This window comes from Pseudopipra pipra, chromosome 8 (genome assembly GCF_036250125.1).
Source record: "Pseudopipra pipra isolate bDixPip1 chromosome 8, bDixPip1.hap1, whole genome shotgun sequence".
NCBI classification, from domain to species: Eukaryota; Metazoa; Chordata; class Aves; order Passeriformes; family Pipridae; genus Pseudopipra; species Pseudopipra pipra.
This window is the reverse complement of record NC_087556.1, coordinates 21,002,722-21,146,900: the sequence shown is the minus strand read 5'-3', so window position 1 is coordinate 21,146,900 and position 144,179 is coordinate 21,002,722. Positions and strand designations below refer to the sequence as shown.

General features: G+C 39.6%; 3 protein-coding genes across 15 annotated transcripts; all 3 read left to right on the top strand.

Moving 5' to 3' along the window:
• Positions 1-33,906: 33,906 nt before the first annotated feature.
• Positions 33,907-120,878, top strand: EXOC6 (exocyst complex component 6). 11 transcript variants are annotated; one of them, XM_064662916.1, is made up of 24 exons: positions 33,907-34,126; positions 54,297-54,468; positions 55,744-55,791; positions 55,905-55,995; positions 56,896-56,941; positions 63,508-63,712; positions 64,795-64,950; positions 65,609-65,677; positions 66,390-66,473; positions 66,568-66,614; positions 66,998-67,118; positions 68,985-69,056; positions 69,652-69,749; positions 70,858-70,963; positions 74,379-74,485; positions 75,473-75,584; positions 75,686-75,820; positions 79,606-79,785; positions 82,840-82,869; positions 88,541-88,682; positions 96,421-96,494; positions 118,745-118,857; positions 119,274-119,285; positions 119,755-120,878. In XM_064662916.1, the coding sequence occupies exons 1-24, from the start codon at positions 34,005-34,007 to the stop codon at positions 119,885-119,887; spliced, it is 2,475 nt and encodes an 824-aa protein (XP_064518986.1). In that variant the 5' UTR covers positions 33,907-34,004; the 3' UTR covers positions 119,888-120,878. The 11 variants fall into 11 exon arrangements, with proteins under 11 accessions (XP_064518986.1, XP_064518985.1, XP_064518987.1 ...); XM_064662915.1 differs by having other exon boundaries at positions 74,376-74,485; XM_064662924.1 differs by lacking the exon at positions 33,907-34,126 and adding an exon at positions 36,260-36,390 and having other exon boundaries at positions 74,376-74,485.
• A 91-nt stretch (positions 120,879-120,969) lies between these two features.
• Positions 120,970-130,356, top strand: LOC135418067 (cytochrome P450 26C1). 2 transcript variants are annotated; one of them, XM_064662927.1, is made up of 6 exons: positions 120,970-121,748; positions 121,825-122,049; positions 122,177-122,452; positions 124,085-124,240; positions 127,138-127,644; positions 127,891-130,356. In XM_064662927.1, exons 1-6 carry the CDS (start codon positions 121,557-121,559, stop codon positions 128,227-128,229), a joined length of 1,695 nt encoding a protein of 564 aa, XP_064518997.1. In that variant the 5' UTR covers positions 120,970-121,556; the 3' UTR covers positions 128,230-130,356. The 2 variants fall into 2 exon arrangements, with proteins under 2 accessions (XP_064518997.1, XP_064518998.1); XM_064662928.1 differs by lacking the exon at positions 122,177-122,452.
• Positions 130,357-132,025: 1,669 nt separating this feature from the next.
• LOC135418068 (cytochrome P450 26A1) lies at positions 132,026-135,100 on the top strand. Of its 2 annotated transcripts, none has more exons than XM_064662930.1 (7): positions 132,026-132,218; positions 132,407-132,631; positions 132,723-133,010; positions 133,132-133,281; positions 133,604-133,735; positions 133,947-134,099; positions 134,292-135,100. In XM_064662930.1, exons 1-7 carry the CDS (start codon positions 132,030-132,032, stop codon positions 134,631-134,633), a joined length of 1,479 nt encoding a protein of 492 aa, XP_064519000.1. In that variant the 5' UTR covers positions 132,026-132,029; the 3' UTR covers positions 134,634-135,100. The 2 variants fall into 2 exon arrangements, with proteins under 2 accessions (XP_064519000.1, XP_064518999.1); XM_064662929.1 differs by having other exon boundaries at positions 133,601-133,735.
• Positions 135,101-144,179: the final 9,079 nt, after the last annotated feature.

The window sequence follows — 144,179 nt, the reverse complement described above, 5'->3', positions numbered from 1 at the left end:
CCGTAACCCCCATTCCCCGTCCTCCTGCACTGCTGGAGGAGAAGAGGTAGAACTTGGAAGGAAGGAGGGGTGGGGGGAAGGTGTTTTTAAGATTATTTTACTTCTCACTCTTTTGCTCTGATCAGTAAATCAGTAATAAATTTAATTTATTTGAGTCTGTTTTGCCTGTGATGGTGATCAGTAAGTGACCTCTCCCAGCTGTTATCTCAATTCATGAATCCTTTTTTGGTTTTTTTTTTGTCTCTACTGTCGGGTTGCAGAGGGGAGTGAGAGAGAGACTTTAGTGGGTACCTGGTGTCTGGCCAGGGTCAACCCGCTACAGCATCTTAGGCTGAAATAAATTAAATAAAACACATTGGTTTCGTTACATGGGAAACTCTAATATGGTTCTCTGATATGACATAACGTACCTTAAAACACTGTAGATTGAAATATGCAGGTCTAATTTCTGCTGTATTTAATTTTTTTAAATATCAGATGCTACTAATCAGACATAGGATTAGGTGAATAACTATGCAAGGTGTGCAGAGTGATGGGAATTAGGATCTTTGTACTTGAAATTAGTTGTGCCTGATGTAAGAAACCAAAGTCTTCTCCTATCCTTGCCAGCCAGAGGAGAAATAAAGTGAATAAAATCAATATATGAATCAAAGAAATGTTCTACTAAAGTAAAAAGAAAAACCCACCTTATTTTGAATACTGATATACCTAAACTAAAATTTGGGAAAAGCGATAAGCATTCTTTATTTCCATCCAATGTCAGACTCAAATAATCTTGTTCAGATGTGTTGGACAATGGGCTCAAATACTGGCTTGGAAGGGGAAAATTATATGGGGTTTAACCCATTATGTAACATCAGAACTGCTAATTCTGTATTGATTTGAAATTAGAGAGGCATGACGACAGCACTTTGCAGTAACGTGCAAGGTCAAAGTCATGTAGTCTAGAAAATAAAATTGCTAATTATTCAGTACAGGTGAAATACAAGCATATTATAATCTCTTCGTGTTCCACCACAGAGGAGGGAAAAGCTATCCCTTATAAATCATTATCTGAATTCTGCCTCAGAAAATGACAACCCTAGTACTCACCTACCACAAATAAAAATAAGAAACACCTGTTGTCATTTTGTTCTTAATTTACTTCCTCTGGCCCAGTTTGATCTCTTGCCTTCCTTCTGGAGACTTTCTATGAGAAGCAGTGATTAGGTCCTTCTTGTCCTTTAGCTTCTCTGATGAAGTAAGTAGGTAAGTGTATGCAGTTGTAAGAGATTTTTTCACTTTGCTCTGTTTTGATTCCTTTCCCTCCCCCCCCCCCCCCCCCCCGCATTGTTTGTTCTTGCTCTTTCTTAATTATCCAGCATGGTTGGTAATTGCTGGAGGATACTTGCTTATGTGGACTTTTGGTCTGACCCAATATGGCCATTTTTATGTTCCCAAGTTAGTACTGTCTTACAAAATTATAAAGTCTAAACACCTGGGGAAATTCAGCTGCTTTGTATTTTTTATCATCTTGCTGTGACAGATATATTTCCTCATGAGTTTCTGTTCTTTTTATGCCTGAGTCAAACAAAATCATAGACTCTCTGTAATTTTGGGGGCAGGAATATCAAAGCCCTATGTCCTCAGTCCTGTGACTGAATGTGTTTCAGCTGGTGACACATCGGCTTCTTCTCCTGTTCAAGGTAATGAAGTAAGAGGGGAAAGTTCTGTCTACTGTTCTTCATAACTTTTTGTACAATAATTCAGCATCAAATTTAAAATGAGTAATACTTCCTGTTATGATACAACTGGCTTAAGAAAAATGGAGTTAGCAGGTATCTGTTTGTCCTGCCTGGAAAAAACCCACCTGAGTTGGCTCTTTTCTTTTTTCAAAGAGAGCATTCACACATCCTAATGGTCATGTAAAAGTCTACACTATAATTGTGTATAACTATATATTCTCCAGACAACAAGAACAAAGGTGTCTATATGTGCTAAATATTGTTTCATTCAGGAAGTTATTCTTATGTGTATGTTTCCACAACTATTATCAGTAGGATTGAAGGGTAGCAGCAATATCCACAAGCTGTCTGATTTCCTTCCCACACTATCAAAGATCGAAGGAACAAAGATGAAAATGTTGGGGAAATGCCTGTAACTATGACATAAATTTCTTTCCAGGAAATGTTTTAGGAAGTTGCATTTAATATATTGTTTATGGTTGGAGGAGGCACTCCTGCCTGAAAGAGTTTGGTTATGTTGTATCTTCTAAGCATTTCCCAAGTCTGGCCTCAGGATGTCCTTCGGTAAGTTATGTCCTGCTCTTGGTTGTGGTAGTGGAAGTGCAAAGCTCCTCCACTATTTCTAGGTTGTTTATTCTGAATTTGCACTAATTCATCTGAAATCAAGCTGTAGCAAATATCTGTAAACAGGCCAGTTCAACCAACTCTGGAAAGTTCAGAGGATAAAATCGCGTAGGAAATTATTGCTTTTACTTTATAAAGTTCCATGATTGATACAGATTATTTATTATTGTGACTCCTCTCATGATGTTTGCTAATGCCTGTCCCTGGGGTATATGAAGCAGGAAGCTTAAAGAGAGAGAAGCTGATAAATCTTGTGGCACTGATGAGAGGTTGGAGCCTTTATTTCCAGCTCCTGTTCCTGTCTGGGAAAAGCCTTCCTAACATATGTCACAGTGGAAATCCATGCCCAGTGAATGGTTTCAAACATTTCTCAGCTCCCTTTTATGACCTTATTTTGTCTAAATGTCACAGGTCAGTGTCATGCGTGTCCTGCTATAGGAACTGAGAGCAAGCACTTGGCATGGCAGCTGGTTGGGAAAGGCTGTCTAGCACTAAAATTGGACATCCAGATGCTTCCTTGATTAATATCTCCAGACTCGTATTCCCCTGGAATCTGGAAAGTGATGAAGAACTGAATTGTTGTCTGCCAGGCCACAGGTTACCCTTCTCCTCCGAGGGACTTCTGTCCCATCCTTGTCACTGCTCCCACTCCGGGGCTTCTGCCAAGGCAGAACAAGAACAACTGCAGAGATGTGTGTCTGCTGTGAGCCCCTGTGAATGAGCCCTGTGTCACCAGAGCCCACAGATTTGTAGTGTTCCTGTCCTCTGCAACATTATCCTCACTGAAACACCTGATTCTTATGAGGCAACTTTCTGGATCAATAAAACAGTATTTCTATTAGTGGTTAGAAATGTTTATGGAGAGTAAAATAAAAAAGTAAGCCCTTGCATAGCATCAGCTAAACAACTAGTGAGACCAGATAATTAAGATAAAGTGAAGCAGGCAAGAGTGGCCACATTGGGGAAGGCCTGCCTGCTCATACCTGCAGCAAAGGGTCAATGCCGGGGAAATTAAATCTGCCCCAAGTGTTAGGGGAAGAAGCTGGATTACACACTTTTAAGTTTGAATGCTTCAGTTCTGCCCAAGTCTTTCTTGTACAGGATATTTTTTTTCCAAAAAATGAGCAGTAGACATTGCCCAAAGTCTGGATAAATGAAATCTGGCTTATTTGGAGCTTGCTAGAGTTTGCACCTTCTATTTTAAATTAAGTATATGTTATAAATAACTGGGTTCTCAGCTGGACATTTTTAAGAGTTGAAAACAGAATTTAGTACATTAAGATGACTTCTGCAAAAAAGAAAAAAATACTTACAAGCACCACTATTGACACTTAAGACAAGTGAAAATGAGTCAGTATACACCAAATCTTACTTGATGGACCCAGTTGCTTTGTGCTCATCAGTTCTTGGTACCTCTCTGGTGCCACTTCAACGGCCCATGTTAACTATGCAATCTTTATGGTTTCAAGGGCAGAAGCATCTTGTGCACTTGTAGAGGAGGCCATGAAGCCACAAGATAAAAATACTTAACAGCCAACTAGCAAGTGACTTTTGAACAGGTGAGATCTGAATATCCATTACTCCACAGCATGTGCCATCCTTCATGTCAATGCAAAGTGGTGGGAAGAAAAACCAGAAGTGCAGGGTCAGAAACCATGCTAAATTTGGTTAATCTGTTTTTTACCACTCCATACAGAGCAGTAAAGCATTGCTTTCTACATAAGGCTCAAAGGAACACTGGAGGTTGCAATATATATTTTTGCATGGCTTTATACATGCTCTGACGCCACGACAGAGATTTTTGTACCCTTATGTAACATGTGTTTGTAAAATAGAATAAAATAAAATACTTTCCCCTCCTTCAATAGCATTATAGTTGTAGGTTTTTTCCCAGCTAGGAGTGGTATAACTTAACAACAGGCACATGGGGCTATGCACACTCTCCTTGACTTGCCAGGGATGACAAAACAGTGGCTGCCTCCTGCATCTCATGACCAGCAAGATCCTGTGCAGGATGCAGAGCCCCACCATGGACAGGACAGTGTAGAAACCAGCCAACACCCTTCACCCTCAAGATGTTAACCTGACGTTAAAATCTGCTCTGTTTGCATCTATGTCAAAATCCTATCTTGTGCCTTTCCTGGGTTCCCTGCCCTTGTTTATTCTCACCAGGCTTGCAGGGTGCAGAGCCCCACGGGCGCTAGTTCTGTGTGCTCTGCTGTTCTCTGCCTGTGCAGCCGACCAAGCACTGCTGTGGCTACACAGCTGCTCATTTGCCTAACTTGCTAGTAAATGCTCAGGGGGCATTTCTTAATGTTCTGCATGTTGGTCACAATTGATTTATTAATTAACATAGGAGTGCGAATCCAGAATCAGTGGCTTTGTTTTTCTCTCTCTCTTCCACTAACTTGCTTTTTGCTTCAGGCAAATCATCCAAGCTTTGTCTACATCCTCAATCCTGTAAAATAGGAGTGATAATACCTACCAAGGAGCTGTTTGTGAGCCTTGCTGAGCTCTTTAGCATCCTCAGCAGGAGGCAACATAGAAACATATGGCAAACATACTATTTCAAAACAACTCAGTTTTAAGTCATTGCAAAGACCTCCTGCTAGTCCAGCCGCAGCTCTCAATCCCCTCCTGATGGTACCACCATTGCATTAAGAACTTGCAGCCAAAATAGTTTTTCTGGCCCTTCTCTCCTCAGTCATTGTTCCCACACACTTAGTGAAAATTCACACTAGTGAAAACTAACCACTTTATTTGTATTTTTTCAGGTTAATTTTCAGCAGAAGTTCCCTGATCTCACTGGCTAAATAGTTTCGTGTCTGCTCATGCTCAGAAGAGCCACACTAAGAAAACTCATATGAGCAGGGACAGGGCTGCCTCTTTCAGTCATGGCATGCATTTAGGTTAGCTTAAATTTGCTGGAAAACCTAAGTTTCACCAAAGCTTCTCCAGGCAATGGTAGGTAACCTCAGCAAGTCTTTTGAGGCACATAACCTCATAATGTTTGTTAACCATGCATCTTAATCTTCAGCACATGTAACGAATTGATGTGGGTTAGCTGAAATTCAGCGACCCACCACATTTAGGAAATTATGATTTATAGAAATCATACAGTCAGCTTTTTCCTGGCTGTCTGACCAGAAGTAGAAGGGAAGCAGGTCTAGCTCTGACACAGTTGTCTTTGTAGCCCTGCTTGAGCCATGGCCTTCCAGAGGAGAAGCAAGTTTGGTATCTCTGTCCTGTGCTCTGGGTAAGCTCGTTAAAAGCTAGGACTCAGCCGAGGTCTTCTGTAATCCCCAGGTGAATTGGAAGATAAATGAGTTATATAAGTTTGTGAAAGCCACAGGCTTAAGTAACTTTTCTGGGACAGTGACAGACTTCACTTAACACCTTGGAGACATAGTAAAGTAAATTAAGTAGGGTATCAAGAATGTCTCACATAGTTTTCTATACTGTTGAGGACCCCACTCCCAGATAACAGGATAATAAGCTAAGTACTTGAGTCAGCATTCCTGGCTGTTAAAATAAAAGTCTAGCAATAGTGCCCATTGTACAAAGTGGTATTTCTATCATAAAAGATGGGAAAAGCATTAAATTGTCTTTTTTATTACTGAAGTATTTTTCTGAATTACTTTTGTTTGTTTAAAAGTGTATATATCCCAAAAGTGATGGGTGACCTGCATCATAAAGCAGTGCATCATTAAACATATGTAAATGCAGAGAAGAGGTTTAAACAAATGCTAAGAGTTTCTGAAAATGAAATTGATAAAATGGGTTTAATAACTAAGTGTCCTAATCCAGACAAAAGGTTAATAAGCATTCCCTCGTGAAGTAAGAGAGAGGGGTAAAGGGTTTTTTGTTCCAAGAATTGTGTACCCTTTAGGTGCCTGTTTGTGTGATGTTCACTAGCTTTTCTTCAGCATAGAGCTCTGAACACAACTACCTACAATAATGGGAGCTGGAAAGAAACAGTCCCAGGTCTGATTTAAAAAAACTGTTGCAGATGCTGTTCCTGCTGAAACAGGTCCTGGGTAGTGATGGTTGTTTTCTCATAGTTAAGAGTGTCCATTAGTGTGCATAATGAACAGCTAAAGGCATTCAATTACCGCTGTTGAGGGCCTAACCTTCTGTGACGGACTAATGTGGTGCTTAACCAAGAATTAATTTACTTCAGGTTCTCTTCAAGTTTCAAAAAAAGAGGAAAAAAATACTAGAGGAAGACAGTTGGTAGCTTTTCACTGAAGTTTAAAGAAATTGCACTTAACTGATCAGTGTCCAGAGAACCCCAGAACTTTTCAAGCAGGCATTAGAAACAAACCCTGCCACTACTCTTAGCTTTACCACAGTAAGTCAGTGGTAACATTATCAAAGTCGGGAAGCTTAGGAAGCGTAGACAAATACATCAGTTTTGGAGTATGCTTTTCCACTGTGCTGAATAGTTCCCTAAACCCACTGGAATTACATGGTCCCAGATATCTAGCCTACTTCAAGGAAAAAGTTCAAAAATTGTCTTTTACTTTGCAGTTATAAGGAGATCCTGCCGTGTTTCCCAAAGTACGTGAATCTTATTAAAATTTACTTCTATAATATTTTGTTCCATTTTCTGCACATATCTGATGGGAAGAAGGTACACACAACTCAAAGGTCATCTGAAAACTACCTTAGGAAAAGTTCAAGATTCTCTTGTTTCTTCAGTGTGACGTAATTAGGTTTTAGTCCTGAACGAAGATACTGGAGATTTGGGTTTTATCACAGTACTTTGCATTATTCTTTTACTTTCTTGATGGTTTACCTTCTTGGTTAGGAAATAGAATGTCTCCCCTGGGAGCCTCAGATAGAAAGTGCTCTGACAGAAAAATACACTGAATCCTGTAGATGGTAGTTTTTTGCAGAGAAAATAAATGTGTGGGGAGATGAATTGCTAGAATAGCTCATTTTTTTTTTTTTAAACTTGTGCACAAGGCACAGGTTTTCAGGCCTTTTTTTTTTTTAGCAGCTTATTCAGCTGTAAAGATTCAGGGTCGCTGTTTAATTAGCTGTTTAGTACTGTACACTTTGCATAATCACTTTGACTACACTTTGAAAAAAAGGAAGTTCAGTCTATTTGTTACTCAACTAAAACAACCTAAAAGGCGAATCATACTTTCCAATTTCATTGCAGTTAAGTTTTGAGGTAACTAATTCTTCTAGGCAAAGACACTGTGACTTCTGCCTGATCAGTTGTTATTATTTCAGTCTTGTGCATAGGCTTATCTTTTGGGTAGAATTTTCTGTAAGTGGAAGTCAATATATTCTAAGATACTGGGATGTGAGTAGTTTACTTGACTTGGGGGTGGTGGAAACAGTAAGCTGCTCTGTAGTGTACAATATAAAAAGATCAAACCACAAACTGATATGTGAATATGTGTATGAGTTTTTCATGTCCAGTATTTTTCTGTGTATGTATACAAGTGTTTTTGTATTTAGGTACATAAAAACCTCTTTAAAATGTTTTGTACTGGTTGCTTTTCACACTACAGTAGGATCTAAGCACACTTGTCAGAGTTCTTATTCTATCATACTAGAACAGAAAACGAATAATATTTTTCCAAAAAGCTTTAAATGCATACATAACTTTGTAACTGATAGCATAGCTAGCTTTATATTATCAGCATTTCTCCTGCATCCACAGGGGCTCTGAAATGTGCAGTTAAGGTTAGCAGGATAGATCTTATAGTCCATTCTGAAATCCTCTGTCAGATTATATTTGAAAGAAGAATCTTCATAACTACAAGTGCTGACCAAAACCAGCTGGGGTGTGAAACAGGCATTTCCAAGAGCATCTTAGCAGACCTCTTCTCCTGCTGTTCTTGCACCCAGATTCCCTCTCCATGTTCTCCTCTCCTCCACATCTCTCTGTCCTTCCACTTTCAGACTCAGCTGGCACCTCCTGCTCAGCTCTTGCCTCCTCTCAGACAGGCAGCAGGTGCTGGATTTGGGCCCAGCTGCCCTCTACTTTCTCTCCGTAGGGTTTAGGGTACTGACACTTGCTGCAGACATGGACTGAGGGGGGATGTAGGGATGGCACTGGGGTGCAAGCACTTCCAGGTAAGCGCTCATAAAGTTTGCAGCAGTGTTCCTGAATTCCTGTTATGACTGTTGTCTATAGATATTGATGAAAAGCTCCTTTCATGACAAAGGCAGGAAGCTTTTAACATGAAAACAGTCAAACTGTTGTCACATTTCAAAGCAAATATGAAGCCTGGATAGAAACACAATATAAACATTCCCAGGAGAGCTTTTTGAGACTTTTTATGCAGAGCAAAGCTGGCACAGTATCCCATTTGCAACACTAAAAAATCAAATGGGTTTTTGTTTGCTGTTTTTACAATATTTAAGTGACATTTTATTTGTTTTAAGGATCAGTTGCTGACGCACAATATTTCTCCTCCACTGATTCACATCAGATGAGCACTCTTTCTGTAGTCACAAGTGTCTGCTTGGCAGGCTTGTTTTTGCAGTAGAAAAATCAATAATTAATTCATAGCCAAAATAAAGAACTCAAGCCCATTATGAGATTACCACCATGTGGAGATTTGCAGTTGTATTCATAGTAAAGGAGGAGGAGACTGAGAATGTTTGCTACTTGTAATTTGGTCTACTACCTATTTCTGTTTTTCCTGAGGTGCCTATCACTGGGCTATCTAAGTAACAATAAGCTAGTCACTGAAGTGTTATACTAAATATTGGTTTCAAGATAACTTAGTATAATGAAAATGAAACTTGTTTTGACAATGATAAAAATGTTTGTTTAATAATTTTTACTGTAATTCCCAAGTGAGCAAGCAGCCCTTGAGCTCATGAAGAAAAGTGATTTAATTATTTTTTTTATTCAAAAACAGCTTGCACCTGAAAAATACAAATCGCTATCTAACTGCTTAGATCAATTTATCTGCAAGACGAATCTCTCCAGGGGAGGGAGTGTACAAGAGCTCAGAATAAAATTAACAAGTGTGTAAGACTCAATCAGTTTTGAATTAGACTACAAATATTTCCATATTTGTCATATATTGTAAAAACAATGGAAATAGGCCAAAATTGATGAAAACTTATGTATTTTACCATTTATTTTAAAACTTTTTACCTATTGCTGCCACCATGGCAGTTACTATCTTGTAAATCATAAGAAGCCTGTAGTAATCCATAGCATTTGTTTCTTTGCCTAAGTGTGTGCTAAGAGGCTATCAGAAAAATAATGGTTAGGCCTGGTATTTTCTGCAGCCACTTACTGTGACAGCATAGTTATCAGCAATCACTGAACTGTGCTTCCATTTACCATTTCTTCAGACTCAAATCTGATTCCCCTCCTTCCTGCCTGGCGCACGGATTACTGCTGGGGCTGGTGCTCCCTTGGTGTGGCTCTGCTCTAACCCAGAGTCCTGAAATGGGCCAAATAAAAAGGCTGCTGAAAAGGTGTTTTGTTTTTAATAAATTGGTATTTCACAGACTGAAAGCCCTGCATGGCTCTGCCTTAGTTTGCCTGGGCTCAGCACAGCTGTGCTGCTGGCAGCTTCAACACTGCTCTGATGGCAGCTCACCGCGTGGACCCTGGTAAGGTTTTGGTCCCGTCAGCAATGTGTGGGATGCAAAAGGGACCAGAAGAAATGATGGTATTACAGTTCTTTATGTGTCAAGAAACACTGTACAGGGCAAATATTTGAGAATAACACTGCAGAGCTGTCACATTAATTTAATCAATCATTGTGCTTCCCTTATTCCTTCACAAACTTGCAATAGGAGCAGGAGCTTTTTTTAAACTCTTCAACAATGGGTAGCATTTGATTGATTTTTAATATACTGCAATGGCTTCTCTCATGACTTTTAACACAGTCTGAGCTTCTCAAAAAAATAGTAGAAACATAAAGTGCAAAAAGAAATGCACAGAACTGGTGAATGTTAACAAAGATCCTTTTTCTATACAGAACAGGTTGTAATGTCCTGAGTCTGGAGCCTTCTGGTGTCTCAGATGGAGGACTCGACATCAAGGCTGGTTCTAGGACATCACCATATGAGGTGAAAGTAGATGTCTGCAACTTCAGTGATTTGTCTATGCTTTTGATGATGGGTAAGTATATTTTACAAGTGTTGTTTCACTCCCACCCCTTAACAAGTGGTGAACAATTTATTATGAATTCTTGGTAATTTGTATTAGAAATTGCATGTGCTTTGGACCTTTAACTTCCATGGATTTTTATTTTGTGCTTTAGTCAGTTTGTTTATGAAGAAATACCTCCATACTTCAAACATTTTCTAAATTCTAGTAAAAAAATGCCCAGACAACTTCTGGAGTACATTAAGTACTCACATTGGAAGCTCATTTCTCCCACAACTTTCAGTGTGAGGAAAACTTGGCAGTTCAAACAATCACAAATCGAACACAAAGTAATTACAGATATATTAAATTTCTTGGAGTTTGAGGTGATACTGATGCAAAATCGAGAGAAAATTCCATGAGAAGGAATTAATCATGTTTCCTACAGGATTTTTCCCTCGCTGAAGACAATCTAGCCTTATTCTTTAAACAATCCCTCCTCATTTCTCCATTTGACTAAACTTTTTAATTTAGCTTTCTCTAAAACTTTCTTTAAAATGTAAGTAAAAATACTAGCTGAGTGGTTTCTGAGTTGCAGGGCTCCAGCTGCAGTGCAGGAGCCTTTGGGAGAACATGGATCTGGAGCTAAGAATTAAGTGTAGTTCCTCAAAAGAATCATTTCAGAAATGTGTGAGTAGAACCACTTTGCAGCTTAACAAATCTTAGTCACTTGTGCTTTGGCTTTTGCAATAGCCACGTGAAAAAGAAAGGGTTATTTATTAAGAGCAGAACAGTTCCCTTTTAGTTCTGTAGCAATCATGTCTCTTTTTTTCCAGTCCATGGAAAGTGTTATCTCAGGCAGCTTTGTGCAGGAAGTTCTGTTTATCACTTCCTCACAGTTGCAGTTTGTCTAGGACTTAAATATATGATATCAGATTGCATCAAAATGTGGGCCTTTGTGTGCTTAACTCATCAAAGGAGTGGACCCTCAGGACTTGATATCACTTCACTGCATATGTAGTCATGTAGCAAAACAAAGTCTATCTAAACAGGACAGGACTATTTCTGTTGGTAGTGTAGCAAAGCTAGCAGAATTGGTGTAGTTTCAGGTATCTGCACTGTTTCACTTCTTGTTTTTAAATTTATCACTTTTTAAAAAGTGACACAATTTGCCTGTTTTTACTATATAAACTATGACAAACCCAAAAATATTACTTCTATGATCAAAAAAACCTCAAAAAACCCAGGCCCAGATGGGATTCCCTTGGTGTATACTGTTGCAGTGCCTGCTGTTGTTACAAAAAGGCACTCTAAAATTTTGAATCGTATGTTTTCAGCTGGCTATTGTTCCTGCGAATCTGAAATGGTAGATGATTGTCTAGGCAACTATGTGTCAAATAAGCTTAACAAGACTATAACAAATACCAACAGTTACTACAGGAGGCTGGGCACAGGTTATGAACCTGCTCTCCCACCTTTGTGGTTATGTTTCTATTTTCTGTAGCCTTGCCAGAGGAGTTCCCTCTCTTGTACACCAGGCTGCATTGCCAGATGTTGTCTCTGAGGGCAGCCACAGGAAGTCTATTCAAACTGTGTAGCAATACTTCTACTCTAAGCAACAGCTCCTCTGCACTGACTTTGGTTTTTAATACCACCCTCTCTCACGCCCCTTGCAGTATCTTTCTTAACTGTATTGGCCCTTTTGCTCAACACAAGTTGGCTTCATGTTAACTGATAAGTGTCTGGGCGTTGCAGAGCCTGATACCCACTTGCCAGTCTGGGAAGCTGCAGCTTCAGGTCCATTTCTGCTCCTTCCCACACACTTCTGGTACGTGTTTTAACCATGTGATAGATGCAAAAACTGAGACGATGAAGTTAAGATGATATCCACTCTCAGATCCATGATGTGACATGCTCTCTGATTAGTAAAATCTGCTAGTACTGTACATGGGGGGGAAAAAATTAAATTACTCAGCAGTAAAAGACAAAGTAAAAGTCTCTCCTTTCTTCATGTCTCTTTTCTTACTTGTGAAGAAAAAATTATAATTAGAAGATGGACACAGAAACTGGTTAAAGTATTTTTCCTTCTTTTTTTCCATTATTTTAACTGCTGTATGAGTTGAGGAGCATGATCAAGAGATTACTCCAAATCCCATCAAGCAACTGCTAGGGGAACCAGTTAGCAACGTGACCTGAGCAGAGACATGCCACTGAAGGAAGGGGCCCCAAAGCCCAAACTTGTAGGGATGACTCAAGCTTGGCAGACTTTTGTTAATCTTCGAGTGCAAGCTGGGAAATAATACAGTTTTCTAATTCCACTGTTTTCCTCTCTGCCTTGCTACACCAAGGAAACCCTGAGGGACACTTTATTTTCTCTTCCTTCCTTCCGTTGCTGCCTCCCAGTGCTTTTTCCACAGAAGGGGTGGTGTGGGGCCTAGCACTCAGTAGAGTTAAGGAAATTTTTGAAAAATGTAGGACATGGTGCTGTGTGCTGTAACTTTGAGCACTGTCGGCCCTTTGTGAGGAATGAACTCTCACTGTTGGCCGGAAAACAGGAAAGTGCATAAAACCAAGAATTTTCTTTTAAAGAAGTTGAACTTTCCTCCTCTTTTCTTTCAGTTTGATTATATAGCAAAAGTGAAAGTCAGGAACCCACCCCAAAAACTGTCCTGCTGCTCCAGAAGTTTTACTTCGAAAAATAACAGTACTTTGCAGGAAGCAAATGCATGCTGTTGCCTCATGAAGAATATGTCCACTTTCACTTGGGGGGGTGAATTCTCCTTTGTTAGTCAATATGGATAATTCAGTGCTGTGAAAAAAGTTTGCAGCTACTAATCAGCCATATCGTTTTTCACATGCACACATTTGCAGAGTGAAAACTGGAAGTTTTGTGCACTTCTGCTTTGTGGAACCTCACACTGCCCTAAAACTGCCCTCTACAATTGAAGTGCCCTTTATATATTTTTTTTAAATTTATTTATGAAGTCTTAAATGTTTAAGTAGGTGATGGTACCTTACATGTCACTGAGGATGTACAGTGGGTCCACATCTCTGGATGGTCTATGGCTTGCGGACTTATTGACTTGGGTGGGCATGAAAAGTCTAATCACCTAATTACTAGATTAATCTTTCCAATTAAGGTGATGTCTTTAAATAGAATTACTTTTTATTATTTATTTATTTCGTCATAAGGGTTGTCTTTTTTTTTTTTTTTTTGAGTGGAGAGGTGGTGTGATCTGGTTTGGGGTTTTTTTTGGTCCTAATTCAGAGCCACGCATCTCTGCTTGGAGAAGCATGTAAAGTGATGTCCACTTTAAATCTCTACTTAAATCCAACCAAGGTCAACCATGAGGAAGAAGCACCAGCTTAATGATTTCTTATCTTGGGGCTACTGTAGGACTCCCAGAGATGCCAATGCATGTTAATTTAAACTTCTTATCACTACGCTAGCAAGACCGTTCACACCTTTTCCAGAGACACCACAGGATTTAGGCTGTTGTCCTAATGGCTATTGTTCAGGCTCCTAGCTATTACATTTACCACAAGCTGTTTTCATCTTGTTGGGATCCTGGTGTTAAACTAAAAATAACACCTGTTTTAGCAATTTGTTGCCTTCTGGAAACTGAAGCAATTACAGTGGAGTATGCAGATGGGCAGTGAGTGCAAATTTTTGACCGTGGTTCCAATAGATAATAAATTTGGGTTCAGGGAACCTTGTACCTTACTACAAATGTAGGGCTCCATGACATAAAGCACAGCACACAGTCTTTCTGTAAATGTCAAAGTTTTTTTGGTTTGATGTTTTAAAAAGTTTAAACATAACTGATTAGCCAAGAGGTATGTGATTATGACTTTTGTGCCTGATCAGGTCTGAACTTATCCTACAAGATAGTCTAATGGTGGATCCACACCTGCAATTTGTGTCTGTTTTGAGTCAATGACTCTGTCAAAGACAGATTTCTCTATCCCACAGAAGTTGTAGCTGGTCAGAAGACCACAACATTTGCAGTCATGGTGGTACCACTCTGGAAAAATACTTTAGGCAAGTAAGAGCAAAGGAGACAAGCCCTTCTTCATCTCAGTCCAAAAGAAATTGTTACCTTAATCTGTGACCAAATTTTCCTCATTTAATGGGGTTTGGTGGCAGCTACATGTTGCTACAAAGCACAGTCCCCTTCAATCTTTGTGCCACAGTTTTCTTGCACCAGGAGCAATGGTTGTCTGACCCAGCAGTCAGACAGTTAGGAGAGAGACAAACAAGAAGAAAAACACTTCCATCAAGAAAAACAATTTATTATCTGCCATTCTCATTCCTTGATCCAATTTGTGGAGAGGTCAGGAAACTTGTGTCTCGGGCAGCAGATCCAACATTTTGGGCTCCATAAGACTATGCTCAGAAGTAACTTGAGAATGAACCTTGAAGGCCTAACTTCCTAAATTGCTTTATTATCTTTCATGTTTTTAGATACAACTATTAACCTGTTTTGAAAAGGAAATTCAGATCAGAAGTCATGGACTTTAACTTAGAGATTAATTTGCTTTGGAAAAAAACCTTCTAAGATTTGTCCTTAGCTTAAACCAAGTTTGAAGTTGCAAAAAAAAATTTTGTTACACTTTTATTTGTTTCATTTTTTTCCCACTCATGCCCACTTCCTTCTTTTACTGTAATATTTCCAGCCTCATCAGAACCTGGAAGTACCAGAAATAAACCAGAGGTACCCACTTTTAAAAAGCGTGAGTCTTCTTGTGAGTAGGATCCTGGGCTGAGACTTGGGAAATCTGGGTTCAATTTTCTGCTTTGCCTCTCATTTTCAGTTTAACATTGGGTAAGTTACTTGGTAAAATCAGTCTATGCTGCAGGCTCCCATCTGTGAAACAGCTGGTATCTCCTCACCTCGAAGGAGCAGTGAGTTGGTTAGAGCATGATACTAATAACGCCAGGGTTGCAGGTTTGATCCCCACATGGGCCATTTACTAAAGAGTTGGACTCGATGATCCTTGTGGGTCCCTTCCAACTCAGAATATTCTGTGATTTCCAGTAGTTAATTCTTGGTTCTGCAGTGCTCTGATGCTGAGGTGATCGGAGCCGTTTGTGAGCACAGAGAGGCTCTTTAAGAACAACAATAAAATGCTGCCACATTTAATTAAACATAGAATTTGGTTTTGTTTCCCAAATCATTATTTTTATCTTGTTTTGACCTGCTGGAGAACAAGCTGTTGTGTTTGCTTCTGGAGATGTATATTATCCCAGTCTTAAGCAGCTCTGTGTGTGTGTTTGTGTTGTGGCAGTGTCACTCCTGGCCAGCTAACCTGGAATGGGATGTGCTAGACAGCCCATCTTCAGTGAGGCTCTTACAGGGACTCACTGAAGATGTACTGTTTTCACTAAGACATTCGGAAAATGTTGTTTTTTTTTTTTTTTTTCTTTTAGACCTAAAGGTTAGCAAATCTAGAGCAATAAGCATATTACTGGTTTATCTAGCAGTGTGAGTTACTGGGTAGTGCATGTATATGCTGTATGTCCGGCTCCGAATTGAAGCAGGGAAGGAAGGATATGACCCTAAGCTCAGAGGTCCTGACTCTGTAGATCACCTTATCATCTCATACTCAGTTTCTGATGACCCATTCTGACTCTTCTGCACGTACAGAGCTGTATTCCCAGATGCACAAGAGAATGGTGCACTTGAAAGGTGGGACATAAATGACTGTCTGAAGGATAGCTACAGGTCTAATTAATCTTGACTCTAGTTAATGATCTGAAGATTATGCTTGTTAGTCTGGGGAGTGGTGAATCAATTCACTTGCCGGTTTTAATGAAGTACTTTTGCTCTCTGGAACCTTTATTTACAAAAATGAATAGAGTAAGTGTAGCACAGAGCCAGACGTTGACAAGGACTTTTCAGCACTACAAAAATCCTCAGCTATTACATCAAAACCACATCAAGTTCCATGGTCCTTCTTCAGTCAAAAGCTATTGGGAGGCAATTAGGTAGTTTATCATATCATTATAGCTAGTAGGTGTGAATAACAAATTATTAACACATTATCTCTTTTCATGGCTTAGCGCTTTGAATATGCTGCAAGATTTCATGAGTCAAATTTTTGAAGGGATTGAATAACTACAAAATTTGAAACATTTAATCCTAAATTTGGCATACGTGCCCTTAATTAGAAATGCATATGAACAAAACTATTTGCAGCAAGCTACTCGGCAAACCACGTTGCAAAAGAAAGCTTTGCAAGTAATTAGATTCCCAGAAAAAAATTTCATCACAGGTGCCTCAGCAGCTGTCAGATGCCAGTTTAAAAAAGACAAGTTTTGAAGTGTATTTTAACATTGCTAAGTAATGGTTTACGTATTGACTTCTCCATTGTGCTTAACAGGAACCTAGGCTTTTAAAATTTATTCTCAAGCAAATGACTAAGCTCTTTATTAAGTAACTGCTGTACTCACTGATTGTCATTTGTCTTCACCATTAGACAATGAGTAAGCTGTTCTTTGAGTCATAGGTATGTACCTGCGTAAATATATTACCATGATACAAATACTATACTACTCTATTTTTAAATTTTCATAGTATTGTCTGCTTTTATATTAAGTGGTCTTTGAAAAACTATCTACAATCAGAAAGAACATCTTTATGCAGTGTGAGTTTAGATAAAAAGGCTGAAGTTGAGCTCAAAGGCATTTTCATTGCAGTATGCTCTAAGGATGAATGAAAGATTTGAACTTGAAGCTAATTGGACATCCAAAATTAAGTGGTTTTGTTATAGATGCAAACCCTGGAAACTAGAATTGTTGCTAGCTGCTTCAGAAGCACTAAGAAAAGCAGAAGCTCAGTAGTTGGAGTAAGATGATGTAGCTTTCAGTGCTTGGCATATTTATCATTCTTAGATAGATGATAAAGGTAGGTATGGTTATTGGTTACTGTGCTGCTGTGACACTGTATATACTTGATATAAGATCTTTGAAAATGTATGCAAACTGCTTTGGGTTATGATTGGATGTGTTACATAGGCACAGTCTCTGAACAGTTGTGGTGAATTAATGAAATAGTGGATGAGGTCCTAAGACTGGATTCAATATTGAATATAAACCAAAATCAAGGAGTTCAAAGTTAGTTCCACAGTTTTAGAGAACTTGACAGTAGCCCTTATCTGAGTAAATTCACATTTGGTGAACTGTGTATAGAAGACCTATGTCTGTATGGTTACGTACAATCTAATTTATGAAAATGTGGGGGGTTGTGTTAGACAAGAGTTTTTGTGGGTAACATACAAGTGTTCTTCATACAAATCACTGTTCCAAAATCTTCTTGTAAAGCTGTTTTGAGGAATTGGGATGAGAGGTTGGTTTGGTTTTTGAGGGTTGTCCTGTTTGTATAGATCTCTCTACTTCCAGTTTGTGAGTAGGATGCTCCTGAGTCTATAAAAGCCAAGACTCTGCTAAACACTCCCTTTTTTTTACAGCCTGTCCAGATCTCTAGAAATTGGGAGTGTCTAACACTTTAACAACTGGTGGCTGTGTGTGTGGGTATAGGCCTTGTTTAACTGCATAAATGCCAGAGAGACAATTCACAATACTCAACTCCAAATTCTTGGCACAAGTCAGTCAGTGACTGACTCTTAAATTAACCAGCAAGTGCAATGAAGAATGTCTCACCAGGTCTGCTGTACCATGCCATTAGGAAAAGGCAAATACAAGTATACCAGCCAGAGTCGTCATAGAATCATAGAATATCTGGAATTGCAAGGGACCCACAAGGAGCATTGAAGTCCAGCTCCTGGCCCTGCACAGCCCCAAGAATCACACCATGTGCCTGAGAGCATTGTCCAAACACCTCTTGAACTCTGGCAGGATTGGTGCTGTGACCACTTCTCTGGGTGTTCCAGTGCCCAACCATACTCTGGATGAAGAACCATTTCCTAATATCCAACATAAGCTTCCTCTGACTCAGCTTCATGTCACTCCCTCTGGTCCTATCACTGATCACCACAGAGAAGACATCAATGTCTGCCCCTCCTCTTCCCCTCACGAGGAAGTTGTAACTGCAGTGAGGTCTCCCCTCAGTCTCCTCTTCTCCAGCCTGAACAGACCAAGTGCCCTCAGCCACTCCTCATATGGCTTCCCCTCAAGGCCCTTCACCATCTTTGCTGCCTTCCTTTGGACACTCTCTAATGGCTTAATATCTTTCTTACATTGTGGTGCCCAACACTGCACACAATATTCAAGGTGAGGCCGCCCCAGTGCAGAGCAGAGCAGGACAATCCCCTCCCTCGACCGGCTGGTGATGCTTTGCCTGATGCCCACCAGGACACACTTGGCCTTCCTGGCTGCCAGGGCATTGCTGACTTGTATTCAATTTGCTCTTGACCAGGCCCCCAGGTCCCTTTTGCTATGCTTCATTATGTTCAGTGCAGAACTTTTCTTTTTTCCCTCCAGCTACGACATACCAGCAGTGTCTCCTTGCACAATTGTGCTCAACTACGACATCAAAACAATCTAGTTAAAATATGCTCATGTAATACCTGTAAGGGACTTCAGCATAGGACAATAGCGCTGATCTTGTCTAAAAGATGTTAGCTCTATGTACAAAGCCTGTTTACTAAATGCCACTGCCTTCTAATCTGAAGAGAGTTGAACATCTTCACTTTAATGACAGGTGCTTTAATACATTTGAAATCATGCATTTTTTATGTTTGTGATTTGTGATTCCATACATTGTGGTTTATAGGGAAGCAAGAAGGACAAAAGCTCCATGTGCAGAAAGAATGATTTGATGAATCCTGAAAAATCATAGAATCATAGAATCGATTGGGTTGGAAAAGACCTCCGAGATCATCGAGTCCAACCCTTGGTCCAAATCCAGTCCATATGGAATATGGAATCTGTTGGCAAGACTTCACTGTTGAATGAATTTTTGCTAGAACATCACTGATTCGGACATCATAAAACTAGGTAGAACTATTTCTAATTTTTTTTAAGATTGTTATACAAAAAAGGCAGTTAAAATAGGTGAAGAATGGTATTTGATGAAAGTTATATTACTTGCAATATGAATGTTTTATCCTAAAGTATTTCTATATTTTTCAAAATGACCTGGATGAATTTTAACAATCATTCACCAATTTTCAGAAATGTCACTACATTGTTTTGGCAGAGAGGATCACAGCTACAGTCTAATATAGTTGGGATTGTAACAAGGGAGCATACAGGGAGCAAAGAGGAGAAATATGTTTCTGGTTTTTTAACCAGGCCCTTCTGAATTTGACAAAGTGCTTCTGTGTAGCCATCCTAAAAAATTTAAGAATTAGCATTAACCAGAATTAACCAGAATAGACCATTAGCCTATAAATTTGAATTCCACTGTCTCAAAATCTATAAGGTAAAATAAGGGGAAAGCAGATGAGATAATTTTCTGAAAGAAGGAACAGATGATGAATATGATTCCTTGCATCTGGTGTCCTAATAAATTTGCAGGCTAACTTTTGGGAACATCAGATGTGCGAAGTCATTTAGCACAAAATCAGAAATCACTCTGTCATTGCTCCTCGTGATAGAAATCAGAAGTGACCAAAAATTCATTTTTTCAGTATGGAAAACAAGAACTTGTCCTAATGTACAAAATGAGAACTTCTAGGAAGAGACCTAGCAGGGAGAGCACTTCCTCTACTGCCAAGTCCTTCAGCCTGGGAAAACCACACAATTCCCAAATCCGGCTCCAAGGCACACCCTGCCCAGGCTGCAGTGATATGTGGTGGCCGCCTTGGAGGTTTGGCTTTTCCACCAAGCAAGGAGCAGATTGCTCTTCTGCTGATTCTTCCCTTGCCTGTTTCACAGGCATCTCCCACTGCTGGGGAGGGGGATTTTAAATATTGTTGGGCAAATATTTTCTTTTTTTTTGCATGGTTTGACTCAGCAATGTTTTTGAGGGAGGAGAGCCTGGTTAATTTTTTCTGGGACCCTGGAAAAGTTCTTACTTGTTGGGATATTTAGGGCAATGAGTTGCAAGGGTGCGTCCTCAGCAAATCCTTTCTAGTTCACCCTTTGGGAAACAGTGCTTGTTGGTGGATTTCTGACTTTCTGGCCCTTGTAGGGGACAGTGGTCACGCCACTGTCCTAGGTACAGGTGGGTCTGAGCTCATGGTCAGACCCTGTATCCATGTGGAGTGAGCACCGGGACAGGGAACAGGGCTGTAATGTCTGTTTTGTTTTATTGACAGTTGTCACCTGTAACAGCCAGCCTTCCTCACTGCAATGCCTGCACATTTCTCAGGGCATGGCAGAAGCCACTGCTTGGTCCCAGTGGTCAGAAAGAACAAGGCCATACATTACAGCAGGAGATTGTCTGTATGTGTGGATTGGAGCTGTGTTATGCCATTTGCCACAGAGCCACAGAAAAGGTGATTAAACCCTGATTAATTTCCTAGAGTATGTGCAGCCTCTGAAGCCTTACAAGTCAGCTGTACCCTGACAGTGAGGGAAGCCAAAGATGCAAAAATAGGGTTCCATAATTCACTAGCTGAAATCAGCAAATGTTAAAATAGCACCATGTGTCCCTCCCTCCCACCCCTCTAAATGTATACCTACTTCGGTGAAAAGTTTGTGCTGGGGGTGCCTAGGTATGGTGTGTTCATCCTTCAAACGGAGCTGCAATGACCCCTGTAGCTAAGGAAGGAGAATTGAAAGACTCAGTAAAAAGTGCTTCTGAGACTCTCTCAAAGGTATTGACTGCCTTTGGCACGGGACTTTAAAAGACTCCAACAATAAGCAGCTCAGTGATGTATTCAACTATTTAAAGTGATCTTAAATGCTTGCTACCTTGCAACCCCTAGAAGTAATGAAGTCACAAGATGGGGTCCCTTATTTTTCTGGACTTTTTGGAATTGTTTCATCTCTGACAAAGCAAATCCCATTGTGAATTGCGAGCATTCTTTAACTCTACTTGAAACTGCTCATCCTAAAACTGGGAGGTAATCCTGTCTCCAGCTCTCTGCTAAAGTATGCTGTGCTTCAGTCCTGCCACCAAAAAAACCCAATCAACCAAAAGAGGGGGTGAGTTTATCAAACTTATTTAAAAAAACCAAACCAAACAAAAATAAAAACAAAACACTCGTAAGACTTTTTTTGTAAACACTAAAGTGTCTGGAATTTGAATGATCTATTTAGTAGCTGAGGGTTTTCTTTTTCTCTCTCATTGCTGATAAAGTATTTTAAGCAGTATTGGTTAATTCTTCCTTCTTAATAGAACATTTCCCTTCCTCTTCCACCTCTTCACCTCATGCTTTGTATTTACTGAGAACATCAGGTAACTAGGCAAGGCTGGCTTCTGACCAAAAAGGCATTTTACCTAGAGATTCATTAGTGTGTATAAAAATAGCCAACCTTGTTTAAAGGCACTTCTTACACAACAAGAAAGGGGTTCAATTACCATATTTCATTTAAAGTGAAGATTAAACATCTTTACCAGGACAGTGCACTAATCCCATGAATCCTATTTATGTTGAAATGTAGTGCTATTGGCAATAAACAGCAATTTGAGAAGTCATAACCCAAGGAAATAATTGTCGAGTGACTTTAGAGCTCCCTATAAATTTCTTCTTCATGACTTTGGCAGTAGTGTTCAACAACAGAGTTAAATATTTGTTTTAGGTGCTCCTGCCTTTAACAGACTAATTAAAAAGATGGAATTCTTTGATTCTATCTCAAATAATTTTACTTCTAATCTCTCTCAGGCTCTCTCTAGGCTAAGTCAGCTCTATAAATGGAACTAAACCTATTTTTTTTCTGAAGAGAGACTTTACAGTAGAGCAATAAATTCAAGCATTGGAAAGTAAATGCAGCTGAAGTACCCTTAATGATGCTATTGTATGGTTGTTATGGTTGTAATCCCATTTCACAGACCTTTACCTTGAAGGCTATAAATTCTTTGAGAAATTATTCTAATGGGAAGGGGCACTACTTAAACATTGTGTTTAAACATGACGAAAAAGGGGATGATTTAAGTTAGAAAAATCAAGTTACGTTAACTGAAGCAGTAATAATGGAGGGAGATTAAATTTTTGCCTATCATGCAAACATTCTAAATTTGTATTTCCTGAAAAACCATGCAATGAAACTGTTCCCGGAGCTACTTCTTGTTATTGCATCACACACATGCCTGGAACTTGTCATTAAGGATCAGGACCCCATTCTGCTCTACACCTGCAAATTTAAAAACAGTACCTGAATCAAAAATTGTCAGTCTAAATACCTGACCCAAAGCCCAGTGAAGTCAATGGAGGACTTTCCATTGATTTTAATGATTTGGTCCAGGAGCTAAGTAAGTATTTTTAAGACAAAAATCAATATTGTTCCACAGTGGTAATGTTTTCATGAGCTTCTATTGATCCTTTTGTCACAGATTACAGGATACCTTGGCACTGTCAACATACCAGGTTTTAACAAACTGATTTGATTTATTAACACCATTTCATTAACATCTGCAGTAGCAAGTATTTATCAAATGTCAGCAAACAAAAGTTCAGCAGAAGGATCACCAAAATGACTTGTTGCACAATGTGAGCTGAAGTTCATCAGGAGCAGGCTTTCTGTAAAACCAGTTTATGTCAGAGCCTTACATGATATGCTCAGCATAGGTTGGGTATTCAGAAACTTTTTTTTTTTGACCAACTATATCATCAGGCCTAAGAAAAGCTCTTTCCTCTCCTACAGTACCTCAACTTACCTCCTTTCATGATCATGATGAAAAAAACATTGCCATGACAGCAGGGTTGTAAAAATTATGCTGAAGTTTTCAAATCCAATCAAACTTGCTTAGTCTGTCAGTTTTATTTTATGATTTTATAACCCATCTTCTAAAAAATTATAGTGAAATACATCATTCTATTTCATAAATACACTGTAATGCATTTCTGTGTTTATAGCATCTGACTTACAAATGCAAGTCCTGGGGCATCAGAAATGGGATGGCTTATGTCAGTGATATTTATAATGTGATTGTTCAATTGACAGCTCTGTAATTTCCCACTTTATAAACCAACCAAAACCCTTCAGTCATTTCTTGAGAATGATTCTTTGAAATTTGGGCCCCTAATTCACCTTGATTTTTGTTTGGTTATTTGAAAAATAAATAATTCATACAATTTAACAATTATGTAGTAGTGTTCTAGTGGTATACAGCTTTCCTACTACTATTTTAATACATCAAACTCCTCTATATGATACTGCTTCTCAGTTTACCTTACCAGAAAGTTCCCCAAGTTTAAAATTTCCTCCCTCTGAAAGGATCTTTTTTTCCTGGAAGAATATTTGAAACCTTTCAGAATTTTCCTGATCCAAACCCAAAACTACAAATTATATCTGACACAGATTAGGATGAGTTACATTAATTCATGTTTTCCAAACCAATGTAAAGCTTAATTTCTTAATTGAATTTGTAATCATTTATCACACATAACCTATTACAGTATGAATACCTCTAACAGTTCAATCAAGCATTAAAAAAAATGTGGATATCATGTAAATCTTATCAGGATCACTAAAATAATGGGACTTTTGTTTACAAGGTGTCGATTGGTTTTAGAAGCTTTGATAATGACTCCAGACAGTCAATAAATACAGAGACTTTTACATACCCAGTAGGAGCCGAACTGAACTATCTAATCTTTTTAAAATGACAGACAGCACAGTGAACTCTGAACTTAATCCCCTCTAAACATTAAGGAGACAGTTTAGTGCTTAAAGTACTATTCAAACTCAAACCCTACATAAAAAAAATCACTAAGTGTCTGATTTAAACACACAGGAAAATTCAGAGCTAAGGCTGGTTTTCCTTCCCATTGTGTCTGGCCAGTGGTCTGTGGTGGGCTCCAAGTCTGTTAGTTGCTTGTCTTGGGCAAGGAAAACACCTTTGTGCCTCTTGAAAGTTTGTAGCCAAAGCATTAAACCTCCCCCCTCAAACTTGAAATCTTAATTACTTTTTGTCTCTATCAAGCAAATTTTCCCCTTTGGAAGCAGACATGGGGGACAATGTTATATGCTACATTTCAAGTGACAAAATTTACACTGGTGGGATCATAACCTTTGAAAATGATACATTGCCTTTAAGAGGCAAAGGGAACTGTAAATGTAAAGCTTACAGGGGAAAAGGGTGGCAGGTAACAGCTAACATACAACTTCTGTATATATGAGCATATAAATATATTAAATCATTTATTTCAGCTTGTCAATTGTTTAAATAAATAAGAGGACTATCAGACTGCAGGACTGTTTCTTCTACTAGTAATAAAGTAAGAGAAGAGAAAAATGTCCTTTAAGTTATCATTAGCAATTCTTCTAATTGTTTGCTTTTTAACATCTTCAGAATCTCTACGTGCAGTGCAAACCTGCATCCTTCAGTACTGCTGAAGGTTCACTATTACGTGGTTTTCCACAGATTGCATCTTGCACGTACTTTTTATTGGTTTGTCTTATAAACATACTTCTCTGTCTAATGAACAGAGGAATTAATCCATTCTAACTTTTTCAGTGCATCCCTCTTGCTGGCTAGTGTAAAGCCTGATGTGAAAAATGCTTTTGTTTTATTCTTAACATGATCCACATATCTTTACTGTCTTTATTCGTAATTGGAGATAAGCTGTGTTTAATCTCTGTATTATTAATTAATTCCACCAAATAGATAATATTCCTGAGATCTTTTTGATGCCTCTCAGTGTCTCCAGTAGATTGCTGTATGCAAAGGGGGATACAATTTAAATAATAATTTGGACTTTAAATAATACGTTTCAATTACCAAAATCTGTTTACATTGTTGAATGCAATTTGTTGTTCAACAATTTTGTATTTTTTTTTATAGTATCCTTATTGTCTTGGTAAGTTACAGTGTGTAAATGATTTCAAATATTTTATGTTATTAACAATGATTCTTAAGTCAGGAATTTCTGAGGTTCCCACTATCTGTTTTGCCACGATTAATTATGTAAGCTTGTCTTTCCTGCAGTGCTTGATGAGTAGACTATAGCTGCTTGTTGTTGAGTTGTCCCTCAGATGAGCTACATTATCAGGACAGCCTAAATCTTATAATGGATTGTTATGGAGAGATGTGATATCTGTGTTGTCAGGATGAGAGGTGAGAGTGTGAGTATTTATTTGGCATCAGTGTCTGATATTTTAAAACATTTTCCGAAGTCTGAATTTACATTAACTGTATAAACTCTATCCCGATTTCAGGCTCCAGTTATGCTAATTGATTTTGCTGACTGATCCTAACATTTCAAGATATTATAATTAAAAAAAAATCAAAATGCTTAATTTAGAATATTTTCTATATGTTTGACTAACAGGATTTTGATAATCAGTACTTTTTCTGGTGGTCATTTGTGGTAAAATTAGTGGAATTTCGTGAGAGTTGATATAGACAGCACTTTTCCTTTGCAGTAGTTGCCTTTCCTTTCCATAGTTGCCTAATTACTATTTCCTGAATAAGAGAATATGAAGAACCAGAGCCTGCCAGGTCTATGATGAATGAAAATCCACAACTGCTGACTTATTTGGCTTCTGGTTTTTTCCTTCTTAATTTCTTTAAAGCCTTTGCTAGTCATTCTAACAGGTTGCTTCCTAAATCTGCCTCTGTTTACTGTACTGGACAAGTACTGTAGAAAACTTTATAATAGGAAAGTCTGTGTTGAAGAACTACACAACTGGTCATGAATAACATCTAACCAGTATCCAGTTAGAGCAGAACCTACAACAAGTGTCTCTAAAATAATTGCAACATCTTTTACTCTCACGGGCTCCTTGGTACATGCTCTCTCTCCCATCCTCTGTCCTGCACCACGTGCTCCCAAATGCATTGTGTTTGGGCAGTCCCATCACAGACCAAGCTATAACTGAGATCAGTTATAGGCATTAGTAATTTTTTTCTCTATTTGTAACAGTGGTAGCCATGAAAGAGTTTAAGAAAGCTGAATGATGCCTGCTGGCATTGTGGGCAGAGCATCCTTGGCACAGGCCAGGTGGCCCAGGACTCATAGACTTACCATGTTCCCCCTCTGTGGACTAATTTTAATGCAATATGTATACAACACAGCCCCACCAAACTCCGCTTGTCCTGGTGGAGCAGCAAGGACCCGCTGGCTGTGCTGCTCTTGTACCTGACTTGCTTGTAGGGGAGCCCTGGGAGTGCTCTGGCAGGCTTGGGGCTGGCTTGGTGACATCCATGTCCTGTGGGGTGGGTTTGTTGTGTTGGGCCTGCCTATAGTGATTCAGTTTCAATTTTTAAAGCATTGAGCTCTCCTGTCACTTGTCACAGCTTCCCAGTGTGGCTCAGTATCGGTGTCTGTGGAGGCCTTGGTCTCCTGAATGGAAATCAAGTACTGCTTGCTGGAGGAAATCCCAGCTCTGCCACAGCCAGTGAGCTTCCTACCAAGAGGGCAGAGAAAGGCACAACTTTTTTCCTCCAAAAAGAGTAGCATTTGCCATACCTTTAATTCCCAACTGTGCAGCAATTTCACAAGAAGTACTTACCAGCTTTCAAATTTTTTAATTGACCAGACCCTTCCCTTACTTTGACTGTGTGTGTATTTATAGCACTGTAACACTAAACCAGATCTGCTTTTGTTTTTTGTGATTTATGCTTTTTTTTCTTGAACAGGAAAACATTCATTATCAAATGTTGTGAGAACAATACAGTAACTGGAGGTTATTTTATATGAAAATATTGTTGATTGTTCCTCCCCTAGAAATCTCTCTTGGCAGCTCACTTCCTGCCAAATGAATCAGCAAAAGCTGCTCATGGAAGTTGTTAATATATAATACAATCACCCAGCACTGCACTTGCTCCTTATCTATGAAGTCCTTTTGTGATCAATGTTTCACATCACCTTTTGATTATAGTCTCTGAGCACAAACAGTTTCTTAATATAAATTAATGGCCTTGGAATTTCTAAATAAACATTCCCTTTTGTTTAGCATCATTTCCTATTTTCTTACCAAAACAGACTCTTATTGTAATTGTTCAGTTTTCACTGGAAAAAGTGTTTGCGGACTGGAATGTTCTCAAAAAACAAGAAGTTCCTTTCAGAGCTATTAGTGTTGATTTACAAGGTCTAACGTGCAGTGTTAATTGAATATAGCTAGGAAATATTACAAAAAAGCAGCTAGTGTGGTGTGATCCTGTAAATAATAATTCTGGCTTTCATTTACTGGAAAAGAGATTTTCTTTTGAAGTATAGTACTATTTGGCAATGTTGGGTTTTTTTTATTTTTATTTGTTTTTTTTTTCTTTGACAGTAATAAAACTCAGTTTATCTAAGCAGGAGGCAGTCAAGGTACTTCCTCTAAATTTTCTTACTGTTGTTAAGACAACTAGATAGTTAGGCACGGGCTCTTCAGCAAAATTAATTCTGAAGATTTCCTCTGGCTAGCAGGACAATTAAAATACCAGCCATCACAGAGTGGTAAGCTAATGTTACCTGTCCCGTCCTGCAAACTTCAGTGAACCACGAGTGGAGAATGTAGCAGAAGCATAAGCCTCACCTGCACAAAACTGGTGCAAAAAGCTGATAGTATTCCTTTTTAAAGGCAGAGTTATTTCACTTAAGTCAAGTAGGTGGAGTTCTAACTAAACTGAAGTAAGAGCCTGAGAGACTGAAAACGCCTATGGAGATATTTAGTTTAATTAATTGTTAGCTGAAGTGATTCAAGCTTATATTCAGACAAGGGATTTTTTTTTTTCCCTAAAGCTTTTAAAGAATATAGGCCATGACAAAAATGATCAGACTTCTGAGTGGGTTGTTTGTGGTGGTTTCAATTAAAGGGTTTCAGTTTGCAATGAGGACAGACTCAGACTGGGCACAGTGTATGTCACTCACTGCAGCAACTTGTCAAGCTGGGATCACTTGGCCATCACCAGTCAGAGGTCCATACACTTGTCCTAACCTCAAAAGTAATTTTATTTTCTGACTTGCTTATACTCCAAACTAGAATAGGGGCTGTTTTTCTCTAGAAAGTTCTCCTGGATTACATAATGAATTTAAATGCTGTGGCTATCTAAGACTGGGTGCTCTTAAAGGGGGGAGAAAAAGAAGCCCTCCTGTTCCAGAGAAGCAATGTCTTCCAGGACAGCATCTGTAACATAGCTCCTCACTGCCTACAAGGAAGCAAAGCTCTCAGGCTCCCAAGGCACATCCTTGACTCAAGATTTTAATTGATGCCTGTTCCTTAAAAGCACTAGTAAGCAGAGAGAAAACTTTTTTTATGCATCACTGTTTTGTTCTGGAGAATGATAAAGACGCTAATTTGTAGGCTATTATCCAGTGTTATTAAAGTGTCTCCTTCAAATAGGAAATTCAAATGCTGTGTTAAAAAATAGAGGTATTTATTTAGTCCAATCTATTAATTACTTTTTGCATGTGCTCAGAGATGGGGCTGAGTGTTATTTCATGGTTTGTATGTTACAATGGTACTTGTTCCTCGATGGCACCAAGCATTATATAAACGTGTATGATGAGAGTGACTTTCCTCTTGTTCCCACTGCTGTCAGAGAGAAGTGCTGCTGTCCAGCCAGCAGTCTCAATTCCTTTATTGACTTAGACATGGATAACATCAGCACCAGCTGTCAATCTCTTCAGATATTTTTAGACACTTGTAAGATGTCAGTGAAATTTCAAAAGTAGTTAGTGATACACTGCCTTCCTAATGGGAGAGATGCATATTGTTTTGAGCAATTTAGTATTAAAAAAACAGGTGTAAATGTGCAATAGAACTTTGTTTCCTCAATATTTTGGTGGAGATTGTTATATACACTGTCCAATTCTTAAATCCAGTATAATTAAAACAAAAAACAATGTATTTATGCATTTTGATTACAATTCAGGAAACATAATTCACTTAAATGCTCTGAAAGAAAACCAAGGTAATTTCACTGCTGCTATCTAATGCACTGTCAGTATGGAATGATCAGGCAAGTCAGTAACCTTAAAAGAATACATTTTATCAGATGCATGCTAAGGAGATGTCATAGTAGCTTTTGGAGAGAGACAGGTGCAATTCAGTTCAAGGAAACTCAGATTTTTATCCATGGTAGTGCTTTGAGCACTAAAACAACTCCTAGCATCTTTCCCTTGGTTTATGGTGTGTATGTAATACCTAAAAATAAATGTTTTAAAATAGAAATAAAAATGTTATATGCAATAACAAAGCACAGTTTCTCCTGCAAACCCTTACCATACTGAAGTGCATTTGGGACAATTAAAAAATGTATTGATTTGCAACAAATGGCTGTGAATCATACACAGGGGCCTTCTACCTAATCTGGTAAGGGTTTTATTACAGTTTCTAAAAGTTAATATCAAAGTTATTAATGTGTTCATGATGCATTTATTCTGAAAAAGCAGTATATAACAAAGATCAAAGCACAAGAAGGTAGGTAACCAGTGTACCTTTTATTTAAATTATTTTTACACTCCTATTTCATACATAATTGCATGGTTTTATCTCAGAAAACAAAAAATTTTGAGAATAAATTTTTTGTGTATAATGAATGAAGAGGTCTAGCAAGGTGCTAGAATTCTCTTTTTTACAGAGCAAAGATTGCTGTCTTCAATATTTTTCTGCCAGCTGAAACTGATACTGCCTAAGTCCTCCATTCATCCCAGCCTATACTGTACACAGGTTATTACTGCATAGGTCGCACTTAATCATCTGTTCCCATGTAGCTGCTCCTGTTGTACTTGCTTGGGCAAAGGTGCCTAATTCCTGATGGCATAACCTTGAGCTATATAGGCCTAAGCTTTTCAATGCAAACTTTCAATGGTACATTTGAAAAAAAATAATTTTGTCCTGATCAAATGGGCCAGGCTGAGCTAGGTGCAGCTGTACTGTTGATGCTGAGGTACAGGGAAGTGCATGTTGTTGATTAGAGTTCTTCAGGGGGTGGGAGGGTGGGTAGAAAAATGGGTGAGAAACAAGTCAGAGCTCCCTTCCTCCTCCTGGTAAATCTCCAATGGCAGTATTCATCACGAAGCCCAGGTAGGTATTCAGGTTACAGATTAAATAAAATTTCTTAAAGCACATCTGCACCAAGGAAAAATATGGCAGCAGTAATTCCATCTTCTCCTCATCTGCCTGTTTTCCCCAGGAACCATTTGACAGGGTTGTTGCCACCATGCTTCATCTGAGAGGCAGGCAGAAATAGGTCTGCCCACCAGAAAAGCAGGCACAAGGGAAATGGGAGCAGCCAGGGCAGTTTCTAAGGAGAATCAGCTGGTTTTCAAGGGTCCAGTTTGGGGATGAGCCCAGGAAAGGAGGCAGTACCAGAGCAGGAGATGCCAGAGAAATGACTAATGCCATTGTTGTCTTTGTGGAGGGATGTAAAGAGGAGATATCCGAGCAATGGCCAATGAAGTCATTTGTTACGGATGGCATTGCATGAGAAAATTATCTATAGTAATTCCATTTGAGGGTGGACATTTTCCCCCTTCCCTCTTTTCCATGAATCATTCAAAATGGATTCCAATCCAACTGGGAAAGAAAATTAAAAAAACTTGATGCTTCTAATCTTGTATTGGCAATTAAAAAAAAAAATCTACACTGGAATTGCGTACCCAGTAGGGATTCTATACTACAGCACATGCTACATTTTATGTAATGATCATGTGGGTAAAATGTGTTTTTAAAGTATTAGCGCGGGCAGGCAAGATTTAAACCAGCAGTTCTTGGCCCTCTGGTATCCCATTAGGGTTGGGGAAGAGTAAGTATTATGGGATGAAAGGGAAAAAGGACGTGGTGAAAGTGGTTTTGCTCTAGATAAGCCTCTGCTTCCTGCTTCACAATCTTGTTATTTGCCTCAATTTCCCCTCTTATTCTACACAGAGCTGTGAACCACTTTTACACCTTCAGCAAGAAATAGGTGCTTTGGCTTATTTTTTTGAAGGGAAATCTCAGGATGGTTGGAGAGATGGCAGCAGCTGTCTTTACAGCTTACAGGGCCTGAAGTTTCTGCCTGACCAGCCAATTAAATATTTCCTTCACAGAAATAGCGGGAACTTAACCAGCACAGAAAATACCTTCCCTTTTTCTACCAGGGACATCTAGCATATTAATACTTTCTCAGGTTTCTTGATCTGGTTAAATCTCAACTCATACAAGTGTGATACCTCAAAAATTATAACTACTACTCTCCTTTTCTGCGTAGGGAGTACCATAAATTAAAAAAAAAATAAATATATATATATAATTAAATATTTAGCATTGTCTTTGCTGACAATCTATTTAGTTGCAGCCTCTACGTTATGTACAGTTGTGAAGTAAAGATACTGTTCTGCCAGAAGCTGATGTCATATGACTGTACTGAATTTGTCCTTTTGTCTTTTTGCAAAAAACCTTTATTTCCTTGGACAACGGAAAGAGCAGAAGACAGAAGTGGAGAAGGAGAGCACAGGTTGAACAGACAGCACAGGGAGGAAGCAGGGTCATCTGCAGCAGAAAGGGCTTTTGGCAGGTGTTAATGTGCTCCTGCCCACAGATCTGAGGTCAGACACAGATCCACCACTATGTGGTAGATTCTTTTCTACATGTCATGATCTCAGACAGGTTCAGTGTGGGTGTAAACCACTCTGGAGAGCCAAGCAGCTGGGCCTGGTGCTCTTAGGTCTAATCCTGTGCAAAGAATCAAGGTACTTCAACACCCACTGCCACAAACGAAGATTGTATAACACCTGCCTGTGTCTTGGTCATTCACTTTTGTATTTGTTTGCTTCTTTTTACATTGTTTTGCTTTCTTACTAAACATATTTATTTCCTGGCAGCTGTGATACCAACAAGAACACTTGCACAAGGGATTCAGAGTCCTGTTTATTTTGGTTGGCTGATTTCCTAAAGCAAGTTTCTGTTTAAATTTTGGGGAAAGAATGAAGTAGTTGTACCCAAAGCCCCTGTAAGTATTGAACTAATTTAAAGTCATAAAAGCTCTTTGTATAAATGGTCATTCTATTTTTATTGCAAGCCATGGTGTCTGATGGCTGGGTGCAGATGTCCAAGGCATCTCTGATTTACCTGGCCTGCCTGCCACAGTGGCAGTAGATGTACTGTCTTCTACAACGTGAACAAGCTTAAGCTTACTGTAATAATTTTTGCACTTTACTTTCACAGTGTCACCTGATAATTGTTAAATTAATACCAAGCCTGGTAACCATTAAGATAAGAATGAGCAGTTACAATATCCTTTCATCTGCATTTGTGTGACATCCAGTGGCTGGATGGCTCAATCACAGGCTCCAATTTCTTGTGAAAAATGTAAAAATGACTCACAACTCTGTTTAGAATTTGAAAGCAGGAAATGTATTGGTTATTAATGCTAGCAGAGCAATTGCTTACTTTAGGTTAAAAATAAACAGGCCCTTAAAACAGCTTGTTCAATGGAACACATTGGAGATGTGCATGTAGCCTTAACTCATTATAGCCTTTAGAGTTCTTTCCCGCTGCTACTGACATAAACTCATCTCTCCAGTGTTCCCACTGGACACAGAGAGGTGAATAAACAATATATCACAATGTATCAGAAATGAGTAATCTCTGTTTTCCTGCATTTAATAGTTGACTGCACCATGACCAACTCTTGTCATTTTTTTCAGAAGCAGTACTGAAATAGGAAACAAATTTTTATTAAAATCCTTGAAATATTTAAAATAGCCAAATGTATAAAGTTTGGTTATCCAAATAGTATTGAATAAGCCTTCTAATAAGGCTTAAATTGAAAGATCTAGAACTTCACTCTCGTGTTTGAAGTAACTGCCTGAAATTTTAAAGTAATTCATGGCAGTTGTGTATTTTCTTTGCCATCATCATAATGACAACGACTTGACAGCACTGCTCTCAGCATTTGCTTATCCATTTTTTTTCCATGCAGGCAATAGTAACAATTTTTTTTATTGCACACTCAGAAAAACCACAGTTATCACAGAGCATTTTTTGCAATTTTTTTATTATAAATATTGTTTAATAATGCTGCAAAGGAAAAATAGGAAAACATAGAAGTTTCTCTGCTTTTCTTATCTGCTTTACAAGGTCCATAACCTTGTTTCATAAATCCAGCCAATTCCTTGTGCAAGCAGGCTTTTTACACAAGCAAAAGGAAAAACACAATATTTTTTTTAAAATTGCTTTTAATCTCATAAAACCTAACAGAGAAATTAAGCACTGATGCCTAGTGTCTGAAGCCACTTTAAAATTGTGTTTTCAAAATTACCAAATTCCAGGCTTATTATTTGTTAATGATGAGCTATTTCAAAGATGTAAAAATATTATATTGGCAGAAAATCTCCTGTTAAGATAAAACTGGATGCACACAGAACAAAGATAGTGTGAGGCCTGGGTACTGCCTATGAGGCAAATGTTAGCAGCAGACAGGAAAACAGCAGCTGTGCACCATTCTTGGACACAAAGTCCTCAGGAGTCACGAGGTTAGTGCAGGATCTCTTTTTTCATGCCTGGTTTTGCTGACTACAGAGTCACTTAGTCAACTATAATAATCAGAATAAAAGTCCTCTCCTAAAGTTAGACTAGTTTATGCTAATCTATGGCAAGGAAAAGCACGTCAAATCTGTCAGAATTGTGTCTAGAAGAAAACAAAGATCAGATATATGAAAATGCCCTTGCTGAGATCCAGTCCTTTGAGCTGCCTCTTGGAACCACAGTAAGGTATGCTTCTTTTTGATAATATTATACTCTTTATGATGGATATGTTCCATTCTGTAGCTGTTCTTTTAGTCAGTCCAATAGATTAGAAACTTGGTTTTCCTGACCCTGATGTCTACAGGACAGTTGAGTTTAATTTCAATGTGATTGGCCCTAAATGAAAAAATACAGACCTAGGTCAGCTACTCAGCTCTTTCTTTTCACCAGGATAAAGCGATCTGTTCCTGATGACTGGCTGCAGATTTGCTGTGCAGAAAGAAATTACTCTTAAAAATGAAAACAAGGGGAAATTTAGTGTAGCAGCGTTTTTAATTTGACATTAACAACTAAATTTTTAAATAATGAAGTGCTTCTTATTCTTACATTTTTAAGAAATGCAACTTATTTTAATCACTAAAGACACAACTACTTAAGGTTTTACCATTGATATTCCTAAATATCTGAAGACTTTTTTTTTCATTTGCAGCTTATGGAAACTGTTTAATGGTAAAAGTGTAACTGAAAAAATTTCCTCTGCATATTTGTCCCTAAAAGAGTAATATACAAAAGATTATGATGTTATATGTCTAAGTATAATGTCAGTATCTGTAGAAGAGTTTTAAAAATAGCCTGCCTGGCACTGTAGGCATCAGGTTGCAGTAACTATCAGGCTAAAAAAAGAAAATTTAATTTACCTTGAAAAAATGTGTCAATCTATCATTCAGTACTTTGGTGATGGGAAAAAAAGGAACGTGGGAAGATTATTACTGCATTTGAATGACTTCTTGAAGGAATTACTACTGTGGTGGTAGCTTGTAGGATTTTTCTTATTTCTTTTTGCATCATGCGCTTTGTAGGCACTTGTCTACATTTGGAATAGTCCCTGTTGATTTAGTAGGTGTCATCAATAAATTCATCTGAATCAACACTGAATATGATAAAGCCACAAGCACAGACAAGATATGCAGCCACTTACTAACTTGTGTACAGGTGTAGTTGCACCAGGGCAGGAGAGATGACGAGTTTGATTACAGTAACTGGAAGGGTGCCAAATGCTATTGTAGACCTTGATGAATTCACAGTTGTGAATTGCTGTTAGTTCCTCACTGGAAAAAGTAGCTACACATCACCCTGAAGTTTTACACATCTGGCCTAATTCTTTTGCATGGGCTTCCCACTTGTGTGCAGATAACTTTGCCCAGAAAGCAGGTGTATCCTGTCTCCTGGGCATGCAAAACCCAAGGACTAGTTCATCTTTGGCCACAGACCACAAAGCATATAATTTAAATAGAAGATAGGCTGATCCTCCTCAAAAAATGAAGCACCAGGAAACAATATGTCAATTTCTAGTGAAACGTAGCAAGCCAATGCGCCGAAAGGTGCACTTTTTTTGTTGTTGTTTTATTTTGTTCTATTTTTACCCCGATCCCCAAATTTCTATCACCTAAAGAATGGAAGGAATCAAGTCTGTGACATAATCCGAATGCAGAAACCCCCGCAGAGCCTCCGTCTCAGGGGTCAGTGCCGCCGGCCCTGGCAGCCGCCTCCTGCAGGGACAGGGACAGGGACAGGGACAGGGACAGGGACAGGGACGGGCACGGCCCGCGTGTGCAGGAGCGCTTAAATCAAAAGAAACCAAACAAATAATAATAACAATAAAACAAGACCATACCATGAAACAAACCAGGACTATCCCAGGGGAAAGGGCCGGGTTTGACCCTATAAGCCTCCAAGGCGTCCCTGCAGCGCGGTGTCCCGGGGTGGGCGGGCGGCCCGTCCGGAGCGCAGCCGGGACAGGGGCCGGATTTTGGGTGTCCCTCGTCTGTCACAGGGCGCTGAGCGGGTCGGAGCGGGTGGCGCCGGGCAGACGCAGCTGCCCGCGGTCTCTGCCGGACACCAACGCTTGGAGATGCCCGGGGGGATGGAGGGGCTTTGCCGGGCTCCCGGGATGTTCCCGGCGCAGCCCTTCCCCTGACAGGGGCGGCGGGGCACCGGCGAGCTGGGACGAATCGCGCGGGCGTGGTGCGACCCGCTCGTCCTTTCCAGCCCCTTCCCCTCTGTCCTCACCGCTGCCTTCACCCCCTCCGCACCGGGGAACCTTCCCCGGCGACTCCCAGCTCCCGGCTCCGCGGCCGCTCCTCCCTCCCCAGGTCCCTCCCCGGCACCTCCCGCCGCGGCGCGGCCGCCGGGTCCCTCCCATCCAAGATGGCGGAGAGTCTCCCCGAGCATGATCGGATCCTGCAGGAGATCGAGAGCACCGACACGGCCTGCGTGGGACCCACCCTGAGGTTCGGGGCGCTGGGGCCGCGGCGCCGCCGCCGCCAGGCGAAGCTCCCCCGCCCTGCCCGCCCGCCGGCCCGGGGAGCCGCTGCCCGGCCCGGCCGCGCTCTCTGACAGCTGCTCCCCAGGGACGGCGCGGGGCCGCCCGCAGTGCCGCCGGCGGGAGCGGCCGCTCCGGGCGCGGAGGGGACGGGCAGCCCACGGGGCCGCCCCGGGGGAGCTCGACCGGTGCCCCCTGCCCCGGGCCCGGCGGGGCGTAGGGACGGGGCCGGTGCGGCGCGGGCAGGGAGCGGGGCTGTCACCCGGGGCCGCGGCGCTGACAGGGGAGGGGAGCCGAGCGTATGCGGCTGCGGTGCCCCGGCCCTGGGCCGGCCGCTCCCGGGCATTGTGTGTTGGGCAAGCTGCGGGGCGAGGAGCGCGGCCTCGGGACGCGGTGACCAGGCTCGGGGCGCCCGCTGTAACCCAGGGCCGGCCTTTCCTGCCCCGCGCTTGGACACGAGGCATCTCCCTGGGGTGTGCCGGTACCCCCGGCTCGGTGCTGGGAACGGGACCGAAACCGTGTCGTGGGTGGGTATCGCAGTGCTCCTCTGTGCAGCTTTTAATGATGCGGTCTGAAACATCCTGCCCTGGTCAGCTTCCTCCTGGAGATGTGACAGTGTTTAGAGCGTTTCTGATGTGCCATGACTTCAGTGGTTTGGTTTTTTTCTTCTCCTTCCAGTTCCACATACTGCCAAATACCATAACCTGCATGTTGAAAAAAAGGTTTTGCATAACCTTTCCTGTTAAGAGGGGAACGTGAGAGAGAGATGGGGAGAGAAGCGCAGGGCCTGGAGAGAGTGAAATGAGTAATGGAGGAGACACACTGGAAAAGGGAATCTTCATCCTGGAGCTGTGTTGATGATTCCCTGATTAGAGATGTCAGAAAGAAGTGAAAAAGCATGGATGCTGCCAAACAGGGGAGAGAGAACTGTGAATTCTTCCCTCTGAGAAGATACAGAGTGCCTGTTTGCAGAGAACTGGAAAAGGCAGGTTGTGTGGCAGCATGCTGCACAGTGGTGAGCGTGGTGCTGCTTGCTTTTCCTGGAGCAGGAATGGTGCCTGCTGGAGAGCGTGGACAGGGCTGGAAAAGGGTGAATGCAGGGTACAGAGATGAGGAACCCTGTGCTGAGAAGTGATGGAAGAGAAATTTATGTTGCGTACGAAATGGATCATTTTGCACTTCACAGCAAATGATATTGAGGTTGGCTGCGTGTGTCTACAGTGGGCCCTCCAGAGCAGTGTGGAAGGTGGCAGTCTGGGCATTTGTGCGAGGCTGGGGCTAATCAATCCTCCAAGACCCCAGATAGTAGGGTGGTCCAGACATCACACAGGGACTGCTTGTCAGGTCAGTCTGGTCTTGGAGGTCAGCTTGGAGCAAACTGCACTCTAATCTCCCCTCGTGTTCCTTAAACACAGCAAGTACTGGGAGTACAGAGTGGAGATGCTGAAACTGATATCACAAGGAGCTTCACTTGTGAGACTCTGAGAGCTCAGGCTGAGAGAAACTAGATTGAGTTGTCCCTGCAGGCAGTTTAGCCATGTTTCAGTTAACATGCCCAGGCAGGCTGAGGCTGATGTCTGGAAAAAAACACACCAAAACAAAAAACTTAGCAACAAAATATTAAATATAATTGCAGTCTTGCTACCTTCTCCAGGATAGAGCTTAATCACAGTATGTTGTGTAAGGGACATACAGAGAATCAGGCTACACAGTAGAAGAAGGCATGTTTGGGACTCACAAGTGTGGATGGGGAAGGGACTATATATATCTCTTATCCATATTAAGCATTTAAAATGTGCCAAAGTTTTTATGAATATGGACATTTAATTTCTTAATTTCTTTGCATGTTCCTGTCCTTTCTTCTATTTGTGTCTCATCTGTCTTGTCTATCTTGTTATCTCACTAGCTTTCCAGTAGGGGAATTTTGCATTGCTGACTTTAAGGGACCCCAATCTTCTTTGGAAAAGGTTGTATGTTCTAGTGTTCAATTTCAAATTAAAAAAATGAGGCTAAAGAATGGTTACACCTGGCAGAGTGTTTTGAAAGAAGTGTCAACATCACAGTAATATCCTGCTACTTCATAAGAATAGCAGTGTTTAAAATCAAAACTGTAGCTATTTGCTCAGCTATGTCTGTTACAATTTGTGAATTGCTGGGCAATACTGAGAAGTCTAAAATCCCGCAACTAATTTCAAGATCTATTTCAGTGAACAGAAGCGTGAACATAAAATGGAGCGTTATTTTCTGTGTGAGATCTAAGTTTTACTTGCTAGACAATATGAATCAAAGAAATGAATTGAGTAATTATATTCAGTTGTGTAAGACTACAACATAAAGTGATCCATTGATTTCCAGTCAGAGAAGCCATTGAAGCCAGTTGTCTCATGTAATGACTGAAATTACATTCATTTCATTATGTGAAATGGAATGTTTTCGTAATCTGTGGTCTGTAATGCTGGGAGAATATTTATAGCATTGTCACATGAAAGAAAGTACCAACGTACCTACTTAAATAGCAGAACAAAAGAAGGGGCTCAAGATGAGTGGTTTGGATAAGTAGCATGAGGTGTAGGGATATACATGGTATGACTTATCCTTAATTGTTCATATCAAGATCTTAATGTCTTCTTAGTGCATCCATGCTTCATAAAAGAAGTGTAATATTTTTTGTGGGCTGTATGTAGATTCCATGGAAACACATTTCTGCTCTTGTTTTTCTGCAGGGTTCTGTTTGCTAGTTTGGCATAGCTGTCCCTGCCAGGGTGCTGTTTCCTACCCTGCTACAAAAATGACAGCACTTGTTCTCATGATATAAAAAATAGCAGCATTTATTGATATATAATGGGTTTGTGTATAATGTACAGGTAAGAAATAACATACAGACTGATCTTGCAGGAGATTTTCTAGTGTTGAGATCTACCCATATAGAAGAATGTGAAATGCAGTCCTTTATAGGAGGAATCAAGGTACAGCTGGTACAATTCGGATTATTTACTATTTAGGAGAGTAAGTTAGCTCCTAAAGATTGCTCCACATCTCAAGAAATATGAAATGGAAGAGATTGGATTTGATTACATTAATTTTCTTTTTAGATTTTAACTGGATTAATTATAGATTTAAAATTGCTGGTATTTTACTTGCATCTCTAAATTCAGTAACACATGCTGAATCATTATAAATGAAACTTAAACAACTGTATAGTATGCCATTCATTAAACAGGCAGACTGCATATAGCAAGCCAGGATTAATTTTTTTTTCATCAGACTGTGAAACTTTTATCAACATCTTTTTAGCTTTAATGGCTAACAAAATGAGATTAGTGACAACACCTGTTAAAGGCTCATCACTCTCACCTTTTTATATAACATGTTAATATCTTGTAATTCACGTCACATACTTTTGGGCTTTGCAAACCCAGGGAGAATTATCAGCACATTTTTGATCTTTTTAAAGGAAGTGGAAAAAGACAAAAAGAAAGAAAGGCAATTCCTATATTCTCTCTCTCAAAAAAAGATAAATTAAAAAGTTAATAACAAAAAAACTTTCAGGCCCTCACTGAACTCCATATAAATATATACTAACAGAATTTCAGGAGTCAGTTTTTAAGATTGTCTTCGGACTTCTTGAGTAGTCAGTTGGATATGCTGGGGAAGCTAAAAAGATAGATTCTGTTCAGAAGAAAATAATTGACCTTATATGATGGTTAGTTTTTGGTTGATTGAAATAGGTCAAAGTGTAGCTCAACAGAGTAGAAGAAGTTGTTCTGCTGGTGTCCTGATATACTATAGTTACGAGTCTCTTTGAGTTTGTGGTAATGTGTTTCAAAGCCTTTTTAAAAAATAAATGAGTTAACTCTTAAACTCTAGCTTGGCAATGTGTTGTGTAAGCATATTTCAGACTTTCTCTGAACACTTCATCTCGTGAGCTTTGCATCGCTGAGTCTGCACTGTTCTGTGATCCTCCTGTCAGAGGACGACCTCCCTGCCACAGTCCGATGACTGAACAGTAATACAAAAGTAAAATTAAATATAAAAATTATGTGGGACTCGATGATGGCAATTTTGTAGCTAAGGTGAAGTTGATAAGGAGGTGCTATGTCTGTTGATGTGTCTGTAAGTGGGATGTGCTCTGTGGCTTTAACCCACAGTTGCAGCTCGGAAAGCACTCCTAAAAAGTCAGCATAAAAATGCTTTTGAGCAGCTTCTCTGTTCCTGAAATCTGTCATCACCAAGCTGTTGCCTGGTAGATGTTAGAGCATCTTGTAGGTTGCTCTAAGTTGTGCTGGCTGTGAGACTTCTTTGCAGAGTTACTAGAGGGCCTCCTCTGAAGACATCTCACTGGCTTATTGTCTCTGGCTGTGGGAATTGTGCCCCCAGGAGCCGTTTGGTTGAGGCATTTCTGTCTGATGCTGCAGTTTGCTGCAGTGACCTTCCACTGATCTAGGACTGCATTGCACTGGTAAAAGCAGCAGCGAGCCACCCGGCTGCAAAGCATAATCACTTTTGCATGGTGCTGCTTTTTTCTCATTTAAGTTAAACAGTTTGGATGTTGGATGTATATTTGTTATGAGACTCATAAATGAGTATGGGTGAAGTGTTACAACTAACTGATAACTGTTTATCCTGAACTTCTATCCTTGTGTTGCAGAAAAGCTGGAGGTGAAAGGCACATTTCAGTAAGACATCATTAGAAGAATAAGCAAGATTATTTTGTCCTTTCCTAATCAAAGTCTCTGAGAAAATTCAGAGGCAGAAATGTGGAGTGAGAGTCTAATTCTGCTGCTTTTACTCTGCTGTCAAGCTGGGGTCCATAATTTGTATTTTGGAGATATTTTGTATCCGTTGAGGGGGCCTGTCCAAAGACAGGTGTGCAAAGCACCTAAATGCTCTGAAACCTCAGTGTAACTTGTTTTACTGAAAGTGTACATTGCTGTTACTAGCAGGCACGCTTTAGCTATGTGATTTTGAATCCTTAGCACAACAGTTAGTAAACAGTAACATAGGCAGTATGAATGACTTCTCAAAATGTGGGAAGATAGTACAGCATTAACACAGTTGCAGACAGGGAAATACATTTTCTGAGTACCTGTGGGCTGTTGGGATTTGTGATGTGGTTATCCAATGACAAATTGTGGTTGCCTTCATTTTTGCCCTGTGGTCTTACTTGTCAGGTAGGATTGTCTAAAGGCATTTTTCTGTGTTTTCATTTTTTTGGTTTTGGAGTATGAGCCAGCATACAGAGCAAACATAAGAGGACTGAGATCATCAGCCAGTGCTTTAAATCAGAATTTAAATGGTTTGATCACGTATTTCAATTTCAAACAGTATAATAGTTACTTACAGAATTGTAAGCTGTTGGTTTGAAAATAAGTAGTCTATATCTTTATTAACGGTCTGTCTTCGAGTCCTGCTCTGTTTTCAAGTTAATGTGTTTCATTCCTAGTTCCCTTTCAAACTGAAGTTACAAAGTAGCCCAAAAAGCTGGAAATTCCTTGTGTGATAGCTGTGGTCTTTTTTGCATCAGGTCACAGAGTGTACTTTTATGTATATTGTTGTGGTTTAACCCCCACCAGCAGCCAAGCACCACAGAGCCGCTTGTTGACTCCCCCACCTGCAGGATGGGGGAGAGAATCAGAACGGTAAAAGCTGGAAAACTACTGGGTTGAGATGAAGACAGTTTAACAAGGAACGCAAAGGCTGCACACACAAGCAAAACGTGGAATTGATTCTCTGCTTCCCATGGGCAGGCAGGTGTTCAGCCATCTCCAGGAGAGCAGGGCCCCATCACACATAGTGGTGACTTGGGAACACAAACACCATGGCTCCAAACTCCACCCTTTCCTCCTTCTTCCCCCCACTTTATGTACTGAGCATGATCTCATATGGTCTGGAATATCCCTTTGGTCAGTTGGGGTCACCTGTCTTGGCCATGTCTCCTCTCAACCTCCCACGCACCTCCAGCCTCCTCATGAACGTGGCAGCACAAAATGTGCTCAGCAGTAACAACATCTCTGTATTATCTCTGTGGGATATTATTATATTGATAATATAGCACAAACCCAAAACACAACCCCATACTAGCTACTGTGAAGAAAATTAACTTTATCCCAGCCCAAACCAGCACATATATTTATATACCAGTTTATCTTTATTGTAATAGTGAACTTCTGTTTTGTAACTGGGTTGTTAGGGAGTGAGGAGAGTGGCCTGCTTGCTGTGAAAAGTGTATCCTGAAAAACCAGAGGCTTGCTTGTAGTGTCAGTTGCAGATTTTGTTACTTGGTGCAGGATTTGATGGTATTCCAAATGTTTAGGTTCAAAGGCAACAGTCAGATAAAGCAATTGTCTATTTGATGTATATTACTATGAAGGAGCATTGTTTTTTATCACTAGTCTATTATATAGAGTCAAAAGGGCATAAGAAGTGTGTGTGCTGTAGACTGATTAATCTGGCATTCAGAGCAGAACTGCAGCTCTGATTTTTCCACAGACTAGCCCGATATTTCAGTCAGATTTGTCATTGGCAGCAAAAGTATTTTAGAAGGTGAGGATTCACTTGCATTGCTACAAGTTTCAACATATTACTTCTGAACTTTTTATTAAGCCCGAAACTGTTTGTGGGTAATCATATCTGCACTGCATTTTTCTGTTGTGAAAAAATCTTTAGGTTCAGTGCTGATTCAGTTCATCATGAAATATGTGTCTGCAAATCAAGTTATCTTGATCTTTTAAGTGTTCATGCATCAGCTTCTGACTCAGTTCTTGCTGTGATTTCCAAATGGGCAAATGCCAAGTGAAGTTTTAACCTAGCTAGTAACATGTGTAAATGGTTCTGAAATACCTCCCTCCAATTTCACAGGCATTACCAAAGAGTTGAAATTGTCCCAGTGTTTAGGAAACAAGTTTCAAAATACATTAAAGCTTTTAAAATAGAGGTATCATCTGCTGAGAGATCCAGAATAGTGTACTTAATAGGTGTTTCATCTAAATTTAGCCTTCTCATCATAGGAACAGCTTATGCTTGTGCATAAACTCTTATCTCAGTTAAATTCAGGAAAGTCAGTTCTTATTCCTGTCATCTCTTCATTGATTTCTTCCTCAAGCTGATTTTATTTAGTGTCTGGTGACCCAGATTTTGAACCTGCCATGTGCATAGGAAGTGCATAATTTTACATCCTTCACAAATGCCAGTCACATGGGTACTTATTTTCTTGGAGATTTTTTTGGAAAGCCAGCAGCATAGCCTGTACTCCAGCTTTTTTTGTGTGTTGCTGAACCATTGCTCCGAGACTTTGCAATTTCCTCAATACCAATGGCTGCCTGAGGGAGCCTTAGCATAATTCAATTAAATATGAGTCTGATTTTGACTAAGTGTTAAGAGCGTTTGCACATACAAGGCTGAAATTACAGTGACTCAGTTAAGCAAGTTTTGTCATGTTGCGTTTTATATATTATACTACTAAAATGAGTTAATACAAATCTGTGAGGATTAATATTTCTTAAATAATGCTTCTAGGATAGTGCCCAGAATGGATTTGCAAATAGGAAACTATTTCTATGGGTTGTAATAAATGATTAAGTAATAACTTGTTCAAAAACGTTAACATAGCTCTGCATCAGCATCAAGTAATCACATGAGATTTTATCTTACTGAAGGACTTGCTATGGCTAGTTATAAAATCTAACTGTTGCCAGCCATGCTGGCTATTTTCTGGTGGTGGTTGAAATGCCCACATCTAATCCCTGTCACCACAGACCTTGATATAACAATGACAGAATTCTCAAATTGATGTTCAGCTTAAAGTATGTTCAGCAATGGATCTCTTCCTCATCTGGTACTTGTCTACTATGGAATTATTTGTACACCTGACAAACTGTGTGCTGTGCATGAAGGAGTTAATGATCTCTTGAAGCCTGGCTGAAGCCCTTCCAGTACCTCAACCTTTGCCAGTAATAGCAAACTAGTAGGGAACTTAATCACTGACAGAGGTACTAAGAAGGAAGGAAGCAGATTTTAAGAGTGCATCAGCCTTGATGGAAAGACATGGGATTTGACAGAGAAGACCTAAAAAAGATGCTGGGGATTATTTTTTTTTTTGATATAACATGAGAAAAGGTGTTTGATTCTAATACAGTGGGTGGGATTTTCACTGTGTCTTAGGGAAAGTAATTTGCTTGCAATATTTCAGTGAGTGTAGCTTGCAATCCTCCTGTGAATCAGAGTAATACAAAATGAATAATGCATATACTGTTTTATATGTACCTAGGGGATACTTTTGAGACATTTCAGCTTCAAAAAGAAGTGTTTCAACTTTCAAGTATCACATACTTCAATTTTAATATGCTCTCCTTTCTATTACAGGCATTTAGATGTTTCTTTTGGTAGCAGCTCTCACTGGCACTTTCACAGTTTGCACACTACCTGATGCACAGAGTGACTTTGAAGGCTCTTTACCCCCTTTTATTCATTGAGGCAATGTTTTCTTCTGGGTTTTAATTTCAACATAAAAGTAACATAGTAAATACTGTTTTATACTGTATATTTGTTCTATTTTGTTTCATAAACTTAGGAAGCTGTAAGCAGTTAGCCAATGTGTGCTACCTCCTCTTGAAATGTGGAGTTTCTGTGGCATGCTCAAGTGTCACCTTTCCCTAAGAAATGACCAGGTTTTCTTAGTCTGTTTATTGAGCAGGCAGAGGACTGGAGTAAGTCAGTTGCTTCAACAGTCTTAATTGCTTCTAACAGAGAGAAACTCTGTGAGTTAGTTTCAGTTCGGCTTCTGAATAGAAAGCAGACTTTTTTTAGAAGTCATCTTTTGTTTTCTTCAGTGATCCTGGTAGATGTGCAAAGTATATACAGTACAGGCTGCTGTTTTGCATGAGTAAAAAATATATGATGATTTTCTATGTATAGGCTATGGGAGTTCATAGAGTTAACAAAAATTAATAATATAAAATTATTGCAAAATACATGCTTTGGTTATGTTTGCAGAGGAATATGTGTTATCAAAGAATTATTTGGTTTGATCAGTATTAAATAGAATACATTCTTAATCCAATTGATTTTGAAACTTTTTAATTACTGTATATTTTATTCAATCTGGAACTTCTTGAATTTCTGAAATAATATATTTACATCTGTGTAGTGTGGGTATTCAAATTTTGTTGAAATAACTAACTAACATTTCTGACATTAAGTGTTCTGTTCTATTTCACGTCTCATGAAGAGGCATATGAAATTGTTGACATGAAATTTATTTTGTCAATTGGTATGTATTTATCTTGTATTTATGTCTCAAGTGCTCTAGATAAAGAAGACAGATTAGCTAGAGGTTGTAAGAGATGGCTAATTATTTCTGAAACATGTATAATAGAAATCTGATCAAATTTTCAAAAAGAACTTAGAAGCTCACTATTTGGTTTACAGATTAATCCGTTGCTACTAAAATGTAACAAAAGAGTCTATGGAAATATTAAGGGAAAATAAGAATATTACTCTATGGACTTCAATTTCTTATTTGATTTTCTATGAAATAAAATAGATTCCAACTACATCCACTTGGATCCATTTAGGTCTGTGGAACAGATGGCCAAAGTTGGCATTTCATTATGTGGCGATAGCCAGTACCAAAGTGAGTGAAGGGGCTGTTTCCTTTGCTGTCTTTTAATCTACTATTGCAACACAAAATGAGAAAAAAAAGTTAGTGCAGCACTTGTTTTTCAGTTTCTTGCTTCATACATCAGTAAGTCGCACAAAGGCTTAGCAGGAAGAGGCATCTCCTTGGTCAGCAGTGTAAAAACAGGAAGGAGGAAGTCTATTGCAAATCTGGGTGTACTGATTATCAGTTCATGTTTCGCTGCAGAGGATGTCCATTAACAGCCATCAGCGTGATCCATTGCTTATCCAGCATGAACAATGACTGCTGTAGTGCTGCTACTACAGAACAAGAACCCTGCTTATAGGAAGTAATGTTAACTAACAAACTGTGCTCAGCCCTTTCCTGCTCATAGAAACAGGATACTATTAGTGAGAACAATTCACAGAAATTGCACATCCAGGAAAACCAGGCAAGCAAAGCATAACAGCTAAACTAAGATTAATAAAATCTTTCAGTTTGACTTCTGCATTGTTTTGGCATGTAATAGGATCTTCTAAATAGAGTGGTGAGATGTAATTCTGAATAAGGATGGCAGAACTGGACCCTAGGTAGTGCTTGGCATTGAAAGGCTGCTTAGGTTTTAAGAAATGTGCTTATTACCATAACTGCAGTTGAATTACAGGAAACACCTGGACATTATTTTATAAAGCATTTAAGGGTGCATGCAGCAGCCTATATGAAATTACTCCATGGAAAATCCCTACAAAGTTTGCAGTTTGTGTAAACAGAAAATATCTTTGTATATTGTAGGACAAAGGAAGTCTTTGCAGTGTTTCCTGTGAAATTGCAGCTTAAATGGAGTGTGTGACACAGTATCGTGGTTAGGGATGCCATGGTTATAGTCATAGTGACAGGTCTGTTTAAGGGGCAGAATCTTAATTTGCATTGTCAGTGTTTTGTGCTTGCACTGATCTCACTGAACTCATCATGGAAATGCAAATACTGATGGCTGTTAATGAACATCCTCTGCAGTGAAACGTGAACTGATAATCAGTACTTTGTTTTATAATTTTATTTATTATATCTCTTTGTTGGTGGTGGTTTTGTTTTTTGTGGTTTTTTTCTTAGTGAAGGGAGAAATAGGGAGAGAGGACAAACATCTAGTGGGCCACCTCTTGCAATCTGTGTATGGGAGCTAGTTGAGAGCATCTCTAGCATCAGGACAAAATTGGCATTGGTAGCACGATATGAATTCTAAAACAATTATTTTCCATAAGCACAGGTTCTTCATTTGAGAGTTGATTTATTTGGTGTGTTTTGTTTTAAGTATTACTTTGAAAAACTGAATAAAAAGTGTATGGTTGAGTTTCTTTTTTTTTTTTGTGCCTTCCTTTAATTGATCAAAGTGATCAGTTGATTTTTTTAATCTGAAGCTCTACAGATGAATCTTTTTGTCTTGTGTCTGTAGCAGGTCAAAAGCTGCACGGTCAGACTTAACATTCCATGTCAAACTTTTACAACTGTTGTACAGATGTGTGTAATTCCTGTCATTGTTACAGCATTCATGGAGTTGTAACTGATTGGCACTTACTGAGTGGTTATCAGTATCCTGAGAGGAATGTGTGTATACGGTTTTTAATTGCTTCATATGTCTTGTGTAATCAGGAAATGAAAGACTTTGTGGCAATGTGGGCAGGGGTGGGGAACCTGCAATTCATCCTAGAAATGGGACAGAACAGGATGGGTTAGGGAGGTGTGAAAGTGGTGAAAGGTGGCAAGTCATTAATGAGGAGCTTCTTCATCCTGTAAAAAGATTGGTATTTTTCCTCTATTTTCTGGATTTTTTGGCTATTTTTGAAAGAGATGTTCTGTTTTAAAAGTCTTTGCTGCTGAACCTATTACTATAAGTGATTACTAGAAAGAAAATTATTCACTCAAAAATTTATAGTAATGCTTCATAAGCTCAGAGTTGTTTTTTCTGAATATGGATTTGCAATTAAAAATTGAACCATTACTCATTTAAAACAGCAAAACACACTCTAAACAAACCCCAAAACCTTCAAGAAATAATAGATTTAAAAAAAAAAACCAAAATGGGATTTGTTAAATATTATTTTTTCTTTGTCTAACAGACTGGTTTAGTAATGATTTTTAATTGACAGAGTTACTTATCACCAATCAGGAATTCATATTATTTTCTGCTTCTGATTGAAATGTTACAGCTATTGCCATAGATACGAAACAAAATTACTTAGTTCTGATTCTGATTATTCTTGTAATCTATTTTTCTATGCTAAACCAAATAGATTACGGGAGAAGTTGTATTTGGGTTTATGGTTATTGTTATTTTCTAGTGAGAAGATAACAAAGATGTGCAAATTGGGGATGAAGAGGAAAAAAGCAAATTTGGGGTATTTGCTGAAGTTTCAAAAAATATTTTTAGGCTTCTCTCCTTTTACACTTATTAGTCTGTATGTATGCCTTTCTAGTAGTCCATAGTCAATATATTAAATAAATTTCTGGGCTTATATGATTTTTTTTTTGCATGTAACTTTTTATTTCCCTTCTCCTTAGTGAAATGTTCATCCTCTTTCAATCCCATTTGCACTCAGGCACTTAAGGACATATATCCTGATTGGATGCACAGAAATATTTATATGATGTTATAGCAGAAATATCCTTTTGAAGTGGGACTGTAATCATTTGTGAAGACATCTGTGATAGTGACTTAGAGTGATAATGCATATGTGTGGAGTTGTCATTATGGAATAAATCAGATGATTTCAGGATAATTGATTTTTAAAAGGAATATTATTTTTTGAAGGATCAGGTGGAATTTTTGGCATGTTAAATTTTACGATCCTTGACTAAATTTTAGTTCTCTGGAGATGACCCCTTTTGTTTTCTTAGCAGCTGGTGGTTTTGTGCATAGAATGGTGCCCTCTGGTGCCTCAATGTAGTTTTGCATGTAAACACAAGAAGGCATCAATAAGACCTCTTAAATACGTATTTTTCATAATGTGTTTCAGTTTTGAAAGTAAAAATTTTAGAGAAGTTTTTATGGTATAAAGTAAACTTATTTTCTTCAATTGGACAATGGTTGCATATCTGAAAATTCTCCTTTTTTTTTTCTTTTGGGACCTGAATTCATATCTGTTTATGCTTGTTTTTCTCCCTTCAACCTACTGGTAAAAATGATCAAGGTAAAAATAAAATTGATCCAGTGACTGAGACATCTTTCTCCTTAGGTTAGTCTCTGACTATTCCTAGTTAATTTTTTTTCTCTTAAAAGTACTTCCTGCACTTTCTATTTACCTAGCCTGGCATTAATATGAGTTGTATTGCCCAGTTGTTGGGATGAGTCAGAGAAAAAAGTTCCTCTGTTTATATACAGAGTTCAGGGAAATACAGACAGATGAGCTGCGACACGTTACCAGAAAAATTGTTCAGCTCTGCTTGTGCTCTTCATGGGTTCCCTGCTTGCCCAGTCGATTAGGAAAGAATAGTACCTGTCGTATCACTGATTTGCAGTACTGATGTCTAAGTAGTCTCTCAAGTTACTGTTCTCTCATTTCACATTGAAAATTAAGGTGGTATGTTGTGTTGTTTTGGGGTTTTTTTGGTGCCAAAATCAAATACAAACTTCTGTCTCTGACATCAGTGATATTTTTTTTTTTTTTTTCCCCCCAGTTTGAAGACTCATACTGAGAAAAAACCTTCTTGTCAGGGATTCATGGTATGAATCAACAACTAGTGGTCTATAGGTTCCTATAGCTGTGTAGATCAGATGTTGAAAGTAATTGTAATACAAACTGATCATGTCTTTCAGTTCGGCACAGTTTAGATTTGTGCTGTATTTTAGTCCATTAGCAACCACTTCAGGGGTCCATAAAGCTGAAGGGAGGATCCTTGGGATTCTTCATTCAGAAGCATATAAGCAGAAGTTGAAAGAACTATGTATTACACATGTAAAAATCCTTTTGGTATCCTAGGCACGTTTGCCCCTTTTTGTGACATTTCCCACTGATGTATAGGAAGCAATTTACAGTGAGAGATTTTTAGGGTAGACAGATTAGCATTAATAGTCATCTCCTGAAGAAGTGGAGCTGGAAGGGTTACTACGTCCTCACTCTCTTTCCGAGAGAATTCTCTGTGTGTGTGTTGTAAATTCTGTTAATTTTGTCTCGTAATTTAAAAGAATAATCTCTAGGATACTTTCAGGATTCCATGTCTCTCTGCAAGATACTGCAATATGGTGATAGTCTAACTCTGAAAAGTGCAGAATTGCTGTCAGGATTGCTTGCAGTGCCATTATCTGGTGAAATACACACTTTCAGATAATTATTCAAATTACTTTGTTTAGGTAATCTTTGAAATGTATGTATGGAAAGTAAGCTTCAGTATGAGAAATAAACTATACCATACAACGTGTGATGTTCCATAATGGGTAAATCAGATTTTGCAGATTTGAGAAAAAGCCCGGTTTCTGTCCATGGCTAGAGATGGCATGGCTCTCTAGAGTACACTTACATTTCTAAAAAGGCCAGTGCTTTAGGCCAGACTTGGTTCTGAAGCCCCTAAATTGCAGGTGTGTAGTGTCCTAAGAGTACAGCATCTTAAGGAAGTTAGTAAACTTGTTTAATTCATCTTCTTCTCACCATCTCTTCTCTCACTTTTTCACAGGAAGTTGTGATACAAAGTGTGAATTTCTTTTAAATACACTAATGATTTATTTCTGTAAAAGTGAGCAGTTTGTCTCAGGAGCTTTTTCACTCATATGCTGAAGAGGATTAATTTGTTGTTGTTCCCACAAGATGGAGCTGTCTACTTATGTAATGAATATGGAATTTATACTACTAGTGCATCTTAGGGAGCTTTGTCAAAATAGTGGTTTAGATCACAGATCATAATTATATTAGTATCTTTGCAGAAAAGAGTACAATGTAGAACATGAAATAGTAACTATTATTTTAAGAAGGTAGAGTAATCTTGTGGTTAAGGCGTTGGGATGTATGCAGTATTGATTTTTCCCTCCAGTTTTGAACAGTTATTCCCTGTATGATTTTGAATTAAATATTGTGATAATACCCCTGAGATTAAAAATAAGTACTTTATGATCATTAAACTTAATAATAAGTAGCTTTAATATATTGAGGAAAACATAATAAACACTAATTTTTACAACAGTGAATACTGTGTTGCCTCTGCTGCATTTTATGTGCTTCCAGAATTTCTGGTTATGTTCTCTGGAGTTGTTTGATAACACTTTAAGGAGAAATCTTCTGATCTCAAATGATTTCCTTCTGTCAGTATTTCAACAGCATGTCTGACTGTATTGGCAGATCTGAAATGGATTGAAAAGTTGACAAGGCATCTACTGGATACCCTCAAATCATCAGGCAATAACTAGGTCCAGAAAGACAGTACACTACAACCACCAAAGAAAGCTTGGTCATACCAAATCAAGCGTGGAGTTTCTCTTGCACCATCTTTTTTAGGTCTTATTCTGTTTTAGGCATATTTGCTTTACTGTGTTTTACTGCTGTTTTCATTTTTGTGTGTATTGCACAGCTCCCAGTTTGAGCACATGGCGATAGGTGGAAGTCTCCTATCTTTGTGATAATTATGCTCCTTTCTCACTTTCCTTTGAGAACTCTGAAAGGAGACCTGAACTTGGAGACTCCTTCCACTCTTAAAAAAAAAATGGCTAAAGGAAGCGGTAATGAATTGAACTTTTTTTTGCTTTAGCATACAGTGCAGCATAGATGGTAAGTCCATGTCCATTCAGAGATGCGTGCCTGATGTCTCTGAAGGCACTATCTGGTCCTCCTAATCTTTTTTTCTTCTCCAGGAACTCTGGAGACAAGTGGGTGTCCTCCTATGTCCACCCTGTAGGTTCCAACATCTCTGACCCTTTTCTTATGGAGACAGAGCAGCAGTCATGTAACCAGCGTGTACTGTGTAGTTTGGAGCACTACAACATCAGTTGTTGAGCCTTTTTCTCGTTCCTTCCCCGTTTCTTTACAGGTAACAGTGATATGGTCTCCATGTGGCCCCCTGTGCCTTCAGATGCAGAACATTGTGTTGCTTGATGAGAGCTCACTCAATGCCGACTGTTTTGCACCTTTCTTTCCTCCCATGCCAGGATGCTGCTTCTCCTCCAGCCAGCACCAGGTTCTGGGTGCGGATATTTCCCACTGGCAGATATGGGTCACTCGTGACCATCCACCATGGCCCTTTACACCTCAGTCATCCTGGGCAGCCTTGAGAGGGGTCCCTTTCAGGCAGTCTGACAGGAACCTCAGGAGGAGGGACTGATGGGCAAACATTTGCCTCTTCCAGCTGTCATTTCAAACTGTGGTGGTGGAAATGGTGAGGGGTAAACGACTTCATGGGTCAACAATCCTATTTTTTTCCTGGTGCCCTTTGGAGGAAAACAACTGCCTTCAGTATCCATAGCCTTATTTTCCTATCATAAGCAAAAGGAATAAAATATTCCTAGAATATTTTATTCCTTTTGCTTATGATAGGAAAATAAGGCTATGGTACTGAAGGAATATTCTGAATATTCTGAATATACTGAATATTCTAGGAATATTTTATTGCATAGATTTTCCCAGGGAAAATAGCAATAACAAGCAGACTGTAAGGAATCAGCTTTCTTCCTTTGACATGTATGACAGCATATTGCCTTTCTCATGTCTCTAAATTCAGTAGCTTGAGTATTTCGTACAAGGTAAGAAGAAACTCAAAAAGTAGCAAGAATCTAGTTACAAGTCTTTTCAATCTCTTCTACACCCTCTTCTTCATTGAAAGGTCAAGTTCTTTTCAGCTATAGGTTTGTTGAATGTGTCTGTTGGTGATGACCCCAGATCTTGGCAGAGCCCAGATGTCTGGTTAGAAAAGAGGATCTTGAAGAGTATAGGAAATCATACTTCTCCAAGAAGAGTCGGAGGGAAGTACTTTCTTGCTGCTCAAGAGTTTTAGAGGCTTTGTTTCATTGTTGCCTGGATCTTGAACTTAAGACTGTACTTCTACAGACGACACTGAGACCATTGGAACTCCAGCCTTTTTTCACCCATCTTAAGATTTTTTAATTTTATTTTTTTTTAAAAAGCTTCTTATAAATTTCTGGAGAAAACTTTGAAATTATAAAAGGAAAATATGGAAGAAAAAAAGAGCAATTTATAGACTTTTGATCACCTTTATATTTTAACAGTCTTCGTTTGTAGGTAGAAACATGTTTGTATATGTATGACTGTATCATTCTTGTATTGCTGCTTCCATTCTCTCTGAAAAGCTGCTTCAAAAATTATATGTCTTTGCTGGTATTGCTATATCAAATTATTCATCGATTTTTGGAACTGTCTGTGCCATGCATTTGTCGGGAGACCTCATACCTTTGGATTCCAGCACAATTCTATGTAATACCTCTTTTCTTGCTTCCTCATCCGAAGTCTAAAGGTTTAATTTCCCCTCTGCCTCCTTTGCTCACTCCCATGCTTGAGTGTTCTTCCACACGGATTTCTATTTCTGACACTGCTCAACGAGCTACACCAGTAATTTCTCCAGGAGTCATGTTTTGTGCTTGAAGTTTTTAAATGTACTATTCAAACAATTAGTAAAATAAGCCAAAAGACCTGGTTCTAGCCCTTTCTGACTGTAAGATCCCATTGAGGCAGCAGCCCTAGGCGTGTGTGTGTTACAGATTTGCTCTGGGAGCTGCTGGATGTGGGCAGGCGGAGACGGGGAGCCCTGGGGATTGCCTTCTGCCAGGAGTCCGGCTCCTGCCGCACCATGCTCCGGTCATTCTGGCTGGAAGCATCCGACCCTGATTTAGTTGGATAACTCTGGTGTTAGGAATACCAGAAAAGCAAATTTGTATGTTTGCACTTCTTTATATTTAGCAAAGAGTGGAATTTGATGGAAAAGCGATCCATGCTATTTGAGGTGGTCGGAGAAACTGATTCTTTTGTACCCATATTTGAGCATTAGGGCATAAATAACAGACCAGTGAGGCTCAGGTCAACCATGATGTAACTGGTTAAGCACCTGGATTAATGCCATAAGAGCTGGGTTCAGTTCTCGGTTTTGTGCCATCTCTTTCTTTTAATGCTGATTTTCGTGGAGTGGATCCACCAAATGATGCCACTCTAACATCAAGTTTGCTTGCTTTTATTTTCTTTTTGAGAGAGAGAGATTTCAATAAAGATCCTTGCATACTGTTTTCAACTGGGGGAAAAGTAAACTTTGATTTTCTTATTTGTATTTACTAGGTCTGTATATGATGACCAACCAAATGCACATCAGAAGTTTATGGAAAAACTTGATGCCTGCATACGTAACCATGACAGGGAGATAGAAAAGATGTGCAATTTTCACCATCAGGGCTTTGTGGATGCTATTACAGAACTTCTTAAAGTTAGGGCTGATGCAGAAAAATTAAAGGTAAGGAACTAGTTTTTCACAGTTTCATTTATCATTATCTTTGAATTTCAAAGAAGGAACTGGACTCTTCTACTGGAGAATAAATTAGTGATTATCACACTCTGATGTTTGCAGCAATTTTTTAAAAGCGGATTGAATAGGATTTGTGATTTGAGCTGTGTTGCCTGATACAGTAATTTACATTTACAAAACTGAATACTTATTTAGATCTAATTCTGATTTTTTTAGTGTATGTTTTCACAAAATGCTACCAAAATTATTTTGCCATCTTTAGAGGCTTTCTCAGAAGGTAAAGACTAATAAACAATAACTGCAGTATTTCTTAAATAGGTCTTTTTCTATTCGTGCATTTCTGTATCTGACCTCAGAAAAATTTAAAATCTTTATTAGAAAAATAAAAATCCTGCAATTATGCATTAAAAAAAAATGTTCTTTACTTTGTAATGAGCAAGAGAGTTGGTGATGTTGGTAGTTTTCATTAGATATGAGAACTAAGATTTACTCCCAGATCAGAATGCAGAATAGTGAATTATGTCCCTTTTAGCTCTCTTTACACTTTTGAGAGCAAAATATGCACACCAGACAGAATGAGCGTAGTTCATCAGAGGTTATGATTAGAAGAGCATTATATAAAGGATATTCAGATAACAAGAGACCAAATACAGCATCAATGAGGTCATTGAGCATCTTTGTTCAGAAATTAATGAGATTTTTAATAAACTAGAATGTGCTTCCTTATTATGATGACCTAATGAGTCACTTACTATGTGGGAAAATCTGAGGTTGAGCTTTGCCTGCACCTGCAGCATTAAAATGTTGCTGTGGTTTGGAGATTTCCACGTTTGATGTTAATCAACCACCCAGTGTTTGCATTCAGCAAAGTATGAATGTTTAATTACCATAAAATGCAATCACCATTTCTTACAGACAATGAATGGCCCATAGAGCTCATTGAGGTTATCAAAAAGGGACCAGTGGTCAATTGGGTCAATGATTTGAATTGTTTGACAGACCTACAGAAACAAGGAAAGTTCAAAAATCCCAAGTAAATTTGAGAAGTTTGCCACAGAATCTGTTAGAAAGAACTGTCATAAGTAATTGAAGTTAACAAAAGCCCTTTGCGATCAAAAGTTCAAGTTCAAGCTGTAGAGTTAATTTGAATTTGCATTTCTTTGTTCTAAGTTTCTCAGGAAGCATGATCTGATTACAAGGGTGAGCAGTCACATCAGGGCAATATATGCATATTTGTCTAACAAAGGTGAAATTATTTTTAAGGTCCAAGTTACTGATACCAACCGAAGGCTTCAGGATGCTGGGAAAGAGGTGAGAAAATGGTGCTTCCTATATGGCCATTATGAATATTTGTAGCAAAATAAATTTGTTTGCATAGTTTAAGTGTGATTTTCTTTCTATTTTAAAAAAAAAATCCCTTTAAGGTGATATCCCAAACAGAGGAAATCATCCGATGTAGAGTTCAACAGCGGAATATTACAACAGTTGTGGAAAAACTACAGTTGTGTCTTCCAGGTGAGTGACCGGTAGCTAAATATGATGGCAAATTAAATGAAGTCACCATAGCCAAATGGAAAAGAATTTTATTTTGTTAAGTTGTAGTCCTGTAACATCCAGTTTAATGAAAAAATTAATAGGTTCTTAAAAGATGTCTGTGTGTAGGTTCTGTCTCTTACAATATTTGACATAGAGCAATTATGATGCTGTGAGAAGACAGTGAGACAGATTTAAATACTGCAAACAATGTAGCCACATACAGTGTTAAATGAACTAATATTTTTAATATGACGAACAATGAATTTGTTGCTTAAGAGGGTGGCTTTTACTGTTTGAATACTGGGGAAAATACTAATGGTGCACCTTCAACATTGTGCTTTTAGTTCTGTGTCACTACAGGTTTTTTTTAAATAAAAATAAGGGCTCTAAATGTTTCAGAAGGTGATATTGTGGGATTGCACACAGCTCTATGACGGTTTTGTCCTGTTCGTGATATTGGTGTAAAGCAGATTTGAGAATTTTCCTTTGTAAAGTCTTGATGTTGACGTGTTATGAGTACAGTAGGTGGTACTGTTGCCTTTTTATGGAGACAGGTCACGGGCTGGTAATGCAGATAAGGTTATGGTATGTAGTAAGTGAATGACTATGCTTGATATATATAGTGTTGACTCTTCTGTTCAATCTTAATTCTTTTTACTTTAAAAGCTGTTAATAGTTCAGGTTTTTTTTCTTTGTTAGATGCATTCTAGCATATTTTTTGCTAGTTTTATCACATTTATGTTACAGTAGGAGTTAAATAAGCTAAATTTAGCATATTCTTTTCTATTTCTAATTTTGTCCTTTACAATATATGTTTTCCTCTTTTATTAAGTAAAACCATGGTAAGATTCATAAGTTAATCTGCTTGTTTTTATGCAGTGCTGGAAATGTACAGCAAATTAAAAGAACAGATGAATGTAAAAAGGTGAGTGACCTTATTTCTATGAGAAAAAAAATATAGCATTTGTCAGTAAGCTGATAGAATAGCAAACACTAATGTAGACAAGTAAGTATTCTAAGTCCTGTAGCTTGATATGTGTAGTCTTCTTTTCATAATACCTTGTCTGTGTTTCAAGAATGTCACTGCAAGGGAACAAATACTATATTAAATATAAAGAACTTCTAGGACCTTAGTGATTGCCATGAAAAGTAATGTTTACTTAAATAGGTATGACATGTAATGAAATTATGATTATAAAATGTGAAGTAAAGTTTACTGGTTTTTATTACTCAAAACAGTTTAAGAATCAAGAAAAGTAAGATCCTTTGGGACCAAAGAGCTTTCAGAGTACATTAATATCTGATTAATTTATCATGATATATTTAAGTAAACTCATAATCCAAGACGAAAGGACATTTCACTCCATATACCTTTCTTTAGACGTATCTGGTATCTCTGTGCTCATCTTTTGTGTAAATGGGACAATGAGAATGAAGTGAAGGAAGTGTGTTTTGGTTTGGAGTTTTTTCCTTCATGATGAATTGTTAAAAAAAATTAAAACCATAATTAAAAATTAAATTCTAGAATAATAGTTTATAACTGGTATATGACCAGCTGTTCCTCCCTATTGTGTCTCTACTTTTCACCACTCACTGCTGCTGTAGCCCCAGTATCCCCCGTTCTTTCTCCATGGCAGCTTGGCTGCCCCTGCCCCCTGCTTTAGCTGTCATCCAATCCCACTGGGGCTGCTGCACCTCACACACCCACCCCAGGAATACCACTGCTGCTGTTTTCTTCTTCGTGATTTCTCTGGCATTGTTGTCTGATTCTATACCATCCCTGCCTGCTTTTCATCGTGCCTCAGTTGCACTGATTGCTCTGTGCCTTCCCTTTCTGCGTTCAGGATTGTCATCAGTGTCTCTGTGCGCTTGGCATCACTGCAGTGAGCTCCTGCTAACAAGTCTGTCTGGACCAGTCTGTTTCCACTTGGAACTAGCTATGCATAGTCAGTTGTCTGCAGGGCTGCTTTGTAATCTAGATTTGCTTTTGAACTGTTTGTCTGGATTTCTGTTTCTGAGTAGCCTATACCTCCTGCAAATCAGCTCTAAAGCCTGTGTGCAGACATGTCCTAAATGCTTCAGATCAACTGTACATATCAGATCAATCAACATTGCATCAAATCTGATGCATCTTTGGCAGTGATATATGTGCTGCATGATACCTGTGCATGTTTGCTGTCTGGGAGGTCTTCTGTAGAAATACAAGAGGTTTAAGAACAACCTAATAGCTATGGCACTATGCTGTCTCTTAAAACAATTAAAACTTGTTGTATGTGAAGCAGTGTGGTACGTCTCATCAGCTTGACTACCATACGCTGTTTCCTCTGAACAGGACACTGGTTTGGCATCTGCTTAGAGTAGCTGGCAGCATGTTGTTGCAGTGTTCTTGGAGCAGCTCAGCAGAAAGACATGAACAGTCCAGTGCCCTTGCTACTCCAGTCAGAGAACAGACTGAACAGTGTCTGAATTGCACTGCTTCCCTTTGCAAGGTCTTCTGTGGAGTGTGCTACATTTAGTGTGCTGAAAATATTGGAAGCACTGGGATCAAGGCCTGCATTCTGCCCTTCCTGTGCTCTGTCAGGCAAGGCAAACAGCATCCTGGTTTTAGAATTCCAAGGGAAGCAATAGTTCCTGATGTCATCATGTAAAGGTCACTTGGGCGAGATAAAATTGCAGATCTTTTTTGGCATTTTGACTTCATAGTTGCTAGTGGTTTTGTAGAGTCCACTGATGGTTGATGTGCTTCCTGAGAAACCATCGGTACTCTTTAAGTCTAGAACTAAATTTCTATTTTTCAAAATACTCAGATCTGATAATTTTCCTGTGGAAGGAGTCGCCAGACAGGAAGTCTTAAAAGTCAAAGGACTCGAATTGAGGGGTTTGGACATGTCATTGTCATACCATAAAAAGATCTAAGGGAGAGGGGAGATTCCATAGCTTTGATGTACCATACCTTGAAATCACATGGAGTGCAGAAGGCTTAGACTCTGCTGCAGGCTACTGCTCTGACTCAGATAACTCTTTCATTAGCTGTGCTACACTTACTACTTTGCCTGTGACTTACAATTCCCTATAATACAACCTACAGGTGGCTATCCCATGGAGCTTGCAGGTAATTCAAATGGTAATTTCTTTGTGGCTCAGCAGGCAACAAATCTGAAGTGTGCGTGTATCCTGGCCTTTATCACTACTAAGAGATTGAGCAGTAGCAAGGACATTCATAGTGTCAGTGCAAAGACCTGATAGCCAATGTGTGTACATACAAGGAATTTCAAAACTGCTCTTCCTAAGTTTTGCTGTGAAACTTTCCTAGAAGAGTCAGAGAGAGGAGTATTCACAATCCCTGTCATAACAAAGCAACGAGGAATGTTTGTTTTAGGGAAAGATAATTTTTGTCATAAACCTTCACTGAGGTTTGTTAATGCAGCAAAGCTTTTGTTGATCTTTTTTATAAAAAGACATCTTGACTTTCTCTGCTTGCAGCCTTTTAGAGTATGTTTTCATTATTCCATTGTCTTACAGTCTTACGCCATGAATAAACCTCACAATTCTAATGTTTAAAGTAAGAGAAAGCAAAAGTATGGGTATTAGATATGTTTGGGGAATAGGTGTTATAGGATAAAGATTAGAATTTCATCTCCTTTTCTCCATGGCAGACCTCTTTTAAGACAATGTAGGATTTTGGGTCTGGAATACATACTGGTTTGTGCAGAAGGAATGGAGGTTTACAGGGGAGTCCAAAAAGCCATCTATTGGTAGCAACTTTTGGTCCTTACCAACATGGGTTATGTTTGAACTGATGACCTAAAGGTGAAAGGTTCTGTATCCTATTTATCTGTCTCCTGAGCCATGGATAACACAAGTTGACAAGAACTGCAGTTGTGAGAGGAAGTGACTGCAGAATCTGCTCTAAACAGGCACAGTTGACTGGAAAGAGTCATGGAGGGTTTAAAGTCTTAACTGAGGAAACACAAAGGAGAGGTGTGGTTTCTTCACTGCTCTCCAAGCCGCCTAGTGGGGGCTATGCACTGAGACTGAACTACCTTGATCTTTAATTTTAAGTCACAGGTAAGATCATTCCACGTTTCATACAGCTCTGTTACCATGGCCTTAGCGTTTGGATTTTGGTATGTATCTTGGGAGAAAGTTCCCAGCTGTTTCAAGTGATTGTGGTCGAAGTGTGGGAATTGTTAGAACTGGTGTTTTTGCAAGTCTTTTTCCACAGTATTACAAAAAGCCCAAACCCATCATGCAACAAAAATAATTAAGTAAGTCATTCTGCTAAGGTAGTTGCTTAATCTTCTCAAATCTACTGTGAGATGGACTAAAGAATGAGTATAAATTTCTGAGTGAGCTCTTTGCCCTGAAAGACTTGGATTTCTTTTTTTGACCTTACTGTAAGCTTTCTTCCAAACTGTGGGAAAGACAAAGTTGATTAATTATTTAGGTTACTGAATCTCACTGAGACAGTTATGCAGCCTTTCTCTGTAAACCCTCCAAGCATCCAAATAAACCTTAAGACATAAAGGATGCAAATATGAGAAGTTAATATTTCATATGATTTGGTTCTACCCATGTATTATGGAAAGATATCAGAACAGATAAAACCATGGTAATTTGTTTGGGTTTTTTCTGCATTGTGTTGGAACCGTGTCAAAATGAAGCACTGGCTTTTACCAGCTGCAAATCAATACTTCCCAGAGGTAACATGGATCTGGCAAAAAACCTCAACAAAATATATATTTGCTACTGAACTGTCAGCTGCTTTCTTTGTCACCAGTTTCAACCCTTATTAGTTCGATAATTTCTGTTTTTAAAAAAATTTCCTACCACATGATACCACATGATTATTGACAAAAAAGGTATTCTACAGATATTTTTTTTTTCTTTTCCACACAGCAACTCATATCTGATTTGCAGAAATATTGAGCTTTTGATTCACTTTACAGAAGTTTCAGAGTTAGTAGTGCCTTGATCTCAGTTCATGGTCCTTTTGGGGAAACTGATAAAATTGGTATGCTGGGGAAGTTTAAAAATGAGGTTTAGAGTTGTTAAGGCAGCTAGATGTAGAAACAAAATAAATACTTGTTCCTGTGGTAAAAAGATTTCAGTTGCAATTTCAATATATCATCTTCAGGATCTCTGTGAATGTGACTTTTCTGTAGTATTATTGAAAAATTCCAAGGAACTCTCTTCTACCAAATGTGTTTGGTAGAAAATTTTTTCATATTTACTCAGTGGAAATGTAGTAAGCAGGAATATGCAGTATTTGCCTCTAAGAGAAGCACAAGAGTTGGAGAACACTACTGGGTTTTTTTCAAACTATGTTTGTTTCCTTAATTAAAATAAAATGAGAATTTTGTTTCTCTTGTTTTTTTTAGCAGGAAATTTTGTAATATAACTGCACTTTTCTTTACTCAATAGACTTGTGTACAAATAAATTATTCTTAGTAAAATTCAGTCTTTGAATTGATCTTGCTCTTGTTCTATGTAACTTCTTGGCCACTGTAGTTTAACTTGATGGGACATTTTTAGTAAGTTATGCTATTTCTCTTAACTGTCTCCAAAGACATTCTGCTGATAAAAATCTTGAAAGTTCTCTCTGTTATTTAAAACATAAGACTTTGTGTACACTAATGTAATGGTAATTTTATTTTAATTTTGGCTTTTTTGTGTGTTGATGTTTCAAATTCTATACAGACCTGACTACTCTGTGCCTGGGACATTTTGTAAAGAATAACATGATGTGAAACACTAATATTGATCCTTGGGGGAAGGTGTTTGTTTGTTGTGGGTATTTGATTTATTTTTGTGTGTTTGTTTTGACTTCCCAGACCTCCTTCTTGCTAGTTTTAGAAGGCTCCATTTTTATAGTTTGGAGATATTAGTAAAGTCCATCCTACAGCTTTCTGGTTCTGATGATGAGGTGGATAAGTTCTGCACAGTCTTATCATATGACTTCTATTGGTGTTTCAAACTTGTGTCTTCAGTTTCAAAGCTTACATTATATATTTTGTATTGGGGAGCATATTCTTACAAGATTAGCTCAAAAGAATAGACGTAAGAATACCCTACTTATATGAAAAAAAATAACTTTGAAGATACTTTGACTCATTTGTAGTCAAATGGTCAATCTTCACCTTATATGATTGATAACATGGGGTAGGAACTAATAATATTGTTGCAAAATCTTCAGTATTTAATTAAATCTGTGGAATGTTTTAAAATCAAAATATCCAAATACATAATTCTATGAAATGATGTGCAAAACTTTTTAATTTAAAACCTGACCTGCAGATGACCTTCAAATTAATAAGACTTCGGTGCTTTATCAGAACAGATGTTAAAAGAACAAGGTCCTGAGCTCCATATATGTATAATTAGTAAGGGACTCTAGAATGGATTTAAAATGGATTATGTTAATTCTGATCTTAGAGACAGCAGTCAAAAACCTTCCAGATGAACTAACAGTGTTCTGATAAGCTGATCCGTATAATTTAAATAAAAACCTTTTATACGATTTTGATGCTATTATGGTTTTATTCCCCAGAAGTCTCACCATGTGGCACTCTTGGTCATTTGCTATTTAAAACAAAACAAAAACCACACACATAAACCCCCCAGACCTTTTCTTATGTGCAACATTCCTGTCACCTTATGTGTATTTTATATAAACCAAGTATATAATAAACTAAAGCTCCTAATTTACACTTGAAATCTCTTTATTTGCAGTCTTCTGAAAGCTGTTCTGTTCTGGAATAAAAGAAAGATTTTTCCCATCCTCCAGCTATGCTGAGTCGTTAGCTTAGAAATGTCCTGATTGAGAAAATTCAAAACATTGTGTTAATTTCAGAATTGAACAAGAAGTCGTGACTCTAGTATTAGTGATTTGTTATTACTTGTCTACTGAAGGAAGCCAGAAGCTTGAATTGTATTTCAGTTTGAAGCTGTTTACTGATGTATACATGTGTTTTCCGACTAAGGATGGTGGAAAGAGGGTGGGTGTAGGTGTGTACGTGTTCACATATACCTAAAGATGGCAGATACATACAGGCATGCTTTTTCAAGATTTTTCTCATTGTTTAGTGCACATACTGCAATGTTGGGTGATTGGCAATTTGTGTTTCAGAAAAAACATCAAATTAATGAAGAACCCTAACCAATTCAATCTAGAAGGGTAGATAAAGGATGTGACTTCAGTATCTCCATTCTGCAGGATGCTCCATGTGGTGTTCAGACTATTGATCAGAACAGCTAATACCAGAGGAGACTACTTAAAATTTTTACTTGACTGAGTCACTCTGGCAGTTCACTGTCTTTTTCCAAACTGAAGCATTATGTGGATGGTGTTTTGATTCTTACTTTTTCTAATAACAGAGTAATTTCATTAGATGCATATTGATTGCATGTGTGATATTGATATCCTATATTTGATAAATTCTTTTATGAAGTTTTTATAAGCTACATAATTTTATTTTAATTTCTTTATAGATACTATTCTGCTTTAAAAACAATGGAACAGCTTGAAAATCTATATCTTCCTAGAGTTAGCCAATATCGGTTTTGCCAGATAATGATAGAAAATCTTCCAAAACTGCGTGAAGAAATAAAAGAAATATCCATGTCAGATCTAAAAGATTTCTTAGAAAGTATTCGAAAGCATTCTGACAGAATTGGGGAGACTGCCATGAAGCAGGTAAGCCGACATAACAGGATGATTTCATTCCTGTTGTTTAGTGAAAATTTCAGTGTTGAATTATCCCAAAAGATTTGCCCAAGGGTTATAGTTATCACATAGACCTCTAAGTAAAGATGGAGAGCTTGCTAACATCTTGTGTAGTTTCTGTCTGTGTCCTAGACAAGAAGTAGTTTCCTCCCTGGGAAAGGAAGGAGAAATGCTGTATATCTCAAGTTTCAAAAAATTGTGAGATACTTTGAGTAGTCAACTCCTGGACAATCTGTAGCTCAGCAGCTACTGCACCAAAACAAAGAGCAGCCTATCTGGCCAGATGACAAGGATGAATTTAGACTAAAAGAAGTGTTGAGATACTACCTAGTTCTCTCTAAAATACTACTAATACAGAAGACTGAAGTAAAGCCAGAGGAGACTGAGACAGCTGGAGGCCTTGTGTATTCCATCACAAAATAATGTACCTCTTTAAAGCACTGGTACTGGGCAAGCTTTAAATCAGTTAATACTTCTAAAATTATTCAGAGCAAATAAAGTTTTCATTTCGCTTCTTGTTGGAGAGAATTCAGGTTGGGTTGCCATTTTGTCATCTAGGGTTCTTGTAGAATGCTGCATTGATTATTATAAATGAAACTTAATTGCAAGATTGTGCCGTGTTACTTTGTTGCATTTCTTTTAATAGTGAGGACAATATAGTGCCTTTGTCTTCTGCATCCAACTGCTCACTTAGACTTAACTGAAGATAGAAAACAAATAGTTGGAAACTCTGTGATAACTGTACTTCATTTAAATGTTGATTCTCTGTTTGCAATTTATGATCAGGAAAATTACAGATTGCTTATTTTATTTTTTCTGCCTTTAAAATTATATTCTGGAGGTTAAGGAAAAACTGCAGAATTCACTATTGAACTCATTTATCATCCCAGATTGGTTAAAGGCAAAATCATTGGTGTAGGCTGAGGGCATTCATCTTGCAGTTATACTGGTGTGTATTCAATGGCACCACCTGATTTTCATGTCCTAGCGTATGCTCATCAATGGTGAAATTTGAATTATATCCCTCTTTATTGATTCTACTCTTAAAACAGGCACAGCAACAGAAGACCTTTAGTACCACTCTTCAGAAGCAGAATAATGTAAACTATGGTCGGAATATGCATTTAGGTAGAAGCAGAATTTCAGAATCCAAGAATGAAATGACGTTGAAGCGAACATTTGAAGATGATGATGAACATGAAGAAGAGGTAACTTTGTTCTAAGTCAGTACATCTTGTTTAAAGTGAATTTTTTAGGTTTATTTAACAAAACTTGCAGTACCCTGTCTGTACATGGTAATTGTTAGTTATGAAGAATCGCAGAACACCTTCAAGGGACACCAGTCCAGAGCAGCATTTTAGGGTGAAAAAATAGGGCCAAAATATTATTTGTATTAATGCTAGCTTTAGCATCATGTTTGAGGACATTCAGATTGACAGAGCTTGCAATTATTCTGGAATTCAGTTGCAATTGATATTATGCATTACCTCCCCACTGTGGCCCACTGGAATATTCTGCTATTGCTAAAGCCAACCTTTTGGTGTTGAGGACGTGAGCTTGAGTTAGAACTTTTTCATCTGTCAAATACTTGCTATTCCTAAACTGAATGAAACAGTGAGTATTTAGACCTTTAAATCTGATGCTTTGAAACAGAGAAAGGAGTCTGGTGGTGTGACGTAAATAAAATATAGTACTTGTACTATGAAGGGAAGAGAGATTCAAGCAATTGATTTATTGTTTTGTGATAGAAACCATCCATTTTTGAGTCCTTCTTGCATAGGCAAGTTCTGTTGGCAATATATCTGATTTTGCAAATTATATGTTTTTTATGTTTTATATACTCCTCTTTTTCCTTTCCTTCTTCAGGTTTTGACAGCCCAAGATCTTGTAGACTTTTCTCCAGTCTATAGGTGTTTGCACATCTACTCAGTTTTGGTATGTATTAAGGTCACCTCAAAAGGATATTTAAATTTTTGTAGTTGAATATTCATTTTCCCATTTTTCACACTCTTGATAGTTCCCAAACATGCAAGCATATTGCTTCTAGGATTAGTACTCCTGGATGAACCAGCTGAGATGGGTAGAGTAGGGATACACAGGCGTGACTCCATGTTTTATATGCATAATAAAGGACACAGTAAGATGTTAATTACCTAAGTGATTTTAAGTATATATGTAAAATATGCATGTTTACCTCAATACAGGTATTGGCACTTCTGCAGTTCCTGCAAGTGTTCCGTGTTACCCAAATGTTTGGATCAATATTACAAAACATAGCAATATTCATTCTTAATCTTGTGGAAATCAGAACAGTAGAGAAAAATAGGAAACAAAATCTGGGGATTCTGACAGTGTGTTCAGGCAGATTAAATAGGATTTGATGGCAGAGACACAATAGCCTATTTTAATTTCTGTAAAAGAGATTCAGTTCACAAACTGACAAGGATGAAAATTTTTTTTGGGAAACATGCTACCAAATTATTTGTTATTTTCTCATCTTTCCTATGTCTCAATTACTTTTGAGTCAAATTTCTCATAGAATATAAGTATCAATGACTTAAGTCAAGATGATGTACCTGTGAGTATTGCTAATCCTACAATCTCAGCTGGACTGGTTTCAAGCATTCAGGCTTATTCTTTTTTTTAGGGTGATGGAGAAATATTTGAAAATTACTACAGAAAACAAAGAAGGAAACAAGCACGGTTAGTTCTGCAGCCACAGTCAAGCATGGTAATCAATTTTTATTTTTTTTGCATTGACTTAAGTTGTAGCTAATGCTTAGTGGTATTTTTATTTCTAAACTTGTTTCCTTTTTCACTGAAAGCATGAAACAGTAGAAGGCTATAGAAGATACTTCAGCCAAATTGTAGGGTAAGTTTTATAAATAAAAATTTATTTGTTTTAATCTGTTGATTCTTTATTCACTCTGTGTTCTCTCATTGTCTGAAGATTTCCTTCTGCAAGATTCAGTTACTGCACAAATCATGTGGGTGATTGTTGCTCAATCTGAGTAGAGAAGAGCATCTGTATCCTACCAGCCCTGTGCCCTACAAGGACACTTCAGAATCCTGGATTCCAGATGGCATGAAACAAACTTTCACATTTTGACTTCATTCTGGGCAAAATTGAACACCAAACCTACCTATGTGTCACTGCTCCAGTGGGGAAGGGTTTGACTATGCTTGTGTGTGAAGAGTAGAATTTGCTCTAATATTAGAAAACAACTGAATAATATAAGCATTGTTTTGTTTTAGTTTCTTTGTAGTAGAAGACCACATTTTACATGTAACCCAAGGATTGGTAACTAGAACATACACCGATGAACTCTGGAACATGGCCCTTTCCAAGATCGTTGCTGTTCTTAGAACACATTCAGTAAGTGAGAAGTCTTATCAGTATTGCAGTTTAAATCCTCTTACTTCAGAGCTCTGTGTATTTAAGGCTGGGATAGCAACAAAGTGAAAAATTACACCTATCTCATGTTTTATTTTTCTTGTGATTAAAAATTGCTCAGATTTGGGAGGGAGCCTGCCAAGCTTTTGTTTTTCCCCACAGTATCAGGCTGTGATCCGCAGCCATGGGCTATTTGCATAATCCTCCACTGATTTACAACTCACTGGGTCTTCCAAACCTTCTCTTAGTCCAGCAGTTTAGAATATGCAGAGTTAATCTGCTGTTATTATTGCAATCCTTCCTCATTAGTCTCAACTGACCTCTTCATTAGATCAGATTGAATAGTTCAGCACTGAAAGCACCACCAGGAAATAGTTCCTAATTATCATTCCAAATGCAATGTTTCCAAAATAAACTCCACCAGCAAACCCCTTGGAGCTCTCTCTTCAATGCTATAGTAGTGTTATGTTTATGTTGAAGAAAAGGTATTAGAAAAATTCTATGTTAGCTCAGTATTTCAGTACATTCGAATGCATCTCCTAAAGTTTTATTTCTACCTTAGCTGCAGTGATACTGCAAGCTATTTCTTACTCCTCTGTGAAAAAAACACTGGAAAACACATTGTTCACTCAGACTGACAGATAGTAAATTGCTTCAAAGTTTACTATTGGTATAACTTTTACTATCAGAAAGAAGAAAAGAATTTTATCTTTCCCTTTTTAATGTTAGCTCCTTTATGCAATGTTATTTTTATTTTTATTGCAATTCATCTTTAACTCAAGGAATATTTGATATTTCAATTATACTGAGGAAAAATGGGGAAAAAGTTCAGGTTGCAACTATAGTTATCATAGGACCTTTACTGATCAGTGGTACATGAGATGTTCTCATATTTTTAAATTCTTTTAAGTGGATTGCAATAAATTGAGATATATTTATCCAGCATTTTTAAAAGATGAATACTTTTCTAGTTAGTTGTCTGTGTGTGGATTTATATGTATGATAATTTAAGGGTTAAAAGTAATGTCATTTCTAAAGAACTTTTCAAAGTCTTGTCATGTACTTCATCACTATTTCTTCTCAAAATGCATGACTCTCATCAAACCCAATTCTATCAAAATCTAACATTGTCCTACTGTAGACTAATATTTAGATAAATAAACCAAACCCTTACTTTAAGAAAGTATGCTAGGAGCAAAATTTCAAGGAAGGTGAAACAGGTGTATGTAATCTTTAACCAAAACTATATTCTCATGCTACTTCAAATTATTTTAATGGGAATATTTTTTTACTTTGTCCAGTATTGCAAATAGTGAAGCTGAGGTGAAAGCCTTAGTTGTGTGACTCTGCACCTCTGAAAATCAGATTACAGTTATTTAGTAAATAACTTACGTCTTGACCTTTTTACCATCAAATTTAACTTTGACCTTGTTCAGGAAGTATTTTATAGAGTGTTACCCATACAGCTGGGAAACTGAGGTGACACAGTTAGCATGAGTTAGACCTGGGCTTGGGGGTCAAAAGAGTGTCCTATGGAACCTCTCTGATACTGATTTAGCAAAATGTGCTTATGTTCCACTGAAATAAATGTAATTTGCTGATTTTTCAGTCTCAGTACACCATACTGATATTGAATCTCATAATTTAGTTTACTTTTTCTGAACTTTTATACTATTGATAACTCATATGAAAATTTAACAAATACTTTTATGTAGCTGGACTAAGTAAGGACAAGTGAGTCTAGTTTTTTTACTAAGGCTGGAGAGTTTAACCTGTACTACTATTCTTTGAAAATATATGTCTCATATTTGAAATCCTTTTAACAAAACCAGAATTTCTCGCTTTCAGTCATATTGCACTGATCCTGATCTTGTTCTGGAATTGAAGAATCTCATTGTAGTATTTGCTGATACTTTGCAGGTACGTACTGTATTACTATTTTAACTGAAATTCCTGTAGTCAAATTTTAACTTTATGTAAGTGCAATGTTTGTGTTTTCATGAATCATATATGCAAATCAAACCCAAAATTACACAGTAGTGTTTAAAAATATATGTATTTCTTGCCTTAGTTCCTCCTTTTCAGTATTATAAACTGAATGTATGCATTCTGGGCTATCCAGCTAGCATCAGTTATTCATATCTGTGCAAAATTAGTGTTTTGTAATTTTATGTACATTTTTGTCTTTTACAAATACTTTATGTCTTGTCTTAAACAAGAATAGCATTCCAGTTATTGTTAATTCTTTAGATGAGAGACCAGGTGAACATCATTGGCAAGTATTCTTTTCTTGCAATGTTTAACAAAGAGAAATGGGGCAAATTTCCAAATGCATAGGATAAATTATTTGGTAAAAATTTAATATATAAACTTACATTGGTGTGCTTAAAGTACTACAATTTATTTTATAGAATTGACAAGATTGAATAAGTCCCATCTCAGAGTCCTGAAGTGCTATGATAGGAGTTGAATGTATTAGTTCTTGAACTATCCCCCCTTAATTTTTATGCTTTAGGGCTATGGTTTTCCTGTGAACCGACTATTTGATCTTTTATTCGAGATAAGAGACCAGTACAATGAAACGCTTCTTAAAAAGTGGTCTGGATTGTTCAGGTTAGTATATCAAAATAATTGTGTGTTTTGTATTGCATCTATTGTTTTTGTCTAGCTTCAAGTTTTTATGATATAGTTATAATTCTGGAAGAATTTATTAACTCAAGTGTTGTGTATGAATTTCAGTTTGGATATATATTCAGTTTGGAGATATTCATCACATGTGACTAATGTTTAGGGAAAGAGACATCAAATACTGCTTCTATAGTTAATGGAGAGAAGGAAGGTCTCCAAAGGGACATTACTGGAGAAACATGCAGGAGAGAGGCATCTGTTTCTCTTCATTAGGAACCTAATAATTCTAATCTATTGCAATAGGGCTTTAGGTTCCTAATTTATCTAGTCTTAATGTTTACAGTTAGCTGATATGCATATCTCCCTGACAAACTGCTGATATTGCCAGTATGTCTTCATGTTTTTTTAATGCACATTAATTTCCACCTATTCCTTGGAATCCTTTGATTGAGTAAATTTTAAACCCAGGAATACATTGGTCTGAGACTGTACTCCAAAGCGTATTTGTAGATAGGGCGGGATGTCTAAATGTGCATAAATTGTTTACCATAAAGTATGTTACATTGTATTACAGAAAACCTTAAGGTTAAATTGACCACTTAAGGTTCTTGAGCTCCCCACTCTTCTAATATAGTCATTTGACTAGTAGGGAAGTCCAGAGGGCACTCAAACTGTGCTGTGCCATAGGCCTGGTTGAGTTCTGAATCATCTCCGCTGGCTGAATGTAGCTCTGGTGCCCAGGTGAGACACTCGGAATATCGGCTTTAGTGTAGGAAGCTGTGGGTTACCATAATTAATAACTATATTAGGGTTTACTCTGGAGTGGACTAGTTGATCTAAGGTTCCTTTGATGTATTATGCACATATTAAACCACTTCTAGGTATTTTTTTCTCTGTGATTAGACACATGATAAAGAGTTAGCATATGCGAGGTACTTTCAAAGTAATATTTGGGATGTGCTAAATTCTTAAAACTTCTTGAAGATGCACGCATAAGTGTGGTAGTAAAATTTATATTCATTTATGTGTTTTAACATCAGAAAATACTATAAATTACATGTCCAATTTTTTTTTCACTTTGCTAATTCATCAGGGATATTTTTGAAGCAGACAACTACAGCCCTATTCCTGTAGCAAATGAAGAGGAATACAAAATAGTCATAAGCAAATTTCCTTTTCAAGATCCAGAACTTGATAAGGTAAGGAGAAGTTTTATGTTATTCAAGTTTGTGGAAATCCAGTTAAGGACACTTGGGACAGTAATGATTTTTATAATTAAAAAGCAATTAAACTTTGAAAAGCTAGGTAGATTAAGAGGCTAAATCACCTTCTTTGTGCATAATTATCTAGTCATAAATAAATATGAAAATGAAAGCTTTAGTCATTTGCTCTGATGTTTGAGTGAATAATGAAACCTATTGTTTTGTAAACAAATTAATAATACAGTTTAATTGATAAAGTCTTTATGTAATGATAATACAATCTGTGTTTAATTAGTTAAATTTTGTTGCAGCTCATTGGGTTTAGTAACTCAGTATGTGCTGTAGTGTTACAAAAATACATGTAGAACAGGTATCAGAGACAGCGACTTTTTTATTTCACTTTTAAGTTTAATTATTTTTTGTGGGGGACAAAATAAACGTGAAGAGACTGTAAATAAGTCTGCTGTAGTAGCATTCCAGTAGGATGTTCTTTTGTACCCTCAGCCATTCTTTCACTACAAACTCTTTTCACAGAAAGGTGATTAATATGTTTTGCTATTCAAGTATGATTTTGGTAATACCAATAAAGAACTAAGAGGCTCATGATGGAGTCTGTAGAGAAGAACTAAATCTAAGAACAACCTGATGGTGGGAGTAACTGTTGTAGGGGAAACCTGTTTTATACACAATCCATTGCTACAGATACTTGCTAAAGTAAAAAGCTATTCTGAGTTTGTGGTTCAGCAGGGATTTGCCAGGCAAATGTAACAGCTGCCTGTCATTAATACAGTGTCATTAATACAGCTGCCTGTCATTAATACAGTGAAGATGAAAAACTAAAGTAGGTTTTTATGCTGATTTTTGAATGAGACTCCAGAGGGCTTCCTGGATGCTTTCCTCCATCAAATTCATTTATTTAGCCATTATAATACTCAAATAAGATAAACAGAATAACATATTTTGCTAATAATTGAGGAAATTTTTAATTTGGACTAAATAATTTTATCTTCTAGTTACATATATGTATAATTAATACAAAGCTTTGGCTTTTTTTTTTTTCACCAAAAGGGAAATGCATTCTCTGTACTCAACAATTTTCAGTCTGGTTTATGATACAGAGAGTTGTTTCGATTTCATTGTGAGCAGCACTTTTTGGAGATATTTTACAGGCAGAATCTCACTGATTCTTAGTTTTTGGGCTGATGAGCTTGAGAGTAAAGCTGGCAATCAGGTTGGATTCTGTTCTCAACTCTACCATTAACCAGCTGCCTGGTGCTAGTAGTCACTTCACATCTCTCTGTCACTGTTAAAGGAGGGAAAGCTTTTTTTAATGTATCTCTGAAAAGAGCTTTGAAACCTGTATGTAATTAGAAATAAGACTGGTGGGTTTTTTTGTGTATCCTAGCAATTTTTGAATCAATTTAGTTTACTTCAATCAAATGTAGTGAAGGGGCAGAAGTCTCTGTGATAATTTGAGTTGGTAAAAGTTTTGTTGACAAGAAAGACTACAGTGTTACCTTGTGTGTTATTAGGTAGCAGGGGATCCACATGGAGGGGAAACTTTATAAATGCTCCAACATCACTTCTCTTGATTACTGTTTATAATTGCATCCACTTGATAACACTCTGTCGTTACTTCAGACTGTAAGACACTGGGAGATCCTGTTGTGAGGGTTAATTTAATCTACATTTCGATGTTGAAAATAATAAAATAAAGATGTATAAGTTCAGGCTAGTCACTGAAGGAGCCTATGTAGTTGATAGAAATAGACACCCCAGAGGACTAAGTCCACTTGATGCATCTCTGGTGCCTTTTACAGATTAAAGGAAATTTCACCTTTGAAAATGTCTGTTTCTCTCAATTTATTATAAAAAGAGACAAATGTGAGCTTCTGTCTCATTTTTAACTGTAGGTTAGGATGAAGCATCCTCACATTTTACAGGTAAGTTTATAAGAGGTGCTTACAGCACATTAAGCAGAATTATGACCACAATCTATTAGATATTTAACATAGCATAAATAGATAGTATAGATATTTAACATTTATTTAACATAAATCCAATCTGACTGAACAAAATAGTCTTGTCTGTACTCTACTGTTTAGATCAATTATGGCAAACTATCATGGTTTGATTATATAATTTAATTTTATTCCTTGTTCTGTATTCAGAAGTGAAATAATTGGTTGTAGCTCTATTGGGTTTTTTCCCTTGCTTCCTGCTATAATGATCAAATAAAAAGTGGTGTGTCCTCCTGTATTGGCCAGATACTGTAGAGGATAAAGAACTGCAAATCTTTGAATATAGGAAGATGGAAACTCAAGTCCTGCTGACAGAATATTGTGATGAGCTGAAATAGTTGTGTGTAGTAGCATTTGTTTTATTTGTAAAAATTAATTTCTTAAATCAGATAAATTAAAAATTAATAATCTTAAATCAGATAAACACATATTTGAAGTAAATTTTATTGTTAAAAAAATGTTTGCTATTTGTTGGCGCAAAAGCTTGGCTTACATCACATATTTGTCAGAGTGCCTAATCTTAGATAAGAGTATGGTTTAGGAGAATGTCAGGGTAATCTGTTTTACCTTGTTTTTTTTTTTAATAAAGAAATTGAGCTGTTGTTGATTGATGTTTTTTTTAAGAGAAATTGAATTCTTCAGGGATGATACCAGTTGGTTATTTTTCTCATGCACTAGTCAGAGTGAGTAAATAGAGTAAACAGAAAAGTAAATTTTTTTGCAGATTTCAAAAATTCTGTATTCAATACCTATTTGGTATGTGTAGATTTAATTGAATATGTTTATTTTTGTTCTCCCAAATACAATATCAGCTTTAAAATTGAAGTAAGAAGCATGATTTTATTATTACAGAATATGGTATTTCCTGCATGTTAATCCAGATTCCTGAAAATAATTCAAACTGCTTTGGTTTTGTGAACCATCAAAAAAAAGCGTCTAAGCATTCCCAAGATACTTGGAAAATCCTGGAAGTACTGAACTTCTCAAACTTGTTTTTGCACTGCTTTATTTCGAAGAGGAATGTTTTCATTTTTGAACCTCTTATCCCATTGACTTCTATCTTGTTCATTCAGATTAAAAAGTTTAAGACCTATTTTTTAATGTATTTTTGTAAATTGCTTTCTACAGGGGAATCTTAAATTAAATAGTCTCCGAACTTCATTGTAATTTAAAGAAGTGATAAAATTCTATTTTGCTTATAAGCCATTCAAACAGATCTAGAAGTTAGCTCAATGCATACCAGTGTTTGTATTTGATGAAACCCACAAAATGTTAAGGTAGATTAAAATGTTGATAGTGTTAAGTGGCTTTCTAATTGTTGGGTTTAGTACCAAGCTCTCTTGGAATCAGTTTCAGGTGTAAGATAATATGATCTTTTATTTTCACAGCAGTCCTTTCCAAAGAAGCTTCCGATGTCTCAGTCAGTGCCTCAGATTTATATGCAGGTGAAGGAATTTATTTACGCAAGCCTTAAGTTTTCGGAGTCACTTCACCGCAGGTGAGCTTGAAGCATCAGGAATGTGACTGTAAGGTAACCTGTAACTTTCAGGTGACCCAAACATATATACTAAAATGAAAATACATGTCCTTGTGTACTTGCTTCCTGTGCTTGTTTCATAATTTGCATATATAATTGTATTTTTCTATGATTCCCAATGCTATAGTATATATTTCATGTATATATATGCCTTACAATATGTGTATGGGTGAAAGTAGCCGGGTATGGTAAGCAGTCTAAAGGACTGCTGGGGTTTTTTAAACAGTATTGACTGGTTTGAATAATCTAGGGAATTTATTTATTTAACATAGCATGTAAAGATTGAAAAGTATACTTTGATACTGACCATTTCAGAAACAATTGTTTAGTGTCCCTGATTACTTACGAGTCTTTCCCTTCTCAGTGATTTCAGTTTCCTTAGCAATGATTTTTCCTGAAACAAAATGTGGTGTCTGCATCTCTTTCCCTCTTCTATCCCACCTTTTGCTGACCCATTTCCTTTCCTCTTCTGGCTTTCAAAAGCTTAGTTTTAATTACATAAAATAGAATTAATAGATCTGAAATCTGGAAGGTATTCGTGGCCACTTCTGCACTGTTAAAGATGTAAATTACTCCCTTTCACACATTCTTAATTGATACTGTTTATAATTTACACGTACTAATGAGCACATGTTGACCTCCTTAGTAACTCATTAAAACCCACAAATTACTCTTTACGAACTGCTGTGTCAATAAACATGTCCAAAATCTAAAAATAACAGATTTTGCTTCAGTGTTGAAATTCAGTTAATGGATATTTGGTAAGTAAAAGAGGTGTTCTGTCTGTTAGATCACAGAAAACTTGGAGCAACCAGAATTTAAATGCACATAGGGAATTCTTAACATGAAAAGTTCCCTTTGCAGGGAAAAAATTAAAATTTTTAAGTATGCTGTCAAAATATTGCCATGCACAGCATAGTTATAAAAAAAAACCTTTTTTTTTTTCAGCTCAACAGAAATAGATGATATGCTCAGAAAATCTACAAATTTGCTGCTTACAAGAACCCTAAGTAGTTGTTTACAGAATCTAATTAAAAAACCTCATATAGGTTTAACAGAGGTAAGTTTTAAAACACATATTCTAAGACTTACCATTTACAAAATCAAATGACAATGAATGATACAAAAAGGATTTTTACAAGAATTTTTTGTCTCTTGTAGCTTGTTCAAATCATCATAAACACAACACACTTGGAACAAGCCTGTAAATACCTTGAGGATTTTATATCTAACATTACAAATATTTCACAGCTGACTGTTCACACTGCAAGACTTTATGGACTTTCTACATTTAAGGTATAGTACATGGCATCCATTATATGACTGGATCTGAAAAGTTATATCAAAATCACTATAAATGAAGCATTTTAAAACAAAAGGGTGTGAGGGCAAAGTGTGCATTCTCATTTTTGTCTTAAAATAATTCTGAACTCTTAAGCATTCAGTTCTAACACTGAGCAGATAAACACTGTTTTTATGTTATTGATATGACCTGGAATATGTCAGTATGTGAAAAGCCTCAATACTGTCTTTCAAATTAATTTTTTATTAAGTTATGAAATTAAAATCTAAGCTTAACTTCACAAGAAGCTTTTAATAGATTAAGCTCCAATTTATGTAACATCTCCCTTTTCCTGAATGGAATCAAGCAAACAGCTAGCTTACTCTAAAATGTTTGTATCTCTTTGATTTTATTCTACAGTAGAAATATTTTGTGGTGTATTTTCAAATGGTATAATTATTAATATAAAAGGAGTATTAAGAATGTGCTACAAAGCACAAGTTATTCTAATTTTACAATTTATGTTTTATTTACATATCCTGTATAGACACAATAATAGTTGTTAAACGATCACTGGAAATTTCCCTGTTTCTAATATACGGCAACTGCTTATCTGCATGAGCTGTGTTTTCTGTGATGCTATTCAGAAAGGATGGAAGTGCTTAAACTTATATCTCAAAAAATTAAATCTTAAGTGATGTATATTCAGCATAGACAATTGCCATTTCATCATTTAGCATGTCAACATTTGCAACCTGAGGACAAAATAATCCTAAAATAAAAAATTATTTAGTTTTCTTTCTATATATGGCTCCTCATCTCATTAGTAGATGAAGTTGTTCTTGCATATATATATAACAAAAGCTTCATGAGTTAAGGACTGGGAGAGATCACTTCCTGATCACTGTCATGATGTGGGGATCACAGACTCAAAGTGGGGATATTGATTACATTTATTACTAACAGAATCAGAGCAGGAGAATGAGAAGTAAAATAAATCTCAAAAACACCTCCCTCCATCCCTCCCTCCTTCCAAGTTCTACCTCCTCCCCCCTCAGCATTGCAGGGAGATGGGGAATGGGGGTTATGGTCAGTTCTTGTTTCTGCCTCTGCTTAGGGAGAGGAGTCCTTTCCCTGTTTCCTGTGGGGTCCCTGCCATGGGAGATAGTCCTTCACAAACTTCTCCAGCATGAGTCCATCCCACAGGCAACGGTTCTTCACAAACTGCTGCAATGCGGGTCATTTTTCCATGGGGTGCAATCCTTCAGACACAGGCTGCTCCAGCTTGGGTCCCCCACGGGACCACAAGTCCTACCAGGGACACCTGCTCCAGTGTGGGCTCCTCTCCCCACAGGCTGCAGGTCCCTGCCAGGACCCTGCTCCAGCATGGGCCTCCCATAGGCTCACAGCCTCCTTTGTGCATCCGCCTGCTCCAGTGTGTCTTCTTCACAGGCTGAGGTGGGTCTCTGCACCTCAGTGGTCCTCCATGGGCTGCAGGGGCACAGCTGCTCCACCATGGTCTGCACCACGGGCTGCAGGGCCTTTGCTCTGGCACCTGGAGCACCTCCTGCTCCTCCTCCTGCACTGCCCTTGGTGTCTGCAGAGATTTTCACGTGTTCTCACTCCCCTCTTCCCTTGCTGGAATTTTCATCCGCGCAATAACTTTTTTTTTCCTTCTTAAGCATGTTATCACAGAGATGTTACTGTCATTCCTGATGGACTCGGCTTTGGCCAGTGGCGAGTCTGTCCTGGAGCCAACCGGCATCGGCTCTGTTGGACATGGGGGAAGCTTCTGGCAGCTTCTCACAGAAACCACCTCTGTAACCCCCCCCTGCCAAAACCTGGCCACAGAAATCCAATATGTATTGGAGGGATTAACCGAATTCTGTATCTGTGCTTAGTATCTATGCACTTCAGAAGAATATGGGATGAATGCTGACAACCAAGATTTTTTATTTTGTATGGTTTCTCTCCTGTCTACTTTGCTGGAAAACTTGTTAGCGCAGTGTTCTCTAATTAAAGTAGAGAATTCTTTTCTTGTTAATCCCTCTTTTTTTTTCCTCTCTATTGTAATGAAAAACTGCTCACAGTTTCTCACCTGGGCTCTCAGAGAGTTTGGTATGTTCTACTGTTATTAAATTCATGTCCTGGTGGCAAATTGTGTCACCTCCATTCTTTCTGAGTGGTCAAAAATCTCCTTTTATTAGCAGCATTGATCACATTTACATTCCATGAGATGAACTTTTAAGTGCATCTACACTGCATTTTTTTAAAAACAGAAGGACTAGTCTTCCCATCACCAGTAAATCATTTTAACTGTTAAGGGTTATACAATCACTCCACGAATGACTTAGTTGTTAAACAAAAAAACCCAAACCCAAACAAACAAAAAATTGAAGGAATTTTGCTAAGCTGAAGCAGATGTATTTGCAAGCCCCATCATTATAGATTGTTGAAACTGAGGTCTCATTGTTAATTAGAAACTTTAAATATAGATTAGTTAAAGCTTTCTTAGTCATGGCCATCTACAAAATTGTGGATGTCAACATATTCCTTTGACATGTTAACAGGTTGCCAGATTCTTGTGTGTTGGATTGGGAGAGCCGTTCAGTAGAGGCTTTTACAAGTTGTTTTGGCAGTAAAAATGCAATTTTTAGGGAATCATACTTTTGTATTTATTCATGGCAGGGCCATATGCTTTCTTGCTTGCTTCTGAAGTGCCTCATAGCCTGGGGCCTGACTGAAGACTAAATTTGGCACATTCAATATAAAAGCACCTGTAAGCTCAGATAAATGTAAATGCTTTTATTTTTTCTTTTTACCTTTCATATTTACACTTTTCTGAAGTGCCATGTTTTTTGCACTGCTTTTTCCTAGAAGAAAGTAGTGATGGGAGTTTCATCTGCTTTTTTGTTGCTTCAGTATATCCAGCCTATTTTAACTCTCTAAAAATCTCAAGCAACATCATGATCTGTTTGCTTTAAATCAAATGCCTTACTTGAATTATTGCTCTGTATTGGTGAAGAAAGTTTCATGCTGTGCCCAAATTAGAAAGACATTGAGAAACTTTAAACTCCAGGCTGGCAAAAGCACAGTTTTCCAGCAACACAAATGTCCCAAGCATCTGCACATAGATCCCATTGGATCTCTGAGGGTGTCCCCTACACAAATGAAGCAGATCATTAGCAGTGTGAACTCAGTTCGCAGTAAATGCAGGACTTCACTGTTCCAAAAAGTAGAATCCATTGTGTGGCAGAACAAAAAGTAGGGGTAGGAGGAAGTTCTGAATCATGGTGTATGATGATCAGGATATTTAAAGGAGTATGAAAAATTATGAGTATTTTTCAGATGTGCAGCTTTAAGGCATTATTACATAAAAATCATGATTGCTGGGCCTCTGTCCATAAAAGATAAAATTATTAGGTTCTTTTATTATTTTCTTTATAAAAGAAGGCAAATAAACTTTGTGTCAGGGTTTGTAAGGCTGAATAAAAGGTGGTTGTTGTGAAGAGAGTAAAGAACTTGCTTTGTTTCCAAATTCAAATTAAATTCATTTGTCTGAGAACTTAGATTCTTTTGTAGGCATGTTATTTTATAAACACTCACAGTATGCATTATGCGAGTATTTTAAAAACCACAGCCCCAGACTTACTGTAAGACAAAGTTAAAATGCTGATTTAAATAAAATATTTTTTAATCTAAGAAAAACACAAGACTTGAGTTTTGTTGATGGATATAGTTTTATCTGCATTTAATAATATTTTAGAATTCTGACAATTGCACACAATTTTTTTTTCAGGATGCAAGACATGCTGCAGAAGGAGAAATATATACAAAACTTAACCAAAAAATAGATGAATTTATTCAGATTGCTGATTATGATTGGACAATGTCTGAATCAGATGGAAGAGCCAGTGGATACTTAATGGACCTAATTAACTTTTTAAGAAGCACGTTTCAAGTTTTTACTCATTTACCTGTAAGTGTTCAAAATTAAATTTAATTTCAAACTATTTCAACATCATTTTATTTTAATACATGAAGGTTTTGAGGATAGATATGGTTTTTGAATTGTGCATATGCTTGCAAGATGTATTTTTAATTTTTTTTCAGCACAGGAATATTGTCATATGTGTTTCAGTATATTGGTGATGGTTAGCCATGGGAATACGAAGAAAATACTTACAAATACTTTAGTAATATTGTTACCAACAACTAATTTATAAATAATGTAAGAACTCATACAGTTTTGTAGAGCATCAGATGGACTTTTTAGTTAAGCATCTTGGTTTTCTGTATACGTGCACTGATTCAAACAATGCAGAATTGGTGCTAATCCTGCATTTGTGCATCAGATTATGGAGGTCTTGTATTCTCAAGGTTTTTAGCTAAATAGTTTTGATCATAAGAAGTCATTTGATTCTAGTGAACTGAGCTTCCTTGAAATAAATCCTTGTTCGTATTCAAATATATCCTGTGTTATTTTGTCCCAACAAAAAGGGTACTGTTAACTTGTCTTATGCATGAATTGTTACATTCTGTTGTCTGATTTCCCCTTGCTTTAAGACAAAAAAGACTGCTTCCAGTTTGGTTTATCATCGTAATAGTTTATAGCTTTATAGGTTGGGAGTGACTTCAGTAAGTCATTCAAGCTACATCTGCTTTTCATCAGCTTGTCCTTGGTTGCTACAGTCACACTGGTGTCTGAGTGCTTTGCCCACATGCAATGCTTGTAAAGAATAAGTCCTCAAGGCACAGAATGTTTTGAGGCTTCAGACTGGAAATAGTCTGAATAATAATTTCTTTATGTTCACAGCAAGGTTTTGAAGTTGCTGGCGTAGTGGGCTTATCTGGTCTTCCAGATTATATGTGAAGAGGCTGTGATTCTTCAATCTCCTGTTCTTTTAACTGACTCAAAGACATAACCCACCCAAAACGTATCATGTGATATTGACTGTGTTGTGTGAGGCATGTGCTTCTGTGCCAAATCATTGGAGCGTTTTTTGATACAGAATAAGTTTGTTAGATAGTTAATTTCATAATAACTCAGTATACAAAGCAGCGTGAACGAAAGGCACTGCTCCTCTGTGGTTATATGCATTTTGTAGTTAAGGGATGTGAAGTTTGTAGAGCAGGATGTACAGACGTCTGCCATCAATGTAATGTGTTAAGAGGGATGGAAAGAAGCAGCTGTGGCATTAGGACTTAAAAATTGTAGAAAGAGTAGAAATATGTGCCTGGGGGCACAAGTCAGCCTTTGGAAAAAGGTAGTTCCTGTGAAGAGGCTATTCTCTAATTTCAAACTCTGGTCAGGTACCAGGCAGGATGTAGAACTATATGGACAACTAATCTGCTCTGGCAAGAGGTTTCTTATAATTTTTTACTTATCTTGCATCTCGTTTCTTATTCTACCTTGGCCAGTTGTAGAAACATTCAGTCCTAATGATGTTGTGTGTGAGCTGTGGAGTTTATATGAAAATGTGTACACAGTTGCATTATGGTGATTCTGATTAGACTTGTACTAGTAAGTTACTTTCATTAAGAGAAAATTAATAGTAAAAGCATTTTGAAAGATTAGCCCAGAACTTGGTTCCATAGCTCATTAAAATAGTAAGTGCTTTGGAGTGCTAAACTAAGCTAGATTCTCCTATTGCCATAATTAAGATTTGGAACAATTTTAGAATAAATTTTCATCAATGGATTACTCCAAGAATGTCACTGTGTCATTTCCATAATAATTTTTGTATGGCTGGCAGAAACATTCCTCTGCTCCAAATAGTTTGTCAGAACTTTTATGTAATTAGAAATCAAAGAACAAAAGTCCTAGCCACTGGCCATAATTCTAGTAAGGAAAAGAGTGGGACAAGTAGAGGAATCTCTTCTATTCTACCTTAGCATACCTGATGGTGTTAGAGGGCATTGTGCCAGGGCTGGGGACAGTGTGGCTGGTTGGCCACACTAGTTCTCTGTAGTCACACTCAGGGGTCTTTCTCTTTGGTATTGTTTCAAATGCTACTCTTCTTGCAGAACTGTTAAAATATGTTCTTTAACAAATTTTTTTGCTGTGATTCATTTGGCTCCTGTCGGTAGAATGTCGTTTTATTTTAGCTGTGTGTGTAAGCTGTGTAAATGCACAGGGCTGCGTCTCCTTTTGTGCTTCCATGTGGGGCTGTAATGAAGTATTTCTGTACCAATGTAGGCATAACTTTTCAATAATACGTCTTATGTTGTGTATCTGTTTTATGCAATTTGTATTATTTTTATTGGAATGTTAGAGCTTTAAATCAGGTAGGCCATGATCTCAACTCTACTGAACCTGCACACAAAGTGGCACAACTTAGTTGGAGTCTGATATCTCTGTTGAATCATGGGAAATGTCTTGTGTCTCCAAAACTTTTTTCTCCCCCCCTTAAGTTTTTCATCTTAGTTTTCTCCTCTGTGTTTGTTTACTGTAATTAGGAAGCAATATTGGAAAAGAAAATAGCTTTATTCCACCCTAGAGTTATATTGCCATTAGATTTATGTTAAAATTTATTAATGAGTCATGTTATATTTAGATTCTTACTATCCTCGACCATTCTAAGTCTTGCTTGAACAAAGTGTGTTAATGGCATACAGATAACCTCTGTAAGACAAGGTGGTGAACGTGGCATATATTTTTTAATGTAAGAGTTTTGGAATATGTTCTTTCTTGTAATGAAAACTTTCTGGAAGGGCATTTCAACAGACACTTTGTCGTTTGAAGTTTGCTACTTTGATATTTTGGCGTACAGTTCCTTATTACAGAAAAAGGTATTATTGCCAGATTAGTAGTATTTAAATTATAATCTCTTTGTTATGCCTCAACAAAATACTGTGTAAATTCACAGGTTTAAAAAAAATAATTTAAGGAATTCTGTAGCTATAATTGTTCTTTTTGCAAGATTTTTCTTACCTGTTATTGCTACCAATTTTTTATTCTTTTTTTTTTTTTTGAAGTTGACAGTACATCTTAATTTTTTTGTTTTGATTGCCTTACTGGTTTCCTTCTCAGAATAACAACAATGACCATGCAGCTATGTCGGTAAGTAGATGCAAGATGAAGAAAAAGCATGTGAACAGAAAAACTATGAACTGCCTGCAGGCTTATTGCTTCAATTTTTAATCATTTAATAAAAAGACCCTTTCTGTTTTGCTGATGACTTGCTGTGTACCTTGTGTGGTTGCATGCAGGGATCGAGTTAATGGCTAACATTGGGCTTTCATACACTGGGACAGACAGCAGGAGTCCTAAAAACCTTGCAGAAGGTTGATGGGATGTGTCTTGCATCCCAAATGAGGTAATTTAGAGGAGACTATTAGACCTTTTGAAAGAGGGGTCAGGTATCAAAATACAGCAATGAGACATGCATACAGAATAAGGGTAGAGTGATAGAGCTGAATAAAGAATCGGCAAAAGTTCCATGGTTTCTCTGCTACCTCTGCCTGGGGTCAAAGGAATGTGTGTGCTGGTGTTCTTTATTTGCTTTTTTAAAATTTTTTAAAGAAGATGATGCATTGCATTTAAGAATTCTTCCATCCCCTGATTTTGACATTTTCATGTCATTTTTTTTTATATAAGGAGTTTATTTTGATTTGGCATAAGCATTGCCATGATAATGAAAGTGATGAAGTTAATATTACTAAATTATCAAAATGTGGAGAATGGATCTAGCAGTGGGGTCCCAAGTTGTTAGGATCCTAGAGCACAGGAGTTACAAGTGGAGTTATGGAGGTCAAGTATTTAGCCTGTTAAATAGAAGACTGCAGACAGATCTAGCTGCAGCCTACAACCTCTTGAAGAACAAAACCAAAACTGATGGAGTCAAACTCTTCTTGGTAGGACTGACAAATTCACATGTGGCTATGGTCACAGATAGAAGCTCAGGAGGTGAAGCTTCAATATTAGAGCAAAAGTTTGCATGAAGAGAGTGGTGTGGTATTGAAGGAGTTTACAGAGAGACATTGTTGAATTCCCATCCTTGGTGATTTTGAAGCCTTAGCGAGGAAAAAGGACAATGGACCTGAACCAGTGTTGGCAATAGTCCTGCTCCAAGTAGAAGGTTGGACTAGATGATGTTGGTGGTTCATTCCTATGAACATTTCTATCATTTGAATAATCAGTGTCATGTTGAACTGTTGAGGTAATAGGTGTCATGAGCACTATGAATATTGAATATTTTGTGTAGAAATACTTCCTGTTAATGTTGCATAGGTCTCAGTCTGCTGGTTATGCCATGACTAAGGACTAGCAGAATTTCAGCAAAGCAGAGCACAGAAGCTGCGTGGAATTTGAAAGGTTATAATTTGAGAGTTATGCAGTTTTTAATGGTTCTGTTTTCTAAATTCATAAGAATTGAGTCTTTTGAGATTATATTTACATCCTATTTTAAGTTCATGTTGCAGTTTATAGTACCATTAGATGCTCTGAATCAAAAAGCAAATTAAAATTTCATTATACAGCCATTCATCTCCTGAAATAAATTGGCTGATCAAATTTTTATTAAGGACCTGCCTTTTTTTAAGTTTAATTTTGAACTGTTAAGGAAAAATGTTACCTTCTAATTTCAGATCAGGTAATTTGAAATTATAATGGGTCTGTATATAAGTGCTTTTAATCTAAGTTTAGAATTAGCTGAAATTTTATTCTAGGTATGTCCCTTGTCAATACAAATATAATGCAAATACAAAGTTAGTACTGGACAACTCTTTGGAAAAGAGTGACCATTGAAAAACAACAGTTACAAATTACTTTCAATTAGGTATTTTTCATTGTTTCAGTAGCATTTGGGGCAGAGGCTGTAGGTAAAATTAACTCTTAAAAATTCCACTAGTGCTTTTAGTATACTTGTATTTTATCAATAGTTCAAAAATTGGATTTAGCTCCGACTGATAAAATCTGTATGTTTAATTTCTTTGCATTTTCAGAAAGAATGACATTTTCCTTTCATATTATTAAATTAATTCTTCATCTTAACGTCTTAGATTTCTAACAGATAAGTTTTGTTATTTTCTTTTTATGCTGAGGATGGCAGTTTGTGTTATTTTATTGTTTCTGTGATTGGCAGCAAAAGTCTAATTTCACAGCTTGCAGTGGGGGCGGAGGGGTGGTGGTTTTCTGCAACCATATTCAAAAACTGTCAATCAACAGCCTTCACAGGCTACTTAGAGAATGAGTTTTCTTACTGATTTCTCCAAATGCTGCTTCATGCTGTCTTTGATTGGCACAGCCTGGCAGGGAGGATGGATGAATCTGTCACTGGCTGGTTAATTGTGTTGCTGGTCTCAGCCTGACATCAGGTCTTTGACTCCTAAGTGGCTCAATACAAAACAAATTAGCAGATTGTAGTCATATTTCTCATTCTATATGCTTTGACTTTGTTGAAATGCAGTCCATAAATCATATTGACTGACACCATAGTGAATGATGAAAGCTGCTTTTGAGACAGCTAGCATGGGTTTTAGAAAGCAGCACCGCGAAGGTGCCGTGGAAGGATGCATATGGCTGACCCTTTGGGAATTCCTAGGAGCCAAATGTCTCTTTACTACAATTGTTCTTCGGAGAAAAGCTTTTGGATCCTATAAAAAAGGATTTAATATGTCAGCAAATTCTCTTTACAAGCTCCTTTGAAATATAAGAAGTTTGTCTAAGGGTTTTCTCTTTTTACAAACTTGTATTTCAGCAAAATGTGAAGGCTGGGTGAAAAAACCAGTTTCCTTTAACACTGTTAGCAGGTGTTTTTGCTTATAGAATAGGGTCCTTGTTTCCTAAACTTTACATTGGTTGAGTGGAAGAATAGGTTTTGTAGACACCAGCAATTAGCATAGGCACAGCAGAGACAATAGTAGTGTCTCCAAATGGGAGGCAACTGGGGAGAATGTGAGAAGCCTGCTGAATCTCTGCATGCTATTGAATATAGGTATTTAATTGCTAGATAACCACGGCCACCCCTGCCCCCCTTAAAAATTAATAATAGTAATTAAAAAAACCCCAAACAACAAACTGGTAAATAAAAACATCAATAATGTTTTAAAACTAACTGGGATTTAATTCTGGAAAATAAATGTTATTGCTATGTTCATGAATCCTTATGTTTCCTCTTCAAAATGCTGTATGAAAGCATGGTGAGGAACTGATTAATTGGTAGATGGTGGAAATTCGGAGACGGATTTTTAACTAGATCTCATTTTTCAAACATAAATTTTAATTTCATCTTTTCTGAGTATCATACATCCAACGTATTTTGAATTGGGAAGCACTGAATTTTGAAGAGGAGAACAGTGTAGTTCACATTTATTTCAGTTAAAATTCAGCATTTTGAGAGGTATGTGTAGCTTCATTTTTTCTCTAAATTTGAGAATATTGAGTGATTTTATTGAGTAAGTATTAACTGTGTATAGTAAACTTCTGTTATTTTTTGATATGTCATTTGAACAATAAGCCTGTAGTTCAAGTTACATAGTTGGAAATAGTTTATATGTTAGGATGTTTCCATTTTATGAAATGTTAAAATAAACATTAAATGTACATGTATTAATACTTATTTAAAGTCCAAGTGGCTTTAACCATGTCATTTCTGTATTGTAACCATTACCTTGTGCTCCAGTACTATTGATATTTGCCAGATTGTAACAATTAACTACACATGCTTGTTAGAAATATAAAATTCTGTCTTTTATTGAAGATAACAGAGGAGTACAGATTGTTTGCATATGAAATAAACTGAATGTTAAAATTTTTCGTGACAACCTATTAATCTGGTTGAACTTTTATTACATTATAGTGGCAGCATAAATAGGACATGGAGCTGATTTGATGGAGCAGTACATTAAACAGAGATGCACTAGTTGTTCCATTAAATCAAAATGACATTTCCATTAAGTATTTCAAATCTACTACACTGTAATTACATGAACTGTGGCCCATTGATTCCCGTTCTCACCTCCTTTTTTCCTTCCTTTTTCCCCTGTTTTTTTTCTTCTCCACCTCCCCCCCCGCAATTCCTATTGGTATTGTTCTGCTTGGGGAATAGAGCTACGTGTCTCCCGGTGTAATTACCATTGGATTTGGGAGACTTTTAAGCATGCTGTTCTTGCATTGTTTCTTACATTCCTTGTTGCCAGTTCATCTATTTTGCTCAAAAATGTTATGTGCTTTTCTGAGATTTTCAATTAAGAAACTGACATGTCATTTTAGATATAAAGCTCCTAACAGTTCAAGGTGTCCTACTGCTAAGGAGGTATTAGCAACAGCCATTTAATGTTTCAGTGTGAACATGAGGAGAGTTGAAGGCTTCCCATTGTGTTTGCTACACAATTTGTTAATTACCTTTTAACAAATAATGGATTTTTAAAGTACAAAATATTTAGGGCCAAATCTGCTTTCTGTTATGAAAATTTTCTGTACATGAAAAGTCAATTATGTGAGCTAGTTGAGTTATTAAGGATAAGATCTGACTCTTCAGAAGCTGGAGCAGAACTTTCCAAACTTTTTGGGACAGTGAACTGCTGTCTATTATAATCTTTCATTGCTTGTATGTGTTTCTGGGATTCAACAGTGAATTGCTTAACCTGACTTTGCAGAAAACAGCTGGGGAGCCATTGGTTTAGAGAAACAGGTGTCATCACTTCACTGATGGATAGAAGTAAAAAATAGTGGTGTGTGCTCCAGTAGCTGTATTACATAATTGTGATTTATTTTGTGCATGTTGTTACCTTTGTTTCAATATACATTGTAACATAGACATCAATTGAAAAGCGAGGTTTAAGTACATTAAACTACAGAGATTCATATAGTTGCATTTGAAAGCCAAGATCACTCTGCTTTAAAAGATGGCAGTGCTATGAATAGATTGGTGCCATCTGGTTCAATATCTGGTCTTAAATGGTTTTCTTAGCTTTAAGGTGGAATTTCATTATCTTTCAATTTTTCTGTACTAAATTTTTAATAATTGATTATGAAGTTAATGTCTGACTTTGTGTTTTGTTTTTTGGTCTAATGTTGGAAAATTTGTCTCAATTACATGTAGATGATAAAGAGCATTATCTTACTAGTGAGACTGTGATTGGGAAATTATTTCTATATTGTACAGCAGAGGGCTACATTTCATTTTGTAAGTAGTTGATTATTGACAACACTGATTTATTAAGCGCTGAAAAGATGATGGATAAACATGAATATTTTAAATAATTTAGCTACAAGCTTTGAGATGGAATTCAAGCAATTAAAGTAACAATAATTAGCACAAGCTATTATGAGAAATGCCCCAACTCATAGCAATCGTTTTTGTTTATATAAAGTTTGGGAGGTTTTTATTTACTATTGTTAAAAATATGCAGCGTGTTGGTTTTCATAACATTCTTGCTTTCATTCTGTTTGGGTTTAAAATATTTGAATAAAACCACAAAGCTATTCATATCTTCATATGCTTCAGCAACTTATAATGTTTTGGAAAAGTCCTTGTATTCATGAAAACTGTTGGATTTATGGAAGAAATATAAATAATTCCTTTGACATATATTTAATCTAGTTATCCATTTGATCTAATAGAAACAAAGCTAACATGTCAGAGAAATAACAGGAAGTGTGATCTCTTTCCTAATCTAAGTCCTGTATCATTAAGACTTTGAGTGTATATTGAAATCAAATCAGACAAGTAGTTCTTTAGTGACATATCATTTGTTTCTATCTTAAAACCTATTGCTTTTTCTACTAGGGAAAAGTGGCCCAGACAGCTTGCATGTCAGCCTGCCAGCATCTTTCAATGTCCCTAATGCAGATGCTACTGGACAGCGAATTAAAACAAATAAGCATGGGAGCAATTCAGCAGTTTAATTTAGATGTGATCCAGTGTGAATGTAAGTATATATTCCAACCTACATCTGTCTTAACACTGAAAAAAGTTAGATAATGTAAGTTATCTTTTTCCATAATGTACTAAAACTTTGTCTTTTATGAAATGATTAATATGACAGTATATCTTCTTGTAAAAATATTTATGAGTATGTTAAAATTTCTGGGAATTTTTTTATAAAGTTTTTTTTTTAACTCAAGTATGTGATTGAAACATACATTGTTTTTATTCCTAATGGGATCGTAATCACTGTATCCAGTAAAGACAATAGTTTAGTACAGCATTGCCCAAAACTTCAATATAAATATTATGTTGAAATTGTTAAGAAAAAAAAAAAGGTCAAAGGTCTGTGGAATTTTAATTTTTGTTCTTGAGTTCATCTATTATGGTACAAATTTTAAATGTGCTGTTACACAGGGTCTTCTTACTCCTAAAGCTGCTACTGCCTCACTCACCATACAGAATACTAGTACTCATTTAGTGTACATCAGATGTTGTTTTATTCTCACCATTTAAAATATGGCATCAGAGTTATTTTATAAACTGGTTCAAGTTCAATCCAGCACTGAAGGCAGGATTAATTACCTCATGTTTTGCATAGAGCTCATAGTTGAGGGCGAGCTCTTAATCTGTATGAAGGAAGTTAATTCCGTGAATATAGTTTTAATTGTTTTATAGTTGATGACTGAGATACAGTGGAAAGACTGACTAGTGATTTTTTCAATGCATATTTTCAGATTCTTCTGCTGTGTTTTCTTCCAAAGTATCTTTTCTATTATGTATTTGAAGCATGGGTCTTGGTGATTTTGGTGACAGCTGTATAATGGGGCAGTTCTATAAGTTGTATCCTGAGGTTTTTAGTTTGGATATGTGAAAAAAATTGATGACTACTCAATTAGAAGCCACCTATGGGAGACTGGAAATTTGATTTCAAGCAATTTGATTAGGATCACAAAGGATTCTTGTGGGAGTCCAGGACAGAGTTAAGGGTCATTTTTGACATTATAACCATACACTTGTCTTTCCTTCTCCTGCCTTTGTTACATTCCAGCTAAACTCTATAACAGGTAGAGCAGGCATCTTTCTGACAGTCCTTCACTATCCAGCCCTAAGGCCTTTCAGTGCATGGAATGAACTGATGGGATTATCTGAGTCAGATTGAAAAAGTATTTGTGATTGTGACATTAAAATTTGTCTCGTGATTGTACAAGTTGGCCAAACATATCATGGTTTGACTTCTTTTGCTTTTAGTACACTTGATGTTGCAAATTTAATAGTCTTCTTGTCAGGTATGTGGATAGGGGTATGTGTTTGTTCATTTGTCTAGTTTTCTAGATGTAAAAAAGATCCCAGTTGTAAAAACAGAAATTACATAGTATTTGTAATACTGACATCATAATCATTCATCTAGACAAGGTGAATTAGGGTACCCACTGAACAGTCATCTGCTAGTGTAACAGTTAAGAAAACTTACCCATTACCAATTATTCAGTTTCTAATATTTAAAATACCAGCTGTGAACAATGCAGTACTTCAGTACTCTGTATAGATTAACCAATTCACTATTTCACTCTGGGAGCATATGGCATGGACAGGACATGACGAAGCTTGGGCCAAAATAAGACATTTTCAGAAAGCTAGTAACCTGAAGACTGAAACACTTTCTTTCCACCACTGTTCAACTTTTAGCATGTGCTGTACAAATGCAAATAGAATAAGCTTTATTTCTTCCTTTGTGCAAAGCTTTTCAAGCATGTTAGAAAAAAAATTGGTTTTGCACAGAAACCCTTTGAATAGTTTAAATGTAATTATGTAATTATTGTCAGGATAGTATGTGACAACAGACGACATTTTGCAATCTGTGGAATAAAGGATTGACACAAGATTTTGCTCAGACAGCTTTGCTGATGTGGTTTCATTCATAAGGTCCATCACAAGCACATTCCAGGCCTCACTGTGATGCCTGTGATTTATGTTCTTGTTCGTCACCCTCCCCCAGCTTTATTCTTTGATGCTTTGGGATTAATGGATATGACAGTGACATTTCAATTAGTGCTTAGAGTGTGCATATAATTCACAACTGTTGGGTAGTTTTCTACTGTATTGTATACATGAGTTTGACATTTTACTTCTAGACACAGTAGAGTATACTCATGCATTTTTAACTGTGAAGTTAGGTGAGATGTAGAAAGTTATGAATATCTGAAGATACATTTTAAAAATTCTTGGCAATATTCTAGATATTTTTTCTGATCTTTAACATTGTAATTTTATTCTCTCTTGTATGAACTGGAGACATCTAAATAAAAGCAGAAAAATGTGATTACCTGTCAGGTTTTTTTCTTTTCCATTAAAAAACAATAAACAGTCCAACCAACAACCCAACGATCTGCTAATGAGCAGCAATCTGTTAAAGTCAGTAAGTGCTGAAGTTCTTAGTCTTCGCAGTGAATAGGTAAAATGATAAGTGGACTTCCAAGAAATGAAGGTGGAAGGGAAGGAAGTGATCTGGTGGTGAACTTCGATTTCATTATCCTGCACTAAATTTCTGTGCAGTGTAGTACCTATAGTACCTAACTTTAAAGAGCAGAGCAGAAAATCTGGAAGCATCTGGTATTTTTGCTTAACAATAGTAATAGCATCAGCTGGTCTTCTTTAATGATTCATTTAAAAAAAAAATGTGGTCATCTTCTTGCTCTTCTTCTAACAAGTTTTTTGGTTTCCTTGCAAACATTCCAAAAGCTTTCAGTTTGATTTTAGTTTGTCCTGTTCTAATTGAAGTATTTCTCCACTCTCTCTACATATTTTATAGCCTGGAGCAGTGTTTTACCTCCATATTTTACACCACTCTTTATCAGTGGTTATCTTCCAGTAGGGTGATTAGGATTCTTGGAACAGTGTTCAGAAAACAGAACATACAGGTTCCACTGAATAATATCCAAAGTATAGTCTTTTGCTTGGACATCGCATTTCAGTTCTCCATTTTCAGGAGGAAAATGGATTGGGAAGGGGAGGCTATTTGCTATTTCTTGAAGATGAAAGTCAAATGTGGGCTGCTGTATCCCACTTTACAAGAAGAAAGGTGTGTATAATAAAAGAATAGCTTTTCAGAGACACCATCCAGATCTACATACCTTACATCAGCTTTTTATTAAGGAATTAGAACTTGTCAGAAATTCTAATTTTTGGAAGAGCTAAATGTAATTTTTATAATTTATGCATTTTAACACTGCTGAATTGTGAGGCAGGATGAATTGGCAGAATGAAATATGTTTGAGTGGGTGTCTATCTTCACCTAAATATGATTCTGTGCAAGGATGAAAAGTTTTGGGTCCTGCCTATAAATGAGCATGAGTTAGTGAAGAATTAGTGCCAAGCAGGATGCTGTGTATCTTCCTTATCAGCCCTACACAGGGCTTCCTGACAGTCCCTCCTTTTTCACCCAATATGTGGAGAGCTGCAGTTTCCAAGAGAAAGTGGTATCTTGACCAAAGTGCTCTCTGTGGGGTGTACACAAAGGTAATCTCCAGGTGGGCATGCCGGAAGCTGGGGAACCCAAATCCTGTTTTTCCATGAAAAAGCACTGTATTCTCCTCTGGAGGCCCCTCACTTTACCTGCCACCTCTTCCCTCTGGGAAGCCAGGTTAACTTAACTCACTTGAGACCATCCTTCATCTGCTGGTCACATATGGCAGCACGGAGTGAGGGGAAGCGGCCGATCTTGCTGGTGCTGGGGCCAGGGCTGGGGGCTGCTGCCTGGCCAGCTGGCAGCTCCCTCAACAAGGCTCCCCTCCAGGCGTGTTTGAACAGCTGGAGCATCCAACAGGGCTGCAAAGTGGCTGCTGGCTGCTGAGATTGTCACCTGATTCTCCACTCTTCCTTTAAAAATACATTTGTACCTTTGCTGTCCTGCCTGTGAATCAGTGCTATGAGACTGAAGTAAAACTGTCCTAATTTAGCTTTTGATTCGAAGTCTGGACTCTAGTTTTTAATTTCTGCCATTGAGTGGCAAAGCTGTTTGTCAGGAATTAGGTACAGAATTCCCAGACCAGCAGAAGGGCACAACCATATGATGTGTAAAAGTTGGGGGTTTGAGAGTCTAAATGAAGAGACCTGGTAATATATCTAGATTTTTGTGGAAATTCAGTACAATTTACAGGGAAAGAAGTCTTAAATTCCATTTAGCAGACACGGCCTTTTTCTTAAGATCTCCATTAACACACATATATATAAAAATCACATATATCCTGTACACAAAATATAATTAAAAGATCAAAGCAAAATCTTCAAAAGAAAATGGACTGAAATAATCTTTACAATATTTACATTTAACATTATAGTGTATGTGTTACCTCCCAGCCTGTTTTTGTGTTACTACATATTTTTTTCATTAGATCCTACCTTCTTTATATTCCTAAACTGCTTGTTATACGAAGTATGTTGAGATTCTACATATTGAGGACACACATTGTGCCAAAGATCTTGTTCTGTATATACAGGAAAGGTCTACATAGTATCAGCAAAATGAAAAAAGATATTAACAAAAATCTTGTGAATACCAGATTGATGTAATGTGTATTTTCAGCTGATCTTTCCCAGACATTTAAGTTTGTGATTCAAACCGCCAAGCAGCCAATTGTTTCTCCCTAAAAATAACCGTTCAGTGGTGATCTTTGTATTTCATTCTCCTTTATGATAAAATTCCTGAATGCTTTTATGCACAGTAAAACAAACAACCAAGCAGCCCCCTACCCTTCCAAATCCTCTTTAAACCTAGAATGATTGTAGGGGGTGAAGATTTTAAAAGATGTATATATGACAATGTTTCATTACTATCTGGAAAAGGACCCTTAGGACAAAGACATTAAGAATGTTAATCCTGTTCTTATAATATCTTCCTAAAATGCTGTGCAGTAGAAAATATTTAATTAGCTTTGTAAAATTGTTAGCAAACTTAAAAGCCCTGAGCTGAGGGCGGAGGGGGAACTGTCTGACCGTTACCATAAGTAGATTATCTTTTTGCCCTTTGAACTCATGAAATTGTAATAATGAAACAAATTCTACTGTAGTCACCTGTCAAAGTGATCCAAATGTGAGAATAAATGCTTGTGCTATAATGAGTGTCCCTGATGTTGTAAATGCATTCACTATATAAAATTCTAGGTAATGAGAACAAAACTTATACAATAATTAAGTTTGGTACATTGTGTGCTTCTTGTTCTGTAACTGTGATGATAGTAGGTACTATGTATAGAAACTAAATCATTCTGCATTATTTAATGCATTAGGATAAATTCCAAACTACCTTAGCCAGATGAACTGCAGAAAAGATGCAAATATTTGCCCTGTGGCATGTAAGAGTATCCCACTGTAGGAAGGTACCTCCTGAACTGTGTAGTGCCAATAGCTAACTGAAACGATTTTCCACAGGTCACACTTTTCAGTCATATTTACTTTTCAGTTCTGTGGCCCTTTCTTTGCCATTGACCTTCCTTTTCCCAGTGCTACCATTGTGGAGTGGCTGGAGGAGCTCAGACTCAGTAGTGGAGGAAGCTGGTCTCAGTGTACTGTCTGTGAACAGAAAGTTATACAGAGTCAGGTACAGATGGGCCTTACCTTTCAAGAGTAGTAAGGCTTCTCCTTTCTGATTTAAGAGGTCTAGAAAAGACCCCTTCTGACCATCAAGCTTATCTTCCTTGTTAGTGTGCTGCCATAGCTCACAACTCATGTATCTCTTTTTAGCTCTTTGCTATGGAGCTTTGCTTGGAGTTCCCTGCTATAGTGTGGTGTTCCCATTTCAAACGCTGTGTTTGGCTGCCCACAGAGGCCAGCCTGGCTGTCCCTGAACAAAGGCTGGTCCCAGTGGCCATAAAATACCTGCAGAAGGCAGCCATGTGGACCTGCAAGCCTTTAGCCAAGGCTGTTCAGAAGGGTGCTTGCATAGGCATGGACATCTTTTGTTGTTCTCTGGTTTGGTGGTTGTACAGGCTGCTTTCTTCTTGCTGCTTTTAAAGAGTTTATTATTAGAAAACTCCCTCTATAAAATGCTGAGTGTAGGATATGCTTTTTCTACTGTTTTTTATTTTTCTTAATTTTTATTTTGAAAGTGTCTTTGTGGTCGATTAAAATTCCCTGAAAACTCCCCTAGAAAGTTGGTGTTGCTTATAAAGTAGGAAAACTAGACAATTTAGAATTCAGACTTGAATACAGTAATCAGTGAGCATTTGACAACTGCTATTAGTACTTGTCTGAGACATTACAGCGATCTCTCTAAGGCATTTGATTGCTATTTTTTATTTCTTTACTTGACAAAGAAGTATTACAGTTTAATTCATTCTCCTATTACGTGGCTCTCATAAAAAAATTTTTGCACTACTGTAATACAAGTAATAAATTCTGCCTCTGCTGGTAAAGCTGTTACTCTGATACTATATTCATCTGTTACTAAGCTATTCTTAATTATTCTGAGATGGTCTTATTAATTTCTTGTACCATTTAAGTAAGAGTCTGTATTTACAATTGTATTCCATATAATCTTTTTTGGACTTGTGAATAGTCTGTCTGAATTCATTAGTCTGCTTTAAGTTAAACCCATACAGTCAGAAGTAAATGGTCGAGGCCATTATTTTACCATTGTGTTAGCTCAGACACTAATGTTTTTCTGGATTTTACTTAATCCAAATTTTCTAACTAGCCATTTAAAAAAATATGTTAAGGATTTCATTGTACTACATGTTAGTAGGAGTCCATGTGGCATAGTAGAGCTTAGCTCTGTATCTGAAAATTTTTTGGATGCATATGTTCTGTTTCCTCTACCACTGAATGACCAGTTTCTCAGAGTCAGAAAAAAATGTTACCTTTCACTGCCTCAGATGATACTTCTCTAAAACTCTTGCAGTAGTACCTACTTTGTTTTGTTAAGAGCTCTGACTGAAGGGCATAAGAAAAATACTTTTAAGTTCTTTTGAAATAAGATATCTTACCTGAGTGGTGATGTGGGGCAGTGGGTGTTTGTTATTAACTTGTGACTGGGATAATAACAACAAAAAGTGTATTTATTTTTAAGTTTGGTATTTATTGATCATTTTCTGATTTAAACAATAGCTTTCTTTCATTACTGTGTTACCATTTTATGTATTTTGAATATAGTTTTGCCTTCTGATTTTGGCAGCCTTTTTTTGGGTTCAAAATGAGCAAAGTTCATTACTGACAAATGGGCTAAAAGGCGTGAACAGGCATTTCAGCTCTGTTCTGACTGTGGCACGTAGAGCTTTCTACCAGTTGTCTACACATTAAACTAACTCCCACCTTAGTGTTTTTCCTTTATTGCTCTTTGGCTAGAGGTGAAGTTTTTATAGCATGAATGCTGTAACAAAAGCAGATGTTTGAAAATATGTTGACAACCATGGAATTGGTATTATTTCAAAATTCTTCAGTAATCGTGCACCTCAGGCCAAAAAGTATGTTGGTTTCTGTGGTTGTAGCATTGCTACTGGGTTAGAATTTTAAGTAAAATTTCTAGCAATACTCCTAAAGGTATTATTCTTTTGGATTACTGTAAAAATGATGGAAAAGTTGTTTGTTAGTTTGTTTAGTTTTAATCACTATGAGTTATTAGTTTAAACTAATCCAGTGAAACTAGTTAATGATAGCTAGCATTTATATTGAATAGAGCTTGATTTTCTGTTACATTTAAAAAAAAATAAATCTACATCCGTAATATTTTAACCTTTTTTTTCCAGTGTTTGCTAGTTCTGAGCCTGTGCCAGGATTCCAGGGAGACACCCTGCAGTTAGCTTTCATCGACCTCAGACAAGTAAGACACTAGTTTGGTGTTTTTTATCCTACTAATTTCCCCTTCTGACCAATGCTGAAGTTATTAAATTCAAGAACCTTTCATGTTTTTGCATTCCCATGTAATTAGTTGTGAAAAGCAGTTATTTGAAGTGTTATTAGTGGCACTATTCCCTGTAATTTAGCATAAAACTGTTTCTCCAATGTGTGGTTAGGGGGCACTGTGCTACTGGTGGTACTGTTACATGAATATTAGATTGAATTTTGGTCCTGAAAATTTTGTAAAGATCTCGTGATGCCTTTTTGCAAGAGTGTACATGTTATCCTGGTGTGTGCTGGCCTGATTCCATTCTGAGCATTTGCTTCTGTCTGTACAACTACTCCCTGGATAGCAGAATTGGGCATGGTATTATTTAACATTTCCTTTCCTGAATTTGTTACACAGAATTCTTTCAAACTGTTCGAAAGCAGCTTTATTCCAGTTGGCTGATCTTTATTCTATATCAAATTTAATTCTAAATGCCGTAATATTGGAAGTGCTTTTCCACAGATCTTGCCAAAAAGGAGGGTTTTTCTAGACCAAAATCTACTAAAAAATCTACAAAAAGCTTTGTAAATTTGGACACTGTATCCACCCATAGCAATTGATTTTCAAAACCTTTTCATGCTTGAAGTTAGCTTTTACAAAGGATTTATTATTTCACAAAATTGTAAGTATAAGTGTTATCTAAATAATTAAATTAATCATTAACTGCTTTCTGCGGATGTTGGTGATATTTTTCAGCACCATTATGAGCCTGTCAAAGTCACCAGAAAAGAAGAGAAAGTAGAAAGAATTCCATACCAAATTATCTATGTAGTAAGAATATTTTTGTTTTTAATAGTTTAGTAGATTTTTCACAGCAGGATTATTAAAAGACATTTCAGAAGGGAAAATTCCTGAGGCAAAAGTATTCCAGTTTCTCCTAATAGTTAGAAAGGACTTCATTAAACTGTCTTCTTAAATGAAAAAGTTAAAAGGTAGAGTTGTCTGTTAAATTATCACAGTAATATATCAATGAACAGGGATAAGTGTGGACTACAAATCTTGAGGAGGGATTTGTTCATGTGATACTTGTACTTTAGGAGTTCCAGAATTCAACATGTAAAGATGCACTCTGCCAGACTTCAAATACCACAAGTTTTGCCTTGACTAGCGGCCTTCCTCTTTTGGATTCTTTTTTATTGTCTTTTTACTGTCAATGTTAAAAATGATTAAACATCTTCAAATTTGTACTTAGATCATTTTAGTTGAAGGGAAAGAATGCTGAGAGATTTTGGCACGATTTCTGTCATCCACCTAAGTGGTATAAATCCTTGCAGAGTCTGCATTTGTTTCAGGGGAAATCATGATTTCCAGCTATGAAGGAGGACCAGGTGTGTACATACTTGCTACAGGAAATAAATGGCTTTTAATGTTTTAAACACTAACTGTTGAGTATGTCGCATAAGTAGGTATTACGTTGCTTATGACAACTCTCAGTTTATGTTAGCAACTTACAGTTCTCTCAAACATGTTATAGAGGATGCTCTGTATGTCATGGGTCTGATTTCAGATACATTTAAACAGGAAAGGTCTCTTTATTGGGTTGCAATTGAAGCTTGTATATGTAGAATACTTTTAGTATATTTGTTTTGGTTTGTTTTTTACTATATTTTTGTGTGTATCACCAAAAGGTATTGTAGGCACACGTTAAAAACTTTTATCATTTAGTAAGGATTTTCAATAGTTTTCCTCTTTTCCTTTTTTGTGATCCATTTCTATCTTAATAGGGTGGATGACAGTTCTTTTCAAGAATACTTAGAAAGGCAACAGAGCCTTTTTCAGAAAGTTCTTATAAAAGGTCATGCTTCTGTTTTTTAGTTTGAATTTGATACTTCTTCATGAATTGCAGGATATGAAAGATAAGGAAGTAGGTCCAGTGGTCAGGTTTTACCTGCCCACCCGGACTGTGCCCTGAGGTCAAACTCCTGATATTCGCTGTTTGGTACAGAGGAGCTGATGACAGGTAGGGGCTGATACAAGGGGGAAAGCTTGAACCGTATCAAAGCTAAAAGGCAGGAGATTTGGGACTCAGTGAGAGACTGTAGCTAAAAGATGGATCAGCAGGATTGCCCTCTTCTTAAAAAGCAGCTGACCTGCAAGGGAAAAGACTTTATCGTCCTGCCAATCACATGGTTGCTAATGGAAGCCAGTTATCTCAACAACAGCTTACTCTCTCTCTGTTGTACTAGTGCAATGTGTAAGATTAATGAGCATTGGGCAGTAGAATATTATAGCATGTTTTACTAAAGAAGTGAAGTCACTTACAAGGAGCCAGCTTGGAAGACAGAGGGAAGAGCTACACTTGGATGATTACCATAGAGGGAGGGGCAGCTTTGAAAAGAATTGACATAGGTATTTTCAACCTAACAGTTCCTGATCCTCTGTCTTTCCCTGAAGACAATGTATAGACAGCATGTTGTCCCCAGCAAGCCCACTTTCCTGCTTCCTTCTTCCCTCCACAGACATAGAGAAGCAAACACAAACAGCTGGCCTGAGAAACAGTTGTGTCTAAGAAGAGAACAGTAGGTAGTAGCAGGAAGCTCTTAAGAGGCCAGGAATCAAGAAAGGGCAAGCACTTAACAATGAGCCACCTCTTTCTCCTTATTCTATTCTGCATTTATGCTCTTGTCATACTTAACATGCTCCTTAAAGATCTTTATAATCTGAAAAAACCTTAGTCAATAAAGATTTCTGTGCTATTTCCATAACCACAGTATCTCAGCATCTTACAGAGGTGACTTGGTGTGGTTAGTTAAATCACACATAGTGAATTACATGGCCATGATCATGTAAAAACTTGCAGCTCCAGCTAGTTTAACAGGTAGAAAATTGGGAAAGATTCATGGTTCTGTACAGCTGCAGTAACTGCATCATGCCTTATGCCACTTGTCTCAACGTATGACCTGAGATCACACCGATGTGCACACTTTGATCCCATTTAAAGCCACTAAGGCACAGGCCATCTCAACAGGGTGATTATCAAAGTGGCATGTGCTGCTGTGAAGGTGACCAAGCTCTCCTGCAACCTGCATTGCTCTCTGAAGACCGTTTCTTGCTACTGCCTTTACAGGGAGCCTGGGTAAATAGTGCAGCGTCCCAAAGTGAGGTGGAAGGAACTTTGGGGATTCCACTACCAATTCAGATCCTAGGTTAATTGGAATTAACCTTCAAAAATAAACAGGTTTTAGTTTGTTCTACTTGAATTAGCCTCTGAGGAAACTCAGCCTCTGACATGAATTAGTTTTTTCCTGGTTATGATCTGTTCTTTAGTGCCTAAAGACTAGGGTTACAGTTCTGGAATGTGAGGTAGTTTCTTGGATGTCCTGTACACTTAAATACTGTGAGGAAAAGGCCTGAATATTACAATTTGTGTATTATTCTTTGGAGAGCTAGTGTAGTGTGTAGTGGACAAGAACGATAACCTTGTGGTAGGCCGAGAGGTCAGCAGTTGCTGTCCTAAGCTGAATGTCCCGATTCTTAACCAACTGGGTGGTAACAAATACCTGTTCTTGAAATCAAATAATTTCCTTCAGAGATATAACCTAACCTGCAAATGGAGCTTCACTTTTTTTCATTTTGATTTCACAAGTTTTTCCAGGTGTTTCTCTCCACCATGAGCATTGCTTCATAAATAGAAGAGGACTTCTTCCTCTTCTATTTATCTGAAATAAGTACTATGCTAGCTTGATGATTGTGGAGTTTCCTTATTTTGCTGGGGTGAGGAGAACTGTGTCTCATCTGTATTCTTTTGGCACTGAAGTACATGTTAATAGCCTCCAGTTGCTGTCAGTGTTGGTCCTGCAACAGGGGCAGCAGTCTCAAGTGAAAATAATCGTATGCTGTTAGTAACCCCTGAGTTAAGCAACCACAGTAGCAGTATCTCCCTCCACATGGCAACACAGAGTTTACAGACTGATAGTGGTGTCCCTTAGACTGGGAGGCCAAGGGCTGTGAATGACAAGGTCCATAAGTTCTGCATACTCATGGGGGAAAAATCTTGGTGATTTTCAGCAATTTCTGTTTGCATTTTCTCAATCTTAGGGGTAGACACAAAGTCATAATGCAATCAATGTGATTAATATACAGAATAATGTCCCATGGAAACATTAGAAGATACATTTTTGTCAGACTTCTGTTTATGATGTGTGTAATTAAGCATGTGGATAAGCACTTCTATGAGCTCAAGTTATCAGTAGTACACAATATGTATTCCATCTGAAAATTGATACCTGATATTTAAAAGTATAATAGATTTTCTTCTCATTCCAAAGCATTGTTTAGTTTCTTGGGGTGCTTGTCCATTTATTTTGTAATGTGTTTTCTGGTGAGAAGTACTGCCAACCTTCAGAACTCTAGTGTTATGTGTAACAAATGCAGATGTAAATTTATTTGAAAGGGAAAATTCTTGCTACTACTTAATATAGCCCTCCTCTTTCTTCTTTCTTCCTATTCATTACTGAGAGATAATATTGTCCTTCTGATAAACTCAGAAGTAACTCGTAGGTAGAAACTGTATAACAGATCATTGGGCTTTAATCCCAGCCACAGGATTTTCTGCCGCTAAAGGCAGGCTGACAGCTCAGTCTTCCCCACTGTTTTGTTTGCAGTGTTTAATTTGAATTAATTTCCTGTGGTAGTAACTGTGTTTCAGCTCGGGCTTGTCTCAGATTCCCCCAGCGTGCAGCCTGCCGAAGCTCTTGCCATCTGTGTTCCCTGTGGAGAATGCTCTTGAGCCCTTCAGTAGACCTTAGAGAATAAGTTGCAGCCTGTTGCCAAACCTGTCCACCATGACTCTTGGAGGTTGAGGGCTCTAAAGGTGTGCTATGGCTCCCTTCACAAGCTGCCAGCCCACAGAGTGCCAAGGCTTTGAAATTAATGTGGTACACCCACCCCTGGCCTCTATTCCAAAAAGGAGGCTTGAACTGAAAAAACATCAGGATTTTCCAAGAGAAAGAAATTCCCAACAGTATGTTTAGGAGTAAGTCTTAAAAACTTCAGAGTTTGAAGATAAAAGTAAGCCTTTCTTTCATAAGGCAACAGTTTGAATTTTTAATTAGCAAGTAGTACAGAACATTTCATCTTTTGCTTCCTGAGGGAAATGGTTGCTGAGACTTTCATCTTCACAGAGGCTCTTTCACAATGCTTACTGATCCCTTTCCCCCCGTTATGCACTCCCCAGGTTCTCTGAACAAGCAGAGGAGCAGGTTACATCTGTAACATGAAGCCCAGCCTCAGGGTGCTATGTAATGGGATTTGTGCTTCTCCAGTTTTCAGTGCAATGCTGCTTATTTAGCTAAAGAAAGGAGCTCAGATTTCAGACAGCAACGAAACAGGAGTTGCATCTCCCTGGATTTCAGAACACAGATCCTCACTTTTCCAGGGAGGAAGGCAAGTCTCTTTGCTAGTTTTTCCCTTCTATGTAAATTGACTTGGCACTAAGGCAGGAGGGCTTGAGGCACACTGTGAGCAGAACAGGGACACTTCAAGGTTCAGTATCTCATGTATTTACATCATACAATGACAGCATGCATATGGATCCCTGTGTTCAAAATGGCACAGTTACTTGAGTATGACTGCAAGCAAAATGTGTGTTATCTGGCTTGCAGTGGCAACGCAATGTTTTTTCAGAGTACTATATTCTTACAAGTAAATGGGAATTCTTCACACAAATGTGGCTACTTGTTTGTAAGCACTTAAATTCCCCAATGGAATCTCTTACTTTTGATTTCTCCTTTTCAGCTAGATTCTCAGAAGCCTGTAGTTAAATCACAGTAGGATCAGATCACAAGCTGTGTGTGTAGATACTTGCGAGGAAGATCTCAATCAGTGCTCTGTACACAGAAGCAAGCCAGCTCATTACTGAGATGGGATTTATACCTGCCAGCTGGTAAGAATTAGGAAGCTTTGGAAACAAATGCACAGAAATTAACAGCGGGTGGTCGAAAACAAGCATGGCTTTGGATACACTATCTTGATAAGGATTTGCAGAATCAAAGCAGGGTGGCAAGCCAGTCATTTCCTGGCAGTAAGTATTCCCACCCTGTTACTGCCAGAAACTAAAAGCACACATGCCAGATATTAGGTGTACGTGTGTTCCTTGGGACATTAAATCAGTCATCAAATTCAATGCAAAAGAACTTGTATCCAGTTCATCTGAATGCCCCTTTTTCAGCAGAGAAGTTCAAATAGCACGCTGATCATCGACAAGCTTTTTGCTCTAGATCCTGGCATACTGACAGTGATGGGGCACACCTTGAAAACAGGTTTGGAAAACTCAGTATACAAATGCTGTTACTTCAGTAGATCTATCAATATCTCACTTAACTAAAATTATGTACATATGGCAATTTAGCTACAAGATTCACTAAGGCAAAAACCTTACCAGTTTCTCCAAAGGAAACTATAGTAGATTGTGCACAAAAGGCTATGAGGTGTAAGGGTATAATGCTTAAACTGAATGTTATCTCTTAATTGGCAGTAAAGAATGCTGTAGTTACCTAAACTATGGAAATTAGATAAGAAAATAATTTTCTTATTTTTTTTAAGCTGGTTCATTTAAGAGATACAATTCTCTTAGTTCTCCACTTACCAAACTATATACATGCAAGAATTAAATGAGCTCACAAGAAATCTGTACTGTGTATTTAGAAAATTACAGAACTTGTGAAGTACTGGCTCAACTTGACTTAGAAACCTGCAGATAACAGCCTTTGAATAAGAACATAAGCCTTAGTTGAACAAGAGGGGATTTTTTGTTGTTGTTAGGTGAATTTATAACTTTTGGAACTGAGACAGGAAATGGCAATTGTTGATCTCATTTGTCATGTACAGGTGAAACACTTGACTTAGAGCTGTGCAGGGCAGTTTCATCTTCTAAATACTTCATCATAGAAATCACTAAAAGCTTCATTGAGAGGTTGATCAAAGCAGAAATTAAGAAAAAAGAAAAAAAGAAAAGAAAAAGAAAGTAGGCAAAAGCTGCTGTCAAGACTATTTAGGTGGATATATCTGAGTCCCTATCTGAATACTACCAACTGTCACGTTTAATCAGCTTTCAGCTCTTCCTCTTGGTCATCAGTACTTTCGCAAGACACGGTTTAGAAATAGTTAATCAATTAACTCAAAACCTACAGAGCTGTTGTTATGATGAAAACTTCATATCTCTGGAAAGCTTTTCTGTTCAAGAAAGCTCATCCCGTAGTTACAGAGGAAATTCCTGTAAAACTGTGACCTAAATGGCAGTAAATTGTATCCCGCCTTGGTAGTTGAATTGAAATTCCAAGTACACCCTGTACATAATGCCAGTACCCCAATGCTTCAGTTTTCTTGGGCAAGATACTAAATTTCTTCAATAACTGGCATGCTATGTGTCTGGAACACTTTATGAAGCAGTCATTGCCGAGGACATTATGAGAGAAGGCACTGAATAAACTTTATCTGGAGATTTTATTCTTTTGAAGAAGGACTTGTTGGTAGAAAAGTTTGAGAAGCTTCCCTTTTAGACAATTTCTTGATTAACAAATCTAAGTTGATCTGTGTGCCTATTATATTTGTAAATTCCTATGTACTGCTCCTTTGAGTCACTGATATACATCCCATTCAGTGGAAGTTATTCAGAAAAATTAAGTTTCTCTCTAGTTTTCTTCTACTATCAGTTGTGCTCCTATCCAACCCTTGCCTTTTTCTTTGTCATGTAAGAAATTATGTACATGCAAGGAAGGAAGATTTAGGTGCACGACTTCCCTGAAGTTTGTGAATACATTATATCAAGCTGTTGTCTCGCTGCTGACAGCTGGTTGCTGCAGGATCTGTACCACTGTGTCTGGGCCCTTCTGTAGCCTTGAGCTGGTGGATGGAGTTCAGTTTTGGAGCCCCCCCATCTCTACAGGAGTTCCTCTGAATCCTGTGAGCACTATGTGGTTCCTATGAGTAATGAATGAACATTGCTAATTGAACAAACAAGAGAAGAAAATTATTGGTTTCATTCAAGTTACGTGTTGTTTATATTCTCTTGACATCTGTAAGTCCTAGTCTCCCATCAAAGAGCCATGGGACTGGTAGCTGCATTAGCATATTCAGTAATTTCTGCCCCAAAATTGTTTACATTCTCCAGCCTTAGCTAAACTGGTAGTATCACTGGTATGTAGTATGTACTGGGCAGATTTGCCATCAGTATTTTTTCCAGTTGCATCAATCAACATACCTAGGTTCCATTCTTTCTCTAAATTATCTGTCAATCATAGGTGGTGGACAGAATATCCTGGGTTTTTTTCCTTTTGCTAGTTTCTTCTGTTAAAAAAAAGTTAGTCCATCTCATATTTGGAAGTCACTGTAGGGCAAATGTAAAGCCCAGTAAAATCAAAGGAATCCTTTACATCAAGAAAACAAGACTTGTTCTCTGCTTCAGGACAGTAACAACACAATGAAGGAACTGCATTGCCATAGCATGGCAATGACTTGAATTAGTGAAATGTAGTTAATGAATGTTTATTCATTTGGATCATAGTGTCTTAGAAAAAAAGATCATATGTTCAAAAGTGTTTGTACAGGATGCACCATAATGTGACAGTGATCTTCAGCTGGGTGTTTTATAACTGCAGAAATACAAATTAAAAAGTATTACTTTGTGTAGCTGACTGCCTCCAGTCAGTCAGTGAAATTTGGGAGATGAAGTTAGCACAAGTTGGCAAAAGAAATCATTGAATTTCATGCTGTTTTGTAATAACTGGTTTCTGAATGAAGTGAACTATATAAGCAATATGACTGAACCAGCATGTTTTTAGGCACAACTTATCATATATGTTAACATTTATGGCTCTTATGGGTGTGTCAGCTGTATTATATTACAAGTTGCACTATTTTAAAGAATATTGAAATAACAAATGAAGTGAAAGATTCACATGTAGGTGAAATTTGTGTCAGAACTTAAAGAAAAACTCTTCCAAAGGATTTTCCCTAGAGCATTGGTAGCAAAGGAGCAGTGTAACTAAGACCCTGCAATTATAAAAAGTGTGATGGTGGAGAAAAACGAGTGAATGATAACAGCAATGAAAAAAAAAAAGAAAAAATCAAAATATGGGTAGGTGAAAGCAGTAGCTGATGGGAAGAAAAGACCGTAAGGGTATGGGATGAAGGGGGAAAAAAGGGAAAAAGTAGGTTCGTGTCTATACATGTACTTTATTGTTATTCTTTTCTTTCTGTGTTTATCATTTTCCATGATTTATGCTGAGACTCATTAGGAAGATTTCTCTTTTAAACAACAGAAATTTCAAGAGATGTTTTTACCCAAAGAAAAGAATGGACTTTCAGTACACAGTTAATGTCCATGAAACCATCGGATTGCCTTGTTCCCAGGAGAATGCAAGCTTTCCCAGTTTCAGGAGTGTGCCTCCAGGAATTCGTTCCAGGAGGACACACAATTAGCCCATACTCTTCCAAAGTGCACAGTGTAACACGATGCAGTTAAACCAGAAGACAGTTTTCATCTTTTGACCCTGTGTCAAACATGTCAGTTGAGTAGCTTACCTGAGAAGAGAACATAGGCCATCAGATATTTTCCCATAGAAAGGAACATGCAGTAGATACACACACAAATGCAACTTTAAAGCCTGACTTATTTTTGAAGTAAAAGAAAAAGTGGCCTTTGTAAGTGGTACAACTCAGTCCATTGAAATTCTTCTTTCTTTTTGCCAGTCTGAAATTTAAATAAAAGTCTTTGCCCTTGCTTAGGCTATATGAGAAGGACATTAAAAATGGCTCTTTCATTTTAGGCACTAACAAGATATTGAGTCCTCTGCAAGGATGGATTTGATACTATCATTCAAATCCACATCCAAATTATATTTTTGGGAATGGTAAAATATTCTACATCTTGCATCTATTAACATGCAGAATAGTTTAAAAAGTTCACAGTGAAAGAGAGTGATGTTGAATAACTCTTAGACAGAAACACACAGGTAACTGGGTGGCGAGTGAGTTGGTGGTGGTGGTCCGTGTGAAAAAGTCCCCATAGCTTAATTAAATAAAACCAATAATGTGATTTAAACTTCTTTGCTTTAAAATTACTTTAATAAGGGTGTTAATTACTAGAGGATTAACACTGCTTACATGTGATAATAGATGTGGTCAGTCAATAAAGGGTGAGAATAATGTTCGTTTAGGAAGCAAAAGAATCTAGCACAGGATTACTCATCAGAAAGGGATAACATTTCAAAGTGGCAAGTTAAAATCAGGGAAGAGTTCTTCGAGTTGCAGGAGGCATTAGAGGCTGAATTTTGGCATCATTACCCAGCAAAAGTTCCATGTGTATTGGGATGTGTTGGAGCTAAAATATAAAGAGTAATTATTACAAATGATGTATAACATAGTTTGGAATTACTTTGTCTTTCAGAGCAATCGTAACAAATAATTTTTCAGACAAAATATTTTAAGAAAATATTGTCTGTAGAAGTGAGGGGAAAAGGGAAAATCTAAAGGAAAAAGATCAACTTCTAAGGAGAATAATTTCTTGAATATGTGTTTCTTAGAAAAGAGGTTGTGCTGGACTATTGCCATTAAGCAGAAAAGGTTTTTCCTAATATGTTTGCAAACAGCAGCAGGAGGAGAAAGATCTTCTGCAAAAAGCCAACAAAAAAGCAAATCCAGGTTTCTTGTTACTGCTGCCTGCTGGGCTCAGAAGCCTCTGCTAAACCAAGTTGTCTATACAACACATTAACGAAAACAAGACCAGGATGTTATGTGGGCTGTAGTATTTGCTAAAATGTTTTTAGAGTCATTTGATAGATTTAAATGTGGAAGTAAATGTCTTGTTGTAGCTGAAGAAGAAAGTGAAGGTTGTCCAGGAAAGAATATGAAACTTCTTTTCTAGTGATTTTGGCTTTGCTTTTAACTTGTCTTCATTTGCATTCCTAAGGTATTGATTGTGGAATTCCTTGTCCAGTGGTTCCCAGGTCTAGTATAGCTTTCCCTAAGGGATGTAACTTCATCTGTTATGAAGGGTGGTTATGCAGCCATACCCTGAGTGCACTACTTTGGAAGGAATAACTGTCTGTTTACAGTAAACTTATGATGACCAGGTCTGTAAGTGCCAGTGCCTTACAGATTGCATTGAATTTTTGTTTCTGGACACAAACAAAATTATGCTGGTTTGTGGCCTGTTATGTCTTGGATTTTGGTGGCTTTCCACATATTCTGATTCAGCACCCAAGATCAGCTGAGGTACTTTATTGAACAGTTGCTGTATTTGTATCTGCTTCCTGCAGAGGCTTTTCAGAGAGACACTTGTATATAAAATTCTGAGTGTTTTAATGGCCACTTAAGAGAAGAATCTGGAGCACTGCGGCTATAACTTTTTTATTTTAGATGTGCAGCTTTTGAGAAATGCACAGATCTTAAAACAAACCAGACCAAAAAAAGTTTTAAACTAAAAAATAATTACTCTGCTGTGTTGAAAGAAACTATTTCCCCTTACCTGCTGTAGAACCCTAGGTCACCTCAGGGGAGATGATGTGTTTCATAGTGTACACTAGAGATCATGGACCTCTGTGGAGACCAGATGCTGCAGATTCAAGAGGTGCTCATAAACGTTATAGACCTGATGTATATCCTCATGTTAGGTTGAATCAATCTCTGTAGCGATGTAATTTCAGTATATTTCGTAGGTGTAATTTTCTCTGGTGTTTTTGTCCATGTCAGAATATGAAAAAAAATAACTGGAAAGCTAGGAGAGGGAAACACCCTGTTCACCAAATCACTAGTTCCCAGTGCCCTGGATCTGTTCTGTGAGCTGCAGCTTCACACTGAGAGCTGAGGTCTTTGCCTCCTCCGGAAGCATGAAGCTGATGCCATGGAGCTGTGCCGTGCTTACTTGTCTTCCCGTAGGCATCAGTTTGCATTTGCACACCAGGGCTGTGTATTGAAAACTCCTTTCTTCAATCCTAGAAATAATCAGACTGAAATTTAAACGTGGAGTTGTAATTATACTTGGACAGAGCACTGCGGATGTTTAGTTCTAGGGCACGGCAGCCTGACTGTATAGATTAGATGTGCGTGTATACAAGGGCAGTTTGGATTAGTTGGTTAAAAACAGCGTTTGTCAGATAATGATTTTTTGCAGTATAATATATATACTTGTAAGACTGCAGGCATCTAGAATTGCTCATGTGGATACTGCTAAATATTAAATGGACAAGAACATTCAATTCCAGAACACAGTATGGAAGTTGAAATGAACGTGTTTTGTATTTAAATTTTATTCTAGTTACACCAAATTAGATTATTTTAAGTTAGTCACACCTTCTCTAAGCCAGAGAAGGTGGTTAAAATTCAATTTTAACTTTAGATTTTGAAAATTTTGGATACATTTTTTTTAGTGAATCAACTCAAATGGATTTTTACAGGAAGGATTAAGACAAATGATACAGTTTTAATCCCCAAGAAACTTATTTTCAGATACTGTGCCTCATCACATGCTATTTATGGCAGTATTTCACAGATGAGCAAATAGTTTAAAGCAAGCCTGTTGTAAGTTTTGTGCAACTGAAAAAAAAGTGATTATAGAATATTAAAATTTAAATAAACTAAACTGTAAAAGTTAGTTTCAGTAAATGTCAATATTTAAGTACTACTGGCAAACATGTTTAAAAAACACCAGAAGCCAAATGAAAATGACAGCTTAAATTTAACTGTGCTATATTAAATGTTCCTTAATTGTAACATCTGAAATTCTGTTTTCAAAGTCTTGTTCAGGTCAGAAGCAGATGGCCTGTTTTGGGGGGCTGCAGTTGTCACCTCTGCGTGCTCTGTGGGTGTGTACACCTCTGTGTCGGAAGCTCAAAACCAAAAAAAATGGTGAATGACCTGACCATTGCATAATACACAATTTTTAATCCACACAAATTTTGCCATTGACATAGTTTTACGCTTTGTCTAAAGGGACTTTGTGTACGGACTAACACGCTTGACAGGAGCAATTTGGCCCGAGCCCATGCCCTCCGGAGCCTGACTGTCTGCCAGGCTCCTGCTTTTCAAACTCTTCCCTGTTTCTAGACTCAAAAGACGGTTCTTTTGCTACTAGTCCAGCTTATTCTGTAATGATGAAGAACAACACACTTCATAATAAACATTTTCACTGTAATTAAACAAATCTTCTTTGAAGAGGTATTACTTGTTGCTATATTGTGTATTTCATAGGGCCTGGCTATTTATATTTTTCTCAGTAACTGTTTTTCAGTGTCTTCAGATGTTACATCTTGGGCTGCTTGAAATTTTAATGGGATTTATAAAAATTATACATTGTGAGTGCTTTTCTGGTTATGGTAACAGCAACAAGCTTGTTCACATGACTTCAGCAGCAAGTGTTTTATTTTGTAGGCAGGCCTAAATTCATTTGAAGTGCCAAAGAATAAAAAATGTATTTGGACTTGTTCATGAATATGACAAGACCAGGCAACTCTGAGTGTACTACAACATCCAGATTTTATGAAAAAAATTCTACCCTTTGTAAGAATTTTTGCTTATAAAAGATGCATGAATACAAATAACTTTCTTAGCATAACAACAATTCCCAGTGGTTCAGCTGTCATAACCTCTGAGTTTATACATTGTACATTTATGAATGTGTTAAAGATTGTATCCCAACATTCAAGATACTGACAGATATGATTTCACTTATAAATTTGAAACAGATGGTAGCATTTAAGTATGAAATTGTTTCATTCTTGTGAACATTTCAGTGTCCTACATTTAGACACAATTTCTAAATGCATGGCGGTTAAAAAAAAAAAAAGGCACGTTTTAATGCAGCGGCTTAAAAACTGAAAGACACTGCCTTTCTAACACAAACTATCCTTCCTTTGAAAATCCAGGGCTCAGTTTTCAAAGCATTGTCTAGGAATTTAGCCTGCGACCCCCATTGACACTAATAGGAATTGCATAGCTAAGTCCCCATAACATCACTTTGAAAATCCATTTGTTGTACCAATCCAGAAAAAGGGTAGCATAAACTATAGGGAGACATTCACAGATCAAGAGATCAATTTACACTTTGAAATACAAGCCCAGTGTGCATTATTCCAGTTATGTGATTTAGAGAGGGGATTTTAAATTCACCACATTCACAAAATAAGTCACCAGGTGTAAATAAAACAAAATATTTTGGCAAGTGGCAGGCAGACTTGCTAACCAGGCTAACAAGATATTTGTCAGCAGTAACGAACACCTGCTGATTAAGTGATAATTGTGTTTGGTTGGTATGGTGTTATTCTACCATTAGCAAATTCTTTTTTTTCCTTCAAGCTGGACCTAGATATCTATATTTTAAGTACTTCTGTTGTTCTTTGCAACCAAGAAATGTTTAGAGTGAACAAGACTTGTCTTTGTCCAGTTCTGATTCTGGTCCTTGGTGCTCTAGTTCCACTTTAGTAAGTGCTTTCATGATGTGCATGCTTTAATAAACAGGGACATGACATTTGGTGAATAATTGTGGTGTTATCTATATGGTTGTGCAGGAGTCTTTGTTAATTTCTTGGAAATAGCTGTATACCTGTGTAAGGTATATTCATGTGTACTTGTGCACAAAACCTAAGCAAAGATGAAAGAAGTGTTGTTGTTGTGTAGCTGTGTTGCTGCAGTGCCTGTGCGTCCCAGTCATGGACCATGGCCTCATTATGCTGGGCAGAATATAAATAAGTGTTTTAACAAAAGAAAGACAGCGCTGCCTCAGAGTTCACAAACTGATGAGATTATAGCTCCACTGAAAGGTTAACATTATGTCAGAAATTATGAAATAACAATGATTCTGGTTGACAGGCTTCCTCTTCGGTCATCAAACCCATTTGTCCTTCTGAATACAAGGTGTGGTGTATTGGTACAGTGTGAGCTCCTTGGAGTAGGAAATGTTAAGGAATGGGACATTTGTGAGTGGCTCTTGCAATTTTACTGTGTTTAAAATGAAAAAGTCCCTTTCATGATTGGTATTTTTAGCTCCAAAACCCAATAAAAATTGTAATAATTGAAATAATCATGTATTTGCTATTTCTTAGTGACTTAAATGATACACAGCTAGCAACAATCACAGAGTTTTTTTCCTAGGTCAAAAGCCATGCATCCTCAAGGAAAAAACTGTAATGTTATTTCTGTACTCTTTCCTAAGAAATGGTTGGGTGTAGCTTGCAGTTGTATATGCTTGGCACTGTTCATTTCCCAGAAGAGTTCACCGTATTCTAGGCTTTGGGGTTTTTTTAATTAAAGAGGTCAAAATCCATTATATCAAAATTTCAAAGAATTTACCAATTAGCTGTAGTCTGTGATGCCCAGCAGGTGGCTTTTATACTATTAAAGGGAGATTGTTTCCATCTCTGATCAAAGCAAAACCAAAACAAAAGAAAATATAGAATATTTTGCTGTACACAGTGCAAACCACACGCTGTGTAAATTATATGTGAAAACTGTACATGAGAGACTGTTTAGTCATCCCACTTCCAAGAAAAAGTTCTATGTGTTTTCACACTGGTCCTCACGAGGATTTTAATGGTAGTGTCTAAATCTGTTTAGATTACTGATTAGCTGAGGAGGACAGCTTGCTATTTTCTAAAATGAAGACTGTAGTATTTTTGTTATTTAAAAGTAGAAGTAAAAATGCACAATTAACTAGATAAATGAATTTGGTAGAAGTGAAGTTAGAAAAAACTGAGTGTGCTGGAATGTCCCAAGATGCAAAAAAAAAATTCCAATTTGCACTTTTCAGTGAATCTAAACTTCCCCGATTTTTGCCTACTTAAAAGAATGTTTGTGACCTTTTGACCCTTTTGTTATCCCTTACTCAGAAGGGCCTTTATTCTGTAAGGCTTAGGTATAAAAAAATAAAAAGAGCGTTAATGGCATAACAGTCCTTTCTGATCACCCTGTGTAAGATGTTTATGCAAAGTGTCAATAGAAGCAATTGGCCTAACAGTGTGACAACCTGCTTTGCTTGGAAATGGGCTAATCTCCTGTTTGGGTTATCCAGAGGTCAGGTAAGGATTTCTTTCTTCGCACTCCCTGTAGCGCACGGGTACATAACCTGCAAACACTACAGGGCAGAAATTAGAAGCAACTGAGCCCAAGGATGCCACAAAGCCTTTCTGTTTAATCTTGACCATTTTGCTTATTCTCATGATTTTTTTTCTCTGTCTTCTTTTGGTTTTTCTCTTCCTGGTCCCATCCCAGAGAGTCTCCTTGAGCGTATAACACATAATGATGACAGGGACTCTAACAATTTCATTATCTGCTGCTTCACTGTGTTGGGTTGTTTTTTTTTTTCAAACAGGCATCATCCCACTCTTTTTTGAAGTTCACGTGGAAACCTACTTTAAATCTCAGTTTTTGAGGGCTGCCCCCGTTGCCCTGTCACAGCAGGCTGGAACTCAATAAGAGCTCAGGCAAGCGTAGCAGGCCAGGCAATGGGCCTTGGCGGGCTGCACGCTGTGAACTCCTGCCTCACTGAATCAGCTTCTGTGTGTTTTTATAACTGCCTTTTTTTTCCCTGTTAATTATGTCCCAAGGCTGTGGAAAGACAGCATTTATCTGTTTCAACAGACTAAGCAGCAAGTGTTCTGACATGTTTATCAGGCAAATTGTACCTGACAAAAGGTAATTACACATGCAATCAAGTCCAGAAGTAACTGGGTGATTAGGGGTTAATAAACTTCAACATAAGAAATATTCTGCTTGTGAGCAAGGAGAGTGGGCCAGAAAGACATAACTGACAGTGGTATGTTAAAAAAATTACTTTCTTTGGATGGAATATTTGACTTTACCGAAAGGTAAGTAGGATATTGAGTGTACAACTCCTCATTTTTATCTCCAACTCCTGAATCATTGGTGTCTGTTGTACAACCAAAGCTATTTGCTAACACTCAGGCTACTTCAGAAGAGATAACGGCACCATTCCAGCTTGTACTAAGCTACCTTGATAATTTACAATTAGGATTTTTGTAGTATAACCAACACAGTTGCTGTTGTCTAATGGACACTGCCCCCATTTCCATCTGCAAAGCTCATGTCTCCTCCTGTCTCTTGCTGTGTTGAGTCTGTTCATAGCTAGTTCCCAAAGTTGCGTTCTCTTCCAAGATTATTCCTGACAGTTGCCCAAAAGTAAAAAGGAAAGGGCATCTGTATGATATTTGAGGATGTGACAAGAGGCTCAAACGGCATTGAAAGGGCCGGATGGTTGATTTCAGCGGTTCCCAGTGCACAGAATTCTCATGTAATTACAAGATGGCCTAAATACAGGACTATGGCTGAGCTGCTCTGAACTTTAGGTAATACAAGACAAAGCTTTAGGGAGCAATGAGAAACAGTAATTTCTATCCAAACATGACCATATCACCTAGATAGGAAAACACGAGAGTACTAACTATGAAGAATAGGTGCAAGTGCCCTATTTGAAACCAGAATTCTGTCCCTAAAATCTTAAGAAATTTTCCCCTGTAGCATCACTATTGTAATGTTTTGTGTTAACCGATTCTGTTAGCTAGCAAGGTCTTAAAGTGGGACCTCTTTTAACCAAAATATAGTTTAGTATCTTTTACAAGAAAATTGTTCTGTTTAAAATAAAAATATTCTGAATAGAAATAGCAGTGTTATCTGTATAATGTAAGAAATTACTATAAACTTTTATGTAAGTACATATAAACACCTTTTTTTCCCCAAATGGTGTTTATTTCTGTCAGAGAGACCTAATATTAGTCATAAAAGGCATTTAGAAAGTACCTAGACATGAATAAAAGGTTAGAAACCCAAAGCATTGTAGGACATAATTTGAAATAAAAGTGCAGAACAGCAATGAGAGGCGTAAGTTCCCTATAATGTTAAAAGTATGTATGTGACTAATAATGTGCTGGTTTGAGAAGGCAACACAATTTCATGTACAGTAAAAGAAACATGCTGCTTTATGATCATCAGCCCTGATGGTTCCAATATGTTGGCTAAAGTTCCCCTTCTATCACACCTTTAGAAGAGGCAAAATCCTCTAAATAAGGGGAAGTGACTATCCTATTTTATAAATGTAAGTAAGCGGACAGTCTGTTGGGTGCTCTGTCTGGTATACTTGAAAGGTTAAAGCTTTTTGTTGTTGTTGTAGTTGGTTTTTTGTTTTGTTATGTTTTGTAATGACTCAGACACACACACTTCTCTGCAAATTACTCCTAGTCAGAAGTGAATAATTGCTTGTGACTCCTAGGGAAGCATATTCTGCTTCATTATAAAATACTCAGGTACAGTATTGCCTGTCTTAGCGTATTCTTATTTTTCATGGGTTTTGTGGGATAAAGAGAGTACAGCAGTGCCATTGTTCTTGGGTAGGAGTACATATATGTAGTTTATTTGGTGCTTCACAGTGTTTCAGCTGCATGATAAGCTGGTTCTGACTGAGCACCCTCGGGTGGCTCCTTAGGTGGGGCTGAGTGGCTGACTAACAGCTAAAATGGGCTGCACTGCCTCCAGATTCTCAGAGTAGTAGGAGAGATTGTCTTTCTGTCTCGTTTGAAGTTCTTCCCATATGTGTTAACTTTGGAAGGATGCAAGTGCAAAATAAACATTTTTCCTATTGTAATTTCAAGGCAAGCGATTACATATTCTAACCTCAAAGAAGTCACATCCAGTAGCACCAGTTGATGTGCTACACTCTGTGGCCTTTGATTGATTTTTGAGGCTGGAAGATATTTATTGCCAGGACCTACTCTTTGCCTATATTTATCTTATGACAGTGCATGCCATTCCTTGCTAGACAACACATCTCATTTTCAGTTATTGTCATGGTAATAGTGACAGTTTTAGTAGATAAAATAGTAGTTGGGAAATGTTGCTTTAACTTGACCTTCAATAAGTTGATTCTAGTTGCCACAGTAAAAATACTGTCACAGAACCAGTAAATTCTCCTGTAGGTCATATACATCATATGCCTCTGGCCAAGACGGTCCCACTTCTTCTATATGAGGAAGAGGAATTAAAGTGCTTCATTTGAGGAAGGCACACATTTGTGTAGCAGAGGAACAGAAATTGAAGCAGACTGTAGGGTTGACTCTTCTGCAGCATGGCTGCAGATGTGAAGGTGAATTTGGGGTTGTGCTCAAGTGAAGCTTTGTATAAGTGAATTGAAGTTATTTCCCATTACACATGTGGTGGTCCTAGGACATTTCTGCTGGACTGTCCTTCCTGCAGTTGGCTGCTCACCAACCTGCTCCCCTCACAAAGTGCCTACATTGACTGTACATCCTCTGAGTCCAAGTGCCAGGTCAGATGCAGGTGATATGAATGGCCGGGACACAGATCCAAAGAGCCGCACACCAGGCGACTCTTGCCCACCCACAGTGTACAGTATGTGCTGTCAAAGCCCATTACATACAGCAATATGGCACAGTGCAGAACTGCAGCTGTGAGGGGGACAAAATGCACAATGCATAATTGTGCGCAGCAGCAGTCCAGTCTCCAGCAGTGTCTGCAGCTCCTGCCACGTTTACTCCAGAGGCAGAGCGTTGTTGTCACACTGCAGCCCCTGGACACTGTGCAGAAGGAGGGAAGGGAGCTATGACTGAGTGGCACGTGTCATTTGATTGCATGTCCCTGGTCCTTTGACTTACCTGCCACATGTCATGACAGCTGCTTGAACTTAGGAGATTTATTAGCATGAGGCTGGTTGTGTGCAGCTCTTTGACCAAGCTTTGGGTACATCCCCCTCACCGATAGTGTCTCTCGAGGTGTTCATTCTTCAGAGCCAGGACTATCTTGGAGTGCATAGAATATGCTTCTTGTTCTCTTGGGACATTTTTTTACCTCATGTCTTGAAAAGCAAAACTCCATGGTCTGTTTAGAGCCCTACTTGCCTACCTGTGTTAGGCTAGGTGACAAATGAGGTGTAATCTTCCAGCACAGCTGTCACTATCACTGAGATGTCCCAGAGCCATGGCACAATCAGACAGTTGAGTCAAGCACTGAAAGCATAGTATGGAAATCACTCATTTGATACTGTCAGGGAAGTTTCTTTGAACTCGTCAGTACTGTAATTGTGTCAGTCATTGATAGGTTTGGGCTGCAGATTGCTAACAGGATACAGAGCTTCAGGGTTGTTTAGGATTTACCCAGAATCCTCAATTTCAATCTTACAATAGGGTTAAGAAATTAAATCTTTCACCTTTGATTTACTAAACACACCTACTGCGGGAACTGCATGTCCTTTCTTAAGAACCGTCTCCCACATGAAGCCCATGACAAGTAGCATTGTAATTAGCAGTAATTTATTAATACATTGTTTGCTTCTCTGTTTACTTCTCTGTAAGAGAGAGGGAACATGAAGTCACCAGATTATACAGTTTGGGTTCCTGTGGTTATCACCTTTATCCTCCCTGCTTGCGTTGTGCGTCTGCTCTTCCTACCTTTCTACTCTTTGGGTTGTGCTTTTAAATTTCATACAGCCTTTGAGGACTGGGCACTACTGACTGTGTAACACAGGTAATAAGAAGTGATGAGTAATATGCAGCAGCAACTGAGGCTGTGGGTTTCCCAGATGGTACTAATTCCTGAGTTAACAAGCCTTCCCAAGTCTATTTGCTCAGTGACTAAAGCGATGTTCTCAGTTAGGTAGGAGAATTGGTGGTGTCCATTCTGAGAAAGGGCTTTGTGGGAAAGAACTATTTGTATTTGATCTTGTCAGCTATCATGGGTATGTAAGTCAGCAGAGAATGAAATAGCTTCCTTGCTTCTTAAATACTTTTCATCCATATGAGATAGTTAAATGTAAAATCTAGATGTCGCTGAGGTTTGTAATGGTCCCTGGAGGTCTTTGGGATGACAGCAGTAATTGTGTCAGAGGTTCATTATAAAGGCAGGAAATGTTGCTACTGTATGCTTTTATTTTATAATGAAATTGGTGTTATGATTTTGGGGATGAGGATTAGTGGACACCTCTGGCACTTCATCCGGCTGAGAAGTTTGAGTAAGGCAAGGTTCTTGGAGGTGCAGTCCCCCTCTTAGCATGCCCTGAGGAGTCAGAGGAGTGGGCACCTGTTGCAGCTCTGCCTCGAGGAGCAGGAGCTGCTACTGTTGTGCCCCAGCTGTAACAGCTCTGGTATGACTTAGCAGGAGCACATGTTAAAGTGAACAGAGTTCTTTCTTTCTGTGACTTGCAGTAGTCTGTTACATATTTTTAAGTGGTTTTGTTACAGAAAATCCTGTTCGGCACCACCTTTCCAGCATTACGGATTCAGCAGGCCTTCAGGCAAGCAGTGGCCCTAGGTTATGCTGCCACTGGCACTACAAGCTGGAGCGAAGTGCTGCTAATGGTTCCCCACGCTTACTTTAACAGTAGGTTTGGCTAACACAGGGCAGCCTGAGAACAAGCCCTTGTTAGCCCTCAGCAGCAGGACAAGGCCAGGCACCAGACGCAGGGGGAAGCTGGGGGCGCCCCGCCATTGACGTCAATGGCAGTGGGGCCCGCTGGCCCGCAGGTAGCCGTGGGAAAGGCTTCCCCGAGCGGGGCTGCCTGTGTCCTGGCCCCTGGCAGCCTGGGCAGGGTGCCCAGCGGTGCCTGGCTTGTGCCCCGTGATGGTGGAGGGGGAATTAGGCTTGGAGGGCTGCGAGGGTGCTGGCTGCTGGAGGTTCCGCGTTGTGTCTGATTGTAAAAGCAGGCTGTTTTGCTGAACAGCAGCTCTGAGATCATGAGTCAAAGGCCTGATTTGAAGTTGCAGCCAGGCGTAGGGCTGCATTTGGAGGCTTTTTGTTCCTCCACTGAAATGTTTGGGTTTGTTTGGGCCAGAAGTGTGCCCAGGGCTTGGCGCTGAGTTTCGGGGATCAGTCACAATGGAGAGTGCAACGGGAGGTGTTTAATTCACTTAGTTGAGACTACCTGAACCTCTGCTTTTAACTACTGTGAGGAGCGGCAGACACAAACATCCCTAGCTTGCTCCCCACGGTAAAGCAAGCTCCCAAACGCCAAAGCAAGTTCCCAAACACCAAAGCGTGAAGCCATTAGCATCCCTTCCTAGGGCCGAACTTGAACAGCCGCCTCCCTGCGCAGGGAGGGAGGCAAGGGATGTAAAAGAAAGAAATGGGCAGGTGAAGGGAGGGTGTCGGCTGGGCTCGGCGAGAGGCTGCGGCCGGCCTCCTCTCCGCAGAGCCGCCCCGCGCTCGCTCACCCGCCTCTTCCCCCGCAGCTCCTGGACCTCTTCATGGTGTGGGACTGGTCCACCTACCTGGCTGACTACGGGCAGGCCACCTCCAAGTACCTGCGGGTCAACCCCAGCACGGCCCTCACGCTCCTGGAGAAGTAAGTGCAGGGGTCGGAGCTGCCGGCACGGGAATGGAGGCGGCTCCAGGGCCGGGGCTGGAGCCGCCCGCCCTGCCGGGAGCGGCGCGGCCGAAGCCCGGCGGCAGCACGGCCGTGTCCCGGTGCCGGGAGCGGCGCGGAGCGGCGGGCGGTGCCGGTGCCGCGGTCTCAGCCCGCGGCTGCCCGAATTGCCGCTCTAGGGAAGGGAAATGCGTGGGGTTTGCCGTGGTGAAGCGGTGCGAGCCTTTCGGCCGGCCTGGAGGGTGGACTGGGAGGGCAGGGTAAGGAGGGCGCGTTGCCGCCAGCCCGGTACCAACCTGCTGGTAAAAGCCGCATCAGAACACACTGCGCTTTAAAGACATTTTCTAACAGTGTTTTCTCTCCTCACCTGCCTGTGATGATTATGTCTTCTGAAGAGTTCACAGAGGGTACGTATCGCCTATATTGTTACAAAATATTGTTGCTTTAACTTATTTAATTTCCCGAATTTCGTTTTTAAATCCATTACTACGGGAAATCAGCGATAACGATGCCCGTTATTGATGGTGAGCAAAGTTCGCCCGTTCACTGCATCTAAATTTACCATGGAGGCAGATAATATTAACGGGTTTTATGGTTTGCTTCTTTCTTATGGCATTGGGTAGGGCCAGGGTCCTGCCGAATGGGTGTTTGCTTCATAGTTATGTGTTATTTGTGAAGTAATATTTGTTAAAACCAGTTCTGCATTGCAGAAGTTGAGTTTAAGAACACACAGATAACAGGTTTTGTGATCTTTCAGTTCTTATTAGCAGAAAGATAAAAAGAGGATCAATAGTAAAACTGTTTCAGTAGTCGGATTTTTCCTTTTGAAATTATGTTTCTAATGTGTTTGTGTAATTTCCTGTTTTATTTCTCTAGAATGAAAGACTCCAGCAAAAAGAACAACATTTTTGCTCAATTCAGAAAGAATGATCGTGACAAGCAGAAGCTAATAGAGACTGTAGTAAAGCAACTTAGGAGTTTAGTGAATGGTATGTCCCAGCACACATAGGCCTCTTAAATCAACAATATCTCGTCATGCCAAGAGGTGTTTCTTAGCCACTATTTCTACTAAGCAAAGTGATACCAGTGAGGACATTTGTTTGACTGAGTAAAGGAGAAATGCAGTAGATGGATTGTACATGGAGTCTTCAACAAACAATTCTTTGTACGTATTTTTAATGGTTCGAATACTATTTTGTATATTGTAAACAAATGGTAAAAAATGAGACTGTACAATAAAAACCAGCGCAATCGTATTGTACATGGAACAGCTGAACTGTAAATACGTTATTTAAATATCTGCAGATATGGTGTCCAAAATTTTGCTCCGAATAGGAATTATTTGAGAAATGATCCCTTAGTTGCTGTTTTCTGGTTGAATCCTAATTTAATGTTTTTAAGCATTGAGATACTTGTGTTTCAGATGCTGCCTATTGTTTTCCTGCGTTAAATGTATATTAGCCTTAAAGTGACTGGACATAATTTTGTATATCAGATTTTGTAGTCTGGAGGTATGAAAAAGTCTTCTGATTTTTAATACCTTTGAAAACTACCTGAGAACTAGACTTGATACCTATTTAGCGTTAGGACTTATAGGCTTTGTTCTCCAAAAGGGTTTAATCTTGAGGTCGTGAATGTAAATAACCATTTGAGTTCTTTATAATGTGACATTTTGTTTCGTTTTGGTTTTGTTCCTCAGGGTTACTAATTCTATTTTGTAAGATCCCGGGTTCTTTTTCCCAGGTTGCAGTAAGGAATAGGTTTGCCGCTGTTGGTTTCGTGCCGCATCTGTTTGTCAGTATGCGCTTTCTACCGCCAGCCCCATGCCAGCGATTAGCATTTTGTCCCACCACCGGTCTCTTTGCACTGTCCCCTCCTGGCTATTTTAGACACTAAGAGAATGTCTAACAAATACAAACCAAATGGAACATGTAAAAATAATGTACATTTTTGCTGTATTTTTAAGTTATTGACGGTCTAAATACAGTAAGATAAACCTCGCCCGTGTTCCTGTTTAATTTCACACACCAGCACGCACCTCAGAGCCGGTTTCGCGGGACCTGTACGGGTCCTGACTCAGTGGCGATTTACCCCTGGGGAAGGCGGTCGGGGCGGCTCCGACGGCGAGGTGCGGGTCGGGGGCACTGCAGGATCGCCCCGACTGTCGCTGCAGTCCGGGCAGCCGGGAGAGGCGGGACTGGGGCGCTCCCCGGTCGGGGGAGCCCGGGACGGGACTCACTACCTTCGCTGGGCGGCGGGGAGTGCTGGCCCGAGGGGGCGCCGGGGGCTCCCGCTCCCAGGGCAGCCGTCCCGCCGCCGGCTGGGGCGCCACGAGGGGCTGGGAGAGGGGTGGGAGGGGGGCCGCCGGGCTCCCATCCCCGGGGGGGCTGCCCCGCCGCGGCCCCGCGCCCCTCGGCCGCTGTGCCCGACTCTCCCGCGCCAATCACCGCACTTGGCCGCGCCGCTTAAATATGCAGCGGATACGTCATCTCCGAAGGTGGATCGGGCGTAAGTGGCCAATATCTATATAAATGTGGCCGAGGGGCGAACCGGCAGCAGGAGGCGAGCGGGGCCGGGCGGGCAGCAGCCGGCAGGGCCCGCCGTGCAGCGCCCGCCGCCGGTAGCCGGTCTGACAGCCGCCCCCGCAGCCGCCCGCCCGTCCCCGCCGCCGGAGGAGGATGCTGGCCGGGCTCTCCTGGCCCGAGGCGTCGGCGCTGGCGCTGCTGGCCCTGGCTCTGCTGGTCACCCTGTGCCGGCACCTGTGGGCGCTGCGCTGGAGCCTCAGCCGGGACCGGGCCAGCGCCCTGCCCCTGCCCAAGGGCTCCATGGGCTGGCCGTTTTTTGGGGAGACTCTGCACTGGCTGCTCCAGGTAAGGCGCCGGTGGACGAGGGCGGGGTGGGAAGGGACTGGTGGAAGCCATAGGCTGACCCGCAGCTCGTCCCCAGGGCTCCCGCTTCCATAGCTCACGGCGGGAGAGATACGGAAACGTCTTCAAGACCCACCTCCTGGGCCGGCCGGTGGTGCGGGTGACAGGCGCTGAGAACATCCGCAAGATCCTTCTGGGCGAGCACACACTGGTCAGCACGCAGTGGCCCCAGAGCACCCATATCATCCTGGGCTCCCACACCCTGCTCAGCTCCACCGGTGACCTGCACCGCCAACGCCGCAAGGTGAGTCTCTCGACCACCACAACAGGGCACACAGCCCAGGCGGCACCTCCGCCCAGGCTTGGGCCTCAGTAGCATGTGTGCTCCCCCTGCTTTAACTACCTGCTTGTGTTCCCCCTTTTCCTCCTAGATCCTGGCCAGAGTCTTCAGCCGTGCTGCCCTGGAGAGCTACCTTCCACGGATCCAGAAGGTTGTGAGCTGGGAGCTGCGGGGCTGGTGCATGGAGCCGGGCTCCATTGCAGTTTATTCCTCCGCTAAAACCTTAACTTTCCGCATTGCAGCTCGGATTCTGCTGGGGCTCCGCCTGGAGGAAAAGCAGTTCAAGGATCTGGCCAAAACTTTTGAACAGCTGGTGGAGAACCTCTTCTCCCTGCCCCTCAACATACCCTTCAGTGGGTTGCGCAAGGTACTGCCGCATGTCCCGTTCCCTCTGCCTGGGGACAAAGGCCTGGGCCCTGGCAGCAGAGACCTCCTGTCCCCAGGCCTGCCCAGGGGCACTTCCAGCAGGCCAGGACATCTGCAGCACCCTATTCCAGGTCTGAGGGCTTGGTGTCTTACCTAATTCAGCCATTTCGCTTTCTCTGCACTTCCCACCTGCTCCTGGTTGACTTCCAGCACCTTTGGGTCCTGGCTCCAGTTCATTGTACCATGCAGGGCTTCTCTTCTCCCTCATCCCATATGTTGCCTCTGGTTAGTTCATCATGTCTGGGCCTGTCCCATCTCATCCTACCTGGACTCCTGTCAGCCCACGGCAGAGGGGTCTGTGGGCATGAGCACACAGCTCAGTTTAGCACCCCCTGTGCAACTTAGGCAGGCCAAAGACTTGGGACCTCTTATGATCCTTGGTCCCTTGTAGCCCAGCAGCACAGAGACAGCCCAGGGAGAGGAACGTGGCAGACAGCCTCCTCTGCCTCTTTCAACTTGCAGTTTCCTCCCTGCTGCTCTGCTCCTCTTTGCCTGCCTCCCTACACTCCTGTTCTAGGTATTGGTCCTGTGTACCACCCCTCCTCTCACATTACTCCCTCCTCTGACTTTAGGTTCTCCGTACTTACCACAGCTGAAGTCTCCTCCCCACTTTAGCCAGGTCTTCCCTCATCTCTTATTTCCACTGTGAGCTCTGCCCCACTGGATCCCCTTACCCAGCCAGTCCCAGTTCACCCCCAGCCTCCCTGCTGCTCTTCACCAGTTCAAAGCTCTGGTTTTCCCTGTCCAGTTTCCCTTTGCAGGTTGGCACAGTGTGGGCTTTCACCCCTCACATCCTACCCCTCTCTGCCCTCTCTCAGGTCCGCCACAGGCTGTTTGGCCCCAGACCAATATGTTCCACTTGCATTTAGGTCCCCTTGTCTTTCCCCTTGCTCCCTACCCTGTTTACTTTTTCCAGTCCTTCCCACCTCAAATCTAAGCCTTTGTATGTTTTTCCCAACATCTGGTCGTGGCCATTTTTCATTCCAAATCTCATCCTTCTGGCTTTTGCAGGAAGCATCTTGATAGAGAGCCACACTCTGTGACTCCATCCCACTTTGCAAAGAGGTTGCTGATCACTTGACTTGCTGAGATCTTACATGAATGTTACACAACTGAAGATGAGCTGGCTGTGATTAATGTGTCTTTTTCCACTATATCCTGGTTAAGCCACTCATTTGATCCCTCCTCAGATGTGCCTTACTGTCTGGACTCAGTTTTATTAAGTTACCTCTTCTTGTCCCTTTGGACAAGCTTCTTTTGGACCTGACACAACTGTGGGTTTGCTCAGCGCAGATGCCTCTGAACTTGGTACCACGTGTTTACTGCTGTCTTTTCCTCTCAGAGAATTTCTTGTGACTTATTGTATTTGATTCACAATAGCAAAGCAACAGAATGTGCAGCAGTTCCCCCCAGACTGCTGCCTCTTGCAAGGCTCTGGGGCTGGGCAACAGATTAAACTGTTCTTGCTGTTATAGATCCTGGTTTTAAGGATTGCTACGCATGGGCTCCCTCAGTCTCTCAGGAGAGGGGTTCAATTCCTAAGGTTCTCCTGAACTGTGTCTGCCTCTCACAGGGAATAAAAGCACGGGACATGCTACATGAGTTTATGGAGAAGGCTATACAGGAAAAACTGCAGAGAAACAACCCAGAAGATCACAGTGATGCTCTGGATTTCATAATGAACAGTGCCAAGGAGCACGGCAAGGAATTCACCATGCAGGAGCTAAAGGTAAGGATGAACCCAGTAGTCCTTACTGAGCCTAAACCACTAACTGAATGTGAAGAGTATTTTCCCAAAGATCTTGGGAAAAAATTGTCATTAGTACTGCATCATTCATAGTTCCAGGTCACTTGGTATCAGTGAATGACAGATGACACTACATTTATATAACAAGTTTTGAAGCAGTTTTGCATGGGTACAGCAGCTGAATACGGTTCAAAAGTATTTGAATATAGTTTAAAGGTAGTTTCACTGCTTACTTAAGTATTTAAGGAAAACTGTCTAAAGATTAATATTTTATAAATATTTTGTAAAAAGGTAATCTTTAAATCTAAAATATTTGAAAATCTTTAAGCAACTAGTAGATATAATTAGAATAAAAATATGTTTATAAAGTAATTTTATTATAATTATTTATTATATTATTTATTCTAATATATGTTTTTATTATAATGTAATTTTTAAAATAATTGAAACGTTCAAAATGTGATGGATTAAGATTAATTACTCTCTGTTAGTTTTCACATGAATATTACACAAGAATAATTTCATGATCTCTCATCATGTCCCTGGCTCTGACCACAAATGCAATAAGGGGATATTAAATGTAATATGGAGTTACATGGCGGTGATCTGGGGCCAGCTGCTTGAAATCATAGTATATTATATATATATACTATAGGATACGCTGTCCTGTAGCATTATGGTTAGAAGATTTCTATTTTGTCTGTATTTAACAAAATTGCTTGCAAACCAAACTGCCTATGCTTGCAATTATGGCAATATTCAACTCTAATATAACAGTAGGAGAGCTTTCATTCCATTAAATGGTGTAATTGGATAAAAAGTCCAAAGCTGTCTCAGAGATGTGGATTTATCTGTCTTTGAGAGAGCCTCCAAACACTGGCACACACTAGTTACTAATTTGCTTTGTGTTCAAATTATTTGGAAGGACAGTCTTTCCAGAAGTTTTCCTAGATACGCTGCTGGCATGAACTTACCAGGACCCTTGAAATATAAAGGTCATTAAAAAAATATTGCTTTACCAAAAGTACTGTTTTAAAATACTTAAAACCCTGAAAAGATTAAAAAGACCCCATCCTACATAATAGTGCTGTCACTGGCTGGATGGGTGGAACTGTAATGCTGCATGTCCTGCCCTCCAGGACAGGGAGTTGGGCTGTAGCACAGGGACAATACTGGTGAAACTTGGGAAGGTGCTGCCTTCCAGGCACTGGTTATGTTGGCCTTGTAGAAGCAGGAAGGGAAAGTCAGCGGCTCAGTGTCACAGCTTCTGCAGCAGCACTGTCAGAGGTTGATGCAGAGAGTCATAAGGGCTGTTATTTCAAATTGCAGAGCTTGCCCTAAATTCCTTGCATGCTATTGAAATGTCTTGGGGTTTAATTGCAAGTGGTGGAACTGAGAGCTTTCTTTTCATCTGGATCTGCTACCTTGTGAATGTAAAAATCCCTGCTCATGCCTGCAGGAGGTGTGATAGGGGTCGACAGGGATCTGTTATTCCAGAGGTTTTATTTCAGCTGAAAGATGCCCTTGAGAGCTGCACTTTGACAAAAGCATCTAGTCCAGCCAATATATGGCACTGGGGATGGTAGCAAAGAGTCATCCTTGTGACATGATCCTTGACCGTATCAGACTTGGGTCCAAGTACATTCAGGCTTCAGGTGTCCTTCTCTGTGTTTGTGGCTTCACCTCTCCAGAACAATTGTTGTGTCTGAACAATTTAAAGTCCAGACATACAGTCATGTGAAAGGAAACTGCTCTGTGTCCTTGGAGGATTTTGCTCTGCTTTGCCCCTGGACTGAAGCAATTAGTGCTCTGTAGTGCCAGCCAGGTCCCAGTCCTCCCAGGGTGGTAGCTCCTGGTATTCCTCCCTTCGCTTTTGTCTCTGGCCTCTGGCCTTGGTGCTCCCAGTCCTGTGCTCCCACTGGCACCTTCAGATGGTGTTGTAGGTTTGAGCATTATGTTTGCTGTCAGAGACATGATATGCCATGACCCAGCTCTGGGCAGCCCTTAACTTTTGGAAAACCATTTGCAAAAGTTCATCAGAGGGTGCTGCAAACAGCCCACAGCATCCTGGTATGTGCTGTGCCAATATAGACCCTGCAGACAGTCCCGCAAAGACTGGGAGGCTGCGTGGGGATCTGTGAACTGGAACAAGGCACCTATTACAGATTTGACTGTTCTATGGTCCATCTATCTGAGCTGGTTAACTTCCTAACTTGCAATGGATACATCTGCTGCAGAGCTATCAGAAATACTGCTGTGCTTCAGGCTGTAAAGCTTGAAAGGTGAGCAAGTCCTTTGCCTGGTGTGTGCTCCCTGCAAGCTATAGTACTTCCCAGGCTGACCTGCTGTAGCAGAGAGGTCTTTCTGCTCTGAACTCTTGGCTTCAGTCCCCTCCCAGATAAGCAAATGGTCAATTATAACCAGAGATGCATCAAATGCAACCCATTTTAGCTACCAGCACATCTAGGATTTGTGCATAAACACGCTCATATCCACTGCCTGGGCAGAAGAGTAAAAGGTGGGTGCAAAGGGGAATTGGCAGATGAAGAGAAAAGGCATAATGCTTGAAATGGACTTCACTCAGTGTGCTATAATGCATGTTAAAATGCTGCTTTAAAATTGGTAAATCTTAGGAGGAAAGCTCATCACTGGTGGTGATGTGTACTCAGCTGTGTTTCTGCACCAGTCGCTGGGCAAGTGGATGTCCAGTTCATAAATGGTTTGCTTCCTGCCAACCCAGGATGGGTGCAGCTTTGTGGAAAACAGAGTGGGGGCCAGGGCCCTTTGCACAGGGACAAAATCTGAAAAAGGTGAGAACAGTCTAAATCACAATCAGTTTAAAATGGCATTCAAACTTGTCACCTTCATTCCTCTCCCAGGAGTCAGCAATTGAGCTCATATTTGCTGCTTTTTTCACCACGGCTAGTGCCAGCACTTCTCTGATCCTCCTGCTACTGAAGCACCCCTCAGTGATTGAAAAAATAAAGCAGGAGCTGATGTCCCATGAACTGTATCAGCAGTGTGAGTGCCACCCTGCAGGACCCTGCCCGGACACCCTGACCATGCAGAGCAGGGACAGAGAGAAACCACGTTTCCACTCCACGGCCAAAGATGTTCAGAAGGATCAGAGCCAGCCCCCGGCCTCAGTGGAGGAAGGTTCCCTCCAGTCCGGTGCCCTGCTGGAGCCCACCGTCCCCCGGAGCAACTTCTGCACTGGCTCCCAGCTCCAGGCACCATCAGGGCAGAGCTGTCACTGCTCCTCGGACATCAGCCTGGAGAAGCTGAGCCGCCTGCGCTACCTGGACTGTGTGATTAAGGAGGTGCTGCGGGTGCTGCCCCCAGTCTCCGGAGGCTACAGGACGGCACTGCAGACTTTTGAGCTCGATGTAAGTGCCTTGCAGGCTGTTAGGGAACTGCTTGCACTTCATGCAAGCACAGCACAGTGGTGGTGCTTGGCAGTGTAGCTCAGGGGGAGGTGGCACTCAGCAACCTCTGTGGGTCTCAGCTCGGCTGGGGAGAAAAGGAGCTACAGAGCAGGTGGGCAGTATGTTGGGGCTGTCCTCAGGCACCGTCTGCTCACCCTCTACTAGCACGGGTATGTAACACTCCTCCCCTTTTCTCTCCCCTCCCAGGGCTACCAGATCCCCAAAGGCTGGAGTGTCATGTACAGCATCCGTGACACACATGAGACAGCTGCTGTCTACCAGAGCCCCCCCAGCAGCTTCGACCCAGACCGCTTTGGTGCCACCCGGATGGAGGCTGCAGGCCGGTTCCACTACATCCCCTTCGGTGGTGGGGCACGGAGCTGCATCGGGAAGGAGCTGGCACAGGCCATCCTCAAGCTGCTGGCCATTGAGCTGGTCAGCACAGCCCGCTGGGAGCTGGCCACCCCTGGCTACCCCGCCATGCAGACCGTGCCCATCGTGCACCCCGTTGATGATGGGCTGCAGCTCTACTTCCACCCCTTGTAGCCTGGCCATGGCTGCGGGGCCTGAGCTAGGGGTATGCTGCTCCCCTCAGCCCTGGAGCTGATGCCCCTCCACAGCTACTGGGGGCAGGTCTCCACTGCCTCAGGCTGGGTATGGCACTGGATCACTGCAGAGCAAAACCTAAAGGTCTGTTTTTCCCCTCCTAGTGTACAGGCTGGTAGGGAGAGTCCTGCAGTTCACTCCTGAGCGCTAGGGTGAACCTCAGCCCCAGCCTGGGGGCAAAACCCACCGAAGTTGCTGGCAGGGAGCATATGCCATGGGGCCTCAGCCAGCCCCCACTCCATAAAGGTCTCCAGCTACCAGGGATGTGGAGCAAAACTCAGGCCTACAGCTAAGGCTCCCAGAGCATTTCTATCCCTAGGTTGTCTCCTGCCTCTCCTGTGTTATAGGAGAGGCAGGATGAACATCCTGAACACTGTAGCTTTTTAGATGTAAAAAGAAGAAAGATGGGGGGATCTGCAGGAAAACACAAGCCAGAGCTGCTCAATTCATGGCATCAGTGCTAGCTAGAATAATAGGGTGTAAAGTGGTTTTTATTGTAAATATTTAATCTCATTCCTGCACTTCCCATTAGAGCTGGCACAAAGAGGATATCTCTCAGTCACCCAGTAGTAGTAGCTGTGTATGTTGTGTTGAGCACTGTGCTGCTGCTTGGGGTCTGCCATGAAGCCCCACTCTACTGTCCCCACAGGATGTGCTCCCCAGCTACAAGTCCAATCCTAACCGCAGGATCGAACTGAAGCATGGGAGGGGGCTTTGGGGAGCAAACATTTAGAAAATGGACATTTCTGAATATGTCTGATTTGTGGTAGAAAGTCCCTTGTTCCTGGTGATGCTGTTCACATTGCAGAGGGGACATTTGCAAGGTGACACAGGCTCTGTGGTGGCTGGCTGGCCAGGCTGACCTTGCCAGCTCTGTCAGCCTAGCTCTGCCAGCGAAAGTGCCAGGACAGCAGCTCCATGGTCCATCCACAGGGTGGAAGCTGGGGCTAAGCTTGGGTTCTGAGAGCACCATTCTAGATGGTTTTTGAGTACCTCCACAGAGTGTTTCTCTCCCATGTAAAATGAAGTGAGTCCTGTTGCTTGTGTACTGATAACAGAACTAGAGCCAGGTCCTTGATCCACAACAATATGTTTATAAGCTTCTTTCAGCTTCCCCTTTGCTCCCCACTGTCATGCATCCTGTGTGGATGCAGTGGGGAAAATAATCTGCCTTGTTCCTCCAGAGCTTCCTGTGTCCGGTGGTGTGGTGTGCTCTGTGTGAAGCACCAGCTTGACCTGTGAGGGCCAAAATGTGGCACAGTGTCCCTTTGGAAAGGCCCTGAGAGCTTTTCAGTCTCCTGAAACTCTGTCATCATCCTGCTTCCGTGCCAGGCTACAAATGACCTCACCCTGGCCAATCCCCCTTGACTGTGCTGGGGCACTGCAGCAGGGTGTGTGCCACCGTTGGCTGTCTGAGGGCTGTGCAGTGACCACTCCGCTACCTGGGGCAGAAATGTGGCTCCCAAATGTAACAGGTCAAATCTGGAGGTTGAACTGCAGGGCTGAGTTAAGTGCTGTTGGCAGGCCGGCCCTGTAGTGAACCAGAGCCTCTGCCTCTCCTGACCTTGTCCTGAAAGGTGAATCTTTTGCTTATCAGAGGTGAAATCAGTAGATGGTGGGTGCAAGTGGCAATGACTAACTTTAATTAGCAGGAGCTGCTGGCTGACTGAGACCGCGGGCGATTCGGGGTCCCACCGCAGGCAGGGCTGTGGGCAGGGCTGAGCCTGGTGCAGAAGGGTCGGGGCTTCTCCAGCAGCGCACTTAAAAATTACCCCGAGCGCTAACGAGCCCTGTAGCCACCCGCTGAAAAATGTAACATGAATCTAGTTAAAAAAAAAAAAAGACTTGAAACTGATTTTGTTTGCAGATAAACACGAGCATTTACAAATGAAGTGTAATAATTGTTACTTGTAATCAAAGTTTGTTCATATTAGGCTGTTAATTTCTTGACCCCCTTCCAAGATGTTTTTAATTATCCCTTTCACTCTTTACCATTTGATTCTTTTCAAGCCGGTGGCTGGGGAATACACAGCTGGGGAGATAATAAAGCCTTCCTGTGGCAATTATCGGTGCTCAGGCCACCGTATCTCGTTATTTTGATAGACAGTGAACTTGGCGCGCTTGCCGGCCGGGTTCACGCAGATGTCACGGTCCGTGTTGTAGGTCACAAGCAGGTCAGCGCCCGGCAAGGAGAGAGCGCCGGGTCAGGGCGCGGCCGCCGCTCTCGGACGGGCTCCGCGGAGCCGCCCGGGACCGCGGCGTACCCCGAGGGGCTGCTGCCTCCGGGGCCGGGGGGCTACCCTCCGGGGGTGTCCCTCTTGGGTAACAGGGTGCAGAGGCGGGCAGCCTCGCTCCCGCAAGGCATCGTAAGAGGAGGGAGGGTCCCGTGTGATGCGTTCATTGCTAGAAAAATAATAATTAAAAGTGACATCTCCCTCTCCCATACACAGACACACACACAAAACTTCCAGCGTTTATTGGGCTTGTCTGGGAGCAATAAAGCAAAAGTAACAGAGAGGGAAGAGGTAAAAACTGTAAAAAAAAAAAAAGAAAAAAGCAAGCGCGGTGGTGTATTGGCAGCAGCCGTGCCCGGCAGAGAGCTCCGCGGCCCCGCAGCCGCGCTCCGCGACGGGCACCCCTTCCCCAGCGGCTTCTGCGCCGGGACACGGCGGCCGCCCCAGCCCCAGCCAGCACAGCCTGCCCAGCCCCGCCGGGCGCCCCGGTACCGCCGCGCTCCTCCCGCTCGGGGCCGCCGCTCCCGCCCGGAGCGCAGCCCCCGGTGCCTGCCTGCGGGCACCGGGAGCGAGCCCCTCTGCGGCGCGCCTGCAGGCGGAGTGCCCGCCGGTGCTGAGCGCCTCTTTCCGACCGCGGCAGCCCCGACGGGATGCCAGGCAGCCTCAGGCGAGGGTGAGCAGTGGATCCCGGGGAGAGGAGCTGGGCACGGCGGGTTTGGTGTTTCCTTTCCGCCCTCACCTCCCTTTCCCTCGGTGACCCGCGCTTGAACCTGCATCGAGAGACGGACTGTTGCCGGCGGCTCCTTCCTCCGCGGCCGGCAGAAATACAAGCCGAGCCTTTCGAGGTGAACCAGGGGACAGCGGAGGCTCCTCCGCCGATGCGGCGGCACTGCTGCGGCTCTGCCCGGGGTGCAGCCCAGCTGCCCTAGCACGGGGACCCCTCGGTCCGGCTCCGGTCGCTACCTCGCCGTTCCCGGCTGGCGACAGCGGCGAGCGAGCGAAGGAGCTCCGCAGCTCGCAGAGCGCACCGGCGCGGCCGGGCAGCGCACCGGGGGTAGGTGTCTGCGGGCAGCCGAGCCGCCGGGTGCTGGCGCGGGACATTTCTCGGCGCAGCTGCTGGTCTGTGACGAGCATCGGCGATAAATCCGAGGAGCAGGAGGAGGAGGTGGCCGCCACCAGTTATCAGCGGCGTCCCGCAGCCCACTCGCCGAGCGCGGTGCAGGGGCAGCGAGCCCGAAGGCTCTGCCGCCGCTCCCGGCGGCACCTTTCCTTCCCAGGCAGCGATCTGCGGCGGGCAGGATGCACTACGCAAAGCAAATAGTTAAAGATTTCGGGGGGAGGAGCCAGGCCGCAATCCGCAATTAAAGATGAACTTTGGGTGAACTAATTTATCGGACCAAGGTAGGGTGGGCAGCAACCTGGGAAGGGTATAAAAGGCGGCCCGCGGCGAGCCCGGCCCGCGCACTCGGAGCTCCCAGGGGGCCAGGCGGGACTCGCTCCCCAGTCATGGGCTTCTCTGTCCTGGTCGCCAGCGCCCTGTGCACCTTCCTGCTGCCCCTGCTACTGTTTCTAGCCGCCGTCAAGCTCTGGGACTTGTACTGCGTGAGCAGCCGCGACCCCAGCTGCCCGCTCCCACTGCCCCCGGGCACCATGGGGCTCCCCTTCTTCGGGGAGACGCTGCAGCTGGTGCTGCAGGTAAGGCGAGGCGATGCCGCGGGGAGCGGAGAGGTTCCCCGGCTGCTGCTCTGGCTGCAGGGGAGGGAGATGAGCAACAACTTTGCCAGGCTCCCGTGCCCAGGTGGGAAAGAGCTGCTCTCCCTGCCTCTTCCTCTCCTCCCTTTTAAAATTTATTTTATCATTCTCCCCTCTCCTCCCCTGTCCAGAGGCGGAAATTTCTACAGATGAAGCGCAGGAAATACGGGTTCATCTACAAGACTCACCTCTTCGGGCGGCCCACGGTGCGGGTGATGGGCGCCGAGAACGTGCGGCACATCCTGCTGGGCGAGCACCGGCTCGTCTCTGTGCAGTGGCCCGCCTCGGTGCGCACCATCCTGGGCTCGGGCTGCCTCTCCAACCTCCACAACGGGCAGCACAAGCACCGCAAAAAGGTACGGCCCGACAGCGGGCGGGGAGCGGGTGCGGTCGCCCCGAACGCGGCGGTTGAGCCTCTGTCCCATTCCTCCTCGTCCCCTCGGGCAGGTGATCATGCGAGCCTTCTCCCGGGACGCCCTGCAGCACTACGTGCCCGTCATCCAGGAGGAGGTGAGCGCCTGCCTGGCGCGATGGCTGGGCGCCGCCGGGCCCTGCCTGCTGGTGTACCCCGAGGTGAAGCGCCTCATGTTTCGTATTGCCATGAGGATCCTGCTGGGCTTCCAGCCCCGCCAGGCCAGCCCCGACGGCGAGCAGCAGCTTGTGGAGGCCTTCGAGGAGATGATCCGCAATCTATTCTCCCTCCCCATCGATGTGCCGTTCAGTGGGCTCTACCGGGTAAGGCTCACGGTGGGCCAGGAGGAGAGAGGTACCCCTGCAGCCGGGGCAGTGGGGAACAGGTGGGAGGGATGGCAGTACAGCCCCAAGTTCCACATTGCTCTCCCTGCTGCTTGGTCAGGGCTTGCGGGCACGCAACATCATCCACGCCAAGATCGAGGAGAACATCCGTGCCAAGATGGCCCGTAAGGAGCCCGAGGGCGGCTATAAGGATGCGCTGCAGCTGCTGATGGAATACACACAGGGCAATGGGGAGCAGCTAAACATGCAGGTAAGGTTCCCCAGGGCCAGATCCATCCCTTTCCCCCAGCCCCCTTGTCAGCATCACACTTATCTTTTGGATAAAAAGGAAGGAGCGGGAGGTGCTCCCTTTCCCCATAAAATAAACCAGCTTGTGTTGAGCACTGGGGTGCAGAGGTTGCAACCAGGCTGTTGGATGGGGAGCATAAGCACCTCTGATCACCTCCATCCTGGCCCCTGGGTGTCTGTTCCATTCTGGGAGCAATGCACAGCATTGCAGTGGAAGAATGGGCTTGGTAGAGATACTGTGTTTAGTGTCTGGTTTATCCCTCTTCTTTCCTTTGTGTAAGGAGCTGAAGGAGTCTGCCACAGAGCTGCTGTTTGGGGGCCATGAAACCACTGCTAGTGCTGCCACATCACTGATTGCCTTCCTAGGGCTCCACCACGAAGTCCTGCAGAAAGTGAGGAAAGAACTGCAGGTGAAGGTGTGTATCTTCCCCAGAGCCATTTCAAGGAGGGGGCAGTGGGACATACCTCCAGGACAGGTGTCCCAGACAGGGCTCCCTTTAACCCAGGTGGTACCCTACTTTTAGGGGCGGCAGGATAATACAACTCACTGAGGGGGGCAGCTCCTTTGCAGTCCAGGAGTCCTGGCCGCCCGCTCCGTGAATGTCATGGCAGCATCTTCCTTTCTAGGGGTTACTGTGCAGTTCCAACCAAGAGAAACAGCTGGACATGGAGGTCTTGGAGCAGCTGAAGTACACGGGCTGTGTCATCAAAGAGACCCTCAGGCTGAGCCCGCCTGTTCCTGGAGGATTTCGAATTGCACTCAAGACCCTTGAGTTAAATGTAAGCAAGGCTTGGGCACAACTCCTCAGAGCAGCTGCAAAGTACTAGTGCTTTCACATAGCCTGTCTGCCGTAGAGTGGCCTGCAGGAAGCCAGGAGGGGGAGGTGGGGTGAACCTATGTGTCCTATGCTGTCACTTCACGTATATTAATACAGCAAGGTGCTTCACGACTTCTTTCTCTTCTTTTCATAGGGTTACCAGATCCCTAAAGGTTGGAATGTTATTTACAGTATCTGTGATACCCACGATGTGGCAGATCTCTTTACCAACAAGGAAGAATTTAACCCGGATCGCTTCATGTCTCCATCTCCAGAGGATTCCTCTCGGTTCAGTTTCATTCCTTTTGGTGGGGGCTTGAGGAGCTGCGTGGGCAAAGAGTTTGCAAAAGTCCTTCTAAAAATATTTACAGTGGAGTTGGCTCGGAGCTGTGACTGGCAGCTGCTGAATGGACCTCCTACAATGAAAACGGGCCCCATAGTGTACCCTGTGGACAATCTGCCTACCAAATTCATAGGTTTCAGTGGCCAAATCTGAGAGCTCAACATTTGCCTCTGACTGGATTTCTATATAGCATCTGATATGTACATAGTAACTTTTTATAGTAACAAAGACCTTTAAATATTTAAACTTGTAAATGTACAATAGTTATTTATGTCTTCTAAATATTTTGAAAGGCTATGATATTTTTTTTTCCCCAAGCACTACAATTATGGGTCTCTGATTCATAATTAGATAATGTTATTTCTATAGAAATAAGTTTTCCCCTATTTAAAAATCTCATTGGAAGCTGGCCAGCTAAGCATTTTAAGACATTTCAGGATGGTATATGTAATAAGAAATATTCTAAAAGCATTCAAAAAAATGGTAACTAACTACTCATGCAAGTTACCTGAAATGGTTATTGTTTGAGAATGTTTTCAGTATTATTTGTGTCTAGATCTTATGTTTAATGTGTGAATTTTAAGTTTGATAATAAAGTTTATTTTTGATGATCCTCTGTATGAAGATCTGTGTGTCTGCTAGAGAGTAGCTTAATGAATGGGGATCAAGAGTTTGGATGTAAAGTCAGATCTGCTTTTGTGAATGACGTACTTGCTATTTCTGTGCTCATAACTCTTCCCTGCCTCCCCTCTTCACCTGTGGTTCTCGCTTGTGAATTATTCTAAGTTTTAGCCTGTAAGTGCAAGAGCAATGCAAAAACACATGCTTATTGAAAAGGAGTGATGACAAGAGCTACAGGTCTCCTTATCAAGCATGTCATTTTGAGTCACAGTAAATAAGAGAGTAAAGGAAAGCAGAAGAATAATGTATTACATGAGTCTTTGTAGCTAGAGAAAATAGGTTGAGGAAAAAAAATTCCATAAATGTCCTCTCTTCCCATATTACTGCTGACCTGTGCAAACAGACCACTGGATCTTGTTCTGTGTTGAGTCTGCTGGCTATGAATCTTTACTTACGAAGGTATCTCTTATCAGCTGGTAGAGCAAACAAAATCTGCTGATTTCTTCTTGAAATGCAACAGCTCTGGCTAGGTCAGAGAGAGAGCATGCATTTGATTTAAGAACTTCTTTCCTGGAATTCAGCAAAGTGAAAACTAAAAGGCAGGCACTAATGTGAATTGATTAACAGAGAATCAACTGTTGAGATGCAATTCCCCAGGGGTGTGTAAGCAGGGCAGATAAAATGCCCTAGGCATGACCCCTATTTTGGCTTAACCATAAGGGGGTTTGTGCCCACCCCCGCTTACTACACCTATTAGTCTTCCCTCAAAAGTCAAACAACATAGGCTGGCTTTATAAACATCTACAAAGTAAAGCAATGTAATTCAGTGTCATGAACACTTATAGCACCACATAGACTAATTTAATTTTCTGTTTGCTTCTGGAAAACAGTCACTTTTTCATTACGTTCTCCCAAGATCAAAATTAAGTATTTAGTTAAGTTGCTCAAAATAGCTGCAGGTGCTTAATAGCATCTATGAGATTTGGGATTTCTTTTTAAGGAGTGTTTCTATTACCCATTTGATGTGTTTCCAGCTACCATTTTAAATACATAAGCTTCTAACTTATGGCCTTAGATACAAGCTACATATGAGTTTAACTATCAAGAATTTTTCATATCCATTTTTTTGTAATTTTAAAATACAAAATATATTCTATTTAGATTGTGCCTTTGTCTTCTTGGCAATGTTTAAAATCTTAAATATTTTTCCCATGCAAACCTCTTGTACCATTATGTTCTTAGGGACTTGATGAATGACCTCAGTTTAAGACACTTTTGTAACATATATAGTAGCAGAAAATTGCAAACCTTGGTCCTGATTTGGAGGTGATCTGAAGTCTGGAGAACAGCAAGACTCTTGTCTTGGTATTCTTTCCTAACATTTTCTTCCATAACATTACAACGTTCTGCAAATCCAGATAGATGCTGATATTCTTTAAATGTTATGTTTGGTTTTAATGGAAGTCTTTTTACATGGTCTTCCTACTATTTTAGTTTATATTTTATTTTTATAATGAATAGGAATCTAAGTGCTGTCTGGAGAATACAAACACTTTCACGGTGTAAGTCCAAGGTCATACGTGCAAATCTCATTTTTGCTTTTGAGTCAAGTTTGCGTGGCTTTTATGTTCAAACAAGAAAAAAATTATATACTTCATTTGATTTTGTCTGGACATCTGGGAGCACATCCTAAGCTGTTGTAAATCATGACAACATAGCCCACGTTAGGTACTGCCCCTGTAATAATTTATTTCTGTAGTTAAACGGTCTGCCACTGCTGAGCAATTTAGGCATCCTGGAGCTAGTTTTAAACAGCTATCTCAAGAAATGGTAGTAGTGTAGTTACAGTAAAATGGAGCTCTGTGTGGGTTAATTGCTAAAATGTTTGCCCAACTTCTTGAGCAGGTTTTACAATCCCTGCTAATCTCCTCTTGCAGCTGTATTTTGACAGCTTAGATGCTGGCTGCAGACCAGTTTCAGGTGAGCTGTGGTATGACAGCGTAGCTTTGCCTGCTCAGCAGAGGCTGGGCTGGGCACATGCCGAGACTGTGGCTACTGTTCAGGGGCAGTTGCACTCCCAGCCCCTACCCCTCTTGTTATGCTGGGTCCAGGAACTGACCTTGTTGAAAAATTATCTACCAAAAAACCTAACTGTTTTTCATGCAGACCAGCTCCTCATTCCAGCTCCCCGCATGAGCATTGTTTGTGCTGGGCTGCTGCACCAATACAGAGGAGGGAGGAAGAGGAAGCAGCCACTTCAGCCTGCCCTGCTGCTGACAGGTAACTCCTACAGCCACGCTCTCGCTTTCGTTTCACAGGTGTTACGAGCTGTTACTGTTAGTGACTGATGCTCCAGGGCTCACAAGTTGATACAAACAAAAGGGACAGATTTGGTGAGGAGCACTCTCTCCCTTCTTGTAGCCCAGCCTTTTTGGAGTGTATCATATTCCTTCTCTTGGTTAACCTGCCATTTAAATGAAAAGTATTTGACTAGGTCTCTCTTTGAAAAATCACACGAAGTTTAGAAAGTACTACACTTTGGTCTTGGAGTAAAAGGTCCTCATTTCTATGTAGCATGCTGCTTCTTCCCTAGGGTAAGATGAGTTACTAGAATCCACACTTCTAAACCCACCTGAATAACAGCTGCTGCCAGCCAGCAGCATCTCTAGTGCTTAGAGTTTCTGATATCTATTCTATGCTAAATGTGTGGTTCTTAACAACAAACAGTTATATCTATTTTTGAACAAAAAGGACATTAAAGAATGACACGGGTGTAAGTTGACACTGAGGAATGTTACTTGATAAATCAATACCTTATTGAAAGAGACAACAGTATTTCCAGATAATATCAGAACAGGTAACAGTGAATTTTGGTAAGGGTTATATGAGTAAGGGGAAAAAAAAGCTGAAGATTCATTGGAAATGATTAAAAATAATTTGGTCATATTTACTTATTTTGTCCATGGAAAACGAGGACATGTTACTCGTGTGCTGCTTTCAGTAGTTGAGCTGGGAAAGATTTTTTTTTTTTTTAAATTTTTGTTTCATAGAAGAACTTATTCAAGGGAAAATATAATTTGAAACCTTATATGCCTAGGGTTTTTAAAATTTATTTTTCTGACACTTTATTTTATTTTTTAGCCTTTATTAGAAGAGTTTTTTCCTGGACCTTGCAAGATGAGAGGCTGAGAGGGAAGTTTTCCTTTTTTCTACCCCATTTCAATCTATCATATGTTCTCTCATTTTATTCTGTTCAGTGATTTAGAATAACCTTTGGAGAGGTACCAAGAAAAACATTTAATAATATGTAAAATACTTCATCCTTGACTTTCAAGTGGTACTTTCCTAAGTGCTATAGGAAGTTTTTAACAATTTTTTACAAATCTGCATCTAGTCATCTTTGAGAACAGAACACTTCTGTGTTTTGTTAACTCTACACATCTGCAGAGGTTTTCAGGGTGGGTGCTAATAAAATAGTATGCCCCAGTCTTTTAAAAACCAATATGCATAAAATTAGAACCCTGGATTTTTGTCTCTGTTTTTTAAGCATTGGAATTGATTTTTATGAGGTATAAATTCTGAAAATTTGCTGTCTCAAAGGGAGCTGCACTGCTTAGGCTCCCTGAAAATCCAACTACTTTTGACATAGTCCCAAAGATTAAGTAGCCCAAATGTAAGCAACTCATTGCTGAATTTCTTTACCTATTATTACATACTGTCCTTCCTAGAACAGTCTAACAGGATCCTATGCAAGACTATAGGATCTTTTACAAGGCCATGCTGAACATCTGCATAAACCAAACTTCAATCTATTGACTTTTGGTAAAGTTTTAGAAATTGTAGAAGGCAGACACAAATCTTGTGTTTGGGACATACTGCTCATATGTTCCAGCCTCAAATTAGTGAATTTATTTATGGCTTAAAGGTATTATGTTACATGTAGCTGTCCTCTCTATTATAACAAAAAAGAATGGGGTGGGTTTGAATAGCATTTGTTAATCCAGATAGTTTTGTTTGCCAGGTGGTTTGTATTGTAAATTCTCTGTTAACTTATACATCCAGCATGCAATGCAAAACATATACAGATTAGCAGCGAAAATTCAAAAAGTTTATTAGTCGCAACCATTAGAGTGATAGATTAGGAGAAAGGAAATGTAACTGGCAGCAAGTTTAGAGAAAACTCATTACTAGACTGGCTTGCTTCACTTGTTTAATAATGTCTTACGAAAAATGTTATATGAGAAGTTCAATGAATAATGCAGCCTTCATTAAGTTATGTAAATTAATGTATCTTCATGGGTGGGTTAAAAATAAAATATTTAACAAATCTGTTTACATCCAAAGAGTAAAAGCAGCGGAAACAGCTTTTAAAGAATCTGAGATTTAAATATTTAAAAGGTAACAGACAGGAGAACTTTGACAGTAGGACATAATAGTGCTGTTTTAATAGGTGTTTACAGCTTGCCTCTCAGTTGCAACACAGGCAGGGCAACATATTTAGTATTCTCAGTCAACTGAAGTGATATTTGTCTCTTTATCAGCAGTTCCAACAGTGCAGTTTCACTTGTGCATGCTGTTAGTGCCCCAGAGACACACGCAGAACTTGAGTGATTTGCAAGGCTGAAAGGATCATTTTAGTAAATGTGACTTATGATGTACTTGTTTGCCAGGTCATTTTGTTCACAAATACACAATCATTCATATGCTGGTAGATTTCGATGCATTTCTTTTCCCCAATTTATGAACATTTAGGAAAGCCTAAGACTCCAAAGGTTAAGTTTACACTACTCTACAATGAGAAAATTATAAACCCAGGACTAAATCAGCTATAGAAAACACGCTTTCCTACCACATCAACAAATGCCAACCTTTCTCATGCCTCTCCCACAGCAAATCCTTGGATTTGGGCCTCAAAGCTTACATAGAAGGTCAAAGATTGTTGAAGGCTGTTTTCAAGCAAAGGGGGGAAATAAATTCCAGAGATGAGGGCCCCTTACAGGATCTCTCTAGAGATAAAAGTAACCAAAATGCAGTCAGTCCCATTAGCACTCTTTCGAGTAGGAGGCAGGTCAGTAACTTTCTGAGGTGGTTGGAAGCTGATAAGATCGGTGTCAATATGGAGATGTGGGTCCTGAGCAGTGGTCAAGGTGCAGCTCAGATAGTTTAAGGAGGAGCTGCACATAGGCACACACCTACCTGTGTTAAGTCATCTTTGTTAATGCTGCTTTAAATGAACGAGGTTCCTCAAGGAATCACTGTTTTGAGGGAAGAGCAACAACTTAGTTTGGGGATATTTTTCTGCTGTGGATGTATTTGATCAGCATTAATTTAATGTACCTGTATCTCAGAAATACACTGCTTTTCTGTGTGAAATGTCAGCAGAACAAACATTTTTTCAGGATTGAATCTGAATTTTCAGTGGAATGATGGTAGGTCTTGGTTTTCTTGACTTGCTGCCTTAATTGACTAAAAGAAGCAAGGGTCTGTGGTGTGCTTTACCCAACAGCCTTTATTTTATATCTGAGCCCTTTTGAATTAACTGCCTGGTTGCATCCTATGGGAAAGCAAGCAAGGGACTGGATATTACCCTGCTAGCTATAGTGGTGCCAGCCTGCGCGAATACAGTGGGGTTTTTTCCCTCTTACTTCAAAGTCTTCATCACATACCTACTCATCAAACACCCTGCTTCTCTTCAAAGCTTCCCTTGGAAGCCTCAGGACCACGAAGTAATCGGAAACTGCTCCCTGACCTGGCAATAGCCTCCTCTTTTGTGGATTGTCCTTAACTTTGACAAGAATGGAAGGAGATAGGGTGGGAACAAAGGGGAGCCAGCAGAGAGACAAACACCCCCACTGCTCCAGCACCACACTACAGCCCTGGCTGCCTAACACACAGGTGATTTTCACCCTGGTGTCATCCTTCTTGTCTCACACTCTCTAGCTCTTGGTATCATTATATTACATATATATTATTGATGTTAATGATGCTGCCTACAGCACTGCAGCAAGATAGTAGGTGCATTATAAATCTAGTGGTTAAAGAGAAAAGTTCATTAATCTTGCTTGAAGTAATGGCATGTCGTGACCTTTTTGCTCATTATATGAAATAAATGAAATATCTCAGATTTGTGACATTTCTGAGGGGACCTTTCCTCTAACTGGGACTAAGAGCATGCTGGTCACTGAAATGCACTAATTGTCAGTCAACATTTCTAGAAAAAAGCTGAAAATTTCAACCACAGGGACGTGCACAGAAAAGTACATTTTCCAGAGATGAGTTACATGCCTGCAAAGTGGAATCACTCACTTTTTATGGAATTGTCTTATTGTTCTCATCTGTTGCATAGTCAGTACTTTTTTTTAATCAACGGTTTGCAGATGTACTTATTATCAAAGTATTTAGGAGGAGAGAAAGGAGATGGGAGGAGCATGCTACTGCGGAAAACCAAGAATTCTTAAGCAGTCAAAGGTACTACTTGTTTATTTTGGTGGCTTCTTGGTGATTGTCCTTTTCACCTTTCATTAACCTGCAAATGGATTAGTCCTCGTAAACTAAAGAGGGGAGACCAGTGCACAACCCACTGCCCCAGAGATAAGGTCACAAAGAGGGGACGTGTCCCGAGTACAACCTCGGAGAAGAAATAGAAGTCTGAAGGCATTTACACTAGGCTGCCATTGCGCTTTACTAGCCCTACTGTGATTTACCGTATCAGTTCAACTGCTGACACCTTTATGTCCCTCCCTCCTATCCCAGCAGGCCACAGAGACACAGTCCATGATAGATGCTGGTGAACTTTTCCTCTGATCACCTTCTGAAGAACTTTCCCATAATCTATTGTTTTCTATCACAGTGGAAAACAAAACAAGGGGTTTTTTTGACTTTCAGTTACCAGCTATTTTGCCCTAACTTTAAAGCAATGTACTGAATTTATTACATCAGTGTGAAAGAAGTTTTAAACTCTTGTCTCTTTATCCTACTCCCTGAACTTAACATGGTCCAGAGTAAATCAACGTAATTGCTGTTAGACCTACATTGTTGCAGGAATGTTTTATATTCCATGTTGTCAGTTATTTAGAACAGTTAATTGAAATTGCAAACATAAAAAGAGGAAAGCTACAGTTAAGAAATTAACTTTTTTTTGGTGCCTGTGGCTACTGTATGAATTATATAAAGAGCTAACACTAACTTTAATGTAAGATCAAAAGTGTCTGGAATACCTAAAAGGAAAAATACAGTTGTGGATTCAAGGCAAGTATTTCCTTTAATTGACCACATAAAAATATAAGAACTCACTATGGATTGAGAGAAGCAGCTGACCTAGCATTCCTCTTTGTAACTCCAAAATATTTACCAAAATATTGCATTTGCTTCTAAATAAATAAATAAATGTCATGGGCTACATGTGGTTTTTGTCTCATCAAAATTCAGCACCACTATTACTACATGAGGGGGAAAAAAAAGTCACAGCAACATTAACAAGGGGTATATTGAAGAAAGTACACTTGGAAGAGGGGGAGACTGTGCTGCAAACGCCCCTGCGATCCTTCCTCCTCGGAGTATGCCCTCAGCTGACTTCCTTGCTTCTTCAGCGGGTGGAAAGGGTGAGCAGAGCTGCATGTACCAGCAAGCTTGTCCTGTATACAGAGGCATCAGAACGTGTAATAGGGAGTTAAGGAGTGGCTACATCGGGAAGGAGATATCTGGGCAAGGCTGAGTCAGCGCTTGTCAGTAACATTCTGATTTCAGTGCTGATTGGCTTCATCCTTTCAGCAGAGAATTATGTTTGAGGAGGTCTACAATAAAATGTTCCCAAATACGCTTTTGCAGCCTTGCACAAGGCTCTCTGCTCTCTCTGAATTGGGACAGTGCTGCAGACTCAAAGTGGTTTTCTTTGAATTATTTTGATAATTGCTTCTTATAATTAACATTGCTGTAGAGGAAGATTTGGCCCAACGTCTTTTAAAAAATTAAGTCTGTGTCTTGCTATTTTTTCTTTATATACTGAACTTCATGCTCTCAAACCACTTCTTCTGGGCTCTGCTCTATCACTGTGGCTGGCTGGGGTTTTGGAACAGTTATTTTCAACAGAAGCAGCAAAATTACAATTGAGATGTTATAAACCAATCTTGTATTCTTGAATTCCTTAAAACTGTTTTATCTGGCAGCATGAAGTCTGCAGTTGGGTTAGACATAGAAATATTTGCTCATGCTATATGTGGGCAAATGCATATAGTTATACATCTAGCTATATAAAGTCAGGTGGAAATATGAAAAATGTTTTTTATCTTCACATTACCGACATTAGGTAAAGAAACACAGCTGCATCTGTGGATTTGAACCTTGACCTGTCATCACCTTTAAAGCACAATGTGTGTCCCACCTGCTCCTTGTTTGCTTGCTTTTCTTGAAGGCTGGAGGAAGAAGAATTTCAGAAGCAGCTTCTTGATCAGACACTCTGTCCTTGCAGCCCCAGCTGAAAAGGTGCATCAGGCCACCAGCTTGAGACAAGGTCGGTGTAGTTGTCCTCCCACCTGCTCAACTTCTTCAGAGGTATGCTAAGAAAACTAAGTGATGAGAGCAGAAGCCTAGCCCTTTGCTGCTGGTTTTACTGAACACTTGTATACTTTGCAACTCCTGTAGGCTGAGTTGGTGCCTGCACCAGGGCCACCTCCCTGTCAGCTTCCTCCTTTTCCATCCTCCTTTGACCTTCTGCATGTCTTTGATCCCTAATATCTGCTGCTGCACTCTGGCTTCCCTTCCCTCCTGCAGATCCCTGTTACAGAGTGTATATGTGGTTCATGTCCCCTCATGCTCCCTGCACCTCTCTCCCCTGTACCAGGCTTTCCTACCTTTCTCCTCATATCCCTCAGCAGTGCTCAGGATGACCCTGTCTCCCCACCTCTGCCGGGGGCTTCCATCATTCCCATTTGAATTCCCTTTCCCAGTCTCCTACCCCTAGTGAAGCAGTCTTTCCAGTCTTTATTTGTCTGGGAAATAGCTCATTTAACTGGGACAGGGAGGATGGGCAGACATGAGAAAGAGCCATTGTTATGCTGAAAGCAGTTAATGGGTGCCACC

Coding starts and splice junctions, on each gene's coding strand:
- EXOC6 (XM_064662915.1), top strand. CDS start 34,005: ATGGCAAGGAAAAGCACGTCAAATCTGTCAGAATTGTGTCTAGAAGAA. Junction 66,615..66,997: donor TACTTCAGCCAAATTGTAGG/GTAAGTTTTATA, acceptor GTTTTGTTTTAG/TTTCTTTGTAGTAGAAGACC. Junction 69,750..70,857: donor AAGTGGTCTGGATTGTTCAG/GTTAGTATATCA, acceptor CTAATTCATCAG/GGATATTTTTGAAGCAGACA.
- LOC135418067 (XM_064662927.1), top strand. CDS start 121,557: ATGCTGGCCGGGCTCTCCTGGCCCGAGGCGTCGGCGCTGGCGCTGCTG. Junction 122,453..124,084: donor CCTTCAGTGGGTTGCGCAAG/GTACTGCCGCAT, acceptor TGCCTCTCACAG/GGAATAAAAGCACGGGACAT. Junction 124,241..127,137: donor TCACCATGCAGGAGCTAAAG/GTAAGGATGAAC, acceptor TTCCTCTCCCAG/GAGTCAGCAATTGAGCTCAT.
- LOC135418068 (XM_064662929.1), top strand. CDS start 132,030: ATGGGCTTCTCTGTCCTGGTCGCCAGCGCCCTGTGCACCTTCCTGCTG. Junction 133,736..133,946: donor GGAAAGAACTGCAGGTGAAG/GTGTGTATCTTC, acceptor CTTCCTTTCTAG/GGGTTACTGTGCAGTTCCAA. Junction 134,100..134,291: donor TCAAGACCCTTGAGTTAAAT/GTAAGCAAGGCT, acceptor TTCTTTTCATAG/GGTTACCAGATCCCTAAAGG.